The following is a 121,896-nucleotide window of genomic DNA, read 5'->3' on the forward strand; positions in this document are numbered from 1 at the left end:
ACCATAATAAAGAGAAAATCAAGAATAACATTTTTTCCAAAATCGCGTCGTTACCCAGATATCCGCCATTGGGTCTGATGATGGGATGATTGGAGTGTCCAATCGAAACCGATCACCACTTACCATCTTGTATATTTATCGTCTTGTGAGTAACAGTATGAGCGTAAATATATGTTTTAAGTGTTATAAGACGTTTCTTTTATTTACTTTCCGTAAATTTAATAGCACATACAATGCTGATCAAGAAGTTATTTGTTGTAGTATGTAACGCTATTGAGATTTATAACCGTAACTATATGAAAGTTACCCGACTTAGTAGTTATACAATTCTAACTTCATTCTAACTCATTCTGTTGACAACCATACAATTTTTCTTAGTAAACCGTAAAATCCTGTAAAATTTTAACTGCAGTATAAAAACTACAAAAACTACCTTTTTCATAAAAGCTAATATAATTACGATCTTTTAAATTTGTAAGTGGTCGAATTCTTGAACCAAGATGAAACTGAGTCTATTGAAAAAAATAAATCGTCAAAACAAAAAAATAAAACCGAAATCCTTACCAAATAAAAACCGTTCAAATTAGCTTAGTTATATTATTATTATCAAGTTATATAGTATTAGTTATATTATTAATCAGTACCTTAATACGGTTGTTATTATAATACGGTTGTGTACAGTACCTATACACTGAAATTGTTAGGAGGATGAAAGTACTGAAATTAAACTAAATTTAAGCAACGCAACAATAAAGTTAGGGGAACCAACAATACAGCACTTGTAGGTCATTAACAGAGTTTAGCTTGTGGAGTGCTCAGTATTGGGTTAGATGGCGTAAGCGGCGGTAGGCAGGTTTGAAATACCAAGATATTTGTTGGATTATTAGAATAATAAATAAGCTCAAAACATAAAAAAACTTAATCAAAGTTAAAATCCCGACAATTCAGCAACAATATGTAAAAATTGGAACTATACAAAATCGCTATTTTATTTTTTTATATATAAACTATAAACTTTTGTTGAATTTTATGTGATGAAGTACTAGAATGAAATCTTAAAAAATGTTATGATATTTGTTTTATGATTACGGCAATAGTTTCAATATTCACGAAAAATAAAACTTAAAATCAATTATATCGGTTTACTAGCTGTTGTACTCGTGCTTTGCAACGGGAAGAGGACACAAAATAGAAACATTTTAATCTTTACATCTGCTGCATATAATAAAGAAGAGTAAGAGGACACAAAATAGAAACATTTTAATCTTTACATCTGCTGCATATAATAGTTACACATCGGCCAACGCTTTTAGAGTTAGAGTTAGTTATGACTTAGTTATGACACTTAGTTATGACTTTTAAATCTGGAAAGTAGTGGATACCACCATTTTGGTTTTGATTAATTTTAAATCTAGTGTAGGCTGATATGAGAAAAACTGGCCAAATCTTTGATACAACTTTCAAATACCTGATTTACTTTAATCTCCCTTAGTTACATATCTTTTTTCTTTATTTTTTGACATTTTCAATTTCAATTTTGAAGTTGCAAAAATACTAATTATTAAATTTAAATGAACATTTTTTCAATTTCACTCTTCTTCATATTAAATCACAAATCCTTCCATCTTCAGTTTTTCCCCTCACAATAAATCATTAGCAAAACTAAGTCAGCTATTATAAACTTTAGAAATATTGTTGTGCCTTATCAATAGTCTTTTGAAATGTTAAAGAAACTATATCTACTAGTGTACATGTTGCTCGAAATCGAGCAATTGAAAAGATGTAAAGTAGTTATTGAAACCAAATAACTTAATTAAAAACTAATATAAACCATAATTTCCGATGAATTTAAGACTCAACTAATAGATAACGTGCATAACAGTTCCATATAATGAAAATTTCTTGTAAATATTTTATCATTTTTGAAAATTTGATCTGGTTTTTTAGTGTATTCTACAAATGTTTCAAACGTATAGAGACGCGTTGGGTTGTCCATGTTGATCTTAATCAATGATAATGTAGTCGGCATGGTACCACCCATTGTCGCCAGTAGGCTACGTTTACAAATTTCAGTCATTTTTTTATAGCGATAACATTTTGTTTACATTACTTACGAACTGCCTGACGCCTGATTCTCTGCATAACCTCCCTGACACAATTTTATTTTCTTCAGTTGGAATTAATTTGGCTAGTTATTGTTATAACGTAAATTATATTTACCTGGAAAATGCAGAATCGAAAGGCTTAATGTTGTTCTAATGGTTTGTTGTTTCCCTTAAATGTGAATAATGCGAATCTTTCAATTAAAGTTTTCTCAGGTTTCTTCTGGATGTAGTCATGTTCTTTTTAAAATCACTTGACCTTTATGAAAACATATAGTTAATGACCTTGCATTACCAGTTTAAATCAACTAATATGATTATCAAAAGATCGAGGACAAAAAAATTTAATTTAGCAAATACAGTATATGTTTCATTGCATCTTTGATTCTACTCTACAAAAATATCAACAAACAACTTAATATACAAACCAGTTCTTTTAACATTTTCTTTCTATCGGTTATTGCATTTACATTTTTTCACGCTTACTGGGCAAACATAGTAACAGATATTTCATTGGTTTTAGAAACAAAAGAACACTGTGTACTGCTAAGTTTTATGATATTTTCCTTGGTTTAGTTTAATCAGTGGTGTGGTAAAACACAAATAATAAATTTTTTTAATAAAGTAAATGTGAACTAAAAGTTATGTTAAAAAAAATAAGAGTATTTTGTATTACCATTTGATAATTAAATATAGTTACACATACACAACAGATTTTAGAACACAAAAATCAACGACGACTTATAGTTATTGATGATATTCGTTAGTTTAATTTAAGCATAGGTTTAGCAAAACACAATAACTAAATTTACCTAAATATACATATAAAAAAAACAATGTGATGTGCAAGTTATGTAAGTTAATCTAACACATGTTAAGCAGTTCGAATTAATTTAAAGTAGCCTACAAATTCATATAAAACAACTATACATTGTTATTTTCTTACTGTTTCCATGAAAATATATCAATAACATCATTTTAATAACACTTGAGACACTTTAAAAATCGAAAGCAGAGCCTAAGTTGATACATTTTACATTATCTATTTTGCATACAACTTTAATATAAATTTGTACTCAATTATATCACCTGACAGTATTTTTAATTCGATACTGTAATTATCGTAGGGTATGTATTGACATATTTTTTTGTTTTTTTTTTCGGTGCTTTTAGAATATTTTTTTTTATTTCTATCAATCATTGACACAGTTTTGAAAAAATGATCTTTGATACATTTTTAGATTAAATAAACCAACCACATAATTGTGTGAAATGTTATATTTAATTTCATTGGATCAGCTGTCTTCAAATGTGAAATATGCAATTTTGCAGTTCTTCTTGTTTACATGGAAATGTCAAAGCAAATGTAAACATTGTGAGTATTCTCATTGCATCCATGGAAACCAATCAATATTTACTTTAAAAATCCTCACCTCAGAACTTTCAAAGCCAAAGGGGCAAAGCCCCTCGGTCAGTATCGAAGTGTGAATAGTCCTATAATGGTCCTTGATACGGTAGCTATATTTTTGTAAAATTTAAGCCCAGTTGGTTCAGTAGTTTTTGCACTTATTATTATAATAGTATATATTATAATAATATATAATAGTAATACACATACAGACAGACACCATTAGATTTGTATATAATAGTATAGATAATTAATATAACTATAAAAAGAACACCTTACGAATGTATAGTTAAAGTAAAGTTGCAATTTGACAACGAATATTTATGTAGTTTATAAATAGCCAGCAAGTACAATCAATTGGTTAATTTCTGCAAAATAGAGTAAGTTATAGTGTATAATTATCCATCCATACAGTTATTGTAATAGGGTACTGTACCTAAAGAATATCAAACACGAATGAGTCAAATCTTATTCATATAATTGACCAAATGTTGTGTTTAATTTACATAAAGTAGACTGCGAAGGCAATGTTTGGTTATTGAATATCAAAATCCAACGAAGAAAAACTAATTGTTATGAATATTTCAAACTAACTGTTTCAGCAGACAATCTTGGAAAGCCATACTCTTAAATGACGTCAATAACTCCCAGGAAGCTCAGCTGCTGAAGCTAAATTTAATATTAACCATGATTCAGTGTTTACGAGTCTTTGTTTTAATGGATTTAATGTAATTGTCAGTCATAGCTTTATGTCATTTCTTCGCTTTATTAAATAAGTTTAATGAGTCAATATACTTGTAGTTTGTTGTATGTTATTTCCTTGGGTAAAAATAGAGTATTTACCATGATACTCTATTAAGAAATAGAGTTTGAAAAGAAACGCAATTTGAAAAGGAATATGATTCTTGGAATGGAATATGAGTTGTGTAAAAATGCCAATATAAATCAATCCACGTATGTTGAACACCTAATAAACAACACCCATTCATATTCTACCATAGATCAAGACCTCGAAATTTTGCATAAAGGCTCAAAAAGTAACAAGTTGGATTTAATTGAACAATTTAATATACTGTATATAGCAACACCAAGCCCAATCCATATGAAATCCTCAATAATTAACGTACTTTTTCAGCAAACGTAATTGTTGACACATTGCACACCTAGCCGCCTCAATACAACAACATATATATTATCAAGACTGTATTTTTATCACCAATGAGTAAACTCGTAGTCAACATAACCTGCAACCCCGTTATCAATCCGTCAGTCGCCGGGAACGTGTTTCCGAGTAAGAGTGAGGTTAACCCATACTTCTTTTTAAAAAATATAATATTCAGGGTGCTCAGTTGTACTTATTTACTTAAATATTTAATATATATATATATATATATATATATATATATATATATATATATATATATATATACAAATATGAGTTTGAACAGAGGGTGTTTTTAGCCTCTAGAGACCTCAAAACCAAAAATTAAATCGGTCCCGGGTACAGGTCTCACCATGACTACTACGGTAATAGCTTATTCCCCATGGGAAATTCGCTAAACACATTGTAATTAAGTAGAACTGGCAATTAAGTAGAATCAATATTCAAAGAACGTATTACCATTAGCAACGCGTGCCGCATAACTGCTAGTGAATTTATAAAATAATCTATACATGTTTTTTTTTTTATTAATATTATTCATGCGTAATCATTTATTATCATAATATTAATTGTTTGAATTATTTATTGAAAGTATTTAGTAAAGTTTTAAGCACTTTTATCAAGGTGTTCATTTTACATCAACTGCATGACCTCCAGAGATAGGGAAGGATAGTGAGATAGTGACAAAAGCTCTCCCCTGACCAAGATTTGCTGATAAACATTTGTAATATTTTAACATTAAAATATAACAAATATACCTTGGATCAAGGAAGTTCAAGCCTCGTGTGTGTACATTTGGTAAATCTCAAAATAATAACGGATCTGGTTTGCTTCTTCTGTTTCGACCAACTAATGTTTTGCCTTGAAACTCACCGTCACGTTGGTAGCCTATTGGCTTTTTGTTCATACTGTTGTATGGATAAGTTAATTGATTTGTTGAACATAGTTTACAAACACCCCAGCCACAGCAAACTAGAAAACTAAGCGAATTTCCTAATGCCTGATTGGATTTTTAAATAAACTTACCTATTTAAATAACATAGGTTTAACAGGAACATAGGTTTTCTGCTGTAGGGAGGATAATAAAGTGTGCTTTTTAGTAAAATATCAATAGCTTAGTATAAAATAAATTTATTTTCCAAGTTTTATCAAAATAAATCCATAAACAAGCAAACTACAACAGTTTACTTATTCTCCATGAGAATAGCAGGGAAATTTTCAATTTTCAATTGTTCCTCTGTAACCAATAACTGTAAAACACTTCAATGTATTAAATTATTTGTTTTATTAAAGCGCTTTAAAATAGTTTAAAGATTGATTGGGAATGTTTTTTTTAATCAAAAATGAGAAAACCCAATTTTTACGCCATAAAAAGTTGTTCCCATGAGTTCAAGAGTGAGTATAAATGATATTATTCAATATATGATCATGCTGGTTCGCTAACTCATTTGAGTTTATCCCGCCCATACATCTTATTTATCTTCAAACAAATTTCATCAAAATCGGACAAAAATTACTCGAGTTATAGCGTTTACAGACATGTATAAAAATTTGAACGAATGGTGTTTATGGACTCTAGGGACATCAAAATTCAAAAAGTAAATCGGTCCCGAATCTATGTGTTGCCGTGCAACCTACGGTAATGGCTTCTTCCCTATAGGGAAATTTGCTAAACGTTATATAATGAGTTATTTAATTTATGAAAGGATTTTAGCTAAATATATTATAAAAAGAATACTTGCATGACGAAATTAAACAAGGAAATGCATTTCAACTTGTATTAGGATTGTTTCAACAGTTTTTATTAGGTTACAAATCTACAATACCAATGCAAAGTACAAATAGTATTACAGTTTTTAAATTACGTGCGACTCCCATCTGTTGACCGAGTCAGCCGGTAGATTGGTTTACTCTAAGTAATTTGAACAGTGCACAGGTAGTAGTGGGATGCGCATTACTTCCAGTGTACACTTCTCAGACATCGCAACTTGAGCGAACAACTAACTGTGTTTTGACTGGTTTATTGAACTCGTCAGTGATGCGCTCGCGATGTATTGGATCTCACTTGTAATTATTGCAAAACTTGATAAATATCACCTAGTAAGACCCACCTAGTCGTCGGCGAAGATTGCTTAGCTCGTTATATGTTTTGAGTAGTTTTGCCTATTTATTATTTCTTTTTGACGAGATTCTATATAGTTACTGTAATACGTTTTTACTGTGTAGCTCTAATGGTGATACCTCAATCCTGGCCGACTATTTTCATTTTTATGTCCCCAGGGACCATAAAGACTATCCATTCAAATTTCATATTCAAACACAATTCCTAACTCAAGTTGGAAACCTAAATTGGGCATCATTAAATGGAAATTACTATGTAGCTGTAGCCTGGCACATAATTTCATTTAACACTTAAGACGTGACACCCGGTTTAGATAAACTTATATACACAGGGTGTTCAAAAAAGGTGGGGACATAATCTACGTAGTTACTTGGGTCAAAATAAGCAAAAAGTGCATGTAAACCTAACATGTCCTATCTAGTTCCATTTAGCGTCCATCCGTATAAAGCTTTGAGACTTTGCACAACGTTCATCTCATTGACCGATATATTTTTGCAAAATATAAATACAAATTCTTAAACCGTTTTAAAATGGCGGCTATTATAACCCCAGGTTTCGCATTCATTGCCAAATTCCACGAAAACTGTTGGTTTTTCCAAATAGTTTTAAGACACATAAAATTTAGCTAATTTTATTGTAACTGTATCCTTAAGGCTTGAACAAAGAATAACTGATCAATTAATTTATTTCTATACCTAAGTTTTTTTCTTCATTTAAACAATGTTAAAATGTACCCACGCCTCAGCGTATTTACTATTCGGCTCTTATTGTGAGGAATTGGGACTTTCTCACTGTGTAGCACAATTATTGAATATTGTATAGCCATATTTTATAGTTAATAAATCGATAAACTAATTCGTATAATGTATAAAAATAATCTACTGCAAAATATAGATTACAATCTACAAATTATATAAAAATTTAATTTAATCTTTCCTAAAAAATCAGCTAGCAAAATTAACTTTAATGAGCATCCTTTTAGATGCTGACATAGTCAGTACATTGACTGTAAAGATAAATGAAACAACCTCTTAGCTTTTCAGAATAGAAGAGAAAGGAAACAGTAGTAGTTCACTTTGGTAGATGTCGATACGTAATATTTATGGATGGAGAACGTGTACAAGAGAAAAGAAGAAATATTCTTTAAATTGTGTTCGTGTTTAATTGTAGTGGTTGTTAAAATGCCTTTATGGCTGTTCCAGAGTTTTTTGCTCAAGCTGAAAATTGTTTTGTACATATTTGTAGAGAAGTTTCAATACATTTACTACACAATTGAAACAACTGATAAAATACTTAAGCATTGATAGCATATGTTTAGCTGTTCTTTGCTCAATTGTTACTACACTTAATATTGTTCAACAGTTTTGTGTTATGGCATAATATAAATCATGTTAAATGAAAACCAAACATGTTTATTACAAAAATGTAATATGTGTTACAAAAACAAATTCCTGTGGGAAAATAATTATAAGTAGCAAAGAAGAAAGTGTACAAAACCTACTAATGTTAAGAAACTAGCTTGTACCCGCGGCTTCGCCTGCGTTGGTATAACCATAAAAATCATACAGCATATATTAGGTCTAAAAATTCAGATTCAGATTCAGAAACCCTATATTCAAGATTTACATTATACAAATATAACTGCAGAATGGCGTCAATAAATACAGTTAATTCTATAAAATATTATCAAAATGCTCACTAAATGAGTAGTAACATTTGCTTATTATAAATATTTTCAATTTATTTTTAAATGATTTAATATTATTGCCATGATATCTTTAGGGGGAGAAAAAACCCTAGTAACTGCAGCGGTGGGTTTTTTATTATAAAACTCTAAATTATGCCCCTGGATAGCTGGGTAGTTCCGATGCCGAGTACAGTATTATGATTATGTGTCATTCCCAATTTCGGAAGTGTATGTTTATTCATTTCACTTTTAGCGAATTTCCCATATAGGGAATAAGCTATTACCGTAGTACTCATGGTAAGACCTGGACGCGGGACCGATTTTTTTTTCGTTTTGAGTTCCCTAGAGGCCAAAAACACCATCCGTTCAAATTCATATATATATATATATATATATATATATATATATTTATTTATATATTTATATATATATATATATATATATATATATATATGTGTCCGTCAGCACGATAACTCGAGCAAAAATGATCCGATTTTGATGAAATTTGGTACAAACGTGTAAACGTACGTTTATTCGAACGAGTTTGCGATCCAGCATGATCGGACCATGGGAACGGGGGTTTACGGGGGGTTTTATGGGGTAAAAATAGGTTTTTCCCATTTTTGACCCAAAAAACATAAAATTTAGCAATTTCTTTCCAAACCATTTTGTAGAGCTTAAAAAAACAAATAATTTAGTATATTGAAGCGTTATTATGCGCCTAATGGTTACGGAGAAAATTCCAAAAAATTGTAAATTTAAAATTCCCATGTTATTCTTATGGAGAATAATAAACTGTTTTAGTTTGCTTGTTTGTGAACATATTTTGATCAAATTTGGAAAATGTTTTTATTTCTTACTAACTATTCACATTTGACAAAAAACAGTTTTACCCTCCCTGATGCAGCAAACCTAAGTACTTGTTAAACTAATTCTATTTAAATCAAGAATAAATGTTATATATTTAAGTAGACATTTCAGTGTAAATCCAATCAGTCAAATGGAAATTCGCTTAGTCTGCAGGTTTGCTGCGGCGGGGGTATTTAGATTAATCTATATCTATAAAAGAGGAACTATGTATGTATGTATGTATGTGTGTGTGTGTGTGTGTGTGTATACGTTATGGCATGTTATGGACTCCGAAACCGCTCGACAGATTGTAATGAAACTTTCAGGCATTATTAAGAATCTTTCAAGGATGGTTCGAGTGAAGTTTGGTGCAGATCCGTCAAAAGGGCTCTACCCCAGAGGGTTTTAAGTGGGCCAATGTCAGACTTTTTTATCTACAATGTTTACAAATAAATATAATTTAAAAGCAGCATAATTTTAATTTCATGATTTGAAATAGTGCCACAGTGTTTCTATAGAGTGCAGCACAGAAAACTATTTTACTTTTGAATAAGTCCAACCCCAATCGCAGCACACCTGTGCACTCGTTTAAATTCTCCAATGGTAAATATTAAAACATAAAACCCTTTATCAAAATATTATAAACAATAAAAGGGATAACTTTTTTAAATTTATGACAACAGCTAATTTGCAATCAAAAGGTGAGTGAGCGTAGCGAACGAACATCAACCTGAAGGCGAGTTAGCATAGCAAACGAGCTCACCTGAAAACAAGTGAGCGCAGCGAACGATTTCCAACCTGAAGGTGAGTGAGCGTAGCGAACGAACTTCAACCAGGACGTGATTGAGCCATGCGAATACTTATGAAGTTAAGCGGGGCAAAGCCCGCGGGTACAGCTAGTAGTTTTATAAATATATAATCCATACACTATAAATATATTTAATTAAGCAAAATAATATTTTGCCGATTGGTTTTCTCCTAAGTTTAACATGATGCATATGGCTCTCTTTTGTAAAATTAATATACTATCTAAATTTAGAATGGTTGTTGCGCCATATAATTCAATGCCAAATGCAATATGTGGGTTTATGTGAGCATAGTAAACCTTCAGTAAAACATTCAACGAGCAGAGTTTAGACAAGTTGTGCAGCATAAATAGACCTGAACAAATTTTACTTTTTAGTTTATTAATGTGGTACAACCAAGATAAATTTTGATCAATTATTAGTCCTAAGAATTTAGTTTGAGTCACTTGAGTTAGGTAATTGTTATCAATTTTTAAATGAGGTTTTAAAGTTTTTTTGGGCAGATAAAAAATTTATGTAATTGGTTTTCTCTGAGTTAATCCAATAAGTTTTTTGCAAGATAAATATTCACAATCTAAATCAACTCAGGTGACATAACTGGATGCTTGGCAGTTTCTAATTTTTTGTTTACTTTATATTTTTATTGAGGTCTATCTCTTTATACCTGATACGGTTTTGTAAATAATTATCAGTAGTGACTTCACCAACGATCAGAAAAATAAGATATTACCATTATTTATTGTGTCACGCACAGTTTTATAAGATCATATTACAATTAAAAACTATACAGCGATTAAATTACAATTAAAAACTAAAGTAAAACAATTTAACACAAAACAACATGTTTAATCTCCGACTAAAAAATCTTACAACATAATCTTGAAACTGAAAATGCCGCGACTCTTCAGTTTCTCAAATGTATAGTTTTTTCATATCGGCTCTAGGGAAACCCCATTTTTACCCCATCAAAATCCCCCGTTAAACCCCGTTTCCATGGTCCGATCATGCTGGTTCGCAAACTCATTCAAGTTCATCGGGCCTTACGCCTTCAAACGAAATTTTATCAAAATTGGACAAAAATTACTCAAGTTATCGTCTTCATTGACATATATATATATATATATATATATATATATATATATATATATATATATATATCTTTAAAATTTGAACGAATAGTGTTTTATGCCTCTGGGGACATCAAAATGAAAAAGTAAATCGGTCCCGGGCCTAGGTCTTACCTTGAGACCTACGGTAATAGCTACTTCCCCATTGGAAGATTTGCTAATACATAAACATTACTGTAAACAATCCTAAAAATGGTTTATAAATGCAAGTTTCCCAGCCCTATACAACACTGATTCAATGTATTTTCCGGTTATAAAAACTTCAGAACAATTGTATACACAAAAGAATCTCTAATTTCATTTACGGTTACAATACACAATATTAAACTTTCGATTAATTAAATCCTTTATGTAAGGAAAATCGTTTTTAATCTCACTTGGTTTGGATATTGCTTTCAAAACGTTATTGGAAATGTTTGCGGTATTTGTAAACAACATTTAATGTAAACATATCAGTGACAGCTAGAAGAAATAATCGTGATCCGAACAGCTTTTCGTTATTTCATAGATGATTATGTGATGGACATTGGGAGAAAACTTGACAAAAATCGCACGAAATTGGGTTTTTAAACGTCCGTCATTTTATTTACTAAGTAGTGAGGCCATATTTTAATGGCTAAAGACAATCTCGCCAATCCAGTGAATACATTAAAATGATTTGGGTCTTGATAGGTACTCTCGTTTTTCAGGAGAAGGCCGCGTAAAATGCCTCTTGGACCGTAACAGACAGATAGACAGACAGACAGAAACAGAGATGAGACTTGTTTCGGCTTCTTTAATGTATAAAACGGAAAACAATCTAAAAATTTATAATTTTGAGCAATGTACAGACAAAACTCTAATTTTATTTTATTTATACAAAATGTTTTAGTACTTTGACAGTTCTCATTGTGTGTGGCAGCTTTTGTTGCTGCTTAGTTCAAACAATGAATTTATTGTATTCATTGGTTCAAATTAGCTGCTGTCATAAAATAACGAAACAATTAATAGTGCTGCACCCTATTGGTAAACCTTATAACTTTAACGCTATTGGATATCTAACCAACTTGTCTGGTTGAAATAGCTGGCATAATTCTTAAATTACTTTTAAATGGCTCATAAAGGTTTACATGGTAAATTCCATAGCCACTGGAAAGGGTGTTTGAGATAAAAATAGGCTTATACGTTAATCAGGAGTATAAGCTCATAATACCAAATTTCGGCCCAATCTGACCAGTAGTTAATGCATAATTCAACATCAAACAAACAAACACACAAACTTTAACAATTATAAAATTATTATACTAAGATAAATTCTGAATAGACTACTACTGCCCATGCATGAGAGTGTTGTGCTGTTAGAAAATAATTATTGTCAATACCGTGTTGTCATACTAATTTAATTTTGACTTAACATATTTGTTAATCTTGTTTCTAGCTCTATACTGTGTGATTTTTCAGAGGTTCTCAAAATCACAAGTAGATTTGGCATTACTTTTTGGGCAAATCCTTGAGCCGGTGATCATAAGCTGCAGGATAAATTCCCATATAGAAGTATGAAATGGTTGCTCATGACCCATCTTGAATTCAAATAGCATTACGCATCACAAATCAACTAGGGAACGATCCATCGCCAAGAGAAATCTATTGGGGAATCAATATCACATTACATTGATACAAACACGTATTTGGATCGATCGAATGAGTGTAGAACTGATACTAAAGTGCAGCCCAAAATTCAACCTTTATGGCCTTTATAGAAACATTTATGGTTTTTTAATCTGGTAAGTAGTGGAAACCACAATTTCGGTTTTGATTAATTTTAAATCTTGTGTAGACTGATATGTGAAAATCTTATTAAATTTTCAAATAACATTTTCACATACATGATTAACCTTCATCTCCCTTATTTACATTTCTTTCTAATTATTTTAGACATTTTAAATTTCAAACTTGAAGTTGCAAAACTACTAATTATTATTTAATTTATATGAACAATTGTTTTAGTCAATATTGTTTAAAATCACTATAATTATTCCGTCTTCACTCACAATAAATAATGGACTACACTTAACATCAGTTGTTATAAACTTTAGAAATATTGTTGTGCCTTGTCAATAGTCTTTTGAAATATTAAAGAAACTATATTTACACTATATAAAGATGTAGATTATTAGTTTAGCATTAAAAACTGCAGACAAAAACTAATATGATTATCAGAGCATCAAGGACTAAAAAATATAATAGCAAATACAGTATATGTTTCATTGCATCTCTGACTCTACTCAACAAAAATATCAACGAACAACATAATATTATTTAAACCAGTTCTTTTATTCAGTTCCATAGTCCATTGCCTTTACATTTTTACACCTACCACCTACCATTGACTAAGTAAACATATCAACATATATTTAATTGGTTTTATTTTCATAATGTAGTTGTTTTTCTAAACCACGTTAGCTAATCAATAAAAGGTTACATTACCTGCAGACTGCCTTGTGGGTTTTGTTAATCCAGTAGGATTACGTACGTTTCGGCAAATATATTGCCATCATCAGATCCAGAACTTGAAGGTTAAAATCTTGATTTTTCGACACACATGGTCACGTGTGCTGACGTGACCATGTGTGTCGAAAAATCAAGATTTTAACCTTCAAGTTCTGGATCTGATGATGGCAATATATTTGCCGAAACGTACGTAATCCTACTGGATTAACAAAACCCACAAGGCAGTCTGTAGGTAATGTAACCTTTTATTGATTAATTGGTTTTAGTAACAGAACAACACTGCTAGCTTAATGTTATCATATTTTCCTTGTTTTAATTTAGTTAGCTGTGTAGAAACACACACAAAAAATAAATGCAGACCTATCAACATACCCAAAAAAATTGTGAGCTACAAGCTACGTTAAGATAAAATAAGAGTATTTTAATTGTACTACCATTTTATGATTGAATATGGTTACACATCTACTACAGATTATAAAACACAAAAATCAACCACATACAATTTAGTTTATGACATTCTTTAATTTAATTTAAGCATAGGTGTAACAAATAGCTATTTACGTTTTACATTACAAGGTAGTAAGAACGTTTTTACCATAGAACCATTGACTATAATCAATGATAGAACTACAACAAGATTAGAGAAAAACGTGGAACTGTTTTTGCTGGTTTGTTTTCGGTGTTTCGTGTTGTTAGGTTGGCTGTACGATTGGTTGGTGGGATGCTGTCAAATTCAATTAATTCTAACCTAACCATGCCACCTATTTATTCGGGGTTATCCGTTATTTCAAGGACTTATATTAAAAACTTATTTAATTTATTGCACGTTAAAACCTGTGTACTTTAAGTTATTTTGAAACATTCTAAATTGTTTTTGAGAGTTTTTTTTCCTAAGGACGCTAGGCACGAGCCTGGGATTGTTTTTCACATTTCTTCAGGCTAGACCTAGGGGTTGCGGCATTATCACTTAGATAAAATCATTGACTTAATAAAATCCATTGGTGACTTGGCGGGGATCGAACCCGGGACCTCAGGGACTGAAGTCCCGCGCTCTAACCACTACGCCAGCTTGCTCCCCTGTTTTTGATAGTAATACTAACTTATTAACCTCTTTTGAAGCTATGATTAATGGTGAAAATAGTCAAGCATTTCCTGGTTTGTAGATATTGGTTTAGTCTTGGGTTTAGACCTATGGCATTTGATCAAATAACGACCATCGGTTTATGTTCTTGTTAAAATGGGTTGCTCGTAAAATAAATAATTAAACTTATATTACAATCATAATGTTGACAAATTTTTATTTACTATCAACAAAACAAAACAACAGGATGACGCCATCTTGATCTTGCCTCTAATTTGATTTAAGTCCCACCAACCGATCACACGGCCAACCTAACAACACAAAACTCTGAAACAAAACCAGAAAAAACAGTGGTACGTTTTTTAAACACAGAGTGGTTACTCCAGTTATTATTATAGATCAGTGGTGGTGAGTAGTTTTGGTTGGATAAGTCAACTGAACTAACTGTCAATCGTTTGAAAAATACGAAACGATTGGAAAGTAAGTGACTCAACACTCAACTCAAAAGTCAACCATTTCAAAAATAAGGCCCCAGGAGTTAAAGGTGGCCGTGGTGGAAGTCTATTCACATCCACTAGCATCGCCATAACAATACCAGCTTGTGCAGTACAGTATAATCATTGGCTATATATTGTATTTGTGCATAAATGTCACAGAGTCGAGCCTAAGTAATAGACGATGGGAAAAAGCAAAAAGAAACGTAATAATTGGTAACACAGAATTACTAATTTGATTAGAAGCTATCAACCTCGGTAAACTCAATTTATTAGAGCTGGTATTTGTGTATGTTGTAAGAACAAGAAAGCTTGGTTACTCACTGATCTATAAAAATATTGACTCTGCTTTAAATGTACAAAAATAGATTTTCAATTAAAATATTAAAGAGGCCGCCATCCTCTTTAAAAAAAATTGTTTTGGTTTTCAATTCTACATGTTTCATTTTCAATCTTTTAATAAATTTATGTTCATAAATTAAAATTTAAATAAATAATACACGAATTAATGAGCTGGTGTCACCTGTCTGCCATCAGCTTATTAATTCGCATTTTATTCATTGAATTTAAATTTATGAACATAAATTATTTATTAAAATATTGAAAATGAAACGTGTAGAATTAAAAACCAAAACAGTTTTTTTCCTGGAGTTAAAGGTGGCCGTGCCTGCAGTTAAAGGTAGCCGTGTAGCATTTCGAAAAAGTACGGGAAAATGTATAAAACAGTCGTTTTTAGGTGTAATAGTGCGGCTACATGGTAACTCAACTATGCCAGCTTTTTTAAAAGCAAACTAGAAAAGAAGATCACCGAATGGCGAATAGGGTTTATAGACGTGAAGGTTAGGTTAGGGTTAGGTAGGTAGAAAAGAAAAAGATTTGATTTTTCGATTTATCAAAGAAAGGCATTCACACTTCACAGGTTAAGTTTATAACTTTGTTCAACGTTGAAGTTATGCAATGCAGTTAAAATAACGGTTTAAACTAACTAAAGGGTCAAGACTCTGTACTCGTAGGTACCTAAATTTAAAATATAGATAAAATGCAACTGTCAAAGAGTTGTGTAAGTTAAAAAATTAATTGTAATAAGGGAGGATACTGCAACATACTAGGCCTAGGCTACCTAGGTTTAAAAAGTAAGTAGGTTTATTTTATAGCTGTATGCCTAAAACTTGTACTTAAGCTTTTGGGATACTTACAGTTTCTTAACTGGGCTACGCTACTATCGATTGAAAATATCGGTTCGGTTAGTAAACCTTTTAGATTTTTATAATTATCAACAAGTTTGGTTAGGTTATAGGCAGAGGATTACGCGTAACCTAACTAACCAAACTTGCTGATAGTACAAAAATCGAATGAAGGTTAAATTCTTTTCACAAAATAAAATTATAGATGCTTCAAATTCTAACAAAAGATGTAGGCCTACAGTTAAGAAGAAATGCCATTCTAAGCAAAATCTAGGTCAAAAAGTTAGTGTCACCGGCTGCACTTTACTTGACGTCCTACACTCATTCGAATGAAAATATCGATCGATTAATCGATTGCTTCATTCGATATATCGTTTGGTTAGTTAGGTAAGGTTAACCTAACCTAACTAACCAAACGATATATCGAATGAAAATATTGAATCGAAAAAAACAATCGAATGAGTGTAGGACGTCAAGTAAAGTGCAGCCGTGTCACCGATGGGATTCGATCTAGATACCTCTTGTATAACAGCCGAATACTCTATCCACTACACCACGAAAACCCATGGCTGTAAATCATTTTGTTGTGGTAACTTGATGGTGTTCCGAGCCCCCACAACCCAGTGACGTCACTGCCGGACGCCTAATCCACGTTAGGTTACCAGACACGTATCCTCAGCGTAGGAGATTAAACAGTTTCATTGGTAGGCTAATTCTGAGCAATTACTTGGTCAACCCCAAACTTTTTCATATTTGTAAGTGTTATCTGACTTAATTTGCCTTAATAAGTTAAACGTCTATACTAATTTTTTACTTGTTTGTAATGTTGGACCAAGTAGTGAGACGATTCAAAATTTTTTGTTCTATTATAGAGGGCAAACAGCTGTTCCTTACATTTTGTAACCCCAGGTGACTGAATCTGTTTTCTAGGTGTATTTTTATTGATCTTTTTGTATTTCTTGGGGAAGGATTTTTCAAATGAATATTTAGAAACATCTTACTTAAAAAAGGTTTCAAACTTGGATTGCAGTTCTGCTGCACCATAAACTTCATCCCAGTTTTCTAAAGAAATAAAATATGAGGATGAGTATGTTTGAGTTAGAAAACGATCTCTAATACTTAAAACAGGTTTTCGAAGCTAGTTGAAATGCAGAATCGCTGTTTGAGCACTGTGGTCTGATAGGCCTGCAGCTATGACAGAGCCCTCGAAGTTGCTCTTGCTTTGTAAACACATGGTCAATGAGGGTACGGTATGAGACCCATTGACTTCTCTTATATAAGTTGTTATGATATGAAGATCAAATGAGGCCAGGTTTGACATAAGCTGTTGAGCAATAAGTGTATCGCAAGCAAGATTTATGTTAATGTCGCCCATAACTACAATTGCATTGCGGCGATTATAATATTTATTGATACATTCATTTACAGTAGTATATTAAAAAATTATTTATGCATGTTTGTTGGGGGTCTGTCAGTAGCCAGCACGATTACTAGAAAAATACCGGTATGGATCATAAACATAAACAAATGACGTTTTTGGCCCGAAAATAAACATTATTTAACATTGCTTAAATGGAACTGCCAAATCATATGTTCAATGCTATTAGTATAGGATTCAGGCCAACAACGTCATTTTGTTTATGTTTATTTTTCTAGTAATCGTGGTAGCCAGTAGCAAAATTTTTCTCATCTCTATCAATGGTTATTGGAACAGCAGCGAGTTCACAAATGCCATCTTTAGAGAACTCATCACAATTAAGAGGTTTGCACTCGATTCCGGGTTTGGCCCATATACCGGCACCACCATTCCTGATCTGCAGAAAGACGTTTACACATGAATTCATTGATTGTAGAGTTTACAGCTTCTTCTGCCTTTAAAAACTGCTCGGTCAAACATATTAAGTCAGGACATTCATCGTCAACAAATATATCTAATTTGTTTATTTTACTTATCAGTCTTATATTTTGGTGCAGGAACTTAAGGCTTGAGCGCGAGGACCCCACCCTCTCTTTAAGATAGATTGCCCAAGGGATTTCGGGTGGTTTTCAGGCTTCCCCTGAAAAATGTTTGTTGACAAAAACACGGTTAGTAGGGAATTTTTGAGTTGGACGAGGACTGACGCTATTGCTCAGGTAAAAAACTGTTACAGCGCCCAGTTACATCAAAATTGTTGGTACCGGCTACAATAACAATTGGTGAGTCGGTGGCTCAGTTGGTAGCATCACGGACTTCGGATCCAAGGCAGCGATGTTGTGGGATTGGATCCTGGTCACAGCCACAAAAATTGTATCAGTACAGTTCACCTTTTTACTGTATCGGCTCACCCCTTGCTTTACTGGATACGTTCCACGCACAGATCTGTAGTCTATGTGGACGGGCAAATGCAAGGTTAAAAGAGGCCGCCAACCTCTTAAAAAAAAACATTTCCACTGTATCTAGCCTTCTGTCCTTACCAATACCAGCTAGTACTTGTTCCATATTACCATTAGCTTTAACAGTACCAGACTAGTGATGTGCGTATCGATACGTATCGGTACAGATATCGATACAAGGACCGCAAAATATCGATATTTTGTATCGTTACGTGGGAGTGTATCGATATGCCCGTATCGATACACCTATAGCCAATATCGTATCGAATATCGTATTGCTTATTTATTAATATAAATCTTATTTTTATAGTAAGAAATTTGTCTTCCCATCTTCCTCTCCTCAAAAGAAGTATTGGAAATTTGATATTTTACCCAAATCTTCAAAAACACTTATAAAACATGTATTTTCAGCTGTTTTGCAAATAACCTCAAAACTAGGACCACCATTAATGGAAGTGGGGACCCTCATTGTCCATATTATCACGGCCGCCAACTATTTAATGTGTAAGTGGCATATCCACCATCATTATTAGTAAGTTTTGGTCCAATTAATTATCCTTGTGTAAAAATTAGGAAAACAATAACAAAATGTTTTCCAATTTGAGGGTTTACCGGAATTTGGAGGTTATGTATGTATGTTTAATACAAAAAAAGACACAGGAAGGTCTTGTATAAGTTTTTAATAACCTATTATAACCCTCTTTACAAGCTTGTAAGTAACATAGTATTTGTCTATGCAGCTTGTATATTTGAGAATTTTTTTTTATATATAAATTATAAATAAACAATACGATTCGATATTTTATCCGATACAGATAAAAATCGATACATGAGGATACGATACGATACACGTATCGATACACCACGTTCCGATACGTATCGATACGCAGTATCGATACATTGACCCGTATCGCCCATCACTATACCAGACACATTATATGAACTTTTTAACTTCTCCCCTATGATCCAAGAGAGATTCCTGCCATGTCTATCACTATATATTTTCAGGTGAGGTAGGATGTCATGAGAAGAGGGTCTTGGTTCGGGTCTAGGGCTTTGTTGAGAGGTATTAGGCTCAACAAAAGGGTGATTCCACAAAAAGTGGTCCTGAGGGGCCAAAAATCAAAATTGCTCCAATTTGCTTATAACATGCATTAATTTGAAGGCAACTATACATATTTTTATGTCTGGGCTATTAAAGCACAATATATTAACCATTTTTCATAAAAATTATGTATTTTAAGTCAACAAAAAATAAATGTACAAAATGATCAAAGTCGATTCTTATATTTAAAAAATAACATACATACTTATATTAACTAGAAATTATTTGAAATTGTATTGCTAGTAATGTACAGCCTTATCCTTCATATTAATAATATAAAAACATTAATAATCACAAAAATTTATAATTTTACATAATATTTTTTATGTAAAGGACCAATTATTGTCACACACGTAACAAAAAAGTATTAAAAGTTGTATACCTCATGCTTAACCCTCCGAGTGTCACGCGTCATAAAAACGACGCACAACACACTTTGTGTAGGGTCACGCGTCGCTTTTAAGACGCACAAACATCGTTTACGGCGAAGGCTCTATGACTGACTGAATCGGATTGAACTGGATCGAGTTAGGTATCGTTCTTTCCGTAATATTCTAAGCTTTCTAAAGAGGTCTGTCTCTAAGCGCTATTCATTTTAGTTCCGAAAATATTGTAGCAGACAGCTGACGTGCGTGTATTTGTAAACAGCTAGGTTCCCCCGGACCGATGACTGATGTGTTTTATTACGTTTATCATTGTTTTAGTGTTAAAAATCAAAAGTAGTGATATACGTGGTGCATTATAAGAAGATTTAAGTGGTTTTGAAGTGCTGGTTGATGATCCTGAAGAAGTAGGTAGTGATATTGATGTAAATTATCAGCCAGATTCCTAGCTATGGTTAGGCTATGCATTCTTAGCTAAACGCTATGTACTGAAATCCGTTTTTCGCTCATAACTTATTTATTTGATAACTTACCTCGCTATATGATTATATATTTGTAATCCTCATTAAATTTAGAACAAAGTGGCTATTTTCAAATATTTATAGGCCTATAATTTATACAATTTCATTGAGCGCGAACTTATTTTTTTTTTGAAAATTTTCGAAATTATATTTTTTTTTTACCTAAAAATTTTTTTTTTTTTAAATGTTCCTTATGTTTTATATATAATATTGAAGCCCATGATTTTCCAAACAAAATGGTATATAGAACATTAGAATTAACATTGTTTTAAGCTTCTCAGATCCGTTTTAATAAAACCTTGCAAAGGGGCCAAAAATAGGTGGACATTAAGGCCTAAACTATGGACACTCGGAGGGTTAAGGCAGTGAAAATCATCAAAATTGCTAATGCAAAGTTAGTAAGTATAGGGAATACATCTTGCAAAATTTCAAAATTTTATTTCAAGTATTTTAATTTTTATTAATTAAAATAAACTTGTCACACACGTAACAATACTGTTACATATGTGACGCTTTGCATTTAAACTTGGGTATAGGTTAGTTTATTTTAATACATAGGGCCTATAAATGTTATTTACCCTGATGACTTTGGTTAATTCCTCATTACAAAAATGTATTATTTTCATCATTTTGATAAATTCATTATGTATCCTCTATGTGGAAAAAAAAACATCAACTGTTTTAATGGAGGGAAATCTCTGCTGCACATGTACTCTACACTCTGTGTTTTGGAGGGAAACTATGTGTGAGGTTATGTTTTCTTGTTAGCTTCCCGTGTAAGGCAGTTCAGTGTAAGGGGTTCTTTTTGGTGTGCAAGTTTTAAGTTTAATAATTTAAATGGATGAAATACCAAGCAAAAAAGCAATGACAGTTTCGGAAAGAGTGAAAAGGTTCCGAGATAAGAAAAAATCTTATGAAAACTACAAGATAAGTGAGAGTAAAAGAATAGAAATGGTAAGAAAGAAGAAAGTTACAGGAATGACAGTGTTTGAGAAGAAAAAGTATAAGGAAGCAGCAAGAGAAAGGCAACGCAAGTGTAGAGAAAGAAAAAGATTAGCCGTCGAAAAACAAACTCAAAACTTAAATAATGCTCCTGAGAATAGTCAAGCTAGTGTGTCTCAAGCTGATAGGCCTAGTGACAATCTAAACCAAATAAGCCCAACATTGAATAAGAGTCCTAGATCTTTTAAAACTCCTCAATCTTTGGGAAAAGCAGTTAGACGTTCGTTAAAAAGCCTACCGAATTCACCTACAAAAAAGATTGAAGTAATTACCGGAGTGGCGAAGAGGATAGGACTAAACCTACTCAACAAATGTAATGATAACGTTTCCCCAACTACAGAACTAAGCCAGACTGATAAAAGTGTTATCGAGTTTTACTACAGAAGTGATATTGTATACACAATGCCTGGATTAAAGGACGAGATGGTTGTATGGGAAAAGGGCGAGAAAAAAAAGATGCGTAAGTATTATTTAACAGTTTTTTTGCGAGAGGCTTATGCTATATATAAAGATACCGTGAAGGAAGATAAATCAGTTGGTTTCTCCAAATTCTGTTTACTTAGGCCTAAAAATGTGTTGCTCCTGAAGAACACTCCAATGGACCAATGCAAGTGCAAACATCATGAGAATTTTCGACTCATCTTAAAAGCCTTGAAAGTGAACTATGATGGAGGCTGGTGGGATAACGCCCTGTGTAATAGCAACAGTCTCCAGTCAGAATGCTGGCTAGGAAACTGCGATGTCTGCAAAAATGGGCAATTATGCAAATTTGACATTGACCCAGTTTCAACAGTATTTTGGAAGAAGTGGGATAAAAATGAAAGTGGCCGATTAGTAATGCAAACTAAAGAAGGATGTGCTGGAGAGCTTGTTGAGTTGTTTCAAGAAACCTTTTCTACGTTTTTAGAGCATGTAAGAACTAAACGTATCCAAGCAGCTGCATTTGACTTCGATGTTAATGAGCAAAAATGTATTTTACAAATTGACTTTGCAATGGCTTACTCCTGCGAATATCAAAATGAAATACAATCTGCACTCTGGTCTCGCCAAAGTGTGCAATTGTTTACAGCTGCTCGTTTTGAAAATGGTAAGTGCACAAAAACTTACTTGATATGTTCTGACACTAAAGAAAAAAACAAAGACACTGTATTTGTTTTTCTAAACAAACTAATTGGAATTATGCTCCAAACTGAAAAACAAGATGTTGTAATTTACAGTGATGGGCCATCATCTGAATTTAAGAACAAATACATTGTTTGCCTGATGATGCTCCTGAGGAAAAAGTTTAATGTAAATATTACTTGGAAATATTTTGCGACAAGCCACGGCAAAGGTGTGGTAGATGGCATTGGTGGCCGAGCAAAATCTTTAGTTCGACAACTATCCCAAGCACAAAATGATAAGTATGTTGTTCAATCATCGTATGAGTTTTATGAGCCTGCATCCAGTGTAATGAAATCTACTGAAGTTCTCCATATTAGTCAAGATGAGATAAATGAAACCTTACGACAGGAAAACCCTTGGGATTCAGTTGTTGACATAGGAGTAGGAATCCAAAAAACTCATGTGATAAAATGCAACCTAGATGGAAATGTTCTTCTCTATAAGGACAATTTGAGTGCATCTCCCTTGATTAGAATTCAGACTGAAGGCGAATCTCCTGGATTAAGCGTTGAAGACCTAGAAATTGGCGACTGGTGTCTGGTAAAGTACGACGAACAATTTTATCCAGGTGAAGTATTAGAAAAAACATCATCTTCAGAAGTGAAAGTTAATGTGATGGTAAAATCTGGAAAGTACTGGAAGTGGCCAAATCTAAGAGATGAGGTGTATTACACTATGGACAAAGTAATGAAGAAACTCTCTCGTCCAGAGGTTGTAAACTCAAGAGGGCATTTCAAGTTTGAAGGTTTACATATTCAAGATGTTTAATCGTGTTTCATTTAATAGGAAAAAACTGTTCAGTGTCAAACTTGTTTTAGATGACATTTTATATATTTCAAAGTTTAAAAAAATAAAACGTTCGGCCATAAAACTTTGACAACAATTTTATTTTTAACCACTGTAATTATTTAATTATAATAAGCTAACATGTTTTCAATTGTTGTTAATTTGTGTTAGAACAATAAAAATGTTATTAAAATGTAATAGTATTGTAATATTTCCTCTGTAGCTCTTCTCGATTCATTTGTCACACACGTAACGATCTTCTGTCACACACGTAACGTGTTTATAAAAATTCACAATTATTAGGGTTTTAAAGATAAATTTCTTAAATTTTCACAGAAATTAAGTATTTGTCATGCTTTATCAAAATAAAAATAGCATAGACATTTTAAAGCTTATAAATCACAGAAATATTTTATAAACCTTATGAGCTACACTGTTTAACACGTTCACTGCTAATGACGCACTTGTGCTTCATAAGTATATTAGCAGATATATAATACATGATGTATATAATTACATAATATATTTTAATCCACAATTTATAGTATAAAATTTATTTAATTAAAGATATATTGTCACTCAATTAACATGATCATGTTAATGTTTATGTTTTTTAGCCATTTATAAAAGTATTACATATCATTAGCAGTGAATGTGTTAACTAATCTTTGAGTCACATACGTAACAAAAGTTTAAATATTTTTAGTAAAATTATTAGTAGAGGTAACTGTATTTCAAGCACATCACCATACACACAAAGGACTAATGTAACTTGTCATACAACTTTGTGTGTCAATTATTGCATTTAGTGGTGGAATTTAAACAATAAAGTTGGATTTTTGTCTGCGAATGTCACACACCTAACGGTGGAATCGCCCAAAAGATGTTTATCATTCTTCGTTTTTTGGACTGGTTCGCCCTTTTTTGGGTTGATTTTGATATGGGTTTTTGGGGGGTGTGCAAGGTTTTTTTGGTTTATGGAAGGTATTAACAGAGGATTGGTTTTAGAATTGAGATCGGATAGAATGGAGAAGTTATTTGATAGGGCAAGTTCTGTTAATGTTTGGGGAGCGGGTTTTGTTTTTGTTTTTTGCTTTTGGTTTAACGACTTTCCAGCTATTCACTTCGGGGTTTTTCAGCTTTAACACAACTGGGCTGATAGCCTTGCAAGACATTTAAAGCAATGCTGATTCCCCACTAGTCGCCTCCCTGCCCCACTCTCTAGCTATAACCCAACAACACTTGTTTTTACAGTAGGTACTGTTGATCAGGGGATTAGTCACAATGAACCTGTACATTGTAGGCCTATCCAATGTAGGAATAAGTGACATTGTCATTTTTTCAGCTATGAGTTTTATGCATGTTTTAGACCTTGTAAGTACAAGTTACGATATTTCCTGGCAGACATTTGGAGTATCCTACTGATGTGTTTTTCTTCTTTAGATGTGGACGCCAAGATGGATTCGTCGAGCCATCAGAAAACGAATGAAACCGATGAATGAATATGATGCTTCAATATGGCAGATGAGGCTATCATTTGTCTATGCTTTTTTTGCATGGAATGCATTGGGAATTGTTGGGTACAATATGTATTCTAAAAAAAGAGTCTTGTCAGAGTTTTTTGGTACAGACCTTGAAGATGACATAACTAAACGCCCAGGTAAATAAATTTAAAATAACTTGTAACTTTATTTAAATTTCCAAAACATTTGGCTGGTGAATGTCTATGTTTACAGAGATAGTGATCAAATTGTTTATTTGGGTAGGGTATATACTAAACCTAGAGATAGTGATTAAATTGTTTATTTGGGTAGGGTATATACTAAACCTAACCACATCTGTAAGTACTCTTTTGTAGCCTTTTCCACAAAACACAGGGTTTTGACTATTTTATGTCTCAGCACACAGTGTGAAAGTCAATAAAATGTTGAGAGCTTTGTAAATTTATTAATATAGCATTTGTAGCCTACTACTCTTTTTAATTCATGCATTAGCTCATGAGTCACATCAGAATGTTAAGTAGGCCTACAAGAAATCTAGAATAGGTTTAATAACATCTTAGAGTATACAACCAAAGGGATATTGAATCACAGTTCAGTTAACAGGTTCGCTACTGATCGTCGACGCCAGATTTGCTGTCATCGCCAAGTCGAAATGTATGTTAATTTCAGGACAGACCTTGCTTTAAACATGTTTGCATTCATGTACAGTAAATAACCTATGTAATAAAAAGAAATAGTTATTATAATTGACTTATCAATCAATACACTATCAGTAGTTCTATACATTTACTATTTTCAGGTGCTTACTACGCAGAACTCATGAATGCGCCAAATCCTACAATAATCAGAGTAGAAGGCTTTAAAATCACAGACAAAGTTGATTACAAGGCTCCTGATTATGAAGCTGAGAAGAAGATGGGATTTCCAGAGAGCTAGACACTGTAGTGCTCTGTTGATTGTACATAAAATAATTGTTGAATTGTTATGGTATTTTATTTATATACGTGATACCGTACTGATATTTAGGGGTGTGCGAAGCAGCCAAAACCTTTCTATTTGATGCAACGATTTGATCAAATAATTTTTTATTCGATTCGATGCAACGATTTGATTCAAAGAATTTTCTATTAGAATGTTGTTTATTATACTTTTGTCAAAAATAAAATATTTTATTTCAAATAATACACATCACAAGCATATTATATACATATTAAACTAATTTGTCTAATATTCTGTACATCTCACCTGTTTGGGAGTCAATAAACACAATGTATTATTATCTGTAACAATGTATTATTAACTGTAACAATGTATTTAACTGAAAGAGAAACACGGTGGGGTAAACCAATGAATACAAAACCTATAAGAAGCGCAATGCGTTTTATGGGAAAATTTGAATTTTGGGTGTTTTGTGCGGCAGCCGCTAGGTAGGATATCACGAGCGTGCGGCCAAGTCAGCTGACTGAGTGAGTGAAAGCGAGACAAAGAATCGGCATAGAGAGAGTAGCGCAGCCGCCGGGCAAGCTCATTTCGGCTGCCAGTCTGACTATTCTCCATAAGTGTTTCTTCTTAAAGGGTTTGTATTCATCGGGTAAACACACTAACTATTGCTGCCAAATACAATTAAAACACAGCTTTAAATGTATTTATGTAAAAAAAACACAAATATTTTCAATGGTTGTGTCAATAACTAACTATTCTAGACAGAGCCATGCAGACCTATGGTGTAAAATAGTCATTTATTAAGTAAAAAACAAGTTTATAGGGAAATAAACAACCAGTACGGTAACAATTTAATCTCAATTACAGAATTAATTCTGTTGGGGGTTTCTCAAAGGCAAAGTTTTCTTTATTTAATCCACCATATCCTTTCAAGTTTTATATTTAGTATTTTTCGGGTTTGCTACTTAAAAAAATACACAACTATATAGTTTTAGAATCTTAAAATTAAAATCATACAGCATAAAAGTATAGTGTGTCCCGTAACTCTCTGGACACATTATATAGGGTTATTCCTTAGGTCAAGACAAACACATTTCACCATAGGAACATGGGTTTGAGATGCCTAGTTTTCCGTCTGTCTGTATTTATGTGTTTTTTACAAAAGAATTAATAACTCCTAAACGGTTTGAGATTTTGCAAAAATGTTTATCTTTACTTACAACAACTGGTCAAAATGACGACCGTCAATCAGGGGCCCATTTCATAATAAAATACAAACTAATATTATTAGTAAATCAGCTGATCGCCCAATGCAAATCTAATGGAAATTACAAGTTACAAGTTGTAATTAGCTTGTAGTTTATTATGAAATGGGCCCCAGGTTGCATGATTCAATCAGCTGTTGTTTTAACCCTCCGAGTGTCCCTTGTTTTGGCCTTAATGTCTGCCTATTTTTAGCTCATTTGCAAGGTTTTATTAAAACGGATCTGAGAAGCTTAAAAACAATGTTAATTATACTGTTCTATATACCATTTTGTTTGGAAAATCATGGGCTTCAATATTATATATAAAACATAAGGAACATTTGTAAAAAAAATAAAATATTTTGGAAAATTGTCAAAAAAAAAATAAGTTCGCGCTCAATGAAATTGTATAAATTATAGGCCTATAAATATTTGAAAATAGCCACTTTGTTCTAAATTTTATGAGGATTACAAATATATAATCATATAGTGAGGTAAGTTATCAAATAAATAAGTTATGAGTGAAAAACAGATTTCAGTACATTGTGTTTAGCTAAGAATGCATAGCCTAACCATAGCTAGGAATCTGGCTGATAATTTACATCAATATCACTACCTACTTCTTCAGGATCATCAACCAGCCCTTCAAAATCACTTAAATCTTCTTATAATGCACCACGTATATCACTACTTTTGATTTTTAACACTAAAACAATGATAAACGTAATAAAACACATCAGTCATCGGTCCGAGGATAACCAAGCTGCTTACAAATACGCACGTCAGCCAGAGAACATACAGCGCTGAGACAGACCTCTGGAGAAAGCTTAAATTTTAAGGAAAAGAACGATACCTAACTCGATCCAGTTCAATCCGATTCAGGCAGTCATAGAGCCTTTGCCGTAAACAGTGTTCGTGAGTCGCTGCAGCGACGCATGACACTCGGAGGGTTAATACTCCTGATTGACGTGGTGATTGTAAAGACCACACATTATATACCAGTCTAGTGATATGCCACAACTGGCTGATCATTATAGGTGTTAAAAGAGGCCGCCAACCTCTTAAAAAAAAACATTTCCACTGTATCTAGATAGATTGCTAGTTAAAACAATCTCATTTAACTACTACAAACTTCTCAGTAACAGAAGAGCCAACACTGTCTTAAAAAACATTTCAATTGACTTAAAATAACCCACTAGCCTACAGAGATAATAAATTACAAGACCTTTAATTACACTAATTAAACTAAATTTATTAATATAGCATTTGTAGTCTATAAACATATGACCCAGTGAATATGTTTTATATATAACTATTTAATGTGCTCATCACTCAATTAATGTTTGAACTCCACCAATTAGTTGATTAACTAATCCACTTCTTTAGACATTTTCAAAAAAATGTCTTCACCTTTGCATATGACATGGCTGGAGAAACAAAACAAGAGCTCACCACCAAAGTAATTTCAATCATTCGGATATTTTGATAATCCGGATGGGGTTCGGGCCCAATTAATTGGAATTGGAATTAATTGGCATGTCAATAGGGAGAGGTATTAATGTTACATTTTGCTGTCATGTAATTGACTATGAATAAATAAGGGTACACACTGCGTGTGTTAAATTACTTAATAGGTGGTATATAATAATTTAAAATCGGTGTTTATATACCATTTGGGTGCTCCTTTTTTACAGTGAATCGCCTAATTCAAAAAAATTGTAAATTTTAAAAATCAGTAGTTATGCAAAACCATACACAGTATAACATTTTTAGAAACTACTGTTATACTGTTTTAGTGATTTAGTGTTATGTGATTTATTTCGTCATGTGTATTTTATTTAAGTACAATTATTTTTTGTGTGTCATTTAAAGATACATACATGTATGTATGTATGTTTGTCTAGTTCTAGTAGACAATGTAAAGGAGTATTAGCATTGTTAAAATGGAGAAAAGTGTTCATGCATTACGAAAAGAACACATTTCTCTGTTATTATTTATCCATTCTTAACAAATAAGGTATCACTGAAAACTACATAAAATTTACTATTTTTTTTGTCTCTTGCAATTTTTTTTGTAAAGCTAACAGTTTTCTTGAATTTTCCATCAAGTATTTTAAATGACCGCCATTTTAAAATGGTTGATACAGACAGACAGAAACTAGGCACCTCAGATGTTCCTATGGTGAAATGTGTTTGTCTTGACCTAAGCAATAATGCTATATACACGTGTCCAGAGAGTTACGGGACACCCTGTATAAGAGAGAATGATTTTACTTTTATCCTAAATGAATTTTTAGTGAATTATTATTCAAAGTAAAAAAGTCTTATCCAAATACTTTGAATAGAGATAATGCCATTTTCACAAAGCAAAATTCCATGCCTCTTCAGTTTTAATTTATGAGGACGCTTTTATAAGATAGTTCAATGTAATTGCTATTTTTACCCTGTAGCATAACGATTGTAGGTCTGAATAGCCCCGTCCAAAGAATTGGGTATATTCTGTCAATGATTTTTACAATAATATTTTGAAATTTATATAAGTTTCCATTTTAAAGAAAATTTTTATGTCTTTCAAAAAATTTCTGATATCACATCATTACACTTACTATACAATAAAACTATACATACAGTATTTGAAATTTACAATCTAAAAAATAACTACCATAATGTAGGATATTTATTAAGGTCACTTATTACAAGACTATCAAATAATAAGCGCATTTAGTTGGAAATATTACAATATAATTAGAGTTCTACATGAAAGCGTGGAAAGGGAAATACATACAGGTTATCAAAAGAGTGACTTGAGTTATACTACTGTATCAGATCAGAAAATATAATAATATAATGTTAAAGTATGAAAAATAGAATAATAGGGCTACTATATATGAAGGAATATCAGACAGTGAAAAACTAAGTACCCAAGTAAAAAATATGTATTTGAAAATATTTATCTTTATGGTTTTTATGGTCAAAATTATTTAGATTTGTTGTTAGTGTAGTACTATATTTACTATTATTACTATTTTATTTTAATAAATATTTTTTTCTTGGGTACTAAGTTTTTCAATGTTAAAGTAATATTTTTCGTCATACTGTAGCAAAAACAACTGTATTGCCGTATTGTGGGTCTAAAGTAGCATTTTAACCTAGGAAGTAAAAATCATTTTAGACCCTGGGGAGCAATCAGCTGTTGTAAACAGTTATTGTTTCTTGTCAATAGTTTGACATATCGATGGTATAATCAATGTATAGTAAGACAATCGTAATAGACTAAATGATTTAATCACTTAACAGCTGCATATTTTGATTAGAAAAATTGAAAACTAGCTGGAAGTTGTTTTGAGACGTCATCTTTACATGATAAGTATTTTCGTTTTCTAGCTTAGTTTGTTAATGATGCAATATGACAAAAAATAAAGTTCATCACATGGGCAAAAAGTGTCTTTCCAACCCTCATTTTCCCAGCTCATTTTCCGACCTGGGCTTTGCCTCGATCATAAAACTTGAGCTCGAGTCGAAAAGAGTCACTTTACGCCCTAGTGATGAAATATACTATTTTGATCGCCTAGGACAGATGTGCAAGTTCAATTAAATATTAGACAAAGATGGTTTAACTCATTCACAAGGTGTAGAAGAAAAAATGTTCATAAATAGTTTAGTGAAAGGCACAGTATTTTTATACACCATAAAAAATAAGCCACAACCTATAGCCTTAAAACCTACTTCTTAATAGTTTTAAAAAAATTCCAAAAGCAGTGCTAGGTAATTAATAGATAAACTTATATCAATGTGTAACTCCTCTAAAATAAGAAAACTCAACGATTGTAACAGTGTAGAGGGCAAAAAGCACTAAAAAAGAAGAGAGTATACAGTTTCCCTTGCATAAACTAGCGAGCTTACTATGTAATGTCAACTATATTTTAATACCAATCCAGGAAAACCATTACAGTTATTACTTACAATCATTTTATTAAAATTACGGTTATTTTATTTTAACCACGCTAGCTGTTTTGGTGGTATAACTTTGCCTAGCAATCGGAGATGAAGTGTTAGAATTTAAATGGGTACAAGGGATATATAAGTTTTTTTTAAGTATTTAACAAAGTCAGAAATTGATTAAAATACATACAGTATGACACTTGAGGCTAATAATGAAATTACTTTTGTAATTTACAAAGACATTCTTCCCTTATCTTCCACTGAGCTCTGCCTTAAATTAAATAACAATTTTATAGATTATAAATATAATGCTAACCATAACAAAGCTATGTCAACTACATGGTTTATCACTAACTGGTGTTCATTTTAGGCTCTTTAGCATTTTGATAAGGCAATTTAAACACAACAACCTAATGAAAATTTGAGAGGTAAATTATTGTAATGTGTGTGTTAAAAGCATTGACTACACTTGACACTTAATAGTCAGCCTAGAGCCTACAATATGGGACCAAATGTGAACAACATAATGTAAGGTCGCAGTAATAAAGACAAATTAGCTATCACTCTGTCTTGGATAGATCACAGCACTACTTCTCAAACTTAGAGGGTGATTCATAATCTTCAGCGTACAAATATTATACAGTAGAACTCCAATTATCCGAATTGCCGATCATCCATATCACTCAAAGAAAGAATAAAAAAAAACTGTAATAAAGAAACCAGGGAATAAATTTGAATTTGATCAATGATACCGTTGAGTAGGCCTATACACGTACTAGAGTAGACACTCAATGGTCGTAGTTTTGTTGTTTGATGATGCATTTTCAATACTAAATGATTAAAAGGTCCTCAGAGACGTACTGCACTACCGACCGACTACAGCGACCCAAGCGTCAGCGGCCCGAACTACGTCGCCAAAAATCGGTAACAACTATTAACATTATCTGTCCCCTCTTAAACGTATGTACTCAATGATGACACTCTTTACCAGGTTAAGGCACAACTGGACTGATTTGTTTAATCAACAATGTTGTTTCTCACAATGGTGATGGAAGTTTTGGTAGATTCCGTACCAACTGTGTTTGCTGCTGTTATAATATTGGGTATGGCTTTAACGAGCAAGTAGGAATCAGGATTCCTTAAAACCATTAACGTACATTTTTAAAGGTATGCATGCAGTTAAAGTTAAAGTATTTTACTTAATACTGTTCATCACAACTAAACTTGTGAGGATAACACACAAAATAAATAATTAAGGGTAGCCAAATAATTTAATTTGATTGATGATAATAATTAATAAACCCTCATTAAACTGGACTAACAGGAGTTTCCAAACTGCCTGGATAAGATCTGTAATGAAATAATCTTTATTCTTTAAATGTAAATTTTAAAAGGTGATTCCAACTCTCTTAATTACACAGTTTTAGTTTATGAGGAGATTTTTTATAAGATAGTTCAATGTAATGGCTATTTATGTTTACCCTATCGTACAATGGTTGTTGAAGTCTAAAACCCTGTACAAAGAATAGGGTTTATTCTGTGCATCATTTTTACAATACTATTTTTAATTTAGTTTAGTTTCCAACTAATTATTTCAAAATGAAGAATTATTAAATTAATTATTTTAAAATGAAGAAGGTCAGCAATAGTCCAGGACCATTTGGGTGCTCCTTTTTTACAGTGAATCGCCTAATTCAAAAAAATCACTTGGATAATATATTGTAAATTTTAAAAATCAGTAGTTATGCAAAACCATATACAGTATAACATTTTTAGAAACTACTGTCAAATAGCTGTACAGATTTACAGCAAAGCCCTAATTGATCTAATAAATCAATCGATTTATCTATAGATAGTCGATTTATCTAGTTCTATCAAGTCATCAATGCATGATCCATGTATTGATTGTATTATGTTACAAATAAAAGATATTGAAAATGAACGAAATACAATTCCAAAATGTAGGCTACTAGCTTGGACTGATTTTTTTATACATAAACCAGACACAGTTGAACGTCAGTAATTCGGACGTAAAAAGACAAGACTGTCAACAATCTGGATTTGTTTCTAATAAGAAATAACATTTTGTACTGTCTGCCCTTGCACTAAGTTTTTTACTTTTGAGTCGAGTGGGCGATTGGAGAATGGTGCATAGTGAGGGGAAGGGGAGTGGTCATCAAAGAGGGATATTGTGTGTAGTCATGGTCTCACAGTCAAATCGCTACCAGCCAGTTCAATGACCCAGAGCGGTGATCTGTGTGTGGCAGCAGAGACATTGATGACATGGCTGGAGAAACAAAACAAGAGCTCACCACCAAAGTAATTTCAATCATTCGGATATTTTGATAATCCGGATGGGGTTCGGTCCCAATTAGTCTGGATTATTGACGTTCTACTGTACTGTCATACATCTGGAATTAAAATGTTACTATCTTCCATGCTCTACATTTTGCTACCGGTACTCTAGGTTTTGTTTACTGGATCCACTACGAACCGGTTTAAACTTTGGTGTAAATACTTCCTTCAACAAATCTGTTTGTATGGTCCACCACCTTCAGTGTGATGCATTGTTCACAAAACTGTTTAAACTTTGGTCTCTGACTGATGCGAGAGAGCTGTCTCCTTCAACACATCTGATGTAAGCTCTACCACCTTCGGACCATTATTTCCACTCTTGATAACACGAGCAGCATTCATTCTCTGCTCCATTTCACAAAGAAGTGATGCTCTAGCAAAGAAAACACAAACGTCATCATTAAGTGTGTTTACAAGTTTAAACAGGTGTTGATTTATTTCTCTTTAAGGTTGGTATTTCACTATATATTCTAATACTAACATGAGCCTAAGATAAACTAGTTAGGACACTGAATTATTTGCTTAGTACATAAATGAAAATAAATCTCACTATGCCACATAAAAAACTTTAATATGTTGTTATTTGCATTTTTAACAAAGTTAATAACTGTGGTTTATATTTTAGTGTCTGTAATTTTCTTTATTGTGAAAGGACAAAAATACTACATTATGGACAGGGCCGTATTTAGAATGGATGAGGCCCCCGGCAGCTCTCATCAGGCTCCTTTATATCCTGATTCTTCGAAGGTTGGAACTTAAGGGTTTAGAAATACATGTGGTATTGCTTTAACTCGATGAATTTACCGTTTGTTTCCAACAATCCGATCGGCAAAAAGACCTAGGAGACTAAGCTAAAAATAAGTATATTATTTTTTTTTATATAATAATATTAGGGGCCTTAGGTCGGACCAGACATTTTTCATTTCTTCCGGGTTGATTAAAAAATGTTAACCTTCGGGCATCGGATGAAAATCGGGTGGTTTTTAGGATTAAATCATTTAATTACATTAATTGATATACTGTAATTGGTTCATACAAAATCTGTAATCGCAGCAAAATTGTAAACGTCGTCTGTGGTCAGAGTCAGGGGTGTCGCCTTGGGGGAGGTGTAGGGGGGAGCCTCCCCCCCAGAACCAGGGAAAGAGAAAAGTTGGGAATTTCCTTGCCACGAGTTGGGAAGTCAGAGATTCAAGAAAATAATATTTACAAACGAAATAAAATTTGAATATTTGCGATAATCCCATCAATGATCTTGATGTTTATTCAACTTTTATTTAACTTTGATTAAACATCTTAGGCAAAACACACCTTGTTTTAATAAATCAATAATCAATTAGCGATTAGCGGTATAGTTTGTTGGAATTTCGTTTGCGAGAAATTTTGTTCCTTATTGGACATATGTTGGCTACTCTGATCCTGTCCTGTGTTCATAATTCTGATGATTTCCCTGCGAGACTTTGAAAGTGCAAGCGATGTAGCTCTTCAGTTAAATTATGTTGATTGTTAGTGTTTACAAGAAATTCAAAAATATTTTACATGTTAGTCACATTAACTATATTTTATACCTTTATTTGTAGTATTTGGAGCAGGCTAACTGACAGGAGTACTTGCTAATAAGTAGATTAAAATAATATTAAAGATAGGTTTTGTGTATTGGTATTACCATTAAATGAATTTAAATTAAATGGTACACCACAATGAAATTACCATTAAAACTTTTATTTTTTAATAACGTAAATGAAATGTTAATTCTCTGAATATATTTAAAAAATCTACAAAAGTTATTTATCATTCCTAATTAAGGATTTACACAAATGAATCAACTAATCACTCTGAAACAGATCTACGTGGAAAACATAGCCTAAAATTTTATGTTTGAGTTTGACATCTAATTTCGCTTTTGTTTCAACTGATGAAACGTCATATCTATAAATTTAATAGGCAAGCATGTTTCTTTAAAACCTTTTTCCTCAGCTCGTGTACATCGCAGGGAAAATCTACGCATAATGTTAGAAAGATATTTTCCTGTAGATGTACAGAATCCCTTTATAATTAAAATAGGCTCAAAATTAAGCACGAAAAATTCATTTGAAATTAAAAAAAAAATTTAATGGGCCTTATGGATTGCTATGCTGGTGGCGAAATAACAACGAAATATAAAAAACAACTAGTGGCTTGTAGGGACAAGTCCCTAAAAAGCTCAAATGTAAAACTAATTATTGTAATATTGAAACAAACTCAGAATTAAAATGTATATGTGTCAGTATAGATATACCAGTACAACATATCTTTTGTGTAAACAGTTTCTTATTTGTCTTTGTTTGATTTTGTTGACGTTATTTTCAATAAATAATATGAATGACTCCAGAGACTCTGAGGCAACAAACATATAATTGTGTGTGAATAAATACAGGTTTGCTAAGGTAGCTTTGGTGTTTGGTCTTGTGGTTAATGATGGTAAAAAAGGCTTCCCTGATTGGAATTTTAAAAATTGTCTTCGTCAAATATGAAAAGGCAAATAAAGGCGTGTTGAGATCATCGATCTCTATTATTACTACAGGTTGAGATAAGCTTAGTTCTTGGTCAAAACCGCTAATGCATCCCAACCCAGTTATACTCCTTTTGTAAAGGTTTAACAAAATAATGTAAAGTAAAGGCATCCCATTGATCAAACTTAACCCTAGATTTGTTTCTGATCAACATAAACAACTACAATTAGTGAAAGTTTATGTGGTGGTATTCCTCCGAAACATGCGATTGACTTTAAATATTCTATCAAAATAGGCCTTATCATCGGCTGATTCACAAATCTTTGGCGACTGGTTAGGGTTCCATTACACAGTTGTCAAAACGAATAACGAAATTACTTTTCATTAGCATTGACATGCATATTTTTGGTTAGTTTAAGAAACGTAAAGAAATGGAAACTATCTTTAGGTTTTAATGTTATATACAAATGCTCGCTTTACTGTACATACCATACATGCTAAGGTATATTATTTGAACCTTTTTTTCTTTGAGAAACAGACAGTACCTGTTTAAAATCTCCTCCAAACAATTGTTTTTCCGCCCAATGGAACCTGTCATAGTATTAGTATTTACTTATTAATTAACAAATATATTGCTTGTACGAACCTATTTCATCTTTATTCCCAGGCTATTTTTTAAGAGTATAGCCATTGAGGTTATTCCACTTCCATAGATGTAGTGATAAAAATCAATAAAAAAAATCAATCAAAAAATCAATAAAAATATTGATTAATCACTACAATAAATGTCAAATGAAAAATGTTATTAAATTTACAAAGAATGAGTATATTGAACAATGAATACAAAAATTTGTATTCATTGCCTTCATTGGAATAAGTCTTGAACATATGTTTTGAAACAAAGCAGAAGTTCTCCATTTAATCTTGGATCGTTAATTATTTAGTCAATGTGGTTATTTCATATCAAACATTCCTTCAACCCAACAATAACCTTTATATTAGAAGAAAAACTTCATAGTTTATTCAGACATTCTAAGTTCAACTCTTTTGATTTGAGCCAGCTCTATGATTCTACTACCTATCATATGCTTTAAAATATACAAATTTGAAAGGTTCCACAGTAAAACAATTTATTTCAACATTCTAAGACGTAACTAAAAACTCTTAATTATTACAGGTAACGTTATCCCTGGTTTTATATAGTTTACAGTAGATTGCAGAATGAACTGGCAAATACGTAATCCAAATGTTAATATTGTGTACTGGCTTAATGATAAATCATGATCAGCTGTATTGAAGTAAACAAAAATCAGCAGTAAATGGCTTCTAATGCTATTCTTATGGAGAACATTTTACATTATATCTAATTTGGTGTTGAAATTTAAGGAATTGCACTATTTTTCCCGCCGTCACGGGATTGAGACCTTTAATTTGAGCCCTCTCCTGTCGTTCTAAGACTTCCCAGTCGTCCACAATTTTGGCGCAAAGAATCGGCTTACGTAATTAATATATAGTTAGATAGATAGATAAAAAAATCCAATCATATGTTTTATTCACATAGTCGGATGAAAATAGAGAAGTCTGTACATTACATATTTTTGGTCAAGTTTTGACCACTTGACGACCCTATAGTTAAAATTAAACAGTAGACGAGAAAATGAAAGATTGAAGATCAAATATTGTCTGTATATAAGTTTATTATAAATCAAGTTACAAGTTTTTATTTTTAAGAGGCCTATTTTATTTTTATCTATAGACCCAGGTTTTTTATAAACGTGTTTGGTGTAAATTTTGTGAAGTTAAAATTGTCACTGTATGTCCAAGTTTATTAATCAAGTTACAATTATGTATTTTATACTAGACATATTTTATTTGTTATTTAATCTATTGACTGTTATGTTATTAAAAACACTAATATTGTGCTAGTTATATGAAGGTTATAGCTATTTACATTACAAGTGTAGTAAGAGCGTTTTTACATCACGCAGGTGAATGTTGTGCAACGAGCGGAGGCGAGTTGCATAATTCACCGAAGTGATGTAAACACGCTCTTGCGTAACGTGTAACGTACAAGATTTTACCTGACCCGACAATATTCAGGAGGTTACGAGCAATATGCTTCATTATCAATTTCACTCATCTTCTAACAGTAACGTTCATTTACAAACAAAAGCTAGGTTAGGAAAATTCTTCAAAGCATAACAATAACATTCAAACACACAGCTGATTTTTAGCGTTGAACGTCGTTGGCTCCATAGAGGTATATTTTTTAAGTTATCCACTCAATGTTATTTAAATGGGTTTCATTACATCACCGAGTGAGTTTTTTTCAACTTTACATCACTCGAGAAGTAAGGAAGTTGTATACATCACGCTTGGGATAGGGAAGTTTAACATGGCGGGTTAGGTAAACATTTTTTTTTGTAGGCCTAAGTTTATTATCAACCAAGTTAAACATTTTTATTTTATATGAGTCTTATTTTAGTTTTATTCTTGTCTAGACTATAATAATATTATTCATAACACTGATATTAATATATCATCATTACAAACTTGTTTAGGCCTAGTTGTAAGTTTTATGAAAGTTAAAATGTTGATCTTAATATCAATTTCCAAAAGTGTTTTAATTTAATTATTTTGTAATAAAATAATTGTTTTCATACTAATTTGTACTAGGCCTATTTATATCCCTAAAATTTTAAACGGCTACGTCTGCTACCACAATGGTTTGTACAGTTTATTGGATTTTAAACAATACTTATTCAAGTTTTTTTGGAGTCATAAAACTTCATTTTGAATTGGTAGAACTTTTAGAAGTTTTTGGAATTGATTAATTTTGTATATATGTAAAACTGGCTATGTTTTGTTAATACAAGTTAATAAATACTGAATTGAGTATGACTGCAATGTAGTATAATATTTGTAAATGTTTAAAATGTGTACAGAAATTGATTTCTTAAAATAAAAATGAGTTGGGAAATGTATGTTAAGCAGTTGGGAAAATTGAGGCTTCTCCCCCCCCCCCCCCCTGGAATTTTACCAAGAAACGCCACTGGTCTGAGCAAAATCATGGGGACATCTGCCGCAATCGGGGAGAGATCCTGAATATCTTCTACGTTCACAGCAAAATAGTTAACATCATGCACGATCAGGGAGACATCATTTTCGTCTTCTGCGATCACGGCGAAATAATGAACTCCTATGGCACCGGAGAAAAAGTTTACATCTTGTGCGGTTTAGGTTACTTGTGCAGGCGCGGGGACATCATCTTCGGTTACTCTGATCGCGGCAAAATTATTAATGTCTCATGTGGCCGCGGAGAAATAGTGAACATCTTTCGCGACGGCAGAGACATCATCTTTGTCTTTTAGGATCACGGCGAACCCCATGAACGTCTCCTACGGCCGTAGAGAACTAGTTAACATCTTTCATCTTCGTCTCCTCCGATCGGGGCGAAATCATCAACGTCTCAAATTTATATTAATATGTAAAGCATTATAAGAAAGTTGGTCAGCATCACTGAATTAACCTTTTGGGGTCTATTTAAATGGCGGTATACTGTTGCACCAGGTCCTATTTATTAGTATGATTCATCACCTGTATTTGTAAACATCTCTCTTATGACAGAAAATTTTTCTGGTTATGCTTATGCTAAATGTTTTTTTTTTACTGATATGTAATTACTAGTATTTCAGTGACAATTTATGATGTATGAGATGTCTGATTTTTTGTAAAACATTTATTTATATGTACAAAAATAAAACAAAATAACCCAAAAAATTTGTTGGTTAGCCTAGGAAGTGTCAGTTTTTTTATATTTCCTCTGCTTTTTATTATTCCTTATAGCTAAGAGCATTCTAGCAATGTAAAAAAGAATTTTAGAAACATAATATTGAGAATTATTACCTATAAAAATGCAAATAATAAAAATAAAATTTGTAACTTACGGAAAGCAAAAGTAGGCCTATCATTTGTCTTGGAGTTTCCCACTTTCACTTTCACTCACAACACCCACTGAATCACTGGGTAATAAAAAATGAACTATTGTACTGGTTTCACATTGCTTTAGCCTATGTAAAAGAAATCCAGACTAAAAAGCAAGAATAAAACTACATAGGCTCACATCGAAAAAAAAATGTTCAAACAAAAATTGAAATAAATTGCCGAAAAAAAATAAGTTCCACATTTAGGCTAGTTACTATTTACATATTTACAAGGGTTGGCTTTCAAGTCTAGTCTCTATAATTTTTCTTAGTATGGTACTTGTCAAAACATCCATTGGGGTGAAGACCCGGTTTACGCGGACAAGTGTCACAATAAAAGGATGTTTCCTTTCTCCCTCCGGGTTTTTATCTGTCTGAGCATACAGCGCAGTCTTTGGTTTTCTTTCCTTCATGTGCCTTGATTGAATGGTATAAGCCATTCATGCGAATGGCAGCATCGTTGTCCAAAGATGAAGGTCTACCCCTCTTACGACGCATGTTGCGGACATCGCCTACGAGTTGCTCTATAAGCTGCTTTCTGTAATCGAGGTGACGAACTGCAGGCAAGTCATGATTTTTCCTGTCCAAGTTGTACAAAATAAAACTATTTACAACAGAAACCTCCAACATCCAAAAGTAAAGTTTGCGCCACCATTTCAGACTCTTCTTAGCGAAACCATAGCTAGTACAGTAGTGGTCACTGCGATCGACTCCACCCATTTTAGCAGTATAGTCCGATATCATTTGTGGCTTACTGATCTGTTCTTGTACATTGGTTTTCTTGGTTCTAGTAACTAAGTGAGTTTTGGCATTGTTGCATGTACTTACCATGCTAACTACTCTTTTGTCTTTCCAGGATAGTGCTAAGATATTTTTTTCTTTATTCTTGTAGGCTACAACTTTGTGTTTTTGTAACTGCTTTAGGTACCTTTTTTAAATTTTTTAGGTAGGCCCCTTCTGTTGGTCATAACTGTACCAGTGAGATAGATATTTTTTTGGAGTAACTCTTTAGCTAAATCTATGCTTGTGTAAAATCTGTCAGTGTAAAAAAAGTAACCTATATTCTGTGTAGCAGTTTGGAGCTGTTCAGCTAAATGTAGAATTATTCTTACAGTGAAAGGTAAGTCAGGGCGTAACAGACTGTTTGTGGTGTACGAGCCGTAGTATGGGGTCACTACGCTTACATACCCAGTGGTTGCGTCTGCCAGGACATAAAGGCGGAGTCCCCACTTAGTGGGCTTTTTAGGGTTGTACATTTTGAACGTTACCCTCCCTTTGAAACTGACAGTTGACTCATCAACAGAAATGAACTGGCTAGGCCTATAAAGTTCAATAAATTTGCTACCAACATAATCCATCACATTTTTTATTTTGCTAGCTCTAGACTGCATACTTCTGGCACGGGATCCATCTGGTGGAGACACATGAAGAGCCCAAAAAAGTTGCAAAAACCTTTTCCTGGAAAAAACATCTTTGAAAAAGTTTGATGAATCAACCCAACCATCGGAAAAAACACTTTTCAAAGTTTGTCTGGCTTGACGTCCCATGTTCAATAGCACACCGTGAAACGCAATCATTTCTCTGACAGTCACATCTGTCCAACCCCACCAAATAAAGTGCTGTCGCAGAGGTGTTATTTTGGCAATCTTTTGTTTCACATACCTGTTTGTTTCCTGTACTATTTCACTAAACAATTGAGTTGTGAAAATAAGGTGAAAAAAGTCTATAGGTTTGGTAGGTGGTTCTTGACCAGGATCTCTTGTGTTGACGAAACCAAATTCACTGTTATCAAAAGGTAAAATATCAAAATCAGGAGTATCTTCATCGCAAGACTCCCACTCAGCGTCAACTTCTGGCAGCAGGTTAGGCCTAACTTGTCGTCCACGCCTAGGCCTATTCACCGCATCACCCGCACCATCAATCGGTATTTCTGGTTCAACTTCACTTTCTTCATCACTTGCCGATATTTCTTCCCCTAAAACATCGTTTTCATCACTTTCAGACTCATTTTCAGAGTAATGAAAAAGAGGATCGTCCGCGTCTTCTTCGCTATCAATATCGTCAAACAAAGCGTCCTCTATTTCATCATCATCTAAAACGTCAGGCCCGGTTCTACTTGTTGAAGCCATAAAAACTTATTGAAAACCAAATAAAAACAAAGAACAAACTCTTCTTTATAATATTTGTTGCGAAAATAACACAAACACGAATAAAATACACCACAACGTACTAAAACAACAATAGAGGTTAGCAGCAATGACGATCAGACTCTGGTGACAGCTGACAGCTAGCGAGCTCGAGCTGACAACAATCTGACACTTGTTTTTTTTTTACTTTTTACGATTTGGAACAGACTAAAAGTGAAATATATCGATTACCCGATATCTGTATAACCTATGCATCGGCAAACCATCGCGTTTTAAGTCGATGTATAGCTCCGAAATAAGTTGCGCAATAGTGTCGGACTGAGTCCGCCAAAGGACCGGAACTGTCAATGACGCAATGTCGGACTCAGTTCGCCTATGGACCGCTAAAGGTTAAAATAAACTTTTAAAAATCAAACGCTGGAAGGCGAAGCTCTAAAGGAAGTGGCCTTTTTAGTTACAATTAGTCACTCTGCTAGATCATGTATCACATACGCTGTACAATGACACGTCAAACGTAAAAATCTGTTAAGTAGGATGACTGATTAAGGGATGTACAGGGAAAACCTTTATTGTAGAACCTATGCGAATAAATAATATGGAATAAATATAAATATTGATAAAGATTTACCTGTAAGCTTCATATCGCATAACTATTTCCTCAAGTTCCTGTTTGTAAAGGCGAGTCAGCATTGCATTGAAGCAGTCCAACTCAGGAAGACGGAACATTTCCCACCGCAACTTGTGATCCAGTTCTGCAGATGCTCGTGAATAAACACTCAGCCAATGAGGAATCTCTGTAGAAAGTGTGTTTGCTCTGTATTTTGGACAATTCTATGCTTTTAAAAACATATACATTTGTTTTACTTGCCTTCATTTCATAGATTTTAATTTGGCTTTGAGAGATGTGATAGTATAGTGATTTTGAGTATAGTGATTCTAAATCATTACTGCCAGGCAGCAGTACTGTTGATAAGTACTGCAGGTAGGTGTGCCAAACCTACCTGGTCAGGAGACAGATATCAATCAGAACAAGAAGCCAGAGCATCTATCCTACTAATATTATAAATGAGAAAGTTTGGATGTATGTATGTATGTATGTTTGTGACAAGTAAACGCGAAAAATACTGGTCGGATTGGGCTGAAATTTTGCATGATGATAGCTCACATTCCCGATTAACATATAGGCATATTCTTATTTTAAAAATCCTTTCGGGCTCCGCCCCAGAGGGTCTCATATACAACTCATATACAACAATAGGGCTAACTCATTCATATTAGGGGAATTGAAGAATTTAGCCAGCTGTTTCAACTAAAAGAGTTGGTTCTATGATATGCAAAAGCATTAAAAATTTATAAGATTTACTAACGGGGTGCAGCACTATTATTTTTTTCATTATTTATGAAAACAGCTAATTTGAAAACTAAGCAGCAACAAAAACTGTGATTCGCAATGAGAACTGTTACGTGTAGGATTATGTAGGACTGTTATGTGTTAGGAACTGTTATGTGTTAGGAACTGTTATGTAGGGTTGTTTACAGTTATGTTTATGTTTTTAATTTCATGAATAATTTGTGATATTTTACGAATTTTTAATAATCGATCTTTCTCTATTGTGTACTTCACAGTGGTAGAACATTATGGCTATGGTACATGTGTAATACTAAGCATACCGTAAATTTGAGGAAGCAAATTTTCTCAAACCGTGTCTTCTCACATGGCAAATGCAAAGACGGAGTATACCTATTTTATACTTATTTGCCAACCCCGTACGAAGGATGGGTACTCTGCTAGTATAGTATATTTTTGAAATTGCCAAATATCACATTCCATTCTTAACATTTGTTTATTTTGAGTTGCGAGCCAATTGTGCAGCTCCTTGATTGATTAGCTATTAATAATGTCAAAACATCCCAGAACTTGGAGAAAGCTGCACTTCCGAGTTCCACCCACACTCTTCCCATCTGTCCAACCAATAAGAGCATGTTTGATATTTAAGTTATTTACGCGTTGCATGTTTGAACCTTTCTCCGGTTTAGTCTTTTTCTGAATATTTTGTTGTACCTGTTTACTATAGCCTACTTCTACTTAGATTAGGAGCTACTGTGTATTTTTATTTGCTTTCAAAATTGGACATGATTGATCTAGATTCAAGTTGGATCGTTCCTACACAAAAAACCAGTTAACCGAATACTTGATTTCCATGCGTAGGACATGCTCACAGCTAGTAGCCTATTGTATAAGATTGTAAAAAAACAAACCTTGATTTAGATAAGGATTTGCTGGAACCAAGACACTATGAGGGTGAAAATGTGTGTGGCGAGGTGGAGAGGCAAGCAAGCGAGGAACCTCTAGCTGAATCCTCAACTCAGGCTGATAGATATAGTGAGGAGCGCACGGATGTTCATACTGCGCAGCCCTGGTGATGTGACTGTTAACAGACGGTATAATGAGTCACAGATGTGATAATGTGTAATGTGATAAATAACAGTGCTGGACGAACTATAGTTATCAATATCTAGATATAGTAAATTAATTTCAGGCAAGAAATTTATATGCAGACTTTTTTTCATTTTCTTATTAACATACCTATAAAATATTTGCAAACGATAACCTGTTGCCCCAAAGCAGAATTTTTTAACTTTTTGCAACGGAGGAGGAAAAATCCAAAAACTTTCTGCGGGCTTACACAGTCCAAGTTGCGTGTAAATGAACCGCACGTAGTTTTGCTTTGGAGACCTGTTGTAAGTAAGGCTGAAAGATATAACAGTGGATATACTTTTCTGTTTACTTATTTAGACAAAGTAAACTTACTTAACGTAGTATACACCATATTCAGGGGACTCAATCCGCTCCCATCCAGTAGGTAGACCTTCTTTCTCTAAGGGGTGACTCCAGTGGGTGGTCTTAGTGTTGTGGTCAATGTAATACTTGCGCCCTCGCAGTGTGAAATCAACAGACCATCCAGGAGGTAATGGCATCTCTTCTGATGAATCTAATCCAGCTCCTAGAACATGTGTTTGGGTGTTTTCAATTTAACATTGTTTTTAAGGCTGGGAGCTAGTATTAATTAACCCTGCAATTGAATATCCATCTTGTGGCCTTTAAGTGGAACATAGCAACAAGCAAGATAGCAAGCAAAGCATGATGTAAGCCGTTTCAGCAAAAGTATTTACTGTACTCTACAGATAAATATTAGTGACGCCACCAGGACTCTTAATTCTCAGCTTTACTGGGGCCTTGGATTCATGGTCTGTGTGTTGTTAGTCATATGTGTTAGACAACATATGGTATTTAATCTTTTTTATTAGGGCTTTTGTTGATAAACATCCTGACAGACTAACAGATGCAAGTTTATAACTGTATACTGTAATATCATTCTTGTTTCTTGAATGATTATACAAACAAATACAGTAATAAAACCCATTTGATTTTTAGGTATTAGTGTTGAAGCAATATAAAAATATAATATATTCATCATGTATCCAAATTAGTGATGGGCGGATCCAAGAAAATGTCGGTACCGGATCCGGATCTTGAAAAAATCGGATCCGGATCCTCGGATCCAAATACAGATACGTTTTTTATTTTTTCAAGGGCGGGTTTTATAAATAATTCATATGGCTAGGCAATGTCAAAGACTAACTGTGTCCATATACAGGACTATCTGTGTCCATGTACAGGACTATCTTTGGTAGTTCCTACCTTTTCACATTTATGACAAAAATCTAACTTTGCAGCACATCTGACCAATAGCAACCACAACTATACAAATATTAATACTAATTTAAAACCATTACACATTTGCAGAAAAGACATAGATTAACTGCATTGGAAAATTATGAGATTTATAAAGCTACAAGGAACCAGCCTCAAAATTTGTTGAATGACAAATGTGTTTTCCAGTCAAATGCATTGTTTGAATCCCTCATAAAACTAAATAGCTCACAACTAGATGATACAGGTGGCAGAGGACAAAGTCCAAATTGATAAACCAGGAAGCGGCGCACCATCAGTTGATTCTCGGCATGCGATCAGATCTGTACCTACTATGTTGTGACGACCGTTTACCATAAATTAGTTAGTAGGCCTACTTAAATGTATTTTTGTTTGTTATTGTTTCGTTTGTGTGTCGGAAAGACTATGACGTGACCCTTATGGTTTAAAAAAGTTTTTGTAGATTTGACAATGGCACATTGACGTTGAAACGTACGTAATCCTAGTTTTGGACTACATGGATCACTTGGCGATTAAGGTAATGTAACCTCATATATATTACCTTTTCACCTTTAGTTTTATAAGTTTATTACCATTTTTCTTAGTTAGTGTGGTTTTTGTAACAGTGGGCATACACAATTTCCAATGGTTTGACAGTGGTTAAAGGAAAAATAAAGTTTTAAAATTAAAGAAAATTAAATGTTCTAATCTTGTCTGTTGTAAAAAAACATTCCGTCAAAATACTCAAAATGTATGTTCAAAATAAAGTAGGTACTTAAATAGGCCTATAAGTAGCCTGCCTTACTATTAAACAAAACAATTGTAGATTGAACATTGTTCTGAATAATGTAATAGGCCCATACAATAGTAGTTATAGAAATCAAATGAAACCTAGACTTAGGCCTAATTTACTATAATCCAGATATTTGTAAGATTTAGTAACAGAAAGCATTTGTTGTTTATTACCATAGATAAAAAATACTTTGCTTAGTCTATGTTATTACTCTCTAATAGCTACAATAAGAAAAAAAACTGTTGTTATCAATAACTGCGATGATAAAAGCTCAGCTGATTATGAGTAATGCGTAGAATGAAGGGACCCCCAAGAAAGAATGGAAGAACGAAGAGAAAGTATAATTATATTTTTATGTTGTTATCTTAATATCCTTTTTAGGAGTCCAATTATTATCTTTATGTATGATTTTATACTTATATGAGTTATCTAATGTTTTACAAGTTTACAGAATAATTATTTTCAACCACGGGAACATCAATTTATAATTATCGACTTATAACAGATGTGTTATATTAAATACCCCCGCCGCAGCAAACCTGCTGACTAAGCGAATTTCCATTTGTCTGTATTGATTTTCAATTAAATCTATTTAAATAACATTAGGTCTAACGAGTACTTAGGTTTGCTGCAACAAGGAAACCAATAAAGTGTATTTTTTAGTAAAATATTAATAGCTTAGTACAAAATAAATATATTTGCCAAGTTTGATCAAAATATATCAATAAACAAGCAAACTACTACATTTTCCAATATTCTCTATAAGAATAACATGGGGATTTTAAATTTATAATTTTTTGAATTTTCTCCGTTACCAATAACCGTACAAAAACACTTCAATATACTAAATTATTTGTTTTTTTAAGCTTTTTTCAAAGGTCTAGAGAGAAATTGGGAAATTTTGTGTTTTGAGGGTAAAAAATTAGAAAAACCAATATTTACCCCATAAAACCCCCCGTAAAACCCCGTTCCCATGGTCCGATCATGCTAGTTCGCAAACTCATTCAAGTTTAACCCGCCTTACACCTTTAAACCAAATTTAATCAAAATCGGACAAAAACTACTCAAGTTATCGCGTTCACAGACACACACGAATTATTTAAATCCAATAAAATTATTGTTATTTAATATACGAGTTGTATATTAAATAACAGGGTACCATTTTATGAACAAAACGAAAGATATAGATTGCTTTAGAATAGTCATTGATAACATGTTACGCGTTTCCTCTAAAATATTTGTTTGCTGTTTGCCGATAACGTTTTTAACTTTTAAACCTTCCAAAGCCATGGCGCCCCCCTAGCCACGGCGCCCAGGGCGGTCGCCCCGCTCGCCCCGCCCTTGGTGCGGTATCTGGGCTCACAAATGGGTATCACGAACTGTACGGAGTTAATGTTTTTGGCCTGAAATTGGAAGTCACTGAGGTAGCAGCAATGCAGTGGTCATGATTTTTTGCAAGAATGCTCTACGAGTTAGTTTGTTTTGTTTCAGTCCCACAAAACGTGAATTATTATTTAAAACATAAAATTGCTAAAAGTGTTAAAGATGGAATTTTTTTAAAGACAGAACCAAGTAAAGTGTTAAAAATACTTTCATTGTGGAGTGGTGTTCAAGCAATTAGCATTAATAAAGGTTTGTAGTCATTTCAACCAGACTAAGGGGCGGAAAGGTTATTGGGCCTAGGGGCACCAAAATGCTAAATCCGGCCCTGATAAAGTATTTACTATCCTCAATAAACTTCAAATGGCACCTTATTTGTTAGAAGCCACTCGCTAAGTCTAGAGGCAATAAGACTATTTTGAAGGTTTGTCTTATATTGCAGCAACATTCATGTCTTTCAACTTGCTCTACAAACTGTTATCTTATCTACATAGCTTTACCAGGTGGCTGTCCGCGACTCTGGGACAGATTGTGTGTGGAGTGACGAGGGTGAAGTGCATGGGCTGGCAGGATAGCTTGGTTGAATGGCATCTGTAACAGTTTATACATGTCAATGGCAAAAATAACAAATACCATTTCATTTCATCATATACTCGTATCATAAACAAAAAAGCTATGAATTTTTAAAACTAAAATAGTTATTTTCCTACAGTCACCCGACAAAGTTGGCTTCCCTGTACTGTTTATAGTACAGAAAGCCTGCTAATTGCTGCATATTTATACTTTGCCGCACGGTTTATACTTTGCCGCACGGTTTATACTTTGCCGCACATCAGGATTCCAACCAAACAACACAAAACAGCGTGGTTTTATTATGCACGTAATCCGTGTACGCTTGGAAATAGGTTGGCAACACTTAAAGATAATAATACTATGAACAGCTGATTGACTATTATAACTACGATTTAACCTGTCATTTCGTGTTTATAGTTTTGGTATTTCTGAACTTTCTGGACTTTTCTTTTAAACGTTTTTAAAACATTCCTACGGTCTTAATAAACAAGAAAATACCTTTAAAGCATTTTTTTTAGGCGCGGAAACCACTTCAAATTACAAAAACATACGGAACTATATTCTCAAAAGACGGAGCACATTTCTTGCCGAGGAAAAATAGCGGAGTGATACGGACCACGGGTACTACTTTCTCCAGGGCACCATTTGTGTAATTGTGTTGCTAGCTGAACCTAAAAACGTGTTGTATAGTGTTTGAAAGACTAATTATTTATGTTTTATAGTGACTGTAGGAAAAATATAATGTGTAACACGAGTGAAAAAGGCCTTTGCTGCACTGGCGGCTCGTGCGTAAACATTGCTCTCGTGTGCAGCAAAGTGCCACTTTCACCACTAGTTACACAAATAACTATTGTGTAACTAGTGAGCAAAGTAGCACTTTGCTGCACCTGAGAAAAATGTTTACCCTCAAAATTGAGGATAGCGCAGCAGAGCAACATTGTGCTGGTTTCATATATTATATTTGTCCTATTGTTACTCTAAAGCATAAATAATGGGTTAATTGTATTTATATACAGGTTAACTTTTACTATGCAGTTTCAAAAATTAACAAAGTCAAACTTAGATGAAATTGTCTCACAAAAAAATCAAAACCTAAATGAAATTGTTTCAAAAATTAGCTAATAAAAGTCCAAATTAAATTTTACTAAATAATAAATGAAAATTCCTCAAGTAGGTGATGATCCTGAATACACACTGATATAATTAAGTACGACAATGTCACTAGAACCCAAAGGAGAACTAAGCGCAATAAAAAAAAATGCAATGAAAAAATATGCGGGAAATAGGGTCACAATGCCAATCCATTTTCAAATCTTTGAAGACTGTGGCCATAGATGAAGTAATATAATATTACTATATTACTTATAATATATTAACTATATTACTTCATCTATGCTGTGGCAGACATTATGTCGGGACGAGAGCTCCGAGGAGTCAAGTGAGATTCTAATGTACATAATAAGAGACAGAATAAGTGTCTTCCCTCGCTACAATGGTGCTACCTGTGTAGATTTCGCAGCAATTTTTAAAGCTGAAAACAAAGCACCACCTGGCCAAATAAATCATATAGTTTTTCCCAAAACTAATAAGCTCACTTTACAGTGTGTGGTTGACATCTACGTGCTCATAGGGCACCCCCCCACTATACATAACAGATAACCAAAGCAGTATGAGAGTGAATGTAAATTTAAATATTGTAGATTGCTTTTATATTTTTTGATATCATAATATTTTTATATTTCTATAATCAGTCATATAAATTATTTTTAAATGACTCTTTGATTAAGGTATTGCTGTTTATGTTTTTGGTTTATTTTTTTATACAAGTTTCAGTTTTGCTCGATTTCGAGCAACAGGTTATCTAGTGTAAGTAAATGCAGGAGTCAGCTACTTTGCTTGCTATAATCAGTGCAAGAAAGCTCGCTTTATTAGATAACTTTAGCAAAATGCAGATTTTTTGACAAACAAATGTTCTTTGAAAGTTATATTTTCACAAACTGTACCATTAACGATAAATTATTTAGACACTTTTAGACAATATATTTGCATCAGTAAAGTTTTAGGACGAAAACCTCAACATTTAAATGTTTTTATCAAGCTAATCCTGACCTGTTGATAGGCAGTGATGCGGTAGTCATCGACGTGAGGATGATGATGATGGTGGTGGGGGTGGTGAGGATGATGATAAGCAGGAGCCTCACTATACCGCAGGGGATGTAGTCCTGGTGATGGTAACTCCGCTGGCACCCATCCTGAGCTCATCTGTGGAGTTGCCTAGACCAAACATAACACCTTACTGTGGTAAAACTACCTACCAACTTGACTTCACACTCAGCTGTGTACTTGGTCTGTACTGCTACTGGTTTACAAAAAAGGATGTTTTTTGTTAAATTTATGTTTTATAGCCTAAAAATGCTAAAACAGGTATTATCGCAATTTCTGTCCGTCTATTATCCGTGTGATCAAGATAAAAACTTTGTTTTCCCATATTCAATAAATTGGTGAGAATGAATTTAGCTATTGAATCATGGCCTAACCTACTTTAAAATAAAATTAGGACTGTTCAAAACCCCAGTTATGTGTAATATTGGACACATTTTCTCCTAACATCATTATCAACAGCTACCAATCACCTTTTTAGAGACTATGTCACTTATAAAATATTGATTAGCTGTTTACAGAAAGGTTCTTACAGAAAGGCGAAGGATTTTCTAGATTTTGCCGTGACTGTGGAATGTATTTACGATTTTGCCAAGACCGCAAAAGAGGTTTACGATTTTGCTGTGAACGTGGACTAGAAGCAGGCTTTTCCAGTGAAATTACAAAATGCACACATAATTCCCTGTTTTCCCTGAATGCCCTATCTTTGGCAACCCTATATTGTTGTAAAATGAGCCTACTAGTTTAAAATTGCAAAATAATTAAAAATTATTAATATCTAGGCTCTCCAGGAATTGAGCTGAAGTTTTGATGACCCAGAAAAAGTCTGTGAGTTGTACGCCATTTTTTGAATAGGGTCGTCATAAATTTACACTTTTTAATAATAGGCGCCATGGTTTTTTATATTTATTCTTTGGGGGATTCAATGCTTTTCTTTTCTTGTAGCCGAGTCAAGTAAAAAATCACAGTGTAGTGAAACACTAAGGTTACTGCAATCGTGTGAGATTATTATAATGTCGTGATCACAGCAGATATTCACAAATCCTTCTGCAATCACTGGTTTCCAATAATTGGAGCTTTGGTTTTGTTTTAACTGCCCTTTAGTCTGCGGTATTTTTTGGCTCACTATTGGGATCAAAATACCCTTAACACGTCGGTTCTCAAAATCACTATTTACAGCTTAGTACTTGTTCGTTGGTATTAACTTCTTTTACACTCACAGTAAATTGAATTATTTTTCAGCCTTGAAGGATTTGTGTTATCAGGAAATGTGTGATGTTCAACATACTTTTCACCACCATTTCAGTCCAATTTTGTGACTACGCTAATATACAGTAGAACTCCAACTACCTGAATCACTTGAAGAAAGATTTTAAAAAACTAATTTTAATCCCCATCAACAAAAATCTTCATTAACCAATGCAGAACCCGTGATCACGAAAAAATCCTGAACATCGCCCATCAATGTCATAATCATTTAGACAACATACAGTAGAACGTCGATTAACCGGTGGCGGATCAACCGTGGTCTATTGATACTTCATAAATTACCGTATGTTACCCACAACCTCAAAAAAATACCAAGAAAATTTTCTAAATTGTGTTTTTCAGTCTAATATGTTGAAATGCACTGTATATTTAACTATTTCTGACCATTTTTTACATGCAGTTTTCATATGCAGTACGTTCCTCCGTTATTGCTTTTAAACATCAAAGTTTATGTGACAAAAATAATAAAATGGAAGCAAGAAAAGTTAATATTGATCTATAGCTTCAAGGTCAAACTATCCGCTTGCATTGACAATCTGTCTGCTATGCACTTACTATGTCACAACAGTTTGTGGTTGGGTGATTAGTAACCATGACAACTCGTTGAATGTGTGAATGAAGAGAAACCAAAGAAAGAATAGAAGAACAAAGAGAATAATAATAAGTGTTGTTTTACATCATTGTCATATTTATCTTATTTTACGACTGTTGTTAATATCTCTAAGACTTAAGTACTATGATTTTATGATGTTTTATGAGTTATTTAATGTTTTTATCCATATTCTTCTGTTCTGAAACATGATTTAGTAGTAGCTAGTAGTCTATGATGACAACGGTACCAGCAGTTTACTAGTCTAGTCTATCTTTTGGTTTGTTCTTTACAAGATTTTTTGCTGTACGTAGTTAGGCAATTTTTGTTTTGTTTGAGTAAGTGTGTTTAACCGTAGGACTGCCCTGGCCTATTTAATGCAGAGGTTTTTTTTAACAGTTCGCAGTGCCTAAAGTACTGTTCATAACCTAGTCATATTCACAATTGTTTTGTTCAGAAAAGAAAGGAGATTTTGAATAAAAGAAAATATCAGGAATCCCTGTGATTTTTTTGCAAAGTGTGAAAAAATAAAAAAATAAAAAATAAACGGTATCAGCATTCTGACACATACTTTCTCCCATAAGTTTGTAAACAACCTTTATTATGTGTAAGTGGTGAGAGTAAATATACGCAAATGGGATTTGTACAATATTGTTCAGAATTTAAAGCACTATAACATGCTAAATTTTTATCAAAATGGTTCGGGCCATTTTTGGGAAAATCATATTTTTCTGTTATTTTATGGGGGTTTTATGGGAAAATGACATAATTTACGATAACTTTTGAACCATAATTTTTACAGAAATGGGATTTGTACCATTTTGTTCAGAATATAAAGGACTATAACATACTAAATTTTTATCAAAATCGTTCGGGCCATTTTTGGGAAAATCATATTTTTCTTTTATTTTATGGGGTTTTATGGGAAAATCCCCATTCAAAATAAAAATTTCTAAAAAATTAAAAAAAAAACTGTCAAAACTGTAAGGACTATAACATACTATGTTAAATCAAAACCGGATTTTTGTCTGAAATCCTATTTTTCGTTTTTTATGGGGTTTTTATGGGAAAATAACATATTTGACCATACATTTTGAACCGTAATTTTTACAGATATGGGATTTATACCATTTTTTCAGAATTTAAAGGGCTACAACATACTAAATTTTTATCAAAATCGTTCGGGCCGTTTTTGAGAAAATCCGATTTTTCCGGTTTTTTATGGGGTTTTATGGAAAAATCCCCATTAAAAATAAAAATTTCAAAAAAATGAAAAAAACGCCTGGAGATACCATGAATTAGAACCTACATACCAAATTTCATCGAAATCGGACCACAGGTGTGGTCTCTAGCTCTGTACACATCCAGACACACAGACACACACACACACACACACACACAAAGACATCACTTCGAAAACCACTTTTTTGGGTCCAGGGGGACCCAAAACGAATATATCCACTCAAAACTCAAACTCGAAAATTTTGACGAAAACAATACTTTCTCCATATACATCCATATATATCCGTATAGGGGGAGAAAGTAAAAGGAATAATTTTCAAAAGCAGAGACCAAGCATTTTTACACAAATTTTTTTACAATTAATCTAAGATATATGAAATGTAGGCAATTTATTTTCCTACGTGGAAATGTGATTGATTTGTTTCAAATAATTTTTTTACCAGAATTACAGGGGGAAATACAGAAATTGGGGAATATCAACAATTTTGCGCTGAACATTTGAAACATATAATATAAATATAATCAGAAGTATACAATTTATATACAAAAGTTGTTATATTACTAAAAGTAACAATACATTTATTCAGAATAATGTCATATTGTACGAATTTATAACTTTTTTATTATGCAACCTCAGGGTTTTTAGGTTCATGCTTGGAACTCTCTTTTATTACCAATTTCCTTGCTAATAGCCTATTTTAATTTGAAACTTTTTTTTATGATAATAAAGTTAGCCTTTGATTTCTTTTTTACTAAATAATTTTATATCGAATTTGGATAAGATTGTTCTAAAACAAAAGTCTTTACTTGAATCAAGAATATAAATTTTAACAGCTAGGAGGCTACTCGATCCACCTCAGAATTAGGCTAATGTTCTCAAATTGTCCAACACCTAAATAGAATTGTCTGTAATAATAAGATGGAGATTACCAAGTTTCTTCCAAGTTTCCACATTTCTTCTTGTTTAAACTATTTGAAATAATTAGACTATTGGTTTAGCTTTTCACTTTTTACTAGAAAATATTATAATATAAAAATCATACAAACTAGTTTTTACACTTTTATCAGGCTAGTTCATGGTAGAAGAAGGAAATCCAGTTGTTACCTAACACATGTTTTTCAGCAACAATGTATTCAGGTCTTCTAGATCTTGATGTTCACTGTTACTTTTTAGTCACTTAGGCCAATTTATAGTATATGAAATTTAATTTGGGTAAATTACTTTTTGAGATTATGTTTGGATATATATAATTATTTTTACTTTAGCTTGTGTTTGAAATAGATTTTAAACATAGTATATTTTAAATAGGCTTTTAGGCTTAATTGACTGGTAATAGGCTATTTATATATTATTTAATTATACAAAATTTTATGAACTGTTGCAATATCCCCGCAGAAACTGAATATTACAGGTAATATGAGGTTTCGATACACAGTGAAATAAATTTTGGTTTGAAATGTGAACATTTAATAAAAGAAGACTTAACTATTAATAAAGAACGATGGGTGGAACATGGTTATTGAAATACAAATACTTAATCAACACAATTATTGAATCATGAACAATATAACGACAAAATTATAACAATTAATAACATTAAAGATATGAGAAAGGAAGTACTATTGTTTATGTATTGGGGACAATGGGGAATATGAATTTCTCATCACTATTATTATAGTTCATATGAGTTATTATTCCTTAACATCTTTTCTCACATCACACTTTTCTTAATTAAGTTAATATTTCATTACACTGCAGAGCGTCTATTTTATGTTTTTTTAATTTATATATTTCTTCTGGTATGTAATTCACTTTGTGGAGTGTCTATATTATTTACATTTAACTATTTACATGGGTTTATGGTCTCTCTACACATACTTTTCATTTAATTTTCTTCAATTTAAAATTTTCTTTAAATATACTATTATTTTTCATTCACATACTTTTGATTATTAAACTTGTATCTTCGGCTGAGGAAGAATATATCTTTTTAGTGCTGAAATGTCGTATGGTCCAAATGTCTTCTTATCATCTAGAGTGCTTACATAAGTTGAATGCCCTAAAATTGTACTGATCTTGAATGCGCCTTCGTAGACTTCCTGTATTTTTACTCATATTTAAGTAAGGATTGTAATTAATATAATGTAGATTGTTGTTTGTTTTCATATCATTATTAATACTGTACTATCATAATTATCTTCATAATATTTATCATCATTATTTTCGTTCTCAATGCTTCGCCTTGGGCTTTGCTCAAATACAAAATTGCAGTTTATACCTTCACCAGATACCTCTCCGAACTTCAAAGTAATATTATTATTTTTAATCTTCAATTTAATAACTTTTTCTTTAAAATTCATTTCAAACTGCCATATATTTAATACATCATTCCCAATTATTAAATTCCTAACTAAGTTTGGTATGAGTAAAACTTGTAGTTGAGTTTCTTCATTTTCTATCATTACAGGTAACATTATGATTTTAGTTATGCGCTTAGATCGATCTCCTGTAGCGGTTTTAATATGTGTATTTGTAATTGGCAATTCTTCAAAATGACCTATGTGGTGCTTATTTTCTAGGAACCATTTTTCCGATATACATGATACATTAGAGCCGGTGTCAATTAGGGCATTTATCTTCAATTTATTAATTTTAACACTAATTTCTGGAAAATCAATTTGTTTAATCTCGTGGGAATCATTAATTGATTCATCTTCTTCACTTAATAAAAATTCTCTGTCACAACAGATAACATCAGTTTCATAACAATTATTTAATTCATTATATACATTTGGCCTTATTTTTCCGAGGGGATTTTCTTGCACTGAAGAGACAATTAAGGGAATATTATTTTGAGGGGAAGTAGTGTGTAGGCCATTTTTGCTATCAGTGCTCTTTAGTTTAAATCCGACTTATGTGGTTGGTCGGTTTTATCGATTATGGTGGTACAGATTTGTCGTTGTTCTGGGGTCATATAATTGGGTTCAGTTCGGTTTCCGTTCCTAGTGGGATAATTATTTGAATTTTGTGGAAATCTGCCTTGTGGGTAAGGGAACCAGTTTTGTTGGTTTGGCCTGTTGTTGTATTGTTGGTTGTGGTTGTATGGTCGATTGTTTTGTTGATACTTCATGTCATATCTTGGTTGGTATGCATTTTGGTTGATGTTATTAGTGCGGTCAGGATATCTGTTTTGTGGTTGTGTGTTATAGTTGGGCCTTGGTTCATTTCGGTTTGTCGCTGGTGTATTGATGTGTGATGGGGGATGGTTTTGTTTATTCCGGCGATTTCCGTCTTTTATATCTTCACGCTGGAGGATCGATTCAAATGCAAATATTGTGTTGGCATTCTGTACTATGCGGGCATCTTGTATTAGTTCACTGAAGTGATCGCTTAACAATGTAATAATTTCTTCATCGGTCAAAGGTGGGGACATTGATTTCAACGTTATGACTCTCTCTATAAAGTATTCTGAGCGGGTCAGTTTTCCTCCAGGACGGTACTTCTCGTTTTCCAATCTATGTCGAATTCCACGCTGTACTGATTGGCTCCAAAATTTCATGAGAAACATGCTCTCAAACTCATCCCATGTATTAATATTACTTTTGATAAGATAAAACCATCGTGAAGCGCTCCCTTCTAAACTCATCTCTATCGTATCGATTAGGAATTCTTTAGGGTCGGTTGTGGGACTCTGGTGAACCAAATTGCGACAGTAATATTTTTGCAGTTTGTTTAAGAACTCTTTGGGGTTGTGTGCTCGTCCAGTGAATTTAGGTACGTTTGAGTCAACATTAGTTCCGCTACCACAAGATACATAAATGTTAGGGGTGAATGTACTCTGTTTAACAGTGGCTTCGTTTTGTAGAGATTCAATCTTGTTATGATGTTCACTTAGTGTTATTTTCATATTTTCTATTAATTCAATGTTTTGTTCAACTCTGTCTTGATTTGCTTTAATCTGTGGTTCTAGTTGTTCTTGAATCCGTTGAGTGTTTTCACTTACTGTGTGTCTGAGTTGTTTATTTTGTGTTTCATATGTTTCCTGAATTTGACTTTTAACATTATTTAAATTAGTATTCATAGTCTGGCTCATCTCTTCCCTAATAGTTTTATTTTGGGTATGGACTAAGCCATTTACTTCAGTTTTATGGGCATTTAGATCTGCTATCAGGTCCATTTTTAGATTATAGGAGCTTTCGGCAATTTGGGTAGCTAATTTAGATTCAATTGATTTCATTTCCTCTGATTGTTTTTGTTGATTTTCCTTCACATAGTTTAATTCCAATTGTAGTTTATTTTGTGATTCAGTGATAGATTCAATTTTAGTGTCAAGGATTTTATAGTGGGTCTTTATTTCATCTTTAATGCTGGTTTCCAACGATATAATTTTACTATCCAAAGATTGGAATAGCGTTTGAATTTGGGCCATAAAGTCGGGTAGTTGAGTGACGGTGCTTGTTGTAGCTTGATGAGAAGCTCGCTGTGATTGATCGTCATGAAACTGTGTTGTGATTGGCTGCTGTGTTTCTGTTGCTGTCGTAAGGAGTGTAGGCCTATCAGCTGTCATATTCATTCCCATCATTCCTGGTTCATCGTTCACCGGGACGTTGGTTTGGTGTTGGTCGGTAAAATTTGTTTGCTTTGCGGCTACAGCTACAATTTCCGATCGCGATGACTCGGAATCGTGGAATGATTGCTCATCGAAGGATTTGTTTTCTGCTTCTGCGTGTGTTTGTTGTGATAATGTTTTAGGGCTTTTCGCTGTTAGTGTGCATGATTCATCTTCACTAATATCGCTGGTGTTAGTGTTTGTGTGAATTTCAATGTTGTTGTCGTCTTGATTATTATCGTCACTATCCCCGCTGTTTTCGACTAGTTTCCTAGAGGGTTTAGGGTTTGGGCGTAAATTGTATTGACTCGTCATCTTGGATATCTTTAACTAACAGGTGACTGATAATTATGAAAAGGGAAACAGGTGGGGAATCTTAACTTAGATACCTTTATAATAGTACAACACTCTTATAGGCTATTCTTAGTTTAACCTAAAAATCGCTATTTCAAACACATAAGCTAGGCCTACTTGTATTATTAGCAAGGTTTGGTCAATAAGAGAGCCCCACTCGTTGCGGCGCCAATTGCAACCTCAGGGTTTTTAGGTTCATGCTTGGAACTCTCTTTTATTACCAATTTCCTTGCTAATAGCCTTTTTTAATTTGAAACTTTTTTTTATGATAATAAAGTTAGCCTTTGATTTCTTTTTTACTAAATAATTTTATATCGAATTTGGATAAGATTGTTCTAAAACAAAAGTCTTTACTTGAATCAAGAATATAAATTTTAACAGCTAGGAGGCTACTCGATCCACCTCAGAATTAGGCTAATGTTCTCAAATTGTCCAACACCTAAATAGAATTGTCTGTAATAATAAGATGGAGATTACCAAGTTTCTTCCAAGTTTCCACATTTCTTCTTGTTTAAACTATTTGAAATAATTAGACTATTGGTTTAGCTTTTCACTTTTTACTAGAAAATATTATAATATAAAAATCATACAAACTAGTTTTTACACTTTTATCAGGCTAGTTCATGGTAGAAGAAGGAAATCCAGTTGTTACCTAACACATGTTTTTCAGCAACAATGTATTCAGGTCTTCTAGATCTTGATGTTCACTGTTACTTTTTAGTCACTTAGGCCAATTTATAGTATATGAAATTTAATTTGGGTAAATTACTTTTTGAGATTATGTTTGGATATATATAATTATTTTTACTTTAGCTTGTGTTTGAAATAGATTTTAAACATAGTATATTTTAAATAGGCTTTTAGGCTTAATTGACTGGTAATAGGCTATTTATATATTATTTAATTATACAAAATTTTATGAACTGTTGCAATTACTTTATATGACTTGAAAAACAAAATTTTAATTTTTTCGGAGACAAAAATTAGTTATTTAAAATTAGATTTCATTTTTGTACTTACTTTACTATAATATGATAAATATTACATGTATTGTGACGCTCAGCGCCACTATTTTATATAGTGCCACACAACTAAATCGCTGGCCTTGCGATCGGCGCGCCTCCTTCGGTCTGCCGCTTGCCTTTTTTTTGAGAAACGTCAAGGAGCTACGAAATCGAGTTTTCCTCGGTCTTGTCTGTCGCCGGCCTCCGTCCCCTTCGTTGGATTTTCTGATTGTCCGTTTACTGAGATCGACATGCCTTCGTTTTATCAGGATGAGTCTATAATTAATTATTAAGTAGAGCTAAGACCAGGATGATAGGCTAGTTTAATTATTTAAGGGGAAGCCGGCAGGCTTTCGCCCCATTCGCAGAAATGTAAATTCCAAATTATATGATTACCTCGCTTAACGAGGTAATCATTCCTAGACATGCAAAAATCACCACGTTGAAGGCTTAAGTATCAATTGTTTCAGGAATCGCCTTATGAGTCCAAATTGATTCAGTAATGAGTTAGGGAGTGATATTTACCTGTTTTTTATTCATTACCATTTACACTATCTACCAGTTTAGTTTGGAAGGTTAGCTATAGTTCTTTTAAATAGTTAAAAATAAGTAATCAAAGCTGGCTTGGCCTGCTTCTGGTCTGGGTAAAGATTTCCGCCCTCTGGTTCCCCAACAACGTTTCCAATTTAATTGTCATTTCTAGATGGTAGTAGAGTACAGCACTTTCTTAATTGCAACATGTTAGGGTCCTCCAGGCCCTAACACCCACAACAGCCAATTACCAACACATTTCACTTAATTACAATCAATACATCACATCACCACAGAATCAATAATCAGTTTTCACACCATCAATCTCACCAAAGGGCCACAGTATTTATAGGAAATATATTTCTGAACACGAAAATATACATATATATACACAGAAATACAAACAAATAAAGGTTCCAGAAGCATTATTCTGGTGTGAGACACACATACGATTGTAGGCTAGGCTATGATTTAGGCCTAGGCTAATAGGCATAGCCTCTAAACAATCATTATTTTAACGACACGAATTTGGAAATAAATAATAATACTTATCCATCATAATATGGATAAATAATACTACTAAATCATACACTACCTGACAATACACTTCTTTTACACTAAAACACTAACCTCTGATGAATTAGCACAGATAATAATGTAGCCGCACTGTTTTGTAAACCTTACTTAGATTCCGGCGAGCAGAACGCAAACAACTTGTATTTCCAGTTACAATAATGTGTCACCTGAATCTCAATACTGAAAGTCACCAAAACATAGAGATAGAACGTTTTCTTAGCTTCAAATAGGTATGACTCTCATCACTCTATGTCAATTATCAACATATTTATTTGTGATTTAGACACCACCATTTAAACGGCATTTGGGCAAAATGGCCAACTGACAAAACAGCTGTTTTCAAAAAAATATTTTTCAGACTTCCTAACGTCGTATGACAAAGTTCTCTAGCCTATATGAAAATAAAGAACAACTTAAGTTCTTTCCAATGGTACCAACCAATTCCTGTTTGTGTACCAACCACTCACTACCAACCAAACACATCATGATTGTACAATACTAATTGTATTTTGATGATGTAAACTGCAAATTAATTATCACATTAACTTCCATTTATATTATAGTATTAGGTGTTTTATGGATTACAAACATTATAGCCTACCCCTTTTGAATAAAAATGTTTGAAAATGTTCACTATTTTATACTTATATTACAATAAATATAATTTCATTAATTTCTGTGTAATGGTAATATATATAACAAAAATATATATTTATATTTATATGTGTGTATATATATATATATATATATTGAAAATGATTAGTTTTAAAAATATGTAGTTAGTAAAAATGTTATTTGTTATCAATTTTAATATGCACTAGTGTACATGTTGCTCGAAATTGAGCAAATTGCAAAGAAGTTAAGTAGTTATTTAAAAACAAATAACTTATTTAAAAACGAATAAAAGTCATAATTTCTGATGAGTTTAAAAGAGTCAACTCATAGATTACGTACCTAACAGTTCCATATAATAAACATTACTTGTAAATATTTTATCATTTTTCAAAAGCTGATCTGGTTTTTTGTTTTCCACTTATAGCCGCATTAGGTTGTCCATGTTGATCTTCGTCAATGATAATGTAGTCAGCATGGTACTACCCATTGTCGCCAGTACGTTTACAAATTTCAGTTATTTTTTATAGCGATAAAATTTTGTTTACTTAAGAACTGCCTGATTTTCTGCATAACCTCTCTGTCACAATTTTATTTGGTTCAATTTGCATTAATTTTGGCTAGTTAGTGTTATAACGTAAGTTATATTTACCTGAAAAAATGCAGAATTGAAAGGCCTTATGTTGTTCAGATGGTTTTTTGTTTCCCTTGAATGTGAATAATAATGTTAATAATGTGAATCCTTCAATGAAAGTTTTATTAAGGTTTCTTGGATGTAGTCATATTATTTTAAAATCACTTGACTTTTATGAAAACATATATTTAATGTCCTTGCCGGACCAGTTTAATTCGGCCTTAGAGGGGTCTCCTTTGCCAATCATCATAAAGTTAAGTCAGTGTTTCCTACAAAATAGCACTTCGGCTGACCTTGTTCATTGTTTGTGGGAATCTTCATATTGTAGGTGTTCTTCATTATAGGATGATAAAGATAGTATCACAGACAATATAATACTGTAATAAATTGTCATACTGTAATACTGGTCTACATTGTCTGTAATAGTATTTTTTTTTTTTAATCTCTATTTCTTCTACTTGGTAGCGTTCTATGACTTTTCTATGTTTCCATGGTTAACAAATCGGTTCTTTCAATGATTGCTCAAGAATTACAGTACCCTGTCAATTCATTTTTCTTATTTGGTAAAATATATAAAATTGTCCAGGCTTTCTCGATTTTTTACTTTGTAACATGTACGAATGTAAATTAAAATAGTAAATATTTAATTTGAACAAAATCAGTAAATGTACCCAATGCGTTTCATTTAATTGAAAAAATAAATAACAGCAATTAAATTATACAGCTGATCAAAATGTAAACAATTATGTTCTTTATAAGGTAGCATGGGAACTTTAAAAGCCACTGGGGCAGAGCCCAAGAGACTTTTTCAAAAATGTAAGGTCAGTTTGCATGAATCTACAGGTCACGCTCTTTCCAATGGATAAAATCGGTTAAGAAATGGCGGAGGAGTTTAACCGACAAAATTTCATGTTGCGTCCCATTAATTATATAGATTTATACACAAACTTAAATTCTTCTATTAAATCAAAAAATGTAGGTTCTTTAAACCATAGTATCCAGATATCTGACCGAGATGACAAAACAATCCGTTATTTACTACACATACACCTATTGTACAATTTTAAATACAACATCTTAAAAGTGACGGCTTATGTTCAAATTGTATAAGAATATTAAACTAATCATTAATTAATTGTATCTTTGCTATCAAACAGCTTAAATATCAATGTCACGTAATTGGGCGTTATTAATAATTACATTCTTGAAATTACACAATGTCGGAGGAAAAGCTTGTCTAAGTTAAATTACGACAACCTAATACAGTTTATCGTATTCGTAATGGCTTTTGTTACGGTACCGGATATGAAGAGGCTGTGGTGTGGTGGCTTAGTGAGCGGGCTTCTACTGTGGAGTCCCTGGTTCAAATCCCGGCCGGGATAATGATAATTTTATTATAAATTTTGTCACTTTTTAATTTTTATTATATTTTTAATGCATAGTTAGGTAATACAGGGTGTTAAAAAAAGTGAGGACATAATATACAAATTGATTCCTTGGGTCAAAATAAAGAGAAAATCATGAATAACATTTTTTCCAAAATCGCTTCATTAACCAGATATCCACCATTTTGTAATATTTACATAAACTTTTTTATCTTTGAATTATTTCAACCAATCTTATGGAATTTGGTATGTATGTTAAGGTAAAAGAGTCCCATGTTATAAAAAAGTTAATCTTGATTCAACTTAACATTTCATAATGGCGGCCGTTATTTTTTAAACTTAAATTACTCGAAAATGCCTGATTTTATAAAAAAAAATCAAAAACACTTTTATTTAGCACTTTTACAATTCCCTATCAAACGATACCAAGATCAAAAAGATCGAATATGAAATAGCTGAAATATTACGATTTTTGGTTGTAAAATGGGGAAAACCTGACTAGCTTCTACCTTATTCTATCCCATTTTAATTATTTATTTATTTTCTACCTCCATATATAAATAATGGGCATGATTACGCCAAAAACTACCGTAGCAGGGTCCCGTGGGCTTTAACACGTTCGCTACTGCAATAGCACGAAATTTTTCATTCACATGTACCAGCGACGCACATATGCGACGGCCGGTTTCCACCCATAGACTGTCACGGCTAGTCACATTAAAATAGACTGACGACGCATATTTGCGTCGGGGTTCTAATGTTATTAAAATGCTTATATCTTTGTAACGGTCTATTTGAAGGCACTAAATTCCCTGCAGTGGTCTACAAAGATGTCTGACGCACAACTGCGTCGCTTGGTCTGTGGATATGATGATTGGTGACTTCATACGATAGTTGGAAAAACTGGTCTTTACTTTTCTGCATCACTGTATGTATGTATGTAGTATTTATGCTGCATTATCCTCTGTAGCTTTTATCATAGACTAAGCAACACAAGTAGACTCCTCATCTCATTGTAAATATTGAAGTTTGTTTTTCGTGTCTAGTTCATGTACGTCCACACCAATCGCTGGGGTAGACAACATTTTGTTTCTATTATTTTAGGATTATTTTCATGATTTGTGCTTTACTATTTGCTTATATAACTAGGAGACCAGTTATTGTTTATGATTAAATCGTTTAATTTGGTTAAATGAGGTTTTAAATTACTGAAATAACAAGAAACAAATTGTAAACAAAACATAACCTCTACATTTGGACGTACAGAACTAACAATAAAACTGGCTTCAGCTGTTCCATAAGGATGACAAATCTACTAAGGGAGTATGATTTATCTATGCTTTTATATTTGTTCAGTTATAAACTGTTCTTGAATAATCTGTTTTTTTTTACTTACTTTTACCTCAAAACACAAACAAAAATGAACTGTCGCATATATGCGACGTTTGGTCTATTTCAAGAAAACTATGATAATTTTCACTATTATCTTTGCTGTAGACCGGGGGTCGCAAATATGCGACATTACAAAAGGTTATAAAACATACAAACAAGAATAAATTATTTACAAACACGATTGTAACACATTAAAATGTAAATGATCACTGTTTCACAGGTTTTCACCTGTTGTCTGTGTGTACTGTTAACCAAGTGACAGCCGGTCTATGTGTAAGATTCAAATGTAAACCTCGGTCTGTGGCAATGGCCGCAGCGTCGCATAGAACGTGTTAAAAAACGCCAGCCTTGAAGGGTTAAAATGATATGAAGATATCAAACAAAAAACAAACCATGTTTTACAGAATCTCTTTAAGAAAACTTGAAATGTCAAGTAAATTGAGGGCTAAGTGGCAGAACTTTAAATTCACATTTATTATTGAGCAAGTGGCTCACTAAAAAAAGGTTGAATAATTGAATGGATGTTTGAGTTGCTTACTTGTTGCTTGTCGAGATTATACTCTGATCCAGTGTATTGGTTGATATAGGTATGACTCATGGTGGGTATGATACTAGCTCCATACATAGGATGTGCTATACGGACATTCTGATCAGAACTTGCAATTGACATGCTTGCAAACCTGAAAACAACAACCAATAAACTGGTGCAAGTTGTTTAACTTTTCATCAAATTTAATAACTTTATATAGATGTATTAAAAAATAGAATTTTGGGTAATAATACAATATAATCTAGGCCTAAATACCCTAAAAGACATTTGATAAAACACAGCTTCATAACAAGAAAAACTCTTTTTTCGCTGAGAGCAAATCCCTAGCCCATTAGCATGGAATATTGTATCCCTGGTCTAAACACTACAGTACAACAATGCAAATAGGCCAAGAGATAATGACTAATGGGTTGAACCTGAAAGAGCAGCAAAAGTCAAGATATTGAGGAACTGTTTATTTTCAAATTTCGTAAACAATATATTAATATTTAGTTTTTAGAACAGGAAGAAGTAATTGAACTTAATAAAAGATTAAATACAGTATCAGTAGGCTATAACATTAAAATGAATGTTGGAATTATTATTCCAATACCAACCTTTGAGCTAGGTCAGGAACTGAACTACTTGGAGTGTATTTCCCCTCGTGTCCCAGGAGAGTGGTATAAGATCCTGGGACTCGACCGTTGATAAACTTTTGGTTTGCAATGCTAGGTTGGCTGCTGACTTGCTAAAACAAGTTGAACAATTGTCTATATCAGTAAGCTACAACTTATGGGCTAGATGACTTCATTTTTATGGATTGAAACTGAAAGAGATGGCTTACATATTGACAAAACTACTTAAATTCATAAAATCAGAATCTAAATACAGTACTCTAATGGGGGCACAAAAATACCCCATGATCACACAACAGTTCTTCGTATTTGTGAATTGTTTTGTAGTGCTTCAGCTGGTTATGAAATAAACAAACATACAAACAAATTGGCTCTTGTATAGGCTAAGGGGTTTTTCTTGAGCATTTTAAGTGGGCAGTCTACAGGTGATTTATTTGTCAGCTACTACAGCCAATTTAGTAAGTACAGTATCACTTGTAAATCTTTTGATTGTAAACCTGACAGCAGTTGGAAAAAATATTATTAAATATTTTTACAGGAAGTACCGGTAACCGAGTTTTTTTGGAAAATTAGATCTATTGCTAAAATCATTCAAACAACTAATCCAAATGGAATCGTCAACTTCTTTCCTCATGATGTATTTAGTTTTGAATTATCAATATAGAAATTACAGCTTACCAATGCTGGTGACTCAGGCCTTTGATTTCTTTTGCTATTTTTCTTCATAGGCTCTGTTGTCCAAACATTTATGACTGAAAAACACTTAGGCAGTCAGTTTATTTATTTTACCAACGACTGTTTTTTAAACTAGCTGTTTCAGTTCAGTTCTTAGCATTTAAAAGATTCACATAACAGCATTGTTTTAACAAAAAGAATAACAGACCAATGAGGTTCAAGGATTGAGAAAAAAGAAATAAAATTGTGGTGCTTTAAACTTCAACTAATCAGCTGTTAAGAACAATTTAATTGTTAATGAATGGTGCAATTAATGTTTAATTATATGTACCAATACATCATAAATTAAAGGTTATATTGTCAATGGCAAGTCTCAGAACCACTTATAAATAGGCCCCATTGGCCCTGGCCCAGGGGCGCAAGCAAAAGAAAACACAAAATAGGTGGAGAGGGCACAATTATCTCTCGGGCCCATAGCGCAAGTCTAAGGCTTAAAACTAAACTAGGCTACTGCTGTTTCACTTAAAAAATACTTAGCCTACCAGAAATAAAAAAAATAAAAAATCTAATTTAGGCCTACCCTGCAAAAATTAAGCTAGGTGGTGTGGGTAGGTTCATTCATACCTACCTAATTCCAGCAGCCATTTAAATAGACTGCCTTTAAATAAAAAGACTTAAGCCTCGGGTACGATAAGAGCAGCGAGCGGCAAGCGGCGAGCAGTAACCTGAGCCGCGGTGGTGGCTACGATACAAGCAGCACATTTATAATGCTCATAAAATTTCCCCAGTTTTATGAGTCAGTTTAGTCGAAAATGGTAAACTATGCTTACCTGCAAGATGTATTGCAACTATTGTTGCTAGCCTATCTGACAATTGTTTGCCTTTAAAGAAAAACTTAGTTTTTAGAAAAACCTTAACCCTAACTTGGACCCATATCTTTCTGGTGACTGAAGTGTTTTAAAACTTCCGTGCTGGTCATTCGACAAACATAACCTGGCTGCACCTCATGTATCGACCCGTATCGCATGTTTGCTGCTGTTTCCCTGTCAATTTAGGCCAAACTGAAGCATGACTCACCTGAGCGGCGAGCGGCGTTTTCGCAAAAATCGGTTTTTGTTTTAACTTGGAACCATGAGCGGCGCTGAGCGGTGCTGCTTACCGCCGCTCGCCGCTCAAACGTATCGTGACCACCCTCAACAAATTTACATGCAACTAAATGAGACCCGATGTCAGAGCGGCGCCGCTCATGCCGCTCACCGCTCGTATCGTACCTGGGGCCTTAGTCTTAAGTCATTTTATAAGGGAAAGTCTAAACTTGGAGGATTTTCAAGGGTAATTAAACTTCTTGATAGGAAGATTAGGAGGACTTAGGATTTTGGACCAATGCAATGTGATGATAACTGAAATATTTGTAAATTGTGAGTGACAGGTTTAATGATATTTTTGTTTCGGGTATTGTACAGTTTGACTCTCCCTAAAAGTGGACAAGTTCTTAACTTATGGGCCCAGTATGCTATTTCCAAAAGATAAAGATTGTAAAAAGTTAGAACTTTAAAATCTTACAATAGTTGTTTACTTGAGGATCTAAAAGGAACTTGACCAATAATTTGTGTTAGCCTACTTTTTTTCAATGAGAAGAGTTAGGCTACCCCACATCAAGATACCAAAATATTCTTTAATTTTTTACTTAAAATTTAAATTTTATGTGCCCAGTAAAGATTTTTGTTCAATATCAATCCAAGGAAGTTTAAGTTAACATTTAATTGTGAAAGTACGGCTTGATGATTTGAAAGGATAATTTGGTCTGAATATTCCCTGTAGTAGGCCTAAGCAGAAATTTGTGTTTTATATTAAACTAAGGCTACAATTATACTAGGAGGCTGGCGTCCAGAATGCTGGCGTCCGAGAGGCTAGCATCCCACTTCGAGCCTAAAATGGTGTGATTTGTGTTGGTATGCTAGCCTCTCAGACTGCTAATTAATTTCAAGGTTTTGTCACTTTTTGCTATTTAAATAGGTTTAACGAGTACCAGACAGGTTTGTTGTTTCAGGGAGGAAAATGCAGTGTGTTTTAGTAAAATATTAATAGCTAGCTTGGTATAAAAATATTGGCCAAGTTTGATCAAAATATATCCATAAGCAAGCAAATTACAACACCTAAACAATATTTTCCATACAAGAATAAAATGGGAATTTTAAATTTACATTTTTTTCTGTAACTAACTTTACAAAAATACTAACATTATAAATTAGTTTGTTAAAAGATCTTTAAAACTATCGAGAGAGAGAGATTGAAAATTTTGTGTTTTGTGTGTCAAAAATGAGAAACCCCCTTTTTACTCTAAAAACTTCTTTTAGTTTTACAAATAGTGCTGGGCGGGGGAATAATGTTTCTCATTTGTTGTGTACCTCATTTATGGTGGGGAGGGGCTGTTGCTCAATTGGGGGGGGGGGGGGTTGCGTCATGAGTCTAGGGGGGGATGGGCACCCCTGGGTAATAATTCGCTTAAACAAATTTAGTTTTAAACAAAGTTTTAAGATAATCGAACTGGCATCCCGAATGTTTTTGAAAAAGAGAGTATCCGCGATGTTGCTCGGACAGGGTGAGAGTGTAGACTGATTTTCGGAGTACCCCCACCCCTACAAAACCGGACCAGAGCCACTCTAACCACCTACCCCCAGGCTTCATCAGGAAGGAAACGCATAAGCTCTAGCAGGTTTTACTATATAGGCCTAGTGTAAACCCGACTTTATGATGACATCATTAAAAACACATCCAAACGGGTTCTTAGTTGCACAATCAATAATTCCCCAGCACTATTATGTACAATAGCAAGTTATCTCAATCATAATTCATAGCCATCTAGACCTAGGGCCTGTAGCCTATAGGTGCCTCCAAATGAATTTTTAATTTTGATTTACTTTATAGTTTTTTACCTCCTGAATCCAAATATACAATTATTTTTCACAGCAAATGAATATTTCCTCAAGATATCGCCGTAATAATATACCGTACAACATTACAATAAACAAGGTAGGATGGATGACATTAACAAGTGGAATGAACTATGGGTTAAGTAAGCCAACAGCTGATTGTTTTCAATCATAGTCAACCAAATGGAAGTGACAACTTTATTACGGTAGCTAACCTTCTGATTCTGCAATATGAAAATCACCTGATTAAGTTACACTTTTTACTTTCTAAGACCAATAAGTTAACCCGTTTAATAAAATGTATTATTTTTACCAGTATTTTATTCTTATTATTGATTTATTGATTTATATTTCACCGTTTAAAAATTACATAATAAAATGGTGCTATTCTAACATAACTTAACCCAACCAAACCTATAGAATGTAAGCAAACTCCATTTGATGTAGGAAAAGGCATGTCAGGGTGGTAGGTCGTGCTTTATGTGAATTGGTGAATGCAAAGTCCTTTGAAGGTAGGTTAGATTAGGTAGACCTAAGTTAAAGTTTAGGTTATAATGTATCGAGTTGTTAGTTTATGTCGCCTGCAGACTGTTTTTGTAAAATTAAAATCCAGAGAAAACACTTCAAATTAAAATACTACGGTAATAGCTTATTCCCTATATGGGAAATTCGCTAAAATGCAAGCATTTTTGAAAAAGTAGGGAAGAGTGGGGAGGTATGGGACGCAGGAGGAACAATTTAACAATTTTGAATTTCCCGCCAGTTGTAATATTTTTTTGCATCCTGTCATTTGTTTGTGCAAGCCTTCTTCCTCTTCCTATGGTGGTTGCAGTTGCTCAGATCAACAGTTCTTTAACTGAAGAGATAGGACAGTTTTTCATGTTGAAAAGTAATAATTATCGATGATATTATAAAGGTAAGTAAAAAAAAAGTGTTTATAATTTCAGGATTTTAAATATACATTGTTTTCTGCATATTTTACAATATAAGAACTTCCAATATGGCCAGCCATTTTTGAGGTTATGTCAATTCTTTGTAACCATGTGCTTGCAGGTGGAATGGGACACAGAACAACAGGAGGAATGGGACACAGAACAACAGGAGGAATGGGACAGTCCCATTCCTCCTGCTACATCCTTTAAATTTGTTAATGTGTTTCTTACTTTTGTTCAAGCAATTAAAAAACAAATAATCTGCTTATTAGTTTAATAAACATCCCTAAATGTTAATTAAGTTAGGCCTACCTATTCAATTTCAACCCCTTAATATTTAGGCCTACCAGAATGGCATGAATTAGAAAAAAAATTTTTTAATAGGTATGTATTCATATTTTGTAATTTGTATTTAAAAACTCTTTCTTTAAACTTTTTTGTCCGTTCGAAGAATAATATGAAAATGCTAATATAGGCCTAACCTATTTTGTTGCAGATAGTACCGTAATCAACATGCCGAGAGTTTGGCCGAAGAAAACGGACCGAAAACGAATAAGTGAGGAAGAAATAAAAACAGCTGTGGATTTAGTTGTAAACCAGGGCCACAAAACACGCACAGTAGCAAGAGATTTAGGCATTTCTAAATCTACCCTTGATCGCCATGTACAAAAAGCTAAAAAATTAGAAGATGGTGAAGAATATAGCTTTGCTAGGAACACCACCGTCCGTAAAGTGTTTACACATGAACAAGAGGAAATGCTTTGCTCAGGCCCGTTTTTGACCCTGTCAGCGCCCTAGGCACATCTAATAGTAGCGCCCCTTTGCAATGTATATATAACAGGGTGTCCACCGACCGGGAAATCCGGGAATCATGCGGGAGATTTTTGAACCGTGAATTTTGTTTTTCTACCTGGAGTTTTCAATTTACCGTGATCGCGCATGACGAAAGTGACGTTTCCGTGATGGTGGGAGACGATAATATGTCTACACACGGCCGCGAGGGATGATCAGAATTTTCCGCGATCGCAGAAGACGGTGATGGTATCTACAGAGCCGCAACGGATAATCAGAGTATTGCCGCGATCACGGAAGACGATGATAATGTCCACACGACCGCGGGAAACAGCAAGAATTCTGCCGCGATCGTAGAAGACGATGATGATCTCCACACGACTGGAGGACATTATTAACATTTTACCGCAATCGCGGGAGACGAATTTACGATGTCTTCACAACTGCGGGAAACGATTACGATGTCTACAGAACCGCGGAATACAATAATGATTTCTACACGGTCACGAGGGATGATCACAATAATGCCGCGATCGCTCAAGACGATGATAATGTCCACATGACCGCGGGGAAAGACCAGAATTTTGCCTCATTCGCCAAAGACGATTATCTCCCTATGTCCGCGGGAGATGATTACCATTTTGCCGCAATCGCGGGAGGCGATCACTATGTCCGTTGACCAACGGGACAATATAATGATGTCTTCACGGCCGCGAGGGGTTGATCAGAATATAATGACAATCGCTTAAGACGATGATTATGGCCACACGATCGCGGGAAAAGGTCAAAATGTTGCCTAATTTGCGTAAGAGGATGATGACCTCCACAAGACTGAGGGAGATGTTTACAGTTTTTCCACAATCGCGGGAGGTGATTACTATGTCCACACGACCGTGGGGGACGATATGATGTCTTCACGACCGCGAGGGGTGGTCAGAATTTGACCGCGATCGCGCAAGACGAGGATAATGTCCTCACGACCGCGGGAAAATATCAGAATATTGCCTCGTTTGCCGTAGACGATGAGCGCGGTCCTCACGACCGCGGGATATGTTCACATATTGCCTCGATCATGGAAGACGATAATTTTATGTCCAAACGACCTGACTGCAGAAAATAGTAAGAATCTTGCCGCAAACGCGGGAGACGATTACGATGCCTACACGGCTGCGAGGGGTTATCAGAATTTTACGCGATTTTACCACGATTTTTTTTTTAATTTCCAAATTTTTGGCGCCCCCAAAAAAAGCCAATTGCCTTGCGCCCTAGGCACGTGCCTACCGTGCCTATTCGGTAAATCGGCCCTGGCTTTGCTCTTATTTAATAAAAGCTGGAAAAATGAATTATGGCTTAACACCACTACAAGCTAGAAGACTTGCTTATGAGTATGCAGAGAGACTTGGCCTTCAATTTCCAGAGTCATGGAAAACTTCTAAATTAGCTGGTAAGGAATGGTGGTTTGGATTCAGAAGTCGGCAACAACAGCTAACTTTGAGAAAACCGGAGAGTACCAGTTTAAGCCGATCCACATAATTTAATAGAACCAACGTCAATGAGTTTTACAAAAACTTAAAAAGTCTTTATGATAAACATAAGTTTAGCCCAGATCGTGTCTTTAATCTTGACGAAACAGCGGTGACAACGGTGCACAAACCACCAAAAGTGATTGCCCAACGTGGTTTAAAACAAGTCGGCCAAGCAACATCTGCTGAACGTGGACAATTAGTTACCATATGTAATATCATAAGTGCTAGTGGAAATACTGTTCCACCAGCTTTTGTTTTCCCACGCGTGAATTTTAAAGAATTCATGTTAGCCAAAGCACCAGTGGGAAGCTTGGACCTAGCCCATCAAACTGGCTGGATGACCAATGAAAATTTTTTGCTAGTCGTTAAACATCTAATAAAGCATACAAAACCAAGTAAAGAAGACCCGATTCTGGTTGTGATGGACAATCACGAAACTCATATTACTATAAATGTTGTATTAGAAGCAAGAGAGCATGGGGTTCATCTCCTTACCATGCCTCCTCACTGTAGTCATAGACTCCAACCTCTTGATGTTGGAGTATATGCCCCTTTCAAGTCGTATTACAACTCTGCTGCTAACAACTGGATGCTAAACAACCCTGGAAAAACACTCACAATTTATAATGTGGCTGAAATAGCAGGAGTTGCTTTCAACAACGCGATGTCAAGGAAAAATATTCTTTCAGGATTCGAGAAAACGGGAATATTTCCATATAATGATGAAATCTTTACCGATGATGATTTTTTAGTGTCAGCAGTAACAGATCGTCCTAATCCAGTGTCAGAAGTAATAGACCGTCCTAATCCAGTGTCGACAGTAACAGATTGTCCTAATACAGAATGTCATCCATCATCCAGCTCAGAACCTTCAACATCAGTCTCTCAGATTGATTTAATCGCACCTCAGTTCCTACGATTGTAATTTCTCCAGAGGATGTTTTACCTTTTCCCAAGGCTCAGCCACGTAAGGGACAAAAGAGAAAAGGAAGAGAAAAAGGAAGAACCCTTATTGTTACAAGCACTCCCGAAAAAGATGCCTTATTAGCTAAGGCATTAGAAAAGGAGAAGAAGTCTGCTTTACAAAAAGAAAAGGCTGAAAGAAAAAAGCAAACGAAAAGAAAACTGATCGAGAGTGACTCTGATACGAGCGAAGATGAAGACCAAGCAATGGAATATCAAGAAATGAGTGATGAACTAGAGGAAATGGAACCTGAGTTCAATTTTTCAACTGACCTAATAAATAAAAACAGTTTTGTGCTGGTTAAATTTGAGTTGAAAAAGTCAGTGGTGCATTATGTTGGCCAGGTCGATGAAGTGACAAACGATCATGAGTTTGAAGTTAACTTTTTAAGAAGACAGACCAATACTTTTAATTTCAATTTTCCAGAAAATATCGATAAGTGCACAGTACCAATCGCTGATATTTTACTTAACTTGCCTGCACCTACATACTCTGGAGGAACAGAACGAACTGTGGCTAATTTGAAATTTTCAGTCGATTTGGCCAAGTATAATGCCACTTTACGTTAAATATTAATGAGTTGACAACTTTAAAAAGAACATTTAAAGACTTTTTTAAAGTTTTGAATACCAAAATTGGAATATTCCATATTTTTATGTTAAAAACTTTGATTGCCCAATTAAATTTGTTTTTCTAAGTAATCTTGTTGAGTGTTTTCAATTGTCGTCCCGAAGCTCCTGCTCTATGTCCCATACCTCCTGCATGTCAGGAGGAATGGGACACTTGACATATGCAGACAAAATGTTATATACTTATCAGTCATTAATTCTAATTCACTTGAATAAATCACCAACTTTACTCTAAAGTATACTCAATAGATTGGAGCAGTTGAGATATTTTTAACTTCTCTAACATGTTAAAAAAAAAATTAAGTGTGAAAAATGTCCCAATCCTCCCCACTTTCCCCTAATTTGAAGTGTTTATCAGGATTTTAATTTTACAAAAACAGTCTGCAGGCGACATAAATAACAACTCGATTCATTATAACCTAAACTTTACCTTCCTAATCTAACCTAACTTCAAAACACTTAATGCAGTCACCAATTCGCATAAAGCACGACCTACCACCCTGACATGCCTAAAATAAGAACTACCATGTAATTAGTCCACCATCTAAGTTATATCTCCATAATGTGACAAAATGCCTATTAGCCTATAGATAACATTGACTACAGAATCACTTGAAATGTTTAATCAACGATGTTATTCTTCTCATCAACCGGCTGCACTTTACTTGACGTCCTACACTCATTCGATTGTTTTTTCCTATTCGATATTTTCATTCCATTGTTTCATTCGATATATCATTTGGTTAGTTAGGTTAGGTTAACCTTACCTAACTAACTTGGAAGACAAGCTAACCTACCAGCTAACCTTGGAAGACAAGACAGTGAAACCTATCGTAAACTAGATAATCTAGAAATAACTTAATAACCTTTTAAGGAGTAAGGCAGTTAATAAGGAGGAGATTATAACTCTAACTTAAAACACTTTTGAATATTTTTAGTAAAATATTACAGATCAAAATAATTTAGCCAACAAATTATTTGGATTAACATACAGTTTTTAACAACTTTGTGGGCCTACAGCCTATTAAAATATTTACTTCTAAAACTGGAGAATGAATTGGAACTGGAGATGTCTAAGGAGAAGACTGGGCCTAGGCCCTCCACAGGTGAAAATCAGGAAGGAGAAAAATGCGGAAAATGTAAAAAAAATGTACCTGAGGACGAAGCAGTATTCTGTGAAGGTAATTGTCAAGAATGGTTTGACCTGAGCTGTGCCAAGCTGTCAAAAAATGAGTATGAGTGTTTGAATGTGTTAGCAGATAAGGTGACCTGGTACTGTGATACCTGTGGCCCAATAGTTAAGGATTTGATTGCTATGAAATTTTCACAAGGTAAGGAGGAATGGCCTTCAATTCTGAATGTTATGATGACAAGTGTACAAAATAGTACAGCATTAATGCAGGACATGGCCTATAGGCTAGAAAAAGTTGAAAGTAATGATAGGGAGGTCAAAAATAAGTTAACGGCTCTCTCATTGGAAGTTCAAACAATGAAAGAGGACATAAATACTAACCCTAGTTTGAATAAGCATTCTGGAAAAACACTTAGGACAGGTGTACCAAAAAGTGATTTGTTAGGCCTATCTGATAGACTAGTGGTAGGCTTACCGCCTGAAGAATCTTTGCATAAGGAAAACTCCGGGGAATCAATAAAAGATGTCTCGATAGAATCTAGAAATCCGGAGGGAGAAGGTAGTGATCAAGAAAGGGAAAGATCCTACTTGGAAAATGAAGAATTCCCGGACATACACAAAAATATTTGGCAAACACAAAAATCAAGGCGAAAAAAAAAATAAATTGAGCAAAGAAGCAACAGCAAGTGAAAGTATGCCTATTATAAACTCTCAAGGAAATAGATCAAAGCCTCAGAGTGAAGTACATGCGGTGAATAAAGTGAGATCTAGCTACTCGGCGATCTTAGGGAAATCAACTGCCACGGAGGACATCAAACCAGCCACCAGGTATTCCTGGTTGTTTGTTACGAGACTGGACCCCTCAGTGAAACCCGAAGCTCTAAAAACATATGTGGGAGACACGTGCAAGAGCACCAATGTGCGCTGTGAAAAGCTCAACACAAGGTATGACACATATTCATCCTTTAAGGTAGGCTGCTCTTATGAAAATCTTGACAAATTACTTAATTCGGAATGGTGGCCCGAGGGTGTGTTAGTTTGCAAATACAAACCACCTAAAGCAATGAGATCTACAAAAAACAATGAAAATAAATTTGAACAACCTAGGTCCTATCTTAACCAACAGAGACATAGACCTACTAATCAAAATAGTGTGGGCTTACAAGGAAAAAACTAACATTAAACTCTGTCATGAGAGTGGCGACAGAGTACAATGAAATTAATCATAATCTAGAAAATATTAGTCAAGCAGCTGAGTTTTTTATTCAGGCGGATCTGAGGCCTGCAGAAGGGATTGAACAGACTGAAGGTAACCGCAGCACGCCTATTCAAGGTAGGCCTAAATGTAAACCTAGCAATTTAAGAGTTTCTTACCTGAATGTACAATGTATAAGGTCTAAAATTAATTTAATCACACTATTTACAGAGAACCACCTACCTGATATATTATGTTTGAGTGAGCATTGGTTAACAGATGAAGAAGTACATGCTTATAATATTAGTAACCTAGCTTTAAAATCAGTTTTTACACGCACTATTCATAAAAATGGGGGTGTTGCTGTGTATGTTACTGACAAGTATAATACCAAGCCAGTAGAGTTAAATGAGTTTTGTGTTGAGATGGATATTGAGCTCACGGGTGTGGAAATAAGCGAAATCTCGACAATTGTTGTTTCCGTCTATCGCTCACCCAGCGGTAACGTTGAGATTTTCTTTAACCAGCTTGACAAATGCCTCTCTGAATTAAGTAAGTTAGGCAAGCATATTTTACTTGGAGGAGACTTTAATATTCCCCTAAATTTGGACAACAATAAGGCTAAATATTTTACCAATTTACTAAGAAGTTATGGTATGTTTATTACCAATTTAAGCCCTACAAGAGGACAAAACTGCTTAGATACAGTGGCTACAACTTTGAACTCCTGGGAATATTCCGTTACTGTTGGAGATCCAGTGATTGCTGATCATTCCCCTGTAACCCTAGATATCAACGTGATCCCGGACAATAACCCCAACCAGGTCTCATGGGAACAAAACTATGTTCAGCTGACCAGAGTTATTAGTGAAGAAAGACTACAAGAATTCAAACAGATATTAAGGAATGTAGATTGGAACAACATCATCTCCAAAAAAACCGGCTGAATTAATGTTTGATCACTTTTTTGACTTTTTTAAGTACAACTTTGATCTTGTATTCCCGACCAAAACTCGAAAGCTAAATTCTGCAGGCCCAAATAAGAAACTTAAAAAGCAAGACAATACTTGGTATACCAATGACCTGAGAGACATAAGGAAGTTTGTTGTTATTCTGCATGATAGGTACAAGTCTGCTGTGGGTGTAACAAGAGATGGACTGTACTCTGCATACCTAAGAGCCAAGAAATTTTACAGGCAGCAAGTTGACCTTACCAAAAGGCAGGCTAACATCCAGAAAATCCAACAGGCTCCAAACCAATGTAAGGCAGCTTGGGATTTGGTTAACAGGACTAGTATTATGAAGTGCACTGAGAGTCCGGATTCCTTCAACCGGTTTATCCTGGGAGAAGTTGATCGAATTGTTGATTCTATACCATTAGATGAAAGTAATGACAATCTGAACTTTGGAGAGGCCTTTAATATAAATAATCAGTTCACCAGATGGAGACATGTTAGCCCAACTCATGTATTGAAGGTTATCAAATCCTTCAAGAACTCACATAGTCCGGATGTATATGGCATGAATGTAATTGTACTCAAGTATATTGCTGATGTGATAGCCTACCCACTTTCAGTTGTAATTAATGCCTGTTAAATAGTTTTTGTTATAATATGTTATTGTAAGCTAAATGCATAATTTAGTATGCAATGGAACAATGATTCAGTCTAAATTTAATAATAATATTGGTCAGCTGTTTTATTTTTGGTGTTAAAAATAAATGTAATAAAAAAGAAAAGAAAAAAAAAAGAACAAATGTTAGGTAGTTTTAATAAAATCTTATGAATAAAATTTCTGTTCTTTTTTATTACATTTATTTTTAACACCAAAAATAAAACAGCTGACCAATATTATTATTAAATTTAGACTGAATCATTGTTCCATTGCATACTAAATTATGCATTTAGCTTACAATAACATATTATAACAAAAACTATTTAACATTTTAATATTGGTCAGCTGTTTTATTTTTGGTGTTAAAAATAAATGTAATAAAAAAGAACAGAAATTTTATTCATAAGATTTTATTAAAACTACCTAACATTTGTTGCCGAAACCCGTCGAATCATGTCAAATAAAGAACCATTATCTCGTATGACTACAAGATCCTGTACAAAAAGAGAAGAGAAAAAGGACAGTGCAGAAGTTGAAAAAGTTGGCCTTGATGTCTCTGCAAAAAGTGCACTATCCTTTCCTTCTTCTGATAGAAGTTCCAATAAAAGTAAAAGTAGCAGTAGGAGGAACAGAGAAGTCGCTGATGTTATTAATGAACTCATTAAGATTCAGGAAGAGGAAACAGATATCACAATAGCACGTGCAGAAGCTAATGCAGAGGCAAAAAGACAAGAAGCTAATGCAGAGGCAAAAAGACAAGAAGCTAATGCAGAAGCAAAAAGAGAAGAAGCTAGAGTAAAGGAAGAAGCTAAAAGAAAGGAGTTAGAATTGAAGAAAAGACTGATGGAAGAAAGACTATCACTAATCAATTCTAGATCGTCCTCAAGAGGTAGTAACACTTCCAGGCGTTCTCTCGTGTCAATTGATCAACCTATACCAACGAAAGAAGCTGTTACCTTTTGGATGCAAGGTATTAAAAATGAAATGATTCCTGATGATCAAGCACAGAAGTTCAACACTGTGAGGGTAAGGGATGAGCCGACTGATGACCATCTAGATGATCAGTCAAAGCCTAGGGTCAACAAGTCGGTGAGTACATCCAAAATACCTAATATGAACGCTCAAGATGAACAGTTTATGCCTTGGGAAAATGAACCATCAAGGTATGAACCAACTGATGACCATCTAGATGATCAGCCAAAGCCTGGGGTCAACAGGTCGGTGAGTACATCCAAAATAACTAATATGAACGCCCAAGATGAACAGTTTAGGCCTTGGGAAATTGAACCATCAAGGTATGAGCCAGCTGATGACCATTTAGATGATCAGTCAAAACCTAGGGTCAACAAGTCGGTGAGTACATTCAAAATTCCATATAGTAATGCCCAAGATGAACAGTTTACGCCTTGGGCAAATGAACCATCAAGGGATGAGCCGATTGATGACCATCTAGATGACCAGTCAAAGCCTAGGGTACAAAAATTGGTGACATCCAACATACCTAATGCTAACGCTCAAGATAAACAGTTTAGGCCTTGGGCAAATCAACCAGCAAGTAATCCCAAAATAAAACTGTTTCAAAAACCCTTTCCAGACTTATTTGAGCGGTTTGGTGTAAGGCCTCGAGATGTTAGATATGAAGAGCCTCGAGATGAAGATACCTTAACAAATCAGCTCAATACGGACGGGAAACAGACCAATGCTAGGGTTTTGTGTAATCTCCCAGATTTCAGTGGAGATCTCAGTCAATGGTCAGCTTGGATTGCTGAGTTTAAACGCTCTACTGATATTAAACTCTTGACTGATATTGAAAATCTTCAAAAGGTACAAAGAACATTGAATGGTAAGGCAAAAGAAATTGTTTCAGCACTTTTGATTTACCCAGAAAACGTGCCTGAGATCATAAGTTTGTTAGAGCATCGCTTTGGAGGCCAAGAGGTTGTAACTAAGAGCCTAATTGAAGAAATATTTTTGAGATTTTAAGTAAGGCACGAAGATCAAGATGCTTTAAGATTTCTGTGGCGCGGAGAAGAAAGTGGAAGAGTAGAAGAGTGGTGCATGGCATTATTGAATTTCGGAGCTGTCTGCTCATCAATTTGTTCAATTTATGTCCATCGAACCAATTATGAGAAGAAAAAGAAGAAACTGGAGAATACTCTAAGGGAGGATTACGATACAACTCAGAGCCTGGTACCACCAGGCAAGTACTGCACTGCGTTAAATCAGCCAGTGATAAAGTGGATCTTTGGTAAAGTGTCTGTGTGTGACCAGATGTCTACTGCCACCAAGATTACATACCACATCTGTAGCAGGGAGAAATGTATCACTTTGGACAGAGACCTCACTGAACCTGGCGGAATGTTATCTGAAGATGCACCTAAAAGAGGAGGATCAGTGTTTATGAAAATTGTAGAGTTCACAGAGAGTCAGAAGGCTTTGTCCCAGCTTGAGACAGAATATGCAAACATCGACCAGAAGATCTGGACAATTCATAAGGACGCTGACAAGCACTACTCCCTGAACCAAAGGCTAGAGATCAGACAAGCAGACGTAGAAATGGCGAAGACCAGGATACAATTGTTCATGAGAGTCAGTGGGTGTAAGAAAAAAGAAAAGGAGTTTTCAAAAAAAAAGGTTAAGCAGCTGGAAGCTAAAGTAAAAGATGCAAAAAACCAAAGAGAAAAAGAATTAAAATCTGCAGGACAAGAAAATAAACGATTACAGAAAAAGGCAGAGGAAAGCAGAAATAAGTGGAAGGAAAGAGAGCAGGAGTTTGAAACGTCATGGTCAGAAATTGAAGAATTGATAAAGAGCATTGAAAATGAACAGCAAGAAATCGAAAAATGTGTGGCTACCAACGAACAACTGAATAATAAAGAGCTTGAAGAACATACCGGGCAAGCAAATCAAGCTCATACAGATGTTAAGACGCTCCATAAGCAAGTAATGGATCAGAAAGATATTTTGTCAAAAGTGAACAGTGAGATTACAGTAACACAGAAAGACAAAGCAGCATTAGAGAAGGAAAGTGAAATGCAGCGGAAAATGATAGAGTTTCAGCACAAGATCACTAAACTGAAGTCAGACTCTGACAGTGCTAAGAATACGCTGAACGACTTCTTGAAAGCTTACAAATGGATTAAGAAGGACAGACAGTTCTTTGGTCAGCCGGACGGAAATCACGATTTCAAGACTAGTGAACTTCATCAAGTTCAGAAGCAACTGTCTATACTCAAGGAGACGAGGAACACAGATTCAAGAGGCGTGATGTCAAAAGGTGTTTATAGAAGCCACCTATCCTGGCAAAAGTGGCAAAGTCAGGATTGTCGACGTCTAAGCTAAATAAGAGAATTTTCAGAAGACCTACCAGCAAATATGTAAAACTTAATGTTTAAAATGTTGTGGCCCGGAGAAATGTTAAATAGTTTTTGTTGTAATATGTTATTGTAAGCTAAATGCATAATTTAGTATGCAATGGAACAATGATTCAGTCTAAATTTAATAATAATATTGGTCAGCTGTTTTTTTTTTGGTGTTAAAAATAAATTTAATAAAAAAGAACAGAAATTTTATTCATAAGATTTTATTAAAACTACCTAACAATGACTGTTTTGAACAAGGGGTGTTCCCTCGTGCCCTCAAGACTGCACGAACTGTACCAATATTTAAGAAGGGAGACCCTCATCTAATGTCAAGCTACAGACCTATCTCTATTATTCCAGCACTGGCCAAAGTGTTTGAGACTATTATGAAGGACCAGTTGGTGTCCCACTTTGAGAGGAACAAGCTATTCTCAGAAGCACAACATGGATTCAGGGAGAAGAAATCAACATTGACTGCCGTGTTAAACCTGGTCTCTAATATTTTGGACGCATTTGAGGAAAGAGGTTCAGTATCCCTTATTCTTGCCGATTTAAGTAAGGCATTTTAATGTGTTCCTCACAAAGTTTTATTACAAAAATTGGAGAAATATGGTGTCCAAGGTCCTGTCCTACATCTGTTGTACTCCTATCTCCAAGACCGACAGCAGATAGTCTCAATACGAGGAGCCTCATCTTCCCCCCTTCCAGTGAGTCATGGTGTCCCACAGGGCTCTGTTATGGGTCCAGTACTCTTTATCATTGCGATAAATGACTTGAGTTTGCTGGGTGATATACTGCTCTTTGCAGATGACACCACCATTTGCTCAAGGGATAAGTCACCAGAAGATGCAAGTCTGAGGGCAAATGAAATTTTCAACAAGGCAAAGGCCTGGTTTGAAGTTAATAGGCTAAGCCTCAATGCTGAAAAAACCCAAACTATGACATGCAGCCTCAGCCAGGGTTGCCAGCCTGAGACGGTGAAACTATTGGGCTTCCAACTCGACTCAAGACTAATGTGGAACGAGCATACAGAAAATGTCTGCAAGAAGCTGTCAAGAGTTGTGCACCTGCTGCGTAGGCTTAAGCCACTTTTGTTAAAGGAACATCTTACCATAATCTATCATGGGCTCTTCCATAGCCATCTTAGCTATGGCCTGCAGCTGTGGGGCCATGTGTCTAGTTGTGATGCCATCCTCCTTCTCCAGAAAAAGGCTGTTAGGGTAGTGTCGTCGGCCGACTATCTGGACCACTGTAGGCCAATTTTTCGGCAACTGGGAATCCTCACTGTGTACAGCAACTATATTTACGTAAGCCTACTACACATCAAGGTAAACATAAACACCTTTTGTACAAGAGCGGAGAGCCATGGCCTGAATCTTCGACATGGCATCAGATTAAACCTCCCGTACTGCAGACTCACAAAAAAAAGGACTGTTTCCCCCACCTGGCCCTCAAGATGTTCAATAGGCTGCCAGCTGGAGTTAAATGCCTGGATGACAATAGTTTCAAGACCAAAATTAAGTCCTGGCTCATTGGTAGAGCATATTATTCACTGAAAGAGTTCTTCGAGGACAACTTTAGCGACCTCGTCTAGCCAAACAAACAAACATTGACGCAATCAATCCAGCAACGCTGGTCAAAGATGAAAACTTCAAGTATCAAGTACCGGTAAGTAAGTATCAAGTAAGTAACCAAACGATATATCGAATGAAGCAATCGATTAATCGATATATCGATCGATATTTTCATTCGAATGAGTGTAGGACGTCAAGTAAAGTGCAGCCCATCAACCATGTTACTCTCCTCACTTAACCTGAACTTGTAACAGCGTAGCAGACTAGCAGTACGCAGCACGTATGAGTACGAGTATTTTTGTTTTGAGTTCTAGTTGTAGTGAAGTAAAATGGCGTCAGTAGGCATAATGCCGATGATAGAATCAGAGTGAGTTAATAACGTTCAAAAGTTGTTACTTCCAGTTGCCTGTCGTGTGGTTGAAAACAGTCAGCTGTAAGTAGGCTTAGTTAACCCACAGATCATTCCACTAGTAAATGTTATCCATCCTACCGTGTTTTTTGTAATGTTGTATATTATTACAGCGATATCTTGAGAAATATTCATCAGCGGTGAAAAATAATGGTATAGCCTATTCGGATTCAGGAGGTAAAAAACTATAAAGTAAGATATCGAAATTAAAAATTCGTTTAGAGGCACCTATACGGAATAAATACCCCTCAATTAATGGGCAGGCCTAAGTTTATGTATATTAGTTGACTGTCAGGTAATATTAGTTGTGTTTAGGTTATAGTAGGCTAATTGAATATCAACATTCAGATGGCTTATTGCCTAAGTCAAGTCTTATCCTATGACATATTTGTGTTGATTAATTAGCTTTTTTAACGCAATCCTGAAGTCAAATAAATCAAAACTACACAGTTGATTAAGCCTATAACTTATCAAAAACAGTGTAAAATAAATTAGGTTAAATAGCCTAATTAACCTAAAAGTTAAACTAATAACTTACTAGGTATTTCTGGCGGGGCTTCTTTCTTAACATATTTTCCTACCACCCCTTCCTTTATAGTTCTTAAGTCTTTATTTTTACGAGATAACATTCTAAATCGAACGACAGTTAATATTGAATTACTGTCTAGTTTGTCAATTCATTGAATTAATTCAAAGCAAAGAATAGAAAAACTGAAAAAGGCAACTTTTTATGGTCAACACACAAGTAAGTAAGTACACAAACACAACCACACCACGACCACAGACCACAGAACAGAGAACAGACCACACTAATTTGATGGTGATGTGACGACTGTGGGTGACGTGACGAGACGACTGAACTCGACGTTCTGTACCCACGAGCATCTCAGCTTCCACAAGCACAGAAGGCCTTCGAACAGTTCCTGGGATAACAGGTATTTGTGTAATAGCTTCACCGTATATCTTTATTGCACCTGTTTCTGTTTAAAAAGTTGTTTTTCCTACAGTCACACGACAAAGTTGGCTTCCTTGTACTGTTTATAGTACAGAAAGCTGCTAATTGCTGCATATTTATACTTTGCCGTACGGTTTATACTTTGCCGCACATCAGGATTCCAACGAAATGAAATGAAATGAAATGAAATGGTTTATTTGCCATTGATCATATACATGAGATAGGCATTGTCATAGTTACATTAAATTAAAACAGGTTGTCATAAAAATCTACCTACAGCTAGAAACTAATTTCTACACATGTATTTAAAAATTCATAAATATTATAAAATGGATTGTCTAAGAGCCAAGCAGTTACCTTATTTTTGAAGATTTTTGGTGTGGTGGTCCTTGCTGATTCATGTAGTTTGTTGAAAAATTTGATACAATTTGCCTTGTGTGATTTGCCGAATTTTGCCAATCTGTGCTGTGGAATGTTGAGTTTTGTCCTGTTTCGGGTTTCGTGTAGGTGTATATCTTGCCTGGTGAGGAAAAGGTGAAGATTAGTTTTAGTGTAAATTAGAATATGTAGAATGTATAAGTTAGTTACTGTTAAAATTTTCATTTGTCTGAATAAAGGTCGACAGTGGTCCAATCTATTAGCTCTGCACATGATTCTAAGAACTTTTTTCTGAATCAGAAGCACATCTGATACGGCCGTTGCATGTCCCCGGAGAACCAGTCCATAAGATAAATGAGATTGAAATAAACCAAAGTAAGTCATTCTGAGGTATTCATCTGACACAGAATCCCTCAGCTTCCAAAAAAGATAGCTGACCCGTGAAATCTTTTTACAAAGGTTGTTTATGTGAGCATGCCAAGACAGCTTGGAATCAATATGAATACCTAATAGCTTTACTGTTTGTAGGTCCAGATTTAAGGAGGTGCTAAGAATAATGTTTTGGGTTTTACTTTGGTTGCAGAGAAGTTTATTTGTGAAGAACCAATTTAGAGCATCTCCCTGGGCTTCACTGATTTCACTGAAGAGTTCTATTTTGTCTGAATTTTTGGCAAAAATTGATGTGTCATCAGCATATATTACTGACCTAGATTTAAGATTCTTTGGAAGATCATTAATGGCAATTATAAAAAAGAAAGGTCCAAGAACAGATCCTTGGGGCACGCCCAATTTGATGTCCACAACATTGGAATTAGTACCCTGAACACAGACATATTGTTTCCTACCTGTCAAGTAAGACCGAAACAACACAAAACAGCGTGGTTCTATTATGCACGTAATCCGTGTACGCTTGGAAATAGGTTGGCAACACTTAAAGATAATAATACTATGAGCAGCTGATTGACTATTATAACTACGATTTAACCTGTCATTTCGTGTTTATAGTTTCGGTATTTCTGAACTTTCTGGACTTTTCTTTTAAACGTTTTTAAATAATTCCTACGATCTTAATAAACAAGAAAATACCTTTAAAGCATTTTTTTAGGCGCGGAAACCACTTCAAATCACAAAAACATACGGAACTATATTCTCAAAACGCGGAGCACATTTCTTGCCGAGGAAAAATACCGGAGTGATACGGACCGCGGGTACTACTTTCTCTAGGGCACCATTTGTGTTGCCAGCTGAACCTAAAAACGTGTTGTATAGTGTTTGAAAGACTAATTATTTATATGCTTTATAGTGACTGTAGGAAAAATATAATGTGTAACACGAGTGAAAAAGGCCTTTGCTGCACTCGAGATCATTCCGCACTCGCCTGCGGCTCGTGCGTAAACATTGCTCTCGTGTGCAGCAAAGTGCCACTTTCACCACTAGTTACACAAATAACTATTTCCAACAGTTACAGTTGCGAACTGTGCATTGTGATTTTGAAAAGGTGTTTATTCTTTAATCTTTACTGTTTGTTTACTTTTGACTTGAGCTGCTTGAAAAGGTGTTTTATGATTATGAAAAAACTTCATAAATAATTCATGCACGCAAAATATTTAATTGTTAATACCTAATAACAAATAATCAGCTTCAGCTTACTCACAACACTTTAATTTTCATAATCATAAAACACCTTTTCAATTTCAAGCAGCTCAAGTCAAAAATAAACATAAACAAACAGTAAAGAATTGTGATTTTAAGGTGTTTAAGGTGTACTTAAAAGTTAAAATCACAATGCACCGTTCGCAACTGCAAACTGCATCTGTTGAAACGAAACAACTATCTAAACCGGTCCAATTAAAGATATACAGTGAAGCTATTACACAAATAGCTGTTATCCTGTGCATGTGGAAGCTGAGGTGCTCGTGGGTACAGAACGTCGAGTGACGACTGACGAGACGAGACGAGCAGTGTTGCCACCGCGTTGTTGCGATTTTACCCTGCGGGCTAAAATTACCCTAAATTACCCTAAATCTACTTTGAGTTACCCTAAAAATTACCCTAAATGTTAATATTTGCGTTTAATGCTATAAAACATTGTTAAAATCATATAAATCCTACATAAGGTGGTTAATTATACTAAATGAAGTTCCAATATCAATCAATTTACGTAAAATTATACTCGATTCCAAAAAACCACCCGAAAGAAGAACAAAATGTTGATATTGACTAGCTCTATCGACTATCGTATAATGGAAAATATCGAATCAAGAACTATCGTATTTTTTACTGTATCGACCCATTACTACTGTTTTTGGACAATCATATCCTTAAAATACAGTAGTACGGTACCCGGTACCACCAAAGCTTTAATCTATACATAGTAGTAATTTCTTGACACAATTTGTAAAATAATCCAGTTTAATTCAATTCAGCCACATAATTAAATATCAAACCCAGTACTGAATAATATTTCATATTTTATTAGGCCTATAACGTGTTATAGAATCGAATACATTCTAAAGCAGATAATTCCCAACTATTGATAAGATCGATTAGGATAACTTATTATGACAAGTTTATCATAGCAATCGATTTAAACCGGTTGAATCGAATATGATGGTTTGGCCATAGTATGTAATGAACGTTTTTTTGGCAAATTTTGAAGTTTTTTTCATTTTTTTAGTAAAATTTCCATTGTTATGCTAACTTTTAGTTTTACCCTAAAATTACCCTAAATCTACCATTACCCTCAACTTTACCCTAAGACCAGTAAATTACCCTAAAAAAGGGTAATTAACCTAAAAGTGGCAACTCTGGAGACGAGTTAAGTTGGTGAGTCGAGTCGAGTTGACTCGAGGCAAGACCCGACTCGAGTCAACTCGAAGCTCGAACCACACTTAGTCACTAGTCACTAGCGTCTCAAAACGTCGATTTAAGAAAATCTTTGAATTTATTTTATAATTTTTAGTTAGAAAATTAACTTTTAGCGAATTTCCCTATAGGGAAGTAGCTATTACCGTAGGTCTCATGGTAAGACCTAGGCCCGGGACCGATTTACTTTTTCATTTTTATGTCCCCAGAGGCCAAAAACGCCATTCGTTGAAATATTTATATCTCTATATATAGATATATATATATGTGTCCATCCACACGATAACTTGAGTAATTTTTGTCCGATTTTGATAAAACATGGTTTGAAGGTGTAAGGCGGGATAAACTCGAATGAGTTCGCGAACCAGCATGATCGGACTATGGGAACGGGGGTTTATGGGGGGTTTTATGGGGTAAAAATAGGGTTTTCTCGTTTTTGACCCTAAAAACACAAAATTTGACAATTTCTTTCTAAACCATTTTGTAGAGCTTAAAAAAACAAATAATTTAGTATATTGAAGCGTTATCATGCGCCTAATTGTTAGGGAGACAATTCAAAAAAATTGTAGTTTTAAATTCCCATGTTATTCTTATGGAGAATAAGTCAACTGTTGTAGTTTGCTTGTTTATGAACACATTTTGATCAAATTTGGAGAATACAATAATATCTTACTAACACCCTTTACACAGTACCTTTTAACATTTTACATTAAAAAAAAATTTACCCTCCCTGTTGCAGCAAACCTAAGTACTCATTAAACTAATTCTGTTTAAGTAGGGAATAAATGTGATATTTTTTTAAGGAGACATTTTAGTTTAAATCCAATCAGGCAAATGGAAATTCGCTAAGTCTTCAGGTTTGCTGAGGCGGGGGTATTTGACTGTAAAATTAATTTTTTAATTTTTAATTATAGAATTCAACTGTCAAAACCTAACCTAACCAACCAAACTTGCTGATAATATAAAATACCCCCGCCGCAGCTAACCTGCAGACTAAGCGAATTTCCATCTACACAGCTGGAATTCCACTAAATTATTTCCTTAAAATTGTCAGATTTATTTCCTATTTAAATATCATTAATATTAATGAGTACTTAGGTTTGCTGCTACAGGGAAGAAAATAGGGGGTTTTTATTGAAATATTAATAGCTTAGTATGAAGTAAACAAAATTTCAAAATTTCGTTAAAATATGTCCATAGACAAGCAAGCTACAACACTGTATCTATTCTCCATAAGAATAACATGGTAATTTTAAATTTACACTATTTTGCAATTTTTCCGTAACCGTTAGGCATGCAACAATGCTTCAATATACTAAATTATTTGTTTTTTGAGCTTCTACAAAATGGTTTAGAAAGAAATTGCAAAATTTTATGTTTTCAGGGTGAAAAATTAGAAAACCCCATTTTTACCCCATAAACCCCCGTTCCCATGGTCCGATCATGCTGGTTCGCGAACTCGTTCGAATAAATGTAGGTTTACACGTTTATACCAAATTTCATCAAAATCGGATCATTTTTGCTCGAGTTATCGCGCTAACGGACACATATATAAATATATATATATAAATAAATAAATATATATATATATATATAATATGAATTTGAACGGATGGTGTTTTTGGCCTCTGTGGACCTCAAAACGAAAAACTAAATCGGTCCCGGGTCCTGGTCTTACCATGGGACCTACGGTAATAGCTTATTCCCTATATGTGAAATTCGCTAAAAAGATACAAAATAAAATTCGAATGAAGGTTTACTTATAATTAATTTTTAATTATAAAATTAATTTTAAAATTTGTTATTATCAAATTAAACTGCCATAACCTAACCGAACCTTGCTGATAATATAAAAATATATTAGTTAAAGTAAAAATCTAATGAAGGTTTACTAATTTAAAAAATAGTTCTGTCTATATAAATAAAAATAGATTTTTGTCTGTACATTGCTCAGAATTATATATTTTTAGGTTATTTTTACGTTTTATACATTAAAGAAGCAGAAACGAGTCTTATCTCTATTTCTATCTGTCTGTCTGTAACACTCAAGATGGCATTTTACGCTATCTTCTCCAGGAAAACGAGAGTACCTATCAAGATCCAAGTAATTTTAATGTATTCACTGGATTGGTGAGAGTGTCTTTAGCCATTAGAATATGGCCTCACTACTTTGTAAATAAAATTACGGACGTTCAAAAATGCAGTTTTGTGCGATTTTTGACAAGTTTTCGTTTTGATCACATATTTATCTATGAAATAACGAACAGCTGTTCAGATCAAGATTATTTTTTCTAGCTGTCACTGATATGTTTACAATTTTTGTTCACAAATACCGCAATCATTCGATCACGTTTTGAAAGCAAATCCCAACTTTTCTTACATAACGGATTTAATTAATCGCAAGTGCAATAATATAGTGTAACCGTAACTGAAATTAAATAACTAGGCATCATCCAGGTCAGTAACCAGAGATTCTTTGTGTATAAAATTGTTCTTGAGTTTTGATGACCAGAAAGAACCTTGAATCAGTGTTTTATACTGCTGGGAAACTTAAATTTATTAATGATCGTCGCCAATAACTTAGACACAAGGTTTCCACTCATTGGTGGCGCTTCAATTGCGGTTGTATAAAGTGAAAGTGTAAAGTAAAAAATCGCAACTGCAGTGGGTGATTGTAACAGGGGTTTACGGATGATGCTACTCGCTTTTCCAATGTATCACTTTCCAACTCGCTTTTCCAATGTATCACTTTCAGTTCCTACCATTGACTATATATCTAGTCAATAGTTCCTAAAGGCTGTCTCATGTTAAGTTGAGGCAGACTACCTGACCAGAGGGAAGAGCAGGACAATGGCTAGGCCGGTCCTTCGACGGACAGTCCCGACCCTTGGAGTAAATCCCATTAACCATGCGTCACTGAATACTTCACTTAAAAGCGTAAATATATTGATTAATTGAAAATATAATCAATTCGTCATATCTGAAAATGATGTATTCTAGGTTATAAAAAAAAAACAAAATTGTTCATGTTCGTCCCATGCAAATCGGCAAATTTAAAGTATTAAAACAAACTTTTCCCTTATAACTAAGTACAATATCAAATTTTAAATTACTAATCATTGATATTCTGTATTATACTTCGTTCATAATATTTTGGTGGTTTTAGGGGAAGAAATAGGGCCAGAAGTAGCAGTTTGGGTTTCAACATACTAGCGTCTAGACTGCCAGTGCAAGTCCGAGGAACGGAGGATCGTGGATCAGATCATACCGGCGCATCAGCATAGCTTATCTAGGTGAGCACTTTTTCACCTCAAGTTAGTTGACGAATATCGAAACTGGAAAATCGATACTTTTGCAGCTCGATTGTTTTTAAGGTACGTCCACACCGAACGCGCAGAGCTGCGCCGCGCTGTGCAAAGCATATTGCGCTGCGCGAAACTGCGCTAAACTGGGCGGAACAGAGCGCCATGTTCATAGTTGCGCGGCTGTGATCCGTGTTGCGCGGGCTACACAATCACACCGATTAGAAAATGGACCCTGCAATAGCTGCTTCGGTTTTTATTGTTATTTATAATGATCGGTTAAAAAGAAGGAGAAAACAACGTCATCATTGGGTGACGCCCATACTGAGACGTCGGGAATCGTATGGAGGGGAATCCATGCTCAATGATCTCCGTATTGGTGGGCAGTTTGAAAATTTTTGCCGCATGTCGTCTGAAGATTTTGAGTATCTTCTCAATTTGATTGGGCCAGAAATCACTCGACGGGATATTTTGATCATACACAGGTAGTGACAGTTCGAGCCAAAACGACGCGCAGCAACAACTGAGCAAATGCCCGTCCACACTGAGCGCGCAAAGGCGAACAAACTTCAAAGATGTTCGTCAAAATACCGCCATCAGTCGGATCGTGATCGCGGATGTTCTCGAGTGCGCGTAGCTGCGCGGTTCGCCGTCCACACCAAGTGCGCCGCTCGGCGCGCACATGTTTTGCGCAGCGCGGCGCAGCTCTGCGCGTTCGGTGTGGACGTACCTTTAGAATTTAGTACATCGCGATATCGATAGTCCACTCCCACTCCACTCCACACTCTATCCATTCCCGTTCTCCTTTGACTTGACGACAGTTTTGACAGTTTGGTAGATCATTAGGAGAGAACTGTAGCGCCTAGAGGCGTAATGTCAATTTTTTAAGAGAAAACATAAATTTGTTAATAACAAACTCTTAAGTTTCTATTTATCAGTAGGTAGTAATGGGAATAAAATTCAATGTCAACAGTTGAAAAGCTTATTGCTAAGGTTATGTTCATTGACCAGAATTTGTTTTAATCAAAACTGAATATCATCAGATGGAGGCCATTTCTATTACCTAATTTGTATTATTATTGTTAGTATCAACCAGCTCTTGTAAAAAATGCCAAAATTCCTCCTTCCTGAGAGGGAGTGTAATTTACTCTTTTCTAACTCTTAAGACTAATTTTAAAGCTTAATGACGAATTAAAAATTACAAAATTATGACCTTGCTCACAGTTCTTAGAAATTTTATTCCTGATTCCTTTATTAATCTTATTTTTTGTCTGGAGAATTGTATGACCTTGCTCACAGTTCTTAGAAATTTTATTCCTGATTCCTTCATTAATCTTATTTTTTGTCTGGAGGTCGATATGATTTTAGTTTCTACTCAAGAGTATTGAATTGAATGTAACAGTAACTTATTTAGTATCAATTTATTCAGCTCAAGGGGTCTCTTTAATAAGAGGCCCACCACTTAAAAGGTTTAACTTATATTTTAAAATGTAGTAGCCTATTGAAAGTTAAAATTAAAGCCATTGAGTTTGTAAAACTTCTAAAAGTCAGTCTCAGTCAAACCAATAAAGTTTACTCCGATTCCGATTCGATTACTCTTAAACAATCGAGCGGTAAAAGTATCGATTTTCCAGTTTCGATATTCGTCAACTAATTTGAGGTGAAAAAGTGCTCTCCGCTTGGCTAACTGTTCGCGGAAAATTGTTATCTGTATCACTGTTGCTGTCAAAACGTATAATTTGTAGATTAAATTTGAATTAAATATAATTAAACTATCATAACCTAACCAAACTTGCTGATAATGATAAACTCGAATGAAGGTTTACTAATCGAAAAATAGCTCTGTTCTAAAAATAAAATTAAAAATGTCTCAAATTCAATTTTACAATCTTTTAATTATAAAATTAAACTGTCATAACCTAACCAAACCAACCAAACTTGCTGATATGAAAAAAATTGTTGACAAAAAGTTAGTGCTCCCAGTGGGATTCGAACCCGGCACCATCAGATTATCAGCCCGACACGCTATCCACTACACCACAAAGGCTCATGACTCAGTTCGGTTCAGTATCGTTGCAGTAATGGTTGACGTCACGCCATCGGCACTGAGCGGTGGTGGGGGGTTTTTCGATCTGATCCACGATCCTACCGATCAACCGATCGGCCGTTCCTAGGAGTTGCACTGGCAGTCTAGATGCTTATTTTCAACTATACTCAGTATGTGAATCCAATGGGGTCGATAATGTGGTGTGCTACACTCAAAATTACTCGCTTGGTTATCTTCTCCTTATCAATAACCTGAAAACTAGGCAAATTAACTTCTAATGTGTCTAAGACTCTATTCCAAATCAGACCTAGGACGTTAGACTTTGTAGAGGATAAACCGAAATTAGTTGTATATCAGTCAACTTCAACCCACGGAGCTCAAATTTTCTTTCATTCATGATACTCGTTGACATTTCAATGAATCCCTTCTGTGGTTCAATGTTTAATAGGTTGCACACTGAAAGCAAATCTTTAGAGTTAAATAGATTATATGTTTATCTATGGTTAAAGTTATTCAAACTTAGACTGTATGACTGGATAACTTCTTGATCAGCGTTGTACGTGTTAGTGTATGACTGGCTAAGCCTAAATCCTTTCTATGACTTGTCAGAATATTTTTCTTTTGAGTCTGTACACTTTTGATGTTCTGATTGACAAATAGTATGGTATTTTTAACTTTGTATTGATCATTTGTAGGTAGCGATCATATTGATCATATTGACGTTGTCTATTACCATATTATGTTTAAAGACAATAAAGATTCCAATTTCTGATGGCTAAGCTATCACTTTTCTTACACTAAAAAGTAAGAAGTCACGTGCAGTAAAGATCTATGATCATTATCCTACTAATATTATCCTACTAATATTATAAATGAGAAAGTTCGGATGTATGGATGTATGGATGTATGGATGTATGTTTGTGACAAGTGAACGCGAAAAATACTGGTAGGATTGGGCTGAAATTTGGCATGATGATAGCTCACATTCCCGATTAACATATAGGCATATTCTTATTTCAAAAATCCTTTCGGGCTCCGCCCCAGTGGCTCTGAAGTTTCCCATGTTAACCTTATGAGAAATGGAATTATTGAATCTTAACAGCTGTTTCAACTAAACAAGTTGGTTCTGTTCTATGATGTTCAATAGCATTAAAGTTACAAGGATTACCAACAGGGTGCAGCTCTATTATTTCTTTTACTTTTATGACAACAGCTAATTTGCAACCATAAGGTGAGTGAGCGTAGCGAACGAACTTCAACCTGGAGGCGAGTTAGCGTAGCGAACGAGCTAATCTGAAGGCAAGTGAGCACAGCGAACGAGCTCCAACCTAAAGGTGAGTGAGTGTAGCGAACAAACTTCAACCAGGACGTGATTGAGCCATGCGAACGAGATAATCTTGAAAATTAAGAAGTTAAACGGGGCAAAGCCCGCGGGTTACAGCTAGTAGTACATATACAAAAGGCAGTGAAACTGGAAGGATAAAGGAAAAGGACTGAGGAAGAGGATTGAGGAAGGAAGTGTTTTTTTTTCCTGTATTTCTTTTCTTTCGTGGTTTATGGTTGAGGAGGTTGACTTGCTTGACTCAAGTCACTCAGTTGAGTTGAGTTTTGAGTTGAGAGTTGAGTGAGTTGACTGACTGCTACAGCTACACAGAGCTACGCTAAAACCATGATAAAACGCTACTGCTACTACTGCTAGCTTTACAGTGTTGGTTACGTTACAGTGCTTGCTTGAGTCACTTGTCACTTTCACTTGAGTTAGCTACAACTTGTAGCTTCCTTCCTTGTGTGTGTCTTGTCTCACTACTCACTGTCTGTCTGTCTGTGCTGTGTAGCGTGTAGTTTGTAGTAGTGTCAGTGTGTCATTGTCATTTCATATTGTGTCGTGTGATTGTGATTCGAATCGAATTGTGATGCTTATGTCAGTAATATTCTAAATTGATTCCTGCAGACAACCAAGTTAATATCCAAGTGATTCAGATCTTCAAATTGTTTTTTTTCAACCTAGCCTGAAGAAATAACAGATATAGGCCTAGTCTACAAACTAGAAATGAGCGACGACGATCGTGATCTCGATATCGAAAGTGTAAGTTAAGTTGTGTGTTAGGCTAACTTATCTATCTTTGTGTTCGTCTTAAGTCTAGTAAGTGCCTAACTTAGTGTCGTGATCGATCCAAGTTAGCTAGGTCTAATTACCTAACTTACCAAGTTCTAAGTTAATACTTAGTTAAGTTAGGTAGTCAAAATGTAGACCTTAATCCAAACAAGAGCCAGTGCTATTGGGCAACCTTACCAAAATTAGTACATTGGCCAAGGCCTAATTGATTTTGTTCAGTAAAACAATGTAAAGTGAATCCATAGGCCTAGGCTATATAACAGCAACCCCTATTACTGTAGCAGCAACCAGTTTCAGCTCTTACTTTGGAAAAGTCCTCAGACCGTTCACTAAAGCAGTTAAGGTGGTAGGCTACTAACTTAAAGCATTTTACATTAGCCTAAGTTATGTAGGCCTATTACTTATAACTCAAGCAGTGGCCAACGATCTCGGGACGATCGTTTGCCGTTGATGCTTAGAATGGCCTCGATCGTAAGGTGATGGTACCGGTATGGGCCGAAATTATTTTAACGGTAAAAAACACTTAGGCCTATAATCAACTCAGATGAGAACAATTATAGGCTACCATTCGAAAGATCACATTCTGAACTTTCATTTTATTACCTACATAGGCCTATAACAGTGTCACGAAAATTAGAAATCAAATGGATTTTTTGCGTGGCACGATGCATCTGACACTTGTGAACTGGCAAAACACGACATGTTTGGCATTACCCTGCTCGGGTAATTTTCGTCTTGGGATGTTGCGGGTGGTACCACTGGATAGCCATTGATTTTATCTTCATTGTGGTAGTGATATTTTAGAATAAAATATTAATTGGACAACCGGTACGATTTTATGAAAACAGCTGTTTTCAAAATTTACATATAGCCTAACAAATGGCCAACAGATGCTAGACGATCGTTCAGAAAATACGAATTACATAGGCCTACAGTGTAAGTTATTATTACTAGTCATATAACATGTCATTTTGAAGAGGAAGAAATGTAGCTAGCTTGTGATAGTGGCAGCCCTGCGCTCAGGGTTATTTCCGTTTTCTCTCACTAAGACGACGAAAGTACGTCACTACTGTCAAGGTCTCATAGCTACACAAAGTGCCTTGTAATCATCAAATTGCGTGTTGTTGCCAGTGAGTTTTCGCACTTGTGTCATCCGCGATTTATTATTAAATTCATTATTATTTCATATTGTTAGAGAAATGTGTGTGTGTATATAACGGTAATCTTCATGCATTTTATTATGCATGAATATTTACTGAATAGTATAAAAATTGTGTTTAAAATGGTTGTATTTTTCTTGCGGTTGTGTTTTTGCGGTTTTCCGCTTATTATATTATCATGCCCCTAATACGTAAAAACCTAAATTGTTACCGTACCCAACGTGTTATACATTTTTATGTAGGTAATTGAATACAATACCGTACACTACAAGATGATTATGTTGGTTTGAAATAAAAACATTTGATACAAAAGTTTGTTCTAAATAGGCTAGCCTACTATGAATTTTTTGTTACACAAAATCGCTAAAATATAAAACCATTTATTTACAAATAAAAAATTGTTTTTACCATAAACTTTATGACTTTTTTTGATTGCTTACTTCATTAAGTGAGCGAAAACTCACCGGCAACAACACGCAATGGCGAATATAAGGCACTTTGTGTAAGTTATGAGACCTTGACAGTAGTGACGCACTGTCTAATAATAATAATAATTTCGTCGTTTTAGTAAGACGAAGTACGGAAATAACCCTGAGTGCAGGGCTGCCACTATCACAAGCTACATTTCTTCCTCTTCAAAATGACATACATGACTAGTAATAACTTAATAACTTGTAACACTGTATGTAATTTGAATTTTCCGTACTAGCGTATTACGCTGGTTGGCCATTTGTTATAAATTTCGAAAACAGCTGTTAATTCAGCTGATACGATAACAGCTCTAAATTCGAACCTGTTTTGCAATCAATATTTCGTTCTAAATATCAATACCACAATGAAGATAAAATCAATGGCTATCCAGTGGTAGCCTACCACCCGCAAAATCCCAAGACAAAATTTACCCGAGCAGGGTAATGCCAAATAAATCGTGTTCTGCCAGTTCCCAAGTGTCAGCTGCAAAAGTCGTGCCGCGCCAAAAATTTATTTGATTTCTAATTATCGTGACATTGTTACATAGGCCTAGCCTACCTCCTACAGGGTTTGTTTAGGCCTAGCCTATATAATAAAATGAAAGTTCAGAATGTGATCTTTCGAATGGTATAGCCTATATATTGTTCATATCAGAGTTGATTATAAGTGGTTTTTTCACCGTTAAAAAATTTCGGCCAATACTAGCATACTACGCTGGTGGCCATTCTAGGCATCACGACGAATGAGCGTATTACGCTCGTTGGCCACTGCTAGGGTTAACCCAAATACAGTTATCACACGTCGGGGATTGTGACATCCCCTGGACACCCGAAGATGATTTTGTGAGAAGTCAAAACTAGTTGCGTCATAGCAACAACATTTTTGGACTTACAAGAAGCAGGTAGGCTATTTACACCAATTTTTATAATCAACTTAATCCGGAGGCTAACAACAACAATGAAATAAATATTGTTTAGTATCAATAATATAAATAATAAATTGAAATGCAAGTGTTGTAAACTAACCTTACATAACTAACCAACTTGCTGTAACATTTCAAAATAACTTAAAACAGTTTCATTTCTTAACCCTAGGCCCACATCTGGCAAAGATCTACCTACCAATTGGTTGTTTAAAGGAGCTTCTTCACTGGCAAACGAATAATTACAATAGTCTGTTCATCGAGAGTCTGAAGTAAAGCATCGCCTCCCAATGGCGCGCGGCGGGTTGGGGCCATTGACCTAGGGTAGAGATTGTCACGTGTACGCGTGCAACAGGGGGTATTCTCTGTGGAACTGTACCTGAACCAACAATATTTTATTGAATGAATAACGATAAATATTGGTTCGATATTAATGGTAACTTATTAAATTTAATCATACCGTCGGACCATATGGTATAAATAAATAAAAGTTAGTTTACAACAAAAACAAAGTTTTTTCTTTTTATATAGGCCTACATAGTTTTTATTAAAAGTTATTTGTTTTGTTACTTTTAAACAGCCTATTTGATTTGTTTTTGGTTAGACCTAGATATTGATGGTTTAGTTTATTAAATATGAATAAAAATGCAAAAATCAAAAATCAATTTTATGTACATTGGGAAGAATAAACAAAAGTTCCTTATTTTGTAATCGATATTGAATTGCATAAACATAGATAAGTTATTTAGCGCTATTCATTCCATAAAATAGGTAGGCACTGTACAGTCTTACCTGTGTGTCTTTATTAGTGTGGTTGGTTCTCTGCGGAACTGTACACTAGACCAGACCACTGCTAGGCTATTACTAGGTTTTGTTAGAACACTAATCAAACTCTGATTCATGAAAACTTGGGGTGCTACTCTTTCTCCAAAAATACTCCTTTAGTGCTGCTTAAACTTGGAAAAGCTGTGTTTTTTCCATAAAAGTGTGTTGGAGCAATGTTTAATCCACAACAACACTGTTCCCATAGAACTGTGCATATCAGTCATTTTTAAACCATAGCCTAGCAGTGTATTCCCTGTACCAGAGGGACAATTTTATGAATGCCAATGAATATGTTGATCTGAGAATCTTTTACTCGCCAGTAACTAACTTTAGAGTTAAGTAACCACAAAGCAGTTGAAAGAAATTAAGTTAACAAGCAACCCCTTTGTTTATTAATGTTCCAGGCTGAGAAAAGAGCTCACCATAATGCTTTGGAGCGAAAGAGGAGGGATCACATTAAGGATAGCTTCAGTAGTTTGAGAGACTCAGTTCCATCACTGCAGGGGGAGAAAGTGGTAAGAAACTGCCTTGTAGTTCCATCATTGCAAGGAGAGAAAGGGGTAAGAAACTACATCGTACAGTCCGTTGCACAAGTGAAAAACCAGCTTGTGTCTGTTTAAAAATATAGTATTAAGATTACCTGAGTTAGCATTGAGCAATTTTTCCTAGCGCCGAGGGTATAGATTCCAGTTCAAAAATGTTCGTGATAATATTGACCACTTAAACAACCCTTTGTCAGTCCTGATGCCTTGAATAGACAATAACAGTACACAAATAAACAGTCAAATAACTTTTTTCATATAATAATGCATTGGCGCTTGTTTGTAACGGTCTAGTTAACACATTCGCTGCTAAGGGTATGATTTCGAGCCACACGTTCCGGGCCCCGCATGCTCAAGGTCTGAAATCATACCATACGCACCGTTTCGGATTTCGAAGCCAGTATGAGCCGAGCGTTTGTTGGCCAGAAGAGGTTATATCGTCGTGTAGTGTTGCCCAAGAGTCCTAGTAATGTTGTTCCCGCTGTTTCTGTGTCCCACGCTGCGGCCGGTTTTCGCGGGGTTTTAAGTTGGCGCTACTGTTTGCTCAAGACTTAGTATATACACAAAAGGGATGTAAAAGAAAGGGTAATCTTGCACGAAAAAGATGCAAGGTGTGCTAAGCACACTGCTACAAGAACAGAGTAAATTTGTGCTCAGTGCCCTGGGGAACCAGCTTTGTGTCCGACAGGCGGTTACGAAATGTACCACGCACCATAAAGCAAGCATGGACAAGGGTGGGTGGAGAGTTGTAAATATTGTAAATAAATTATCGTTTATACATGTACTTTTACTTTATTAACTCTTATGTGCAGTAATATAAGATAGGCCTACTTGACACTTTTCACAATACCAGTTTGTGAAGATTGCCGCAATGTCGTTCGGCAGCGCTGATTATGACGTCATATCCGGTAGCATATGATGCTGGGAATTTTCACTGATACCATATTTCAACTAGGCCTACATTTTGTTATAAGTTAGTGTTGTTTTCATATTTATTAATTTTCAGCACTGCTAAAAATATTTAATTTTTTTTGTAGCAGCTAATGTGTTAAATGTAATATGGAAGAAATTCATATCCTATGAGTTGGCAAACTAATTCAAGGTGGTTTTTTAAAGTAAGGGCCTTTTTTGTATATAGATCCGTAGTTAGGTTGCATGTTCCCCGCCACTTACTGGCATCACTTGTGAATATTGATTAATAATAATAGTTCAATATATGGATAAGTTGTTGTGAATGATATATAGTTATGGATGTGCACACAAGGTTAGTTATTCTTATGCTTAGAATTTAGGTTGTCATAGGCCTATTACATCGAGATAGGTTTGGAAGTTATTTTGTATTGGATAATATCACATAAGCTACTTTTTTGCCACACGTTGCAGGCGCCAATGTAAAGTTCTTTATTAGTTTATGTGTGTTGGTAAATAAATAAATTTCCAGGGTTTACAATAGTGAACACATATAAACCTTTTATTTATCAAATTATACAAATATGGTTATAAATTTAGATGAAATTCTTATCTCAGATTTCTAGGAGTACCGTGCCGGCTCAAAGTAGGCTTATGTGATTTTGGATAGGCATAAGCCTAATGTTCATCAAAAGTTACAGTTTAATTAGGTATACACTTTTGAAAAGATGAAAGTTCAAATTTTGAATTTAGTAAAATGATAATTTAAAAGGTTTAAGTTCAAAACGGCAAAAGTCAATAGAAATTTTGCAACGTGAGTATTTTAGCAAAGTAGGCCTGTTGAAGAATAAAGATTGTTTGCCTTGAATGAGTAGGCTTTATTTAACACAATTCAAGTAGTGGAATTCATAAGTAAGAGTTAAATCTAGAGAATGAAATAATGATTACAAACATTCAACATAAACGAATAAAATTAACAATGTCCAACAACAGCTGGGAATATTTTCTATCACATTCTTCCCCGCTAATATAATTTAAAGTCTTTAAGATGAGAAGGTAGTTTCTTCTGTCTTGAGCTTCGTCTCTGTGATTGGGTTTCATCAGTACTTAAGGTTTGTAGAGGCTCTTGAGTTGCAGATTCTTCTATCACCTCTGCATCGGGATGAGACACTAAGTTTACATCGCTATTAAGTTCCATTGTGTGGTTCTCCGGTGTTGATCCATCATCAAAATCTGTTCTCTCAGCTTGTTTTCCACAAGGAGCTAAGTTGCGTGTAGACACTGTTGTCTCACGCCCATCTGGCAATCGTACATGAGCGTAATCAGAGTTTCCTTCCAGCAACGTCACCTCCTGCACTATTGGTTCATACTTAGAGTTTCTGATAGGACGTCTCATCAACACTTTTCCAGGAGTCATCAACCAGGTTGGTGTAGAAACACCATTTTGTGATCTTCTGGGATGTCCAAACATTCGTTCATGTGGCGTACAATTCGTGGCAGTACAAAGCAAGGATCGGATAGAGTGAAGAGCTTCATCCAGAACTAATTCCCACTTTGTCACGTCAAGTTGATAGTTTTTAAGGGCAAGTTCTACTGTTCTCCAGATTATACCATTATACCTCTCAACCTGGCCATTACACTGAGGGTTGTAAGCAGTAGTCCGACTAGAAGCAATGTCGTTTAAAGCGAGAAACTCCTTTAGTTCTTTTGAAAGAAAAGAAGATCCCTGATCAGAGTGAATGTAGCTAGGAGTACCGAACAATGAAAATAACTGTTTCAGTTTGCAAATAACAGTCGAAGAGGACATATCAGGACAGGGGTACGCAAATGGAAATCGTGAGTACTCATCAATGATTGTTAGCATATACCGATTTCTTGTAGAAGAGGGAAGAGGACCCTTAAAATCCAGGCTAAGACGCTCGAACGGTGATGTTGCTTTTATTAATTTTCCATCATGTTTGAAGAATCTTGGTTTTACTTCAGAACATACCTTACAGGAAGCAGTCATTCTTCTTACCTCATCAAGGGAGTATGGTAAATTTTTGCTTCTTATCCAATGATACATACGAGTTTCACCAGGATGACACATTCTTTCATGATATTGATGAAGTCTGTTCATTTTGTCGCTCATCGAGCACACTCGTGATAGAGAGTCAGCAGCTACATTCAGTTTACCAGGTCTATAAACAATATCATAACTATAGCTCGATAGTTCTAGTCTCCACCTCATGATTTTGCCATTCTTAATTTTCCCCGATATCTTAGAGTTGAACATGAAAGAGACAGACTTCTGGTCTGTTATTAGTTTGAAATGTCTGCCTAGCAAATAGTGTCTCCATTTTCATACTGACTCCACGATTGCATATGCTTCCTTTTCAACCGAACTGTGCTTTAGTTCACTATGAGACAGAGCTCTTGAGAAAAAGGCTACAGGTTTTCCTTCCTGGGTCAGTGTTGCTGCTATTACAGTGTCAGATGCATCAGTCTCAACAGTGAAGATCAGGATTTATGGGACTCATTGAGGCATTTTCAATCTCTAGTTTCAGTTCATTAAATGCATTTATAGCCGTTGTGGATAAAGGGAAAGAGCTGGTTGTCAGAACTTTAATCTTTTCAGAAAATCGTGGGACATATCTTGAGAAATGGGAAAACATTCCTACTGCCCTTCTTAGGGGTGATGCGTTTGTGGGCAAGGGCAAGTTCTTTAGAGGTAAAAGCCGATCAGAATCTGGCTTAATGGTTTTGTTGCTTATTGTATATCCCAGGAGACTAATAGATTTCATTGAAAAAGAACATTTATTTTCATTAATAGTCAAGTTATACTTACTAGCAGCGTTCATCAGCCTGTTTAGGTTCCTATCATGCTCCTCTTGTGTTTTACCACATACTGTTATGTCATCTAAATAAGCAAAGGGGTCATTAAGATTTTCTGCCCTGATTATGCCATCAATAACTCTCTGGAATGCAGCAACTCCATTTGTCACCCCAAAGGGAATTCTGGTAAATTGATACAGCTGACCACATGCTTCAAAAGCTGCCTACTCATTCAAGGCAAACAATCTTTATTCTTCAACAATTTATTTAACACAATTCAAGTAGTGGAATTCATAAGTAAGAGTTAAATCATAGATAAAACATACTCCCTTGTGTTGCTTAGTCTATGGTTAAATCTAGAGAATGAAATAATGATTACAAACATTCAACATAAACAAATAAAATAACAATGTCCAACAACAGCTGGGAATATTTTCTATCACAAGGCCTAAGTCAAGTTCAGTTTGATCTCACCCAAAAGTTTATAGTAGTCTTCACCACAAAATATTTCTTGATGTAGAAATGATAGGTATTAAGTAATTGAGATAGATCTTGAGGTTTAAATACTGTTAAGTTAAATCACCAATTAAAATTTTCAAATCAGATTCCTTCCTTGCTTCTTCATCACTTACTATGTAATTGAAAATCTTGATGTTAAATTTCATACATCTGTTGCAACAATTGGTTATCCACTGGTTTCTTGATGTCACTCACTATTCACTGTTGCTTATGATTGGTTGGTATTATATCGAGTATTTTAATTATATTTTTGAAAGCGAAAGAGAAGAATAATTTTGTAAAATAAATTCAAACTGTATAAATAACTTCCAGTGATTACAAATTTCAGCTTATTAAATAATAAAAGACAGTGTTTGATGAGAATGTGAAATATGGAAATTTACAATAGGTGAAACCTTTTGCCCTTTTACTGTACTTATGTAAACATGTGACAATTTAGAGGTATTAATTTAGCTAATAGTAGGCCTAGGTGTTTGGATACATAACACATGGTTTATAAACAACTTATATACAAATTCAAAAGTAAACAATGAGGATAATTTTGGAACATCTCAGTACGCATCGCTGTGTGTTATTAAAATAACTTATCGAATCCCCTGCCACGTGTGAGAAAGGTCAGTAATAGTGTTAAATATGTAAGAAATAACTAACTTCAGAATTAACCCTCTCGTGTCTGGTCGACTCATTTGAGTCGATAAAACAAGCGTGACGTAATCGGGCGGCGATTGCGTAATTCGTGGTCAAATTACGTTGAATATAGTATAATCTTAAACGGCAGACTCTAAGCTTACTGCCGAGGTCTGTTTCGAAACATTTTACTCTATGGACCGACCAATACGATCGCTTGGAATAACGACAACATTACGTCAGCTGTCTGCTGTTTGTTTATGTTTATAAGCCGGCTGTATTGTTGTATTATTTCTGCTATTTTGAGGTTTAGTTTTGTGTTTTGTGGTAAAATAATGTTTTTAAAATGGATAGCAGTGACATTCGTCGATGTTTTGAGTTCAGTGATAGTGAAAGTGATCCCGACAATCAACTTGTTGAAAATGTCGACCTTGATCCCGAGCTCGAAGGTAGCGACTTAGTATGTTAGCATCAAATCTCTCAGAGATTATTCATCTGGTAGTGGAGACGATTATTCTCCACATGATAGTGAATTGGAAGCCTTTGATCAGGAAGATAATAATAATTTAGAACGTGAACCCAAACTGGAATCTGAACCTGAAACTGAAAGTGAGCCTGAACCTGAACCTGAACCAAGGCCTATGCCTAGACCACCAACTCGAGACCCTATCTTGGACAACCGGACGCAAGTTCGCCCACCAGAACCACCTAAAGATGTTACTCTTTAGTTTAGGGTAAGAGAAACTGGACTAAAAAATGCACCCCCAAGAAATAGTAGTCCCATTTCTTATTTTTTTCTTTTTCTCACTCCTGGTTTCTGGCATAGAATAACTAGGGAAACTAATGCCTATGCAGAAAGGGTTCTTAGTGAGGGAAATCTGACCCCTAACTCTCAACTAAGAATGTGGAAAAATGTGTCAGTAAACGAAATGAAGAAGTGGTTTGGGGTATTGCTGAACATGGGCCTAACTGCTAGAAAAAACATAAAAAGTTATTGGGACAGTAGGCCATCACAACAAATTTGTTTTTATTCCAAGACCATGGCTCGAGATAGATTTTTAGCAATCACTACTCACATGACATCTGCGCCAACACTTCCAAAAGGGGATCCCAACTATGACCCTTGGGTTAAGATTAGGTGGCGGCTAGACAATGTAAACAAATGTTTCAAACAATTTTTTTTGCAAGTCAGGATGTTTGCATCGATGAAAGCCTTATCGACATGAAACACTGCTGTGCTTTATTTCAGTATCTGCCTAAAAAGAAGCATAAGCAGTACGGTATTAAGAAGTTTCAGTCCTGTGATAGCCGTACTAACTATGTGATACATATCGAACTGTATAGCGGCACCAACTGTTCAGTTCTTTTATCTAAAATTTTTTTTAGCCTGTTTAGAATTTTTAAATTACTAAAACAGCTGATGATTTAAAGATAATCCATTGTATTATATGAATAAACATTATTCCTTTCTGTTCTTCTTGTAAACATGACTTTTATTTTCTCTCTCTTAATTTTTCATTAATTTACTCAAACACTCCCCATTTAATGGTCCTTCGATCCAAGATATTACTTAAGTGATTTGGAATTACTTTCTTCCACTAAAACTCTTCATACATCAATATTTCCTCATTTTACCCATTTTTTTCTGTGCCTTTGAACTCTTACCTAACTGAACTCTTATTTCCATATTGGAACTCTTAACCCACTCATTTACACTTTGTGAACCTTTTACATTCATCTCATCATCTTTGTACAATGGCATCTCCAAATAGTGATTTTAAAATTGAAACTTTACACGACTCACATCTTTTATTAAAACTCGTCTCAACGAAATAAGAAACATCGTAGATCAACTTGTTGAACAAGAAGAAACATTAACAGTTGTGCAACACGAAGCCTTAAAGACTCTCATGCAAGAAACCCAGAAGAAGAAAGAAGACTTTGATTCTTATTTTTATCGAATTGTAAGTACATCAAGTGAAGATGATTTGAACCCCCAAAGCAGAATGGTTCCTACGTGTCTGCAACGGCCTGTGAAAACCTCAAAATGTGTCCGCAAGCGCTAAAACTAAAAAGCTAAATAATGACTTATATACCGGTATATATATATATATATATATTCACTCTTTAGGGCTACTAGTAATATAGTTAAATAAAATAAGTAAATTTCAATAACTTGTATAGCCTACTTTCAAAACAAAAAACTAAAAAACTATTAAGGGGTAGGCATAATCAGGTTATTTAAATTTACTTTTTTTTAAATACGTATATATATATACACATACCTTAACAAGTGTTAACAAGGTCTTCAGAAGTAAAACTTTAAATGTACTATAGTTTCTTTATATAAACACACTAGGGATGGACGGGATTGAAATTTTAGTTCGGGACGGGACGGGACGGGATTTTTATTTCCTTCCCGATTTTTGGGACGGGATGGGACAGGATTTTTTTCTGTGCATAAAAAAAGTACTGTATTGCAGTTACCAAAAAAGACATACGAAATCAATTTTTACCATTTGTGGCACTGATCTATAAAAACCAAAAAATGGGTAACAATAATTTACAGGTACCTATAGAAACTTGTGACTCGCGGGTCACAGGGTGATCGTCTGTAGAACTCACGGTCACGGCGCGATCGTCGGTATGACTCCGCGGTCACGGGGTTATCGTCGGTATGACTCCACGGTCACGGCGCGATCGTCGGTATGACTCCGCGGTCACGGGGTTATCGTCGGTATGACTCCACGGTGCGATCGTCGTCATGACTCGCGGTCACGGCGCGATCGTCGGTATGACTCGCGGTCACGGCATGATCGTCGGTATGACTCCGCGGTCTCGGCGCGATCGTCGGTAGGACTCTGCGGTCACGGCGCGATCGTCGGTATGACTCCACGGTCACGGCGCGATCATCGGTATGACTCCGCGGTCACGGCGTGACTGTCGGTATGACTCCGCGGTCACAGCCCGATCGTCGTTATGACTCGCGGTCACGGTGCGATCGTCGGTCCAATAATCGCGGCCACGGCGCGATCGTCGTTATGACTCCGTAAATGTGTCCGCAGGCCCGCGTTTCTCGGCGTTTCGTGTCCGCGACAATGTCGCAGCGTCGCTCGTTGTTCTGCTTTGGGGATTTGAACATTGAAACTTTAGTTGAAGATAAACAACCAAATCAGTGAACGATTCATCCACATCACCAGCTACATTAAAGTGCTGCTTTCAAAAATTCAAAAATTGGTTCTAACCCTTATTTGGCCAAGGTTAATTGCAGTCCAGCTCAACCTCCGAGAACAACTGCAATGAATGTAACCAACTCAAACTCATCAAGTCCAGCTCAACCTCCGAGAACAACTGCAATGAATGTAACCAACTCAAACTCATCAAGTCCAGCTCAACCTCCGAGAACAACTGCAATGAATGTAACCAACCCGAACTCATCAAGTCCAGCTCAACCTCCGAGAACAACTGCAATGAATGTAACCAACCCGAACTCATCAAGTCCAGCTCAACCTCCGAGAACCATTGCAATGAATGTAACCAAACCAAACCCATCAAGTGAGTTTCAAACCAAAGGCATCCAGCTTAAACAACCTGAAACAAAACTCATCACAATAAAGAGGTCGGTGGCAAACACTATGCCTAAATTCGCAAATTCGAAAATTAGAAATACCACAGTGACAGTAACAAAACCTCAACCGACAGATACAACAGTGAGCTCAACTACCTTGACAAGTGACAGTGCTACTATTCATCCAACCAACACTGCTGTCATCCCAAGTGACCATGCTGTTATAAACCCTACTGATAGTGCTGTCACCCATCCTACTGACCGGGTTGCTATCCAAAAGACAGACAGTGCTGCCGTTAACCCAACCCACAGTGCAACCACTACAGTAAAGACGGTCCAGCAATCCAGTCAAGTGGTTATATCTTCCGATGGAGCTCTGACCAATAGCTACTCTTCATTACAAACTACAGAAAAAGTACTCACCTTACAATCACAACTCGTTGAATTATTAAAACAAGAATTTTTTGAATTGAAGAAATGTGTTATGAACTCTAAAGACTTGTTGTTAACTTGTATTCTTCAGTCTCATAATGAAACTCAAAAGGGTCTTCAAAACTCTGATGATCATAATTTCAACGTATTAGGACTTCAGTGGTCTCCAGCAAACGTATTTAAGTTGTATCCCCAGCAAAGATGGCTTAGGTTGAAAAGCAGAAGTAGAAAAAAGCAACCAGCTGCCAGCCTACGACAAACTGTGTTAATGTGTTTTATTCTAAACTAACTGTTGAAGTGAGGACACTTCAAGGCCGGCAGTATGTTCAGTTCTTTTATCTAAAAATTTTTTTTAGCCTGTTTAGAATTTTTAAATTACTAAAACAGCTGATGATTTAAAGATAATCCATTGTATTATATAAATAAACATTATTCCTTTCTGTTCTTCTTGTAAACATGACTTTTATTTTTTCTCTCTTAATTTTTCATTAATTTACTCAAACACTCCACACCAACTACCTGGCAGTACCTGATCCGAGAACCGCTCCACTCTTTACACAACATGTGGTTATGGAGGTCATGGAGAAAAGCGGTCTGTTAGGTAAGGGACATCATCTATTTACTGACAATTTTTACACTAAAATTCCCCTTGCTGAAGAGCTCCTCAGAAGAAATACATTCCTTACAGGAACAATCAATAAGAAATCCAAACATTTGTGTAATGAAGTAAAGAGAGCAAAGCTGGGAGAAAGAGAAAGTATTTACTACAGAAGAGAGATGTTTGGTTGGTCGGATTTAGACAAAAGTAGAAAACCTGTTCTACTTGTAACTTCAGCCTACCACGCAGAGGACAGAGTTGTGAGAAGTAAGAAGGGTCTTTTGGGTAGGAAACCACTCCTTATCCATAAGTACAATCAATCGATGGGAGGGGTCGACGTTAGCGATAAATCAGTCTATCATTATCGTGCAACCGACCGACATCCAAATATTGGAAGAACATTTTTTTCAATTTGATTGATATTTGCATGTTCAATGCATACACTTTGTACAAACTGAACACTGACATGCCAATGAACAGGAGGGAACCTGCACTTGGGCCTGTGGCGACGGAGCGCACCGCATTGAACACTTACCTGGAAACTCTCAAAGAAAGTGTGTTGTATGCAACATGCCTACAAATAAAGGCAGATCAAGGTACTGGGGTCCAGGGTGCAATGCTGGGGTCCACAAAGAGTGTTACCACCACAGACTCGAACACTACTGGAGAATTCCGAAGGGAGCCAAGAGGAAGCTTGCGCAAGACTCCAATTCCGACTCTGACTAAATGAATGGGACCTCCGTGTATATAGTGTTGTGTATATAGTGTATAAAATATAACTTAGTTCCCCTTATTTTTTACAAATGGACTAGCCTACCTCAAATGTGTTTTCAAGTTGAATTGGGACTTTTTATTGATTTCGACATTTATAAGATGATTTTTTTTTTAAGAAAATTTGGTGTTTTGAAGGAAACGAATTGTCCAAATACCCCCGCCGCAGCAAACCTGCAGACTAAGCGAATTTCCATTTGCCTGATTGGATTTACACTAAAATGTCTCCTTAAAAATATCACATTTATTCCCTATTTAAATTGAATCAGTTTAACACATACTTAGGTTTGCTGCAACAGGGAGGGTTAAAGTGTTTTTTTATGTAAAATGTTAATTGTTAGTAAGAAATAAAAACATTTTTCAAATTTGGGCAAAATATGTTAATAAATAAGCAAACTACAACAGTTTACTTATCCTCCATAAGAATAACATAGGAATTTTAAATTTACAATTTTTTTGAATTTTCTCCGTAACCATTAGGCGCATTATAACACTTCAATATACTAAAATATTTGTTTTTTATGCTCTAAAAAACAGTTTGGAAAGAAATTGCAAAAATTTAAGTTTTTTGGGTCAAAAATGGGAAAAACCCATTTTTACCCCATAAAAGCCCCCATAAACCCCCGTTCCCATGGTCCGATCATGCTGGTTCGCGAACTCGTTCGAATAAACGTAGGTTTACACGTTTGTACCAAATTTCATCAAAATCGGATCATTTTTGCTCGAGTTATCGCGCTAACGGACACACATATATATATATAAATATATATATATGAATTTGAACGGATGATATTTTTGGCCTCTAGGGACCTCAAAACGAAAAAAAAATCGGTCCCGGGTCCAGGTCTTACCATGAGTACTACGGTAATAGCTTATTCCCTATATGGGAAATTCGCTAAAACTTTGTAAGTAATTTGCTTGCATGTTTTCTTGCATGTTTCTTGTAGATACTGTTATTCTGAACAAATGTATAACATTATAATAGTTTGCATGAGTTCTTTCTAACATGTTTAAGCAATTTTATGTGAAAATTTGCATGATAGCAAATAATTACCATGAATCTGCACATGGGTTTTCATCGTATATTTGTATGTTAGGATTATTATTTTTTATTTTTAATCCATAAAAGTGTATAATATTCTTGTTCCTTATAAAATTCACTACAAATTGGCTATCTCAGTTTTTTTATAAACTGAAATTTGTATATTTTGATGAATGCAAACTTTAGGTGTGGGGGAAAAATAAAACATAAATGTTTCCATGGCAACATTTATAATTTTTTTTTAATAATATACTATATTGTTTTCTTGTAGACAATTTTATGCTGAGTAAAATATGTTATGGTTTGCATAAGTCTTATGATTTTTATATTTTTTTTTTAATAAAGAGTGCAAAAACGCCAAAAACGGCTTAGTACCAAGGCATAAAATGCTTAGTCCTCATCATAAAATCCATTTTAATTCAAACTCTAAGCAAAAACAATCAACTGTAAACAATAGACATGTGATTTGATACATTAAACAACATTAATAACACATATGATTTTAGACAGTAGGCCTATCTATCAGATAGGTTTTTTATTTACAAGAAACACATTAAATGCTAACTATCATCGCCAGATGACTGAAGGCTAAAAATTGTCGTAATGCAATGCATGAGGGTAAAGTTCGGAAATGGGTTATTGAGTGTAAAAATAGCCGTGAAATCCTTTTTCCTTGTTGTGATCTTCTGTGAGAAGTCTGGGAACCCACCAAAATCAAAATTCCTACTGAAATGAACATTTTTATGACCATTTTAAAATTTACTAGCCTATTTCTGCACTTCCTCTTGCATCAGGCTCATAAACTTCAGTCATTCTGGTGATGAATGTCAGCATCGGATATGTTTCTTGTGGCAAAAGATGTAACACTGACCTTATCTCGCACACAACGGGATATTCGATAGTTAAAAAACTTAAACAACACAGCGAAGCGTACGGTACATGTCAATGCGGCGTGCAAGAGAACTACGGATCTATACACAAAACGGCAATTATAAAACCGCCCTCATACTTTAACCTAATATTTATTTTACAAAGCATATAAATTGTATAATGAGATTTGGATTTAAATATCAGTGGTTTTTGGTAATATAATTATGCATGTAACTCTCAATGGAACGTTAGGACACTCATAGAACTGTGTTGATTGCTGATTGAACTCAACTTTATATATTAATTAACTAAAAATGTTTTTCATAATATGTTGGTGCAGACAAGCCTTGTATGGTTTTTGCACCTATTGTATAATATGCATGTATTCATTATACTTCAATAAATAAATTGATTGATTGATTGATTAATGGTATAAAATCTTATTAATTGGCCTTGCCAAATGATACCAAGGTAAGTTTATTGAGCGCCCGCTTTGAAAATTATGTTGCCAGGACTGTATTGAATTAGTATCGCAATAAATAAAATAACCTCGATAAGAGTCTACAGTAGACCCCTTCTTAAGTGATCCTAACGGGATCAGACCTAGGTTTTGATAACTCAAAAGGTCAGTTAAAAAAGGCAAACCCTAAAAATCTTCACAAACAAAGTGCCATTTATTTGGAATTATATAATCATTATTCTGAAGTCATGTGGGAATTATTCACAAAATAAGCTACTTTTTCCCTGGTACAGTTTCGGATTTAGAATAGGACCGCAACCTTCTCGGGCTTATTGTAGGAGGCGACTAAAAGGGTGACTGATGTTCTCACTGGGAGTCCCTGGGAGTGCCCCTGTTGTGTTGCAGGGGTTGATGTGTGCTCTGCATTGCCGATGGGTATTCTCAGTGGGTCGTGAGGAGCCAGCCACTTCGGTCCTTAGTCAGGAAGTGCGGCATGGATGTAGAGGTCGGGGCTCGGCATTGCCACAGCCGACCCCAGCACGTCAGGTAACCGGTGCTGGGCAAACAGAGGTCGCCCCCGGGGAACTGGGGTATGGGATTGTCCCCAAGTGTATACCCGTTCCTGACTGTTTCTGGGCCATCTCTCACCGCATGATGCACTGGTAAACACATACATGGCTTGTCAAAACTCACCCCCCCCCCCCCCCCCCCCCAACACATTACTTAGGAGCAGCTCGAATGAGCAAAAAACGAGGTCGGTAATGGAGCAAAACCTTTTTAGGCGTAGCTCCAAGGTCTAGAGGTTGCTACCAGCTAAACACTTAAAGACATCTCCACTGCCTGCAACCTTCAAGTGCTCAAAGGAGTTTGCCCCCTCCCCTAGGATCTCCTTTGACAAGTGGAGAAGTTAATCGAGACAGGAATAAAGACATTTAACAGACGTTGCCGGCAACCCTCCTCCCGGAAAGCACTGCACACATGGAAAATACTAGACACAGTATAGCACTCATGGTCGTAGACTCTGCTGAGCATGCAACAAAGAAGAAATTTAAAAAGAGTGGCAAGTAATCTAAAAGTAACCTCCGATCAATGGTCGATAAACAATTTGGATATGACCAACCAATATTTACCCCCGGCACTAGGTATCAATCTAAGCCCGCCAACTGTTCTGCCTTATGCCAGCATATGCACACTTGCCTCTTTTGCTAATGTTTATATTTTTGTTTGGTTTTTCCCTTGCGCAACGGACTGTATACTTACATTACGGGATGGGTTTATAATAGTTCAGTTACCCTCTAAAAATATTCCACTGTCTCAGGACACCACATTTTAAATGAAAATTGCATGTTCTGTAAATTTTTTTCTATATAATAGTCTCCGCTATTTAGTGAAAAAAAAAATCTTATAATTTTTTAGATTTTGATTTTTTAGCCTAACATTTTGTGTTTAGATGTTTTTTTTTTACCTAAAAATGGTTTGTAATGAGAGAGATGTTTTCAGGCAAGCAGAGCTCAGATTTTAAAAAAAGCTGCAGATTATATTCAGTTTATGAGGAGGAAAAATTCTGCTCACCAACAGGATATTGATGATCTAAAAAGACAAAATATGTTGCTAGAAGCTCAAAGTAAGTAATTATTGTTAACTAAATATTATTAATTAAACTTGTATGTTTAAGCCTTATTAACCTAATTCCTCTGATTGGAACAAAACCAGGCCAATACAGTACTGTTTCTATACATTTACTCCATTTAATTTGTTTTAGCGAATTTCCCATATAGGGGATAAGCTATTACCGTTCGTAGTACTCATGGTAAGACCTGGACCCGGGACCGATTTAATTTTTCATTTTGAGGTCCCTAGAGGCCAAAAATACCATCCGTTCAAATTCATATATATATATATATATAAAAATCAAAAACATAGTTAACAAAGTACCCTTTTAACATATATATATATCAATTATCAATTATTATCAATTAGTTAAGATGGGGACGCCTCTATGTGCGTATTTTAACTATATATATATGTGTGTCCGTTAGCGCGATAACTAGAGCAAAAATGATCCGATTTTGATAAAATTTTGTACAAACGTGTAAACCTAGGTTTATTTGAACGAGTTCGTGATCCAGTATAATCGGACCATGGGAATGGGGTTTTCCCATTTTTGACACTAAAAACAAAAAATTTTGAAATTTTTTTTAACCGTTTTGTAGAGATTAAAAAAAGAAATAATTTAGTATATTGAAGCGCTGTTGTATGCCTAACGGTCACGGAGAAAATTCAAAAATAGTGTAATTTAAAATTCCCATGTTATTCTTGTGGAGAAAATGAAAATTGTTCAGGGTGTCTAGTAGTCGGGAAAGTCGGGAATTAGTATTGAATTTCAAAATGGTCTTGAAAAGTCGGGATTTAGTCTTAAATTTGATTTCAAAGTCGGGAATTATCATGATTTTGCCGCGACCGTCGTCTTGCGTTTACGTAACCGCGAAAGCCAACGATGATGATGTCTACACGGCCTCGGGAAATGTTCACGATTTTGCCACGATAGTGGACGACGACGATGACGTTTCCGAAACCGCAGGAGACGACGATGACCTTTCCGTGACCGCTGGGGACGACGATAACGTTACCGTGACCGCGGGAAACGACGATGACGTTTCCGTGGCCCCGGGAGACGACGATAACATTTCCGTGACCGCGGGAGATGACGTTGATGTTTACACGGGCGAGGGAAATGTTCTCATGATTTTGCCACGATCGCGGAGGACGACAATAACGTTTCTGTGACCGCGGGAGATGACGGTGATGTCTAAACAGCCGCGGTAAATGTTCATGATTTTGCCGCGTTCCCGGACGACGACAATGACGTTTCCGTGACCGCGGGAGACAACGATGATGTCTACACGGCCGCGGGAAATGTTCATGATTTTGCCGTGATTGCGAACGTCGACGATAACGTTTCCGTGACCGCGGGAGATGACGGTGATGTCTAAACAGCCGCGGGAAATGTTCAGGATTTTGCTGCGCGGACGACGACGATCATGTTTCTGTAACCGCTGCAGTCAATAATGATGTCTAAACGTATGGTAGGCGGAAGATTTCATGATAAAAAACAACCAAATTTGCTAGTTAGAATTTTTTATTGCTGCATTATTTCTTTACTTGAAAACTCCCCATTTTTCATAATACTACTTTATGACAAAGACAGGGGTTGGTGTAGTATTATTTAGAAAATTTGGTTAAGCTATAAACATTGGTATCGGTATCAAGAATCAAGAATCGATACATTTTGTTATCAACGCCTACTAATTGTTGAAAAAACTAGTCTTGAAAAATCTGGAATTAGTTTTGAAAAGTCTGGAATTAGTTTTGAATCTTATAATGGAAATAAACTAGACACCCTGATTGTTGTAGTTTACTTGTTTATGGATATATTTTGATAAAATTTGGCAAATTTATTTATTTCATCCTATACTATTGACGTATGGTCAAAAACACTTTTTACCTCCCCCTTAGCAGCAAACCTAAGTACTCGTTAAATCTACCCTAATGTTATTTAAATAGGGAATAAATATGTCTCTATTATCGAAATATTTTAGTAAAAATGTAATCAGACAAGTTGAAATTGGCTTAGTCTGCAGGTTTGCTGCGGCGGTGGTATTATATTTTTTTGCCACACTTCACTGTTTTAATAGACTTTCCACAAAAAGACTTAGTCCGAAAAACAGCTTTTTGCCGCCTGCTTAGTCAAATTAGATATCATTACCTACTACTCTACTGTAATGACTTTTTACCGGACACCAGTTGATTGTATGAGTAGTGATTATTAAGTCCTTGATTTGGAGTATATGACCAATTTGTACTTTTTTTTACTTTCTCCCCCCACCCAAAGTAGGCCTATGTGGAGGAAAGTATTGTTTTTATCTAAATCGTTGAGTTTGAGTGGATATATCCGAAATCCATTTTGGGTCCCCCTGAACCCCAAAAAGTGGGTTTCAAAGTGATGTCTGTCTGTATGTGTGGATGTGTACAGAGCTACAGACCACACCTGTTGTCCGATTTTGGTATGTAGGTACTAACTCATGATATCTCCAGGCTTTTTTTCCATTTTTTTTTATGTTGATTTTTAATGGTGATTTTCAAATAAAACCCCATAAATTGGCACATCACAGAACCTTTTCACAACCCCACAGAAAATTAAATTTTCTCGAAAACTGCCTGAAAGATTTTGATAAAATTTAGTTTGTTATATATAGCCCTTTAAATTCCGAACAAAATGGTATAACTCCCATTGCTGTAAAATTGCGGTTTAAAAGTTATTGTACTTATGTTTTTTTCCCATACAATTAAAAAAAAAACAGAAAAATAGATTTTAAAAAGCCGGTTTTGATTGAAGTTTGTCTGTTGTGGTACTTATAATTTTTAACAAAACAGTGCATCTCCCCATTGCTGTAAAAATTACAGTGCAAAAAGCTTTTGTAACTTTTGTGATTTTCCCTATAAAATATCATAGTTACTCCCATCACTTGGTTGTTGATAAGCGAATGGGAGGAAGTATGTGTCAGATTGCTGATACTGTTTATTTGTTGTTAGGTTAGCTTATAGTAGTATGTTGAAAATATTCTCTGGTAAACACTAATAAGTAACGGAACATTACACAGTCCAATTTTGTTATTTTATACTATATAATTATTGCTGAATTAGCAGACATTCTTATGTATTCTCCACTTAACTCATAATGCTTCATCACTAGTATCAGTTGTAGTTAAAAACTATTATGTACATAGCTCCTGAGCTTTGTCAGCAGTTTAATTTTTTGACGGACTTTTGCTACAGGGATGTAGTCTATAACAGTTATTATTTTTTACCCTCGTGGCGAGCCTAGATCTGATACTGTTGTACTGTTTGGTTTCATCAGGGTCTTTGAAAGCCAAAGTTTGTATTAAATTCATTTTATATATATATTTATATACTTATTCCTATTTTATAAATATAGATACATATTGTTTGTCTTTAGACTCAATTACTCCCATATCCGATTTTGTTCAAATTGATATCTTTAATGGAAAACATTGAATTGAATAGGCCAGCAAACCAGTCTTAATACAACCATCACATGGGGTTTCGTACCCCAAAAAGTGTGTATAGCTCTTTGTGGGAGATATTCAAAGTACTTAAAGAAAGATTTTCCAATCTTTACCAAATCATTTACGTTATGAAATATTATCAAATCAACACTTTTATCTCTAAAAAGGTTGAAACTAGATACATGTGTTTTTTTTTACCTTAACTTGACCATTTTTAAGTTTCATTAGCATCTCCTAAACATCATGGGAGCCGTTTGGAAAGTAACCTTCAAAAAGTAATAAAAAAAAAAAAACCAAAGTAGCCAAAATAAAACAGTTTATTGTATTATTATATGTTAGAAAATGTTCTTTGCCTAATTTTTCCACACTCATCCAAGGGCTCATTGTATATCTTTACTTGTTTTTAAATTCCATTTTCATAAAAATCTGCCTCCTATGCCAGTCGGTACCATCATCAGAGGGATCCAGCAACTTCTTCATATACTCGATGAATCCAAAGACTGGTACAGGTGTTGGAATATGTCTTCAGACCTTGACTGACTTGTTGCACCAGATTGTGGCCCCTCTACCCTTACTACTAGTCCACACTGGACACGGATTACTTTCCAAACAGCCCTCGTATATCTATTTTTGTGTGGGAATCAGTTTTACAGTTGTCAAATAATGTTCTTAAACCTATATAATTTATTCAAACTATTTTGCAGTCCGAACTTTGGAAAAAACTAAAGCAACGGGAAACTACGCTGCAGATCAAAGTGAACTGGTTATGGACAATGGTTACGGACATCATGATTCAGAATCAGACACATCGGACTCAGATTCTACCAGATCCTCTCGAAAAACAAAAAAACTCAAAGTGTCCGGGATGTGTTAGTTGGCTGTGTGAATGTGTAATATAGACAACAAATAGTTTTAAGTTATTTTATAAGCGTCGTTATCTAATCTTCTTTGACCATCAACAATAGAATAATGGATGTTTCTAAGTTTTATAATTCGTCTTGTCGAATCTATGTTGTGCAAAACTTTTTGTTACAACTCAATGTTCTGCTTCGTGGATGTGAATGCTCTAAAGTGATAAATGGTAACCTTTTGTTGAGTTACAAAGAAGATTATGTATTGCTACAGGTTAGCAATTTGTCTAAAAAAAAACAAAAAAACACTATACTTACAATTATTAAGATACCTTATACAAATATTTTTTTTTTAGTTTGTAAGGATTTTGAAAACATTATTTAAATTGGTTTGATCTTATTATTACTTTTGTTTTACTCTAATGGTAAGCAGTTTTGCTTAGTTTGTTATTAACCTGACTGTATTAGTTATGAAATGTAGTTCATTTGGTAAAATGAACACAAATATTGTCAAGGAGCATTAAATCAGCAATTTGTAATATAATATATGAAATGAACACATTTATGTAAAAAAATTAACTGCACATATGAACAATGTAACTCTGTGAATAAAGGTTATTTGATTTAAAATCACAAATAAAAGCTTAACTGTCATTCAAAATTGAGTATAAGCCTAGCTCTGTAACTAGGCCTATTCTGCTATTCCCTATCTTATAATTCTTAGTGGTGTGCGATGCATCAAAATTTTGATTCAATTTGATGCATTAAACTGCAGTTCAATTCAGCATGCATCAAAATACCGATGCGTTGATTTTATCCCGATGCATCGGAAAAACCGCAGTGTCCATAAAATCAGTAATGTCCATCAGCAGGAGGTTAGGTCAGCAACTACCCTCTTGTTCACAAAAATTCCATTTAGTACATATTTTTATATTTTTTTATGGTAAATAATTCATCCATGATGATAACAGTAACGCAAGTTGTAAATAATTTTGGAAGAAATTCAGGACATGCAGCATCAAAACAAATTGATTCAAATTGAAATTCTTTTAATCGCATCGAATTGAAAAAAAAAATGCTGCATCGTACACCCTTAAAAAATCTACACAATAATGACCACATACATATATGAGCACTGTCAATATCTGGCTGATTAAAAATGTTTGATAAATTCAAATAGCATTGTAGTTTGTACACACTCATGCCTTTTTGTGTCACTAGGCGCATGACTTAATGGCAAGTAACACATGTGCAAATTGCATGCCCAAATCATATTGCGAGGAGGTTGATTCCTTATTGCACGGTGTTGTGCATGATGATCCTTGAGGTACTTCGTATTGGAAACACATTTTATTGGTTTTAAAATTCAAACTTCATAAAAAATAATTTAACCCATTGACAACGACTTATGAGTGTGGCTCGTCACAGCATTTTGCTGTGAGATAGTCATACTGATAACTCTCAGGCGCTCAAGTAGTACATCAAATCATAGACAAATAGAATAAATATAGACTGTCAAAGGAAGCTTCCGGCGCCCACCGCTAGTAGTGCCGTGTAGTGACGGCACACACCGCTGCAGGCAAGGAGCGCAGAAGCCGTATGCTACCAGCAGACGCTGCAGCGGTGTGCGCCGTAACTACACGACACTCCTAGCGGTGGGCGCTGGAACATAAAATGCTAACCGCATCACTGCTGCTGGTCTATATTCATTCTGTTTGTCTATGATCAAATCTAACCTACGGGTGTTAGGCCTTGTGTCTTTTTGAGCTTATAGTCCCAATGAACAAGTTCGGCTGACGGTGGCATGGTAGCTAGTTGGCTAAGGTGTTGCACTGACGAGTGTAGCGTTGAGGTCTTTCTACATGCGCAGGGTCGAATCCTGTACCTCTGCAATTCATATTGAGCTTATTAATCGGCTTAGCTGGAGTGGAGGGTCAACATTAAATAAACGGTGCCCGGCTTAGGTGGAAGTTGACAGCATTAATGCACACAAAATCTGTTTTGCTTTTTAAAGATTATAGAGGAGGACGCAGATTTTTATTTTTTGGTTGTTATTTTGCTTTAGGGTGTCCACATTCTGGAAAGTCAGGGATAGTCATGGAAAAAAATTCAGGTCATTGGAAGAGGCAAAAAGTCATAGAAAGTCATGGCATTCCTTCCTATATATCTATATCTATAAAAGAGAAACTATGTATTTATGTATGTATATACGCAATGAACTACGAAACCGCTCGACAGATTGTAATGAAACTTTCAGGCATTATTAAGCATCTTTCAAGGATGGTTCGAGTGAAGCTTGGTGCAGATCTGCCAAAAGAGCTCTGCCCCAGAGGGTTTTAAGTGGGCCAATGTCAGACTTTTTGATCTACAATGTTTACAAATAAATATAATTTAAAAGCAGATGTTTTCTTTCACCAACTGTTTTGTAGGTTTGAATAATTACAACATTCTGTATTAGCATTAGTCATGATTTGAAATAGTGCCACAGTGTTTCTACAGAGTGCAGCACAGAAAACTATTTTACTTTTGAATAAGTCCAAATGTGTTAACACGTTCACTGCGCTACGAGATCCCGAGGTCTCGTATCGTACCTAGCCCGTAGTGCGGGACCCATAATTTGGCTTCTTTCCAAAAATTACGACATCGATATTTCGGCGTACAGTTATCGTAAAGAAATGAAACTTGTACATATATAATGCATTTTTCTTGATGTATCAACTAGTAACTATGAAATGAACGAGATAAATAGATCTCGTAACGCACTGAAGTAATAAACTTTTACTTTATTACGATACGAGACCCCAAGCACTACATGAGGCTAATGGGGTGATTAGTAACCATGGTAACCTTTGTTGAATGCTTGGATGAAAGAAGGAAACCAAATAAATAATTCAAGAACAAAGAGAAAGAATAATGGCGTTTTTATACTGTTATTAGCACTAACGGATGCGTAATAAAGGTTACTGGTAAATTACCTAAAATATCACGATTGTGCAATGTTGTACAGTAGAACCTCAGTAATCCGACCTCTGATGGTCCGACTCCTCGCTTGGTCCGACCGTGCCGTCAACACAATAGGCTTCCGCTAACATAACCTCATTGTCCAAGATAAATATCCAGAAAACTTTATAAATTGTGTTTATTTTAGTCTAATGTGTTGAAATTTGTTATATATTTAACCATGTCTGCCCATTATTAATATTAAGTAGGCTCCCACATTATTGTTTTTTGAAAATCACAGTTCATTTGACAAAAATTAAATGGAAGCAAAACAAAGGAATGCCGATCAAAGCTTCAAGGTCAAGCTATCCGTTTGCACTGACAATCGTCTGCTCAGGCCTACACACGACACATCCGTCTGCTGTGCGCTTGCTATGTCACAACATTTTGTGATTGGGTATTTGGTAATCATGACAGCTTTAGTAGCCTGTGATTGGGTGATTAGTAACCATGGCAACTTGTTGAATGGATGGATGAAGAGAAACTTAACAAAGAATAGAAGAACAAAGAGAAAGAATAAGCGATGTTTTTATGTCATTGTTATTTTTATTTGTGTATTTTACGACTGTTGTTATGCTATAAGTAGGCTACTGTT

At 34.8% G+C, this 121,896-nt stretch overlaps 3 protein-coding genes across 9 annotated transcripts; 2 read left to right on the top strand and 1 right to left on the bottom strand.

Annotated features, from left to right (window-relative positions):
* The first annotated feature begins 16,060 nt into the window (after positions 1-16,060).
* LOC128985210 (uncharacterized) lies at positions 16,061-26,331 on the top strand. Of its 5 annotated transcripts, none has more exons than XM_054404627.1 (3): positions 16,061-16,183; positions 25,290-25,506; positions 26,148-26,331. In XM_054404627.1, exons 2-3 carry the CDS (start codon positions 25,290-25,292, stop codon positions 26,282-26,284), a joined length of 354 nt encoding a protein of 117 aa, XP_054260602.1. In that variant the 5' UTR covers positions 16,061-16,183; the 3' UTR covers positions 26,285-26,331. The 5 variants fall into 5 exon arrangements, with proteins under 5 accessions (XP_054260602.1, XP_054260574.1, XP_054260590.1 ...); XM_054404599.1 differs by lacking the exon at positions 16,061-16,183 and adding an exon at positions 16,190-16,461; XM_054404615.1 differs by lacking the exon at positions 16,061-16,183 and adding an exon at positions 16,190-16,341.
* Positions 25,324-84,865, bottom strand: LOC128985198 (scaffold protein salvador). Of its 2 annotated transcripts, XM_054404587.1 has the most exons (10): positions 84,709-84,865; positions 67,112-67,185; positions 66,416-66,546; positions 65,808-65,949; positions 51,021-51,185; positions 48,839-48,929; positions 45,263-45,455; positions 44,710-44,879; positions 43,079-43,244; positions 25,325-34,204 (listed from the first exon to the last, which is right to left on the bottom strand). In XM_054404587.1, the coding sequence occupies exons 1-10, from the start codon at positions 84,797-84,799 to the stop codon at positions 34,060-34,062; spliced, it is 1,368 nt and encodes a 455-aa protein (XP_054260562.1). In that variant the 5' UTR covers positions 84,800-84,865; the 3' UTR covers positions 25,325-34,059. The 2 variants fall into 2 exon arrangements, with proteins under 2 accessions (XP_054260566.1, XP_054260562.1); XM_054404591.1 differs by lacking the exon at positions 67,112-67,185 and having other exon boundaries at positions 25,324-34,204; positions 84,709-84,854.
* A 10,549-nt stretch (positions 84,866-95,414) lies between these two features.
* LOC128985241 (protein max-like) lies at positions 95,415-119,478 on the top strand. 2 transcript variants are annotated; one of them, XM_054404634.1, is made up of 4 exons: positions 95,415-95,803; positions 99,616-99,771; positions 113,864-113,987; positions 118,155-119,478. In XM_054404634.1, exons 1-4 carry the CDS (start codon positions 95,768-95,770, stop codon positions 118,322-118,324), a joined length of 486 nt encoding a protein of 161 aa, XP_054260609.1. In that variant the 5' UTR covers positions 95,415-95,767; the 3' UTR covers positions 118,325-119,478. The 2 variants fall into 2 exon arrangements, with proteins under 2 accessions (XP_054260609.1, XP_054260615.1); XM_054404640.1 differs by having other exon boundaries at positions 95,419-95,803; positions 99,616-99,726.
* The last annotated feature ends 2,418 nt before the right edge of the window (positions 119,479-121,896 follow it).

This window comes from Macrosteles quadrilineatus, unplaced genomic scaffold (assembly GCF_028750875.1).
Source record: "Macrosteles quadrilineatus isolate MER2022 unplaced genomic scaffold, UCM_ALF_1.0 Scaffold_1__1_contigs__length_201487025, whole genome shotgun sequence".
Lineage (NCBI taxonomy): Eukaryota > Metazoa > Arthropoda > Insecta > Hemiptera > Cicadellidae > Macrosteles > Macrosteles quadrilineatus.

Coding starts and splice junctions, on each gene's coding strand:
- LOC128985241 (XM_054404634.1), top strand. CDS start 95,768: ATGAGCGACGACGATCGTGATCTCGATATCGAAAGT. Junction 99,772..113,863: donor CATTGCAAGGAGAGAAAGGG/GTAAGAAACTAC, acceptor AGATGTTTTCAG/GCAAGCAGAGCTCAGATTTT. Junction 113,988..118,154: donor TATGTTGCTAGAAGCTCAAA/GTAAGTAATTAT, acceptor ACTATTTTGCAG/TCCGAACTTTGGAAAAAACT.
- LOC128985198 (XM_054404587.1), bottom strand. CDS start 84,799: ATGTTATCTCGTAAAAATAAAGACTTAAGAACTATAAAGGAAGGGGTG. Junction 66,547..67,111: donor GGCCTGAGTCACCAGCATTG/GTAAGCTGTAAT, acceptor AACTTGTTTTAG/CAAGTCAGCAGCCAACCTAG. Junction 48,930..51,020: donor GCATCACTGCCTATCAACAG/GTCAGGATTAGC, acceptor AAACTGTTACAG/ATGCCATTCAACCAAGCTAT.
- LOC128985210 (XM_054404627.1), top strand. CDS start 25,290: ATGTGGACGCCAAGATGGATTCGTCGAGCCATCAGAAAACGAATGAAA. Junction 25,507..26,147: donor TGACATAACTAAACGCCCAG/GTAAATAAATTT, acceptor TACTATTTTCAG/GTGCTTACTACGCAGAACTC.